At 37.0% G+C, this 144,179-nt stretch overlaps 5 protein-coding genes across 9 annotated transcripts in view; 3 read left to right on the forward strand and 2 right to left on the reverse strand.

Moving 5' to 3' along the window:
- Positions 1 to 27,391: 27,391 nt before the first annotated feature.
- On the forward strand, positions 27,392 to 54,056 carry LOC121410725 (iduronate 2-sulfatase-like). Its single transcript, XM_041602998.1, has 8 exons — positions 27,392 to 27,482; positions 33,661 to 33,838; positions 36,474 to 36,562; positions 37,405 to 37,881; positions 38,533 to 38,659; positions 39,212 to 40,204; positions 50,996 to 53,759; positions 54,002 to 54,056. Exons 1-6 carry the CDS (start codon positions 27,474 to 27,476, stop codon positions 40,147 to 40,149), a joined length of 1,818 nt encoding a protein of 605 aa, XP_041458932.1. The 5' UTR covers positions 27,392 to 27,473; the 3' UTR covers positions 40,150 to 40,204; positions 50,996 to 53,759; positions 54,002 to 54,056.
- A 63-nt stretch (positions 54,057 to 54,119) lies between these two features.
- LOC121410716 (iduronate 2-sulfatase-like) lies at positions 54,120 to 92,231 on the reverse strand. Of its 2 annotated transcripts, none has more exons than XM_041602975.1 (7): positions 91,943 to 92,231; positions 79,084 to 79,217; positions 74,324 to 74,501; positions 69,383 to 69,471; positions 61,572 to 62,012; positions 61,108 to 61,234; positions 54,120 to 55,371 (listed from the first exon to the last, which is right to left on the reverse strand). In XM_041602975.1, the coding sequence occupies exons 1-7, from the start codon at positions 92,154 to 92,156 to the stop codon at positions 54,683 to 54,685; spliced, it is 1,872 nt and encodes a 623-aa protein (XP_041458909.1). In that variant the 5' UTR covers positions 92,157 to 92,231; the 3' UTR covers positions 54,120 to 54,682. The 2 variants fall into 2 exon arrangements, with proteins under 2 accessions (XP_041458909.1, XP_041458919.1); XM_041602985.1 differs by lacking the exon at positions 91,943 to 92,231 and adding an exon at positions 79,832 to 79,932.
- Positions 92,232 to 95,233: 3,002 nt separating this feature from the next.
- LOC121430171 lies at positions 95,234 to 100,836 on the forward strand. The gene is made up of 2 exons (XM_041627451.1): positions 95,234 to 97,742; positions 99,377 to 100,836. Exons 1-2 carry the CDS (start codon positions 95,234 to 95,236, stop codon positions 100,834 to 100,836), a joined length of 3,969 nt encoding a protein of 1,322 aa, XP_041483385.1.
- Positions 100,837 to 105,657: 4,821 nt separating this feature from the next.
- Positions 105,658 to 139,655, forward strand: LOC121410743 (zinc finger protein 330 homolog). Of its 4 annotated transcripts, none has more exons than XM_041603030.1 (11): positions 105,658 to 105,715; positions 123,342 to 123,478; positions 125,067 to 125,086; positions 125,846 to 125,916; positions 126,890 to 126,969; positions 129,904 to 130,030; positions 131,801 to 131,905; positions 132,604 to 132,650; positions 135,237 to 135,354; positions 136,329 to 136,454; positions 138,704 to 139,655. In XM_041603030.1, the coding sequence occupies exons 2-11, from the start codon at positions 123,359 to 123,361 to the stop codon at positions 138,862 to 138,864; spliced, it is 975 nt and encodes a 324-aa protein (XP_041458964.1). In that variant the 5' UTR covers positions 105,658 to 105,715; positions 123,342 to 123,358; the 3' UTR covers positions 138,865 to 139,655. The 4 variants fall into 4 exon arrangements, with proteins under 4 accessions (XP_041458964.1, XP_041458973.1, XP_041458980.1 ...); XM_041603039.1 differs by having other exon boundaries at positions 105,659 to 105,720; XM_041603046.1 differs by having other exon boundaries at positions 105,697 to 105,715; positions 123,346 to 123,478.
- Positions 139,656 to 141,827: 2,172 nt separating this feature from the next.
- Positions 141,828 to 144,179, reverse strand: part of LOC121410734 — a 30,819-nt gene continuing 28,467 nt past the window's right edge. The window contains exons 13-14 of the mRNA XM_041603010.1: positions 143,924 to 144,055; positions 141,828 to 143,602 (exon numbers count right to left, since the gene is read on the reverse strand). Of these exons, the coding sequence (XP_041458944.1) occupies positions 143,462 to 143,602; positions 143,924 to 144,055 (273 nt within the window). The 3' untranslated portion in view covers positions 141,828 to 143,461. The remainder of the gene's footprint in view (positions 143,603 to 143,923; positions 144,056 to 144,179) is intronic.

A 144,179-nucleotide genomic window follows, 5' to 3' on the forward strand; every position in this document is an offset into this window, starting at 1 on the left:
CGCCTCTCGCTCGTATCATTTGCTCAGTGAGGTACATTACATATCCGTTTAATGGCACAGTCCTTAAAATGTCTCTATAAGGTCAACAAGCCTATACGTGGTAATTGAGCACGCTTTGCGCGCTCACCGAGTGACTCAAAAATTTTGCCAGTGCCCCCCCATGCCGTGGCCCACGGTAGCCACATTAGGGTAAGTCATTATACTGCGAGTTAGCAACTACAGCACACTAGCCTTTCCATTTTGATCCAAAATGTTAATTTTTACAGTGCAAATATCTTTGTATATCTTTGTATAATTTACCTTAAAGTATTCACCAAATGCCACTAATTCAATTCTAAAAATTAAAAATCTTTTTACATGTGATTATTGTAGGGGGGCACATCCCCCATCAGACTTTCCCCTGTGCTCACGTTGGCGCTGTCACACCAAATTCAGTTGGCAAATTTTAGCTGGTACACCCCCCAACAAAATGCTTCTGGCTACGGCCCTGGTTCCTCTGTCTGTTTGTGTTTTATAGTGAAAGGTCGGACAAAGTATACTGCATCATCGGCAGATCAAGGGGGATGGCGCAGGGGGCGCCCCCCCAATATTTAAAGAAAAGTAAAAGAAAGAAAAGGCGCCGCTTGAAAATAATAATAAATTAAAGAAAAGAAAGGGCACTGCTTTAAAAAAAATATACTCTGATATAACATTAGCAACAGTAAAGGAAAGACTATCCCCCAGCAAAGCACAATCAACTTCGCCGGTAGCAGTGCACTGCCTGCATCTCACTGGCGCCAATCAAGAATAATCAGCGCCACCTTAATCTAAATCGGCGCCGGACAAGAATAATCAGTGCTATTTGGTTATAAATCGGCGCCAGTCAAGAAAAATCGGCACGGCCAGAGTTCTTAACCGGCCCCAATCAAGGATAATCAGCTCCACCTATATCTGAATCGGGGCTGGTCAAGAATAATCAGCGCCATCTGGTTATAGATCGGCACTGCCTGAGTCTTAACCGGCGCCGGACAAGAATAATCAGCTCCACCTAAATCTAAATCGACGCCAGACAAGAATAATCGGCGCCGGTAAAGAAAAATCGGCGCTGCCTAAGTTCTTAACCGGCGCCGATCAAGAATAATCAGCGCCATCTGGTTATAAATTGGCGCTGCCCGAGTCTTACGTGACGTCGGTAAAAATAATCAGCACTACTTACTTAAATCGGCGCCGGTCAAGACAAATCGGCGCTGCATTTGTTTTAACCGGCGCCACCTAAATTTAAATCGGCGCCGGTCAAGAATGATCAGCGTCCCCTGATTCCAATAAATAGGAGCCGGTAGAATAATGAAGAAGGGTCCATTGCTAACCAAATCTAGATCGGCGCCCGTCAAGAATGATCAGCGACACCTGGTTATACATTTTATTGTTGAATGGTCATAACGAATAACAAAGCTTATCGCATGCCCTTACAGAAGAGTGGACTGGGGCGGGACAGTTGCCAACAGATGTCATGAAATCTTTAATAAATTTGTTATTTTAAAAATCCCAGAATCATACAAAAGTGTAGAGCAAATCCTTTAATTTTGATGTTATTTTCCAATGCTTCAGTAAGAAAAGGTCAGTCACCTTTCTTCTTAACACCCGGGGGGGGGGGGGGGCACTCAATATGTAATGCATAGTGGGTATGTGCCGCGGAGGGGACCCCCATTTTCACACTCAAATTTCCGTTCCAAGGCATAGCATTTTTGTCTTATTGAGAAAAAGAACAAAGAAAGCCGCTCCAAGGCATGGCATTTTCTTCTTATCGAGAAAAAAAAAACAAGAAAGAAATCCGCTCCAAAGCTTCGCATTTTTCGTTACGCCGTTCCGATCGCATTGATCTGCTTTATAATGAGCTGCAATTTTGGTGAAAAGCGGCCGTAGAGCGCTTTTCGACCATCGCCTCAGCGCGAGCGCACCCGGCGGAGGCCGCGCTAGCTGCGTCATGCACTATTGCCCGTTCCATAGGGATGCATATAAGCACTCACACGCTGGATATCCGTTCCAAGGACCCCCGTTTTCACAAACATTTGTAGTTCCGAAGCCCGTTCCGAGGACCCTCCTTTTTACAGTAAGCCCGCTCCAAGGCCCCCGTTTTTTGCCTCGCCCGCGGCACACCCCTACCACTTTTTTGGTCGAGTGCCCCCCCCCGGGCTTAACTCATTCCACATTGTGCCACCTCCGTGTGTCTCAAAAAAAAAAACGTAACACTTTTGAAATGGTTGCCAAATTGAGCATATATTATTTCATGAAAAAATGTCAATATGTATGGAAAGCTAAAGGACCAACCTTTCATATGAAATGAAAAAATTGAAAAAAAAATCATGCTTCGATGAACAGGGTTCACTTAAGTTAGAGGTATGGAAATGGGCCTGCGCAGGATTTTTCCTTCCAATTTTGGACAGGTATAGCATACAAAATAAATTTGATATGAGATATTCATGATCGATGGATTAAGAGTACTTTGAAAGCCGTGATATTCAGTCAAGAAGAAAAGATAGCCATGTGGACTATGAACTGATTACTTTTGTCAGATCTTTCATTTTAAGATGAACAAAGCAGTTGTAAATAAGAAAAAAAAATAATAATAAAAGAAACATGAACATCTTAAAAAAAAAAGATTTAACTTGTTTTTGTCATGTCTGCCCTAATGTGTGTGTGTGTGTGTGTGTATGTGCGCGCACGCGCGCGTGTATGCCCGTGAGCAAGGCATTTAATCTACAATGCTCTTTTATCCTGTTTTCAAATAAATGTAAATGCTATATGCATTATTGATAACTAGGTGTGAACTTGTTTAAAAAAAAAGTGTATGTGGGTGTACGTGCGTGTGTGTGTGTGGTTTGTGTGCGTGTGATAATTGGTTTGAGCAATTGCTTGATGGAATTAATGTTTCAGTGATTTATCGATTGATTTCATTGATCAAAATGAGTGACTGGTTAATAATTTGATTATTAATGGAAAAAAAATGGTCCACCAAACTTCCAGAAGAAAAGTGATAAAAAAGGAAGGAGTAGGTGAGAGGATAGGAAGAAGGTTGTATGTGTGTGTGTGTGTGGGAGGGGGAGGACAGTGGGTTGCGTAATGTTAATTATGATTTGGAATATTTCAATTTAGCCAATTCCCATTCATCCTTAATCCCGTTCACATCTACCAGATCAATGATACAATAAGATGGGAGTGGAAGTGTGTTGTGCGTGTATGTGTGTGTGTGTGGGGGGGGGGGGGTGGGCGGTGGTGTTACGGGATTGATAAATAACAGAGAAAAAGGAATGGTATTCAAGGTATTAAAAATATCCTGTTGATCCATCGATCATGAATATCTCATATCGACCTTATTTTGTAAGCTACAAGTAACTTACCTGTCCAAAATTGGAAGGAAAAATCCTGCGCAGGCACATTTTCATACCTCTAACTTAAGTGAAAACTGTTCATCGAAGCATGATTTTTTTTCAAATTTTTCATATCATATGAGTCTCATATGAAAGGTTGGTCCTTCAGCTTTCTATACATATCGACATTTCTTCATGAAATTACATATGCTCAATTTGGCAACCATTTCAAAAGTGTTACTTTTTTTGGGACACACGGTATAGTGTTTTATGAAGATGATTCGATATTTTAGTCCAAAACTTTGCTAAAACCCGGTGCTTATATAGTCGATTTGACAGTCTCATAGGCTCAATACACCAACCTAGAAATGTTCTTTCCGATGAAGTTTTTTTCTTGATTCGTGTTCCTATGGGGACCTAGAACAAATTCAGCTTGGTTGCCCAAAGTTGCCGTTTGGGCAATTTTGCTAATTTGCATAAATCCAAAATGGCCGACAGATGCCATCTTGAAAACCTAACTTTTGAACCCCTGTCCACAAAATGATGAGTAATAACTCGTTTTAGGGGTTTAGAGATGTGTAGAACCGATTTCTGTAATCATTTTTGCAATATAAGGTCATCTTCAAGTCAAATCCAAGATGGCCGCCGGATGCCATCTTGAAAAATTGACTTTTGATCCTATTGCCCCAGAATGACGAGTAATACCTCTGTTTAGGGGTTTTGGGGTGTGCACAATCTCTTTCTGCTTTCTATTTTGCAATATAATGTTATCTTCAGGTCAAATCCAAGATGGCCACCATATGACGCCATCTTGAAATATCAATTGTTGAATCCTTTGCCCCAGAATCATGAATAATAACTCTATTCTTGAGTCATTTGGTATGTTGATTCATTTCAAGCAGTTATTTTGCACAAAGGATAATCTTCAGATCAAATCCAAGATGGCCGCCAACCGCCATCTTGAAAACTTACTGTCCGAAGGCTTATACGTGTTAGAACTAATGTAAAGGCATTTCAGTAAGAATACTCATTTCTTTTATTAATTCTCAAGTTTTTGTACCAGAATCATGAATAATCCCTCTTTTCGTGAGTTATTTGGTATGTTGATTCCATTTCTGTTAATAATTTTGGAATAGGATCATCTCCAGGTCAAAATAATCCAACATGACCACTATACGCCTTATTAAGAAAAAAAAATACTTCCGAGACTATTGAACCTTGGAGAAGTGCTCTCCCTAAAAAGGTTGTTGTTATGTATTGGAGCTCAGGTAAGGGAATTTCAGTGAGAATGATTCCTTTCTTTTAATCACTCCATTTTCAGTTCCAGGTAGAGTCATGTCTAAGATGGTCAGATGGTTGATAGATTTCGTCATTAACCGCTTACTTTAGAATGAAACCATTCAAGGTTTGGGCTATGATTTCGGGAGTTTTGATCCTTTTTATTTCTGTGCAACCATACTTTTCCAGTGAAATGACTTTAAAGTATTATTTGAATTAAAAAGTGATTTCTCCGTATTTTTTTCAAAAAATAAGTTAATTTATTAACTGCTTTTATAATTATTATTGGACTTTTCCTCCTAACAAGAGCCACTGACTTGGTCAGCAGGAGTGCACTCTTTAGCCTCCTGCAGAAGATAGGCTCCCCCAAGACTGTTCCACGGTCAGGATTGTTCTCATTCGTGAAATGTTTTACGGAAACGATGTCGCCCCTGCCTCTCAAGAAATGGGAGTACAAGACCTAGTCATACATAACTGCTGTCTGTCCTGTGCATGTAAGCGGTTTGGATCATCCATCAGCCTTTGAGACAGTCAGAAATCCTGATAGACTCAAGACACCGACTGTCCTCCAGATATGTATATCAACAGCACACACTCGTCTGGTTGTGGTGGACTCCTCACCTACCTTGGACCGACTATATGTCTCTTGCCCCTTTCACAGGACAAGCATATAAGCATCAGGATTGTAAAATCTGTCACAGTCATGGCCAAGCTCCTGCACGGAAGTAAGTCCTGGAAAACGTACGCCGACCAAGAAAAGTGGCTAAACACCTTCCATGGCAGCTGCCTCGGACGTATCATGCACGTAAAATGGCAGGACAAAGTGAAAAATATAGAGGCCCTTCAGCGTACGTGCTGGCATCAAAAGCTTATTCTCGCTCTTAGTCAAAGGCACCTTAGGTGGGGCATGTTTGTCGCATGAAACCTTGGCGAATCCCTTCTTGGATTCGCCAAGGTAATGTGAGCTGTGTGATTGGTTTCGCCCCATCGGTAGATAACACCTCCGTTATAAAGGCACCTGCAAACGTGACATATAACTTGCCGGCATAGACACTAACACTTATGAAGGTGTACATGATAGTCGCCATTCTATGGAGAGCTACTAAGTACAGGGGTCAAGACGTCAGAAAATAATTGGAATGCTAAATTGGCAGACCAAAGGCCTAGGAGGAAGGCTAGGGTAGCATCTCTAAAACGTGTCTCAGCGCCATCCTCCTTCATCTGTAAAAATTTGCTCTAGAGACTGCCACACTAGAGTACGTGGAGCTCTAAATGTATAGTCACTCTCGAAAATGTAAGGTCTAGCGCTACACCATCGTCTTTTAAGGCGAACTGATACCTACCAATCATTGGACACATTGATTTAAAATAGAATATTGATAAAACACTTTCAAATTCAAATAAGACCCTAAAAGCCTCTTCAGTACAAAGGTATGGATGGACCTTAAAAAATAAAAATACACTCGAAATGGATCATAGCCCAAACCTGAAGAGGATTCATTCTAAGTTGAGCAATTAATGTTGAAATCTGACATCTAAGATGTAACTTCACCTTGACCTTGAACTTGAGAATTAATAAAAGAAATAAGTATTCATACTGAAATCCCTTTACATTAGTTCTAACACGTATAAGCCTTCGGACAGTAAGTTTTCGAGATGGCGGTTGGCGGCCATCTTGAATTTGATCTGAAGATTATCCTTTGTGCAAAATAACTGCATGACTTGAATCAACATACCAAATAACCAAAGGTAAAGAGTAATTATTCATGATTCTGGGGCAAAGGGTTCAGCAATTGATATTTCAAGATGGCGTCATATGGCGGCCATCTTGGATTTGACCTGAAGATGACATTATATTGCAAAATAGAAAGCAGAAATGGATTGTGCACACCCCAAACCCCTAAACAGAGGTATTACTCGTCATTCTGGGGCAATAGGATCAAAAGTCAATTTTTCAAGATGGCATCCGGCGGCCATCTTGGATTTGACTTGAAGATGACCTTATATTGCAAAAATGATTACAGAAATCGGTTCTACACATCTCTAAACCCCTAAAACGAGTTATTACTCATCATTTTGTGGACAGGGGTTCAAAAGTTAGGTTTTCAAGATGGCATCTGGCGGCCATTTTGGATTTATGCAAATTAGCAAAATTGCCCAAACGGCAACTTTGGGCAACCAAGCTGAATTTGTTCTAGGACCCCATAGGAACACGAATCAAGAAAAAAACTTCATCGGAAAGAACATTTCTAGGTTCGGAAAATGTCAAATCGACTAATTACCTTTGGGAGTGTATAATTACGCAACCAGCCGTATATTCGTTTGACATAAAACCACTAAATTTAATTTTCAATGTATGAATGCAGTATAAAGAATCTTCGTGGAAGCAGTAGATTTGTGACAATGTGACGCAAGGAAGGTGTCAAATTAAAGTTAATGAGATGCCCGGGGGGGGGGGGGCACTTCCATTCACGAGTGGATACAATGCGCGACCATGGGGTCTCGAAAAGCACCCTAAACACGTAATTTCCATATTCTGAAAATGCACCCCTTAACAAGTATTTGCGTGTGAAACCCTACCCTTAACAAGTATTGGAAACAAAACGATACTCTTGGCAAATATTCCCTGAAATGAACCCCTAAACAAGTACAGGAATGTTTTATTGTTACGGGTCCTTCGGTCGTCGGCTTTACCTTATTTGGTTTAGTACGACCCCACCTTCTACACCTCGCGCAAATCGGACTCTAAACACGAAGTGTTGGAGCAAAAAGGACATCCTTTATAAAACATTTTGATTTTGTTTTATCATCCCCGCAAATTCGACCCTAAACACGTAATTTTCCTAGCGAAATAGATACCCTTTTTTCATTATTTTTGTGTTTTTGACACCCTTATCACGTTACGTACGTAACGTGCCCTATCGTGAAAAGGACATCCTTTTTACGTGTTTTTTTGGTCGCGCATGGTATCCACTCGTCAATGTAAGTGGCCCCTCCGGGATGAGATGCTCACTTATGAAGGATAAAAATTACATAAATAAATCCCAACTTTTTTTCTTAAAATAGAAACAACCTGTAAAACCCTTGCTACGGGGATCGGTGTCCACAATTTTAAAAATTTCATGTCAATATAGGCCTAATTGCTATTATCTCCACTGCTCGGATTGGATTTAATTTGCTGGCTCCACTCTTTTTGCCGCGTGTGGGATAAAGCGAAGCCGCCGATTATGTCTTTTGGCATTGTGTGGTTTTTAAGGTCTAATGTGTTATCTAACCTTCGTCGGCTCCAGCTCGATCTGGTTCAGGTTTTTATATAACAAAAGAGATGATTTTGTATTGAAAAAAATAGTATAGATGGCTTGATGGTGTGGAAGAAAAAGTTCTTTTTGGGCGAGAATATGCAGTGCGTATCAAAATAAGTTTACACTTTGAAAAGGCCCTGGTAATTAAAAAATATACAAAATGTGGGTATTTTTCACATATAATCTTGTGTTTGGGTCTCATCCATCCAAAGATAGTAAAAGTTTTGACAGAATGTTACACTTGAGTGAGCACTGTCATTGTTTTAAAGCTCGCAGAAATCTGTTTGCGCAGCGAGGGGAAAGGGCGAAATCAAACTCACCCTGCGAAACATTTCTCATACATTTCCCTTAGTCAATTGAAATAAAAATGGATACATTCAAGCATTTTTAAAACAATTTTAGCACCCAAATTGAAATGTCAACACTTGGTAAACACAACCTTTACCCTTATTGTGCCGGCTGGATCTGAGGACATAACTGAATCTGAACAAAAGTTTAAATCAGACATCTCCAGCATTTTTTCACCACGTTTTCCTCATTAAAAGTGGGTTTACATTTTATTTTTCATTTAATACTTGTTTCTCCACAATTTTCCAAAGCTTGACAATGATTAACGAAATGAAAATCAAGCCTAAGCCATTTCATTTAAATCACAGCAGGCTCAGTTTAAAGCAAATATCGTCACGATGGCCTTGGTGTGTGGGGGAGTGCTGGGCGCAATGCTCTCTTCAAAATGTTTTGGGCAAGAAAACATGTTTAAAAATGTAAAAGATATCTTTATATAAATTTTGCTAGCTAATATCCTTGTGTTCTTCATTAAGGTCTACTTTCATTCTCATAACTATTTCTGCGCAAATCATTTTTCACTAACTTTTCAAAAGTAAGTCGTGCTCACTCAAGCGGAAATATTTTTCGACATTTATATCGTTATTTGCTTAAATGGATCTGCACCAATGTTAAAATGTGGAAAATCTTCAGGATATCACAAATGTGTAATTTTACAGGATTTTTTCCAAGTGTAAACTTTATACGCATGCACTGTATAGTGAGTATTCAGTTCGTATCAAGAAAAGTTTTTACTCAAATAATGTAATCCTGTAAAATTAAATATTTCGTAGTATCATGAAGCTTTTTCCACATTTAAAAAGTGATACAGATCTCAGTAAGCAAATGAAAATTATAACTGTCAAAAAATCTTTCAATTCATGTACTTTTCATGAAGCCAGATTTATCATGATAGGAAATAAAACTACAGTGAATTACGGTTTCGTTTTTTTTTTCTGGGACGCACTGTACGGGTATGTTACCATAATATTATTTAGTTTATCAGGGATAGTGCATTGTACGAAAGACCATTAGTGCCACGAAGAAAAAAAACACTACTTCTACTAATCTGTATATACAGATTACGGGATTTCTGCTAATCTGTATATACAGATTACGGTGTTTTTGCTAATCTGTATTTACAGATTACGGTATTTCTGCTTCTGCTATAGGCGCGAATTCAAACTCTCCAGTCGGCAACTCATGGCGCCCAGGCGACCACGCCCAACTACAAAGTTCTCAAGTACCATGGCCAGCAAATGTTGGCAAGATTTCGATGTTAATTCATTGACCCAGGCGGCCAGGCCTGCATTGACCCTAAATTACATAGGCGGATCCAGATCCCGAGGGGCCCAAGACCCCCCCCCCCCTATTGCGGAGCAAGCAAAAAGGGGAAATAAAAAAAGGAGGAAAAGAATAGAGAAAAAGAATAGGAGGAAGATGAGTGAATAAAATAAGATGAGAGGAAGACTTGGAAAGACTTTATCAAGTGCGATTTATATCCACCTTAAGCATGTTAAGTGTTTGAAATATAAAGCTGAAATTGACCCCCTTTTTCAGCTCGGAATATCAAATATTTTATGCTCGCGCTTCGCACTCGCTTTTAATTTCATAATAAAAGATGTATTTAGAATGCCTAGATAGGTCTAAATCTGAAACGCGCGCATGTTTATTATCCAGTTTCAGATCACAATATCAACATTTTTCTGCTCACCCTTTGTGCTCGAATTATCATGGGCGGAAATCCCAGGGGGGACGTGTCCCCCCTACTCAAAATAGTAGGGGGACACAATATCAAATGTCCCCCTACTATTTTTTGTCATTTATGATGATAAAAAATACATCATTCTAAATCGAAATAAAACATGTATTTTGGGACGAGATGACCGAATTTTTTTTTGCTCGTCAAATTTTCCTGCCCCTTGTCCCCATAGGCGGATCCAGGGGGCCAACCCCCCCCCCCCCTTATCGGCGGAGCAAAACAAAGAAAAAAGGGAAAGAAAGAAGGAAAAGGGGAAAAGAAGGGAAAAGAGAGGAGAAAAAGAAGAGAAGGACGACGAAAAATCTTTCGTGCCACTAAATAAAATTTTCGCTCGTGCTTCGCGCCCGCATTGCCTGTTAGGTGATTTACATATCTTGTTCCATATGGAGCTAAAATATCAAGTTTGGAAGTCAATATACATGATATACAAAACATATTTCACCTCGGAAATCGAACTTTCGTTATTTTGTGTGATTTACAAATTGATTAATAAAAGTGCACTGTAAAAACGCGCTCGCAAATTTTGATTTATCAGGTATACCTATTATTTTCGTGTATTCCATAAAGTTTTCAAAATACACCTATTCAGGTCTAATTGTCTGCACGCTGGCATTTGATTGGCGAGTTATATAGGTTTCAATATTCATTATACAACAAACTACTTAAAATCCCCTTTTCATGACAGTTTATCAAAAATTTTAGCTCGCGATTTGCGCTCGCGTTAATGGTTAAAAATATATTAATTGATGCATCCTATTCACAATTACAAAAGTGAAATGTCCAGTTTTTATGCCATAATATCAGATTTCGCGCCCCCATTAGACATTGATAAATATGATGTCAATTTAATAATCAAATTGTCCCTTTTGGTTCATCTCGCGCTTAGCAAGAGGAATAGAAAGATAGTCATCATTTTCATGCAATGTCGTAAAGATGATGTCCCGGTCCTATGTCAAAACTCAAAGTAATAATAATGGAAATTTTTGCTCTTTTTTTTAAGTGCGATCAATATCCACCTCACAATTTTCCTAAAAAGTACTTCAAATATAATGCTGTAATTGACTCTTTTCAGATTTGAATATTGAATATTTTAAGAGTGCGCTTCGCGATCGCTTTGATTTTCATCAGGATGTATTTAGAATGCCCAGATTCTACATCTAAGTTTGAAACGCGCCCGCATGTTCATTCAGATGCGCAACTTGTTCTCTATTCAAATCAATATCCAGTTTCAGATCACAATATCGATTTTTTTCTGCTCGCGCTTTGTGCTCGCATTAGTATTGTAGGAAGACTCCCAATTACTCATCCTTTTCATGATTTACAAAACATGAACAGAGTGGCCCATTTTTAGTTCTAAATCTTGATTTTTTTCTGCTCGCGCTTCGCGCTCGCATTATTTGATTTAAATGCTAACTGCGCGCAGTCTTTAAGAGGTATATTTTCCATCAGTTTATTTCTGGGGTGGTATTCTGAGGTCATTTTATCTTTAAAATATTTTATTTTATCTCTTAAAATGAAATTGGTATTCTGAGATGAGATTTTATCTCTCAGATAAAATTTTAGATTTTATCTTGCGTATAAATTTTATCTTGCGTATCTACAGATGATACGCAACAGAACAATGCCTGCGTACACCTACCCATCGCGTATCTGGCCGTTGCAACGCAGATGATGTGCTTGCGCCCATGTTACTTTGAAGAAAAAATAAAATAAACTTAAAAGAGGGTAGAGGCTATTTTATCTCTGCGACGTTTATTTCACCAATATTTCTAGGTGAATTAACACCAAATGGTGACATAAAAAATGAAGAAAAATTATATTTTTATTGAGAATAACACCTTAACGTTGTTCCTGTACAATCAGAGAGTATTTCATAAAACTTTTCTTGACTAATATTGTCTTTGAAATGATGCTTGAAAAGATGCGATAAAGACTTCGAAAAAAGATGAGATTATTGTCCTTTTTGTTAAAATGAAATCTCGGTAAAGACGCGTAAGCGTATAGTGCAAGCGTATTTGAAGTCAATAAATTGACGCAATCTCACCCCTTTGCCACACCTCCTGGCGGAATGGATTTTAATTGAGTGATATGAGAAAGCTATAAAAGCGTGTTTCTAATTGGATATTGATTAAAAAATAGGTGTGTCTTACAGAGATAAAATGAAGATAAAATGGTTCTCAGAATACCAATTCGGAGAGATTTTAAGGGTATTTTATCTTACTGATTTTAACAGATAAAATATTTTATTTTATCTGAGATAAAATGGATCTCAGAATACCACCCCTGCTCGCGCTTTGCGTTTGTAGTATTTATTAAGTTGCATACACATTTTTTTTCAGGATAAACATTGCCCAGAATTTTCACATTTTAGGAAAAAATACATAAAATTTCCAAAAAATTAGCTCGCGCTTCGAGCTCGCATCATAAGGATTATGATATTATGTATTAATTTATGAGAATAAAGCTAAGAAGTGACTAATGAGGACTACCCCTTCAAAGAAACAAACACAAATCATCTTCGAGCTGCCGATCGGGGAAAAGATGGCTGAAACAAATTTCCGCCCCCTATTGGGGAAAGGCTGGATCCGCCCCTGTGTCCCCCTACCTTTTGAGAGAGATTTCCGCCCCTGCGAATTATTAATGTCGGAAGATTCCCCCCTTCTCATCCCTTTCATGATTTACAAAACATGAATAAAATGTCCCGTTCTAGGTGTAAATCTCGAATTTTCCACTCGCGCTTCGCGCTCGCGTTATTTGATTGTTGAAATGTGTAATATCTTCAGGGCTAAATGCAAGCAGTCCTTGAAAGGCACTTTTCGATTGGTTCAAAACGTATACAAACATTTTTGCTCGTATTATTAATGTAGGAAGATCCCCTCTTACTCATCCTTTTCATGACTTACAAAACATGAACAGAGTGTCCCGTTCTAGGTCTAAAACTACAATTTTTCCGATCGCGCTTCGCACTCGCATCAATCGTTTAGTTATATGGCTATCCTGTTCATGATTACAAAAATTTATTAAAGTTTTCCATTCTTTACGTAGAAATGTCAATTTTTTACAGCTCGCGCTCGCATTATTTGATTGTTGAAATATGTAACGTCTTCATGGCTAACTGCAAGCAGTCTTTAACAGGAAGGCCTACCTTTCCGATCAATTCAAAACGTGTATCAAAAATTTATGCTCGCGCTTCGCCTTCGTAGTAATTATTGCAGGCCCATCTTTTTTTCAGGATATTCAAATTTTAGGAAAAAATACATACAATTTTTAAAAGTTTTGCTCGCGCTTCGCGCTCGCATTATAAAGGATGGATCCACCCCTGAATTACCTTTGACCTTGGTCATGTTACCTTAAACAAACGTAGTCAGGATATTCCGCTATACTTTATTACCCTTGTTTCCAAGTTTCATGAACTGTGACATTTCAAAACCTTAACTTTGGTTAAGATTTCTGTGTTGACGCCGTCCCCATCGTCAAAAAGAGGCGCCAATTATTGTCTCGCTCTGCTATGTAGGCGAGACAAAAATTATGTTCTGTCCTAGCGGCTTTTGTAACATGTTTTAGTAGGGGGCACGTAGGCAATTCGTCAATATTTTAATGAGTAATTCGTGAGCTTCACGAGCTGAGCATTCCATAACTCTATTCCTAACAAAAGTCGCTCTTGTTTGAGTAAAAACTCGGTCTAGTAGTATAATAGTCACTAGTTACTAGTAAACGTTTTCAATGTTCGAGGTGGGTAGACCGTTCATACCACAACCATGACAACCATGACAACGCATATCATATTCTGAAATAGGATGTGCAGTATATCACAATGTGAACTTAATTGTGTATGGATATATTAATGTATATAATTTACAGAAATGTTGAAGTTTCCTTGCAATATGTAAGGGAATAAATGAAACTTTAATTGTAATGGTGATAGTTTCGGATGCGTTTTTTTTTGACGAATCGTCAAATACTCGAATAACTGAAATTACTCTATGGTTTACATCGTTCCTATATTTTGCGTAAAAGACAGCTAGATATGATACGACACCTTTCGTTTCCAACCTACAGTGGGAAGTCACGTTGTAATTTTTTAAACGAATTCCACTGAAACTATTACGTGGATTTACTCAGGCCTAAACTGCATTGCTATCATTTACATTTATTGTTACATCTTGAAATAGTTGATGAATACAAGATACATGGGAACTTTCGAATTCATGTTTCACTTGTATTGTATGAAAGAGAGAGATAAGAACTTATCGTCCAAAATGAGGCGAACTTAAGAGTACTGTTTTCACATTTATATAGACATTACCAATAAAGTATATTTTTACAGCATATTTATCTTTAGTATCTTATATTTGTTTTATTTACACCGTTTACACGCGTTCTGTTTCTTTTGAAAATCTATTTGGAGTATATACAATTTGAGAAAGATAATAAGATACATAACCCTTTGATATGATTGTTGCAAGAGCGGAAGAGCCAATGTTTGTTGAATAGGATTGACAAGACAACTCACTGTTTTGAATGGATTTCAAGCGAATAACAAAAGATTATATAATATATCCAAACACTGGGGCGTGGCTATCCAATATTGAACAAGATGCACTTACCATGCCTACATGTGTCTCAGTTTCGTTTTATGATCGAAAAAACGCATGCGCCCTTGCTAGAAAGGGTGTGGCTACACATGCGTGAACAAACCTCCATCTATTCAACTAACGTGTTCAATACTACAGGCATGTGTTAATTTCCATATGCCTTACTGATAACATTGGTTTGTTAAATATGTTAATGTTGTGTATCTCCAGATATCTTGCACATGCGTTGTCTGATCAGAGAAGGCGGGCTTTTTCATGCTTGATTAACGCACACCTATTTTTGCTTTTAACTCACCCCAAAACGCCCAACGGATCAGGTGTTTAAATACTGATCGATGTGGGCTTTGTACTCTGCTTTAATACATCTCATTATTTCCAAATCAACACGATATTCATGTGTATTAACTCCACATGTTCAGCCCCGTATCTGGTCAGAGAAGGTGTGACAACCAGTGGCGGCACCAGGATTTTCAAAGTGGGGGGCAAATGGGGGGCAAAAGAAAATATTGGGGGGGCAAGGGCAGTCAAAAATTTTTTTTGCATGTGTGGAAAAATCGAGCGCGAAGCGCGAGTTTTAGTGGCCCCAATAAACATTTTTTTGTTACACTTGATATAAACAGAAATTTTTGTAAAATCAGGTAATGCTTAATGGAGCAAAGTTATTGATCAAAACTAGATCATGAACTGAACATTGTAATCTTAAGGCGTAGACCTATTCTACTTTTACATTTTTGTATCACATCAGAAAAAATGCATGATCGCATTGTAAAAGACTTCAATATTTAATTTCTGTTCTCTTTTTCATATCTTATTTTTTTCATACATAGGCCTAATAATTTTCTTCCGAAGACAGGAAAGTTTTTAATACACAGGGTAAAGTTTATTTTCAAATATACTATAGTTGGGTGTCTTGTTATGAGAATATAGCCTAATACAGACATTCCCCTCGTGGAAAGGTCGAAAATTTAAGAGGGAGGGGACAGAACACCCATCGCAGATTGCACATCTTTACATAGCCTATTTACTTTTTCACTAAAAACCATGACGGTGACAAATTATGAACGAAGAGTTCAAGCATTCTTATTTGTTAATGAAGCAAATCGATGAGTTTAATCCAAATTTTACATGAGTAGATGCATATTTATTTCAAGGAAGGGGGCAGACTTTGAGTATTTGTCCTCCACGCCCCCCCCCAAAGAATAAACATTGCTGACGACAGAATACACGCCATGTACTGTAGTTTAACACTTACATTAGCTTGTGTATCACACATTGAAATGTCTGCCTTAATGCAAGATATAACAAGCGATATAAACTTATTACAAACTAATAGTGTGCGAGGAAGCCAACAGCGACTAAGTGAGAAAATTTTCAAGTTTTGAAGAGCAGAAAATGGTATTTTAGAGCACTTCACAGCTGAGCTTGAATATGTAGTACGACAGCATCTACTTATTTACAAATTACTGTATAATTTTCTTTTAAGTCCTCAAAATTTCTGGGGGGGCAACTGGGGGGCAAAGCTTCTGAGTGGGGGGGCAAATGCCCCCCCATGCCCCCCCTTGGTGCCGCCACTGGTGACAACTCAGACATGCATGGATGTATGAAATGCATCTTCATTGTTTATTATCTCTATTATTGATCTTGATACCAGCTATGTTAAACAATTTGTATGAGAATCAACGCATATATGTAGTTAATTTCGTTATTCATCCATGGTATGTCATTGATCACCTCAACTATTTTTAATCGATGTAATCCAATTTCTTTGACAAGCAATAAATGAAGGTGTTTATTATCTCTATTATTGATCTTGATACCAGCTATGTTAAACAATTTGTATGAGAATCAACGCATATTATGTAGTTAATTTCGTTGTTCATCCATGGTATGTCATTGATCACCTCAACTATTTTAAACGATGTAATCCAATTTCTTTGACAAGCAATAGATAAAGGTTCATTATCTCTGTTCAATTGTATAACGATCAATGAATTCTTGTGGTTTATTACATTGTTCATGCATGGTATGACATTAACACCAGTCGCGTGCTTGCATGCCTCATGTACGTACACTGTTTGATTATAGGGGGCGTGGCTATCCAATATTGAACATGAAGATACACCTACCATGCCTACGTGTGTCTCAGATTAGATTTATGATTGAAAACACGCTTGCGACCTTGCCAGAGAAGGTGTGGCTATACATGCATGAACAAACGTCCATCCATTATGTTCGCTATTATATGCATGGGTTAATTTCAATCTACCCTACCAATAACATTGACTTGTTAAATATGTTAATTTTAACTTGTGTGTCTCCCGACACCCTCGCACATGCGTTGTTTGATCAGAGAAAGCGGGCTATTTTATGCATGATTAATGCACACATATTTTTGCTTTTAAATCACTAAAACACCCAACGGGTCAGGTATTTAAATACTGATTGATGTAGGCATTACACCCGGCTTTAATACATTTCATCACATGTTTTTTTCCAAAACAGCCCGACATTCATGTTGATTATTAACTCGCGCATGTTCAACCCTGCCCGTGTCTGATCAGAGAAGGCGTGGCAACTCCGTCATGCATGGCTATCAAAATACTCACCAGAACAGGAATAAAGTGACTGTTTATAGGCCTACACTGTAAGGGCATCAATCTGCTACTTAAAATTGATTGATACAATCTGATTTTTTTTAATCGTTCGCTAGACTTGTACCTAACTTTTATTTCTGGGTATACTCTTAATTCATTTTCAACTGACCGTTTATTTTATTTTTTTTAAAAGTGTAATGATTTCAAATCTTATATGTACTTGGGTGGTTGAGCTCTGCTCTAATGCTTCCAATGATATGTTCTTGCTGACCAAGATGGGTCTTGTTCTTTTTGTACATGTAATTTATATTGATATTGACTGCACATTTGCACCACAGACATACATGAACACCCGTTCAATCACTAGCAAACGCACCTACACCACAAGCACCCTTGCAGTTGACCCCTTTCTTAGTTTATGGTACTTTACATTTTATCAATTTTGATGGAGTCCCTCTCTTTTATTCTTGATAATTACATAGACAATTCACATGACAGCAAATACTATACACCTCAAGAATTTAATAATATGTTTGATAGTAATTCCGATTATATACATGCAAATTTAAGAAGTCTCAATAGAAACTTCGAATATTTTGAAAATCTCTTACACACATTAAATAATTTCAAATTTTTAGCGTATTAAAATTATTTAGAGTATTAGCGAGACATAGTTGCATGATAATTCCCCAAATTTGTTTAATTTACCAAATTATAAGTTCATAAGGGCAGACCGCAAAGGAAAAAGAGGCGGAGGCGTGGCCTTCTATATTATTGATAAACTAAAATTTAAGATCCGTTCCGATGTGAAACTCTTGCATGCAGAGTCTTTGTTCATTGAAATTGAAAACACAGGATTTAAAAATATCATCATAGGTTTGATTTATAGACCACCAGGCTCTAATCTTGATTTGTTTTATGAGGAGCTAGAGCAATATTTATATGCAATAGGTAATGAAAATAAACATACTTTTATTTTTGGTGATTTTAATATCAATTTCCTACCCTCGGTCGACAGTAATCATTCAATCAATTTTATGAAACTAATGTACTCATTCGGCTTCCATTCATTCATCAATAAATCCACTAGAATCAACCCAAATTCATCTACTCAAATTGACAATATTTTTTCCAACGTACATAGCAAAATGAATAATAAAATGATAGGAGGAATTCTATGCTCTGAAGTTTCAGACCACCTACCAATATTTTTAACTTGTGAAATGAAATTACCGTGCCCCAAATCAATTAACCAACGCTCATATCGAAAAGAATCTAAACGTAATATTGAATTAATGAAGCAAGACTTATTACTTGAGGGGTGGGAGGATGTCTATAATGAAACTGACGCAAACACATCGTATAATCTCTTAAATAATAAATTACAACATTATGAAAAGAATATTCCCATAGGAAAAGTAAAAAATAATAGAAAAACACCCAAACAACCATGGATAACAAAAGGTCTATTAAAATCAATACAGACACGTAATTGCCTTTACAAGTCACATTTACGCAATCCTACTGAAGCCAATTTAAAAAATTACAAAGTATATCGCAACAAGTTAACAAAATTAATTCGTTTATCACGTAAAATGTATTATACTAATAGAATAAAAGATGCCAGTTCAAACACTTATACTACCTGGAAAATCATCAAAGAACTAATGGGAACAAGTGCAGATCCCCCACCTACTGATGACATGACTTTAAATGGTTCCAAAGCTGACTCTTCCCTTCATGCAAACTCATTCAATTCATTTTTCACAAATATCGGACCCGAACTTGCAAGCAAGATCAATAGCCAAAATGCGCATTTCACAGATTACCTCCCCGAACCTAATCCACATTCATTTTTCCTGAACCCTACGAACCCCACAGAAATTCTCAACATTACACGGTCTCTTAATAGCTCCAAATCTCATGGGCATGATAAAATTAGTATGTCTCTTTTAAAAGAAATAATTCACCCGCTTGCAAACCCTCTTAGTCATGTTTTTAATAAATCTCTATCACAAGGTGTATTTCCTGACTTATTCAAAATCGCCAAAGTCAATCCAATTTTCAAAAAAGACAATCCTCATGAAATAAGCAATTATCGTCCTATATCTCTTCTCCCTAGTATATCCGAAATCCTCGAGAAAATAGTTTATAATAGACTTTATGAATTTATCAACAAACACAATTTATTAATTTCTAATCAATATGGCTTTAGAAAAAATTATTCCACAAACTTGGCTTTAATCCAAATTTACGATAAAATAACAAACGCCATAGCCAACAAAGAGCATGTCATTGGTATATTTTGTGACCTCAGTAAGGCGTTCGATACACTGAATCATAATATTTTACTTTCAAAACTTAATTATTATGGTATTCGCGGTCAGTCACTCCTTTGGTTTAAAAATTATTTAATAAACCGAAAACAATATGTCACTTTTAATGGCAACGATTCTAGTTTACTTCCAGTTCAATGTGGTGTCCCTCAAGGTTCCATTCTAGGCCCCCTTTTATTTTTATTATATGTCAATGATATTATTAATACATCTTCCATTTTATCATTTGTATTATTTGCTGACGACACAAATATATTTTTTCTCATAAAAATATAACTTCCTTAAACAACATCTTAAATATTGAATTAATTAAAGTCTCACAGTGGTTTAAAGCTAATGAACTATCCTTGAACTCGAAAAAGACCCACTTCATCCATTTTAAACATTCTCATATTACAGATTCTCCAATTCACTTACAGATTGACGGCACACCATTAGAGCGGAAGACTCAATCTAGATTCTTAGGCGTCATCATAGATCAAGCTTTGTCTTGGAATGAACATCTGCACCATATCATTATATGTATCTCGAGAAATATTGGAATAATTTCCAAGTTGAAATTTATTTTACCACACAAAACTTTATTTCTATTGTATAATTCGTTAATAGTGCCGTATGCGCGTTTCCGTTTTACACCCTGGCGAAGGCATTTTCCGGAAAAGTAGCCAAAAAGCGACTAGTGAAGAGTCTACGTCTATGTTTGTTTACATTTCAGCTGGGCGCGCGATCCAAAGTCCGCACCGAAGTTATCCGCAGAACTTGCAAATGCAGCTGAGCTTATACTTTCCAGGTTCAGTACGAATGTTTGCCTTGATCATTTGCCTTGCCGATTTGCTGATGTCTGTCTTTCTATCTGTCTATATATCTATCTCTCAAATTATATCTCTATCTATGTAACTGCAGTATCGATCTATCTAATAATCTTCTCTGTCTCTCTCATTATTTAACATCTATCTATCTCATATTCTCTCCCTCTCTCCCTCTCTCTCCCCCTCTCCCTCTATATATCGACCTCTAGCTCTGTCTCTCCCCCTCTCTCTATTTCTCTCTCTTTCTATCTATCTATCTATCCACCTCTCCCTCTCTCTCCTCTATTTCTATCCATCTATCTGTCTATCTTGTCTCTATCTATTTATCAGTCTTCTATATCTTTCTTTCGGCAGCTTCTAAGTGTATCAATCCATCAAACTTTCCATTATAAGTATCTGTTTATTTTGATTTTGTCTGTCATTCTATTCATTTAGTTAATAATTTATTTTTAGAAAAAAAACTATCATAAACAACGCGACTGCAAAAGCATGTTCGGATTTCACTCCTGACTGCCGCTCTCTCTGTACATGAAGTGCCGAGGAACTCTGTGCTCTGATCAGTAACTGTGCAAATTGCATGCGGTGGTGGACTCGCCTGTGTCGCACGCTGCATGCAACCAGCGACGTGTGTAGACTCTTCACTAGTCGCTTTTTGGCTACTTTTCCGGAAAATGCCTTCGCCAGGGTGTAAAACGGAAACGCGCCTCCCGTATATAACATATTGTAACGTTGTTTGGGCTAATTGTGGTTCCACAAAACTTACTTCTATTTCTAAATTACAAAAAAGAGCAATTCGCATTTGTACAGGATCACATTATTTGGCTCACACCGATCCTTTATTTTTAAAACTGAAAACATTAAAAATTGCCGACTTATATACTATTCAAATAACTATAATTATGTTTAAATATATTAACAAACTGCCCCCTTCGTCCTTTGATAACATGTTCAAATTTAATAGTTCTGTCCATCAGGCGCGTACGCAGGATTTTTGAAAGGGGGGGGGGTTTCGAGCTGATTTTTTTTTTAAATCTCCCGCCCAGTCTCTAAAAAGTGATGAGCGGGGGGGGGGGGGAGGTGATGATTTTTTTTTCAGCGCTGCAAATAAGACAATAACATTTAAGTGGGGATGGGGTATGTAACAGTGCGATCATGACCCGCGAGCGAGCAGAAATGTTCTCGTTTTTGCGTTGAAAACATAACCTTTTTGTCAATAGTTTGTTGGAATCATAGTCGATGCTACATGTCCTTCGGATCGTAGCACTCATGATATGGCCAACCGCGTAGCCAGGATTTCATTTTGGAGTGGGCGGTAAATGCACGCGAAGCGTGCCAACACTTACAGAGCGCGCTGAGCGCGCTCCCTAGGGGATGGGTGCAGGGAGGGGGAGTTTCCCCCTCCCGCGCGAAGCGCGAAGCTTTTAGTGTTTCATAAATTAAAATGAAAAGGAGCCGTTTCTCTTGTCTCTAGTACCTCCAATTCGGTTGACTATATTGCGATTTTGAACCTTGTTTTCAAAAGTGATTGTAAACGCACAAAAGAGGTATACAATGGAGGAAATTAAAATGATAATAACTCCGCGCGAAGCGCGGAAGCTAAAGTGATTTATCAATTTTTCTTGCCATAAAAAGGGTCCCGTGAAAAGGGTATTCTCAAAGATATATTGAAACTTTCTTTGGAAAGATCAGATTTGATTACAAACAATTTAGCATCAGTGCATATTTTTAACTCGCAAAACGGAGGAGATTGGTAGAGGAAGATATTCCTTCCCGCGATGAGCAATGAAACTCTGAAATTTCAAAGGGCGGACGTTTCATCAAATGTAGATATCTCTAATACCCAATCGTCTCTAATTCAATTGATTTTCTAAGATTATTGAACTTCATTACAAGGAAAAATAGTGCGCATAAAGTTGAAACTTCTGTGATTTATTGAAATTATCTATCTAATAAAGGATGATTAATTTTTTTGACTTATCCTGAAGCGCTTCATTTTGAATATAAAGAAACTTAAGTGTCATTCAAAATTTCAAACTGAAGGCGCAAAACAGGACAGGAGATGAATGTATACAGGGAAATGACATGAAGTTTAATACAATTTGATAAAAAAAATATTGTACTTTTTTATTTAATACGACACGAATTCCATACCTTCCTCTTTTTAAATTAGGAACCTGTTTGCCCCCAAATTATGGTTGTTTATAGTAATGAGCTGAAAAGCGGGAGAAGCTGACTTTATGGAGGTGACGGCAGAAACTGATATAAAGATTTTACCCGCTCGGAGCCGACCAGAACAGAAGTTGCGCGATCAATTGAAAAAAAAGATAACTTCATACATTTACTTCGGCCTAACCTTACTCAAATTCATGCCCTAATGTATACAATTTTAACTTTAACTGGCAAGAAGCACATAGCTGAGGTGGAAAAACAGGGTTAGAGAAAAGGTGGGGGAACAATGGAAAACTTCAATATCGTCATTTAACCGCGCGCAGCGCGGAAGCAAAATTCATATATGAATTTAAAGCAAGAAGAGTGAAGGAGTTTCTCTTTTGAGAAAAAAATAAAGAATAAATAGAAAAAACACAAAGCTACCTTTCTTCCCTTTCCTTCCCTTTTCGTTTTCTCCTCTCCTTTTTTCCCTTCTTTTTTTTTCTTTTTGGGGACGTTTTTTTTGGGGGGGGGGCAACCGCCCCCCCCCTGGCTACGCGCCTGGATATGGCCTTGATCAGAACACTAGAAACTTGAGAAATGTCATGAATAATTACGAGCGAGCGGAGCAAGCGAGCCGAAATGTTTGCGTTTTTCCGTCAAAACATACAATTCTTCTCAATATCTTGTTGGTAAATCAAGTATTAGTCGATGCTACATGTCCTTCTATTCGTAACACTCATAATACGGCCTTGAACAGGAGACTAGATACTTATGGAATTTCATAAATTATTACGAGCGAGCGGAGCGAGCTAACCGACATTTTAGCGTTTCCCGTCATTTTGGTTTTCATATTGGTAAAACATATTTTGTAAGAAAACGTATGTCTTTGTCTTGGTTCACTTGTATTCATAAGTATACATCATGATAATCATGTATGGCCTTGTTAATGGCGATACCGTGATCATGTCGGCGACATGCGGAAATAAAAGATATAATAAAATGGAGCGAGCGAAGCGAGCGGAAATTTTTTCTGTGTTTTTCGTCGGAAACATGAGATTCTGTTCATTATTGCTGTCATATACATTATTGGGTAGGGGAACTGTCCGTAACCAGACCAAGGAGTTATCAGGCGCTTGCCCGAGGAAACGAAAGGGGGGGGGTTGAACCCCCGAACCCTCCCCCTTGCGTACGCGCCTGCTGTCCATACTTACCCAACGCACATATCCGGAAACTTTCATCTCTCTAACCCCAGACTGTTAATTGCCTCTAAATCAATACGACACCATGGTCCTGACATTTGGAATGGTCTTCCAAACAATATTAAAACGTGTTCAACCATATACTCATTAAAAGCCACTCTAAAGAAAACTTTCAATCTTATCAACCCCACCCTCCAAACCCTCCAAATTAAAACATTCACTCAAATATTCACATTCGCTATTTAATATTCTGATTTTACTCAACTGCTATACACAGCACCTGCACTTGCAATGCACCCACTTGGTCAGTAAATATCAATCTTAGTCACGAATCTTTTATGAGGCCGCCATCAATTCAAGCCTAACCGCTCACGATGGCGGTCTCCTGCGTTCATTTATTACATTATATGTATATGTTTACATTTATAAAAGATTAATTTATACTCACATCCTTATTTGTATTTATTATGTAATATGACCACATTGTTTATATTATGAATTATTTTGTATTTTGTAATTATAAATAATTTTGTATTGTGTTTTTGAACGCAGAAATAAATGCAAACAAACAAAACAAACAAAAAACTTACAGATCTAAGTAGGCAGAGCACTCCCAATTAGTAAATGCTGAGTGCTGACTACTGAGTCTACCTCAACTCTTTAATAAAAAGCATGTATATCTTTTCAAGAATATATTACCCAAAATAAAACATTAATTTTCTTTCATGCAGAATATGCAATTTAGTTGTTGCACAACCAGTATTCATACGCGGCGATACAGGGGCGTCATCCCCGTAAGATTTTTCAAGCCCCTGAAACAAAAAGTAGAAAAGAGAAGTTAAACGAGATTGAAAGCATCAAATGGTTAAAATAGAAATCGCTCGCGCTTCGCGCTCGCATTGATTCTTTTTTAAAAGTGATATTACATTTATTCATGAACACATCATTATAAAACCATTATTCAATTGCCTCTCCTTTATGTGCCTATGAAATAAGATAATTTAACATGCATTTAAGACACTTATTGCCTGGGGGGGGAGGGGCCGGCCAATTTTCCGAAAAGTAAACAGGGGCGCCAAAATCAGGTCGAATTTGGGCCCCCTCCCTACGAAATCCTGGATCCGCGCCTGGTAATCTGTATATACAGATTAGCAGAAATATCGTAATCTGTGTATACAGATTATAATCTGTATAATTACAGAAATACCGTAATCTGTATATACAGATTAGCAGAAATATCGTAATCTGTATATACAGATTAGCAGAAATACTGTAATCTGTATATACAGATTAGCAGAAATACCGTAATCTGTATATACAGATTAGCAGAAATACCGTAATCTGTATATAGAGATTAGCAGAAATACCGTAATCTGTATATACAGATAAGCAGAAACATGGGTGACGATCACGGGGGGATGGGGGATATATCCCCCCCAATATTTCAAGTGGGGGGTGGCCTGTATTATCATCCCCCCAATAATTTAGGGTAGAAAAATTATAATAATGATGATGAAAAAATGAAAAGTTTGATCATGATGATTATAGTGATGATTATAGTATGCCATCAATCACTTTGTTTCCCTCGCAATTTGTGTATATTGTTATTAAATAAAAACATTCTTTTTCAGGACTATCAAACAGATGGGTGGAGGTTCAAGATGAAAAAGAATGAAATGTAAATGATATTTTTTAACACATGGCATAAAATGACCCCAACGAAAAACAACTTTTGTTGATAGGGTGTTCCATCCCACCAGTGGTGAATAAATTAATTTGAATAAATCAATTAATTCAAAAGGGTGGAAAAATAAACAGGAGTAAAAGGGTGGCAAGATAAATCGGCTAAGGAATGACCATATAGCTAAATAGGTCTATGGAATGACGGTAAGCCCAATGGCGCACGAGAAGCCACACAGTTTGTAATTTGTGCTAGTCTTAATTGGTCCGAATCTGCATTTTGTCATCATGCATTAAGAAAAAAGATATTGCCAGTCGGGTTAGATTTAAGAGAGAAGTTGTATACACAGAGGCGTCGCCGGGGGGGGGGGGCGATCGCCCCACCAATGAAAATATTGGGGGGACATATCGTTTTGCCCCCTTCCCAATAATTCCGCATGAGCAACTAAAAAATAAAATAAGATTGTAATGCTACACTGAAACCAGCAAGCGAGATTGAGATACCAACTCGATTTTGATTTAAAATGTCTTCTTTTCAGATTGGAATATAAAAATTTTCAGCTCGCGCTTCGCGCTCGCATCATTTCTGATTAAATAGGTGAATAGAATGTCCCGTTTTCAGTTCTAAACCTCAAAAGAACTCCCGCTTCGATTTGCAATAATCTTTTGTTGGATATATATCTTGTTCTTTATTAAAAGCGTCCATTAAACTGTCTTTTTTCAGCTCGATATATCAAAATTTTCAGCTGCCGCTTTGCGCTCGCATCTATTGTTCTTCTAGATACCCATCTTAATCATTGGTACCAAAAATGTTTAGAATATCAAGCTTTCACGTCAGAATATAAATGGCGCTCTCTAGTGAGATACATGTATCTATCCTCCTCATGAGTTACTACAAACAAACCTAAACAGGTACATTTTTCCTGTTTTCATTGTCATACTAAAAAATTTCAGCTCGCGCTTCGCACTCGCATTGTTGGTGAGGGTGAGATATGTGTTTCTTATGAGTCACATATAAATATATATATATATATATATATATATATATATATATATATATATATATATATATGCATATATATATATATAAAATATAGGCCTATGTGTGTAGGGGTGTGTGGGTGAGCTTGTTCGTTTTGTGTGATCGAGCGCCTTTGGAACGTTGATGCATGATTTTGCCCCCCCCCCCCATCTGAAAAATGGATCGACGCCCCTGTGTATACATCATGCTCAATAAACAGATCACTATGTACATGGTCCAGACAATTTTTGTCATTTTTTTCTTTCGTATGAGTTTAGAGTAGGCTTACTTGTAACACAAATTGAATTTTCAAAAAAATTATATAAGTACAGTAAACTACAACAATGAAGGAATTTCCAAAAACACCATGCATATCAACCACTCCCAAATGTCCTAACTTGTGATTTTAGTGGGGGTAATGTTGAAAGATCCCCATCCACAAGAACATTTGTGTCAATCATCCCCCCAACCAAGAATACCGATCGACACCCATGAGCAGAAATACCGTAATCTGTATATACAGATTAGTAGAAATAGTGGGTTTTTTCTTCGTGGCACTAATGGTCTTTCGTAGGGCATTGCGACATTGTAAATCAAAGTGGGTAGAATTAATGACTACATGCTTTGATAACATGTGAGGCAGATTGATGAGAAGTTGGTTAAAGAGGAGTAAAGCTGATATACGGTTGAATGAATGTAGTCACGAGGAAATTGGTATATATTTTGTGTAATCTGACCGATATCAAGAGAAATAACTATTGAATGCTTCAGCAACAGATGCTGTACCCAAGATTTTAATTTGATTGTTAGCACAAGAAAGATGGTCATAACTCGTAACTAGACAAAAAAATGAAAAGCTCGAATCTTATTATTAGCCCTTTCCCCTTTGTTAATTTTATTCATGCCGCAATACATATTTTCGATTATTGATCTCGTAGGCCTAACTTCGAGAAGACCCAACGTGTTATTTATCGTCATAGATGATCTACAGCCATCACTTGGATGCTATGGGGGTCCGATCATATCACCAAATATCGACCAACTAGCAGCTCAGTCAGCTGTCTTTACTAACGCTATGGTACAGGTAAGTATATTTTTTTCTTTGACGCACTGTATCGCGGTAAAGTAAGCGACCATTATCATAACAGGGATTCATAAGTTATCGCCAACTGCCGTCGCGGTTCCTACTACTAATCATAATGATTAAAATCATTATAAACCATAGATACACACTTGCACAGACACAGGGCCCTATAAGGCACTAGGTAGGCCTATGCTATTCTAATTAAATTGAAGCAAAAACGAGAACAATAATGGAAGAAGACCAGGGGCGGATCCAGCTTTCGCCAATAGGGGGGGGGGGGGGGAATATATTCATCAACTTTTTTCTCGATTGGCCGCTATAATTTGATTTTTTGGGTTGTTTTTTAAGGGGGTAGTCCTAACTAAAGACTGAAATTTTAAGTATATGTTAGTTTTTATTGTTATAAACAAGATAAGGTATCTGTTATGTTTCTGTTTATGGTAACTCCCGTAGGAGCTCGGCAGGACATCATTTTTGCTGGTAAACGCCAAGCTGGTATATAACAAATTACCTAGGAAACATTTTACGTCTAGGTTAATCAGTCATAGTGGCTGACTTTATAGACGACAGATATTATTCTTGGACCTTCTTATCAAAGTGGAGACAATGGCAGAGTAGGGATTCGAACTCACAACATTGCGATTATCTCATGTGGTCTTAATATATCATGCGAGCGCGAGCTAAAATTCTTTGATATTTTATGTCTTAGAAATGGAGATTCTGAGCAGTTTTTATAATCATGAACAAAGATAAGTATCCAACTAAACAATGCGAGCGCGAAGCGCGAGCCTAAATTTTATTATAATACCGTGAAAAAGAACTCAATTAGATAGTAGTCCAGTCAATATAGGGTTTGACCCACCACTAATTGCAACACTGGATATTCCACTGCAATGCTTTCCAGGAAGGTCCCCTGAACAACATACTAAAAGTCCCAAAAAATCCAAGCACTGGAAATTTATGAAATTTGCATATTATGCAAATTAGCCATAAAAAGTTAGAAAAATAAGGAAAATAGTCCAAAAATTACAAATTAAGTGTCCAAAACAATTTTATTTGAGCGAAAATTAATGATAAATAACTTTAATCAATGTTTTTAATCAAAAGTGCAAAAAAATCTACCTCATTTGCATAATATGCAAATAAGCATGGAAAATTGTCAAGATATTGTGAGTTTTCTCTCATTGACTGCTTGAAAATTTCAATAATGTTGAAATTTACATGCTGCTATCACTAAGGACGTTGAATAGATTTATATTTAGCTTAGTTTCTGTAGTGTCATTTGCATATTATGCAAATAAGTATGTAATAAATATTCAAGAAAACACACTGGTGATACATTCCTAAAAAAATGCAAGTAGATTATCTATTGAAATTTGAATATGGCAATGCCTTAAGTTACAGGAAGTTAACACCATATTAAAAGCCATTAAATAGACAAGCATAGGAAAATCACAAAATTTGCATTTTATGCAAATTAGCCATAAAAATTTGCAAATGAGGAAAATAATCCCAAATTTGGAAATCAAGTGCGGAAAACAATATAAATTGAATCGAAGTTCATGATAATCTTTACAAATTTAATAATTCTTCAAATAAAAAAAATGTAAATAAATCTACATCATTTGCATATATAATTATGAGCATCCTTGTATGAAAAAACCCCCAGAAATTTCTATTTTTCTCATACAAACAGTTAAACCCTCATTCCAAAGAGACCAAGAGCTCTGAAAGACTGCTGTAAGACCATAAAACTTGCTTGATCTTTCAACGAACTTTTAAAGATCTCTGATGTCTTTCACGATTCCTGATAGATCTTTCATTGGTCTTTGTGGTCCTCGTGAGTCCAAAACTTTTTGAAACGGTTCAAAACAGTCTTTCAGCGGTCTTACAGGAAAATTGTTTTTGCTGGCCTTTCAGTGGTCTTTCAATGAACCTTCAAAGTTCTTATTAGTTTTCTATGATCTTTCGGCAGTCTCTCGAGATTTTTTTTCAGAGATTACTGTAAGACTCATGAGAGATCATTGAAAAATCATCAAAAGATAATTGAAAGACCAGGCAAAGTCTATGGAAAGAATTCTGAAGGATCACTTGATGCATAGACATCTCTGAAAGACCATGGTGTCTTTCAGAGTTCTTCGAGGGGTCTTTCTGAGCCATTCCACAGAGATGACAAAATTCAGTGATCTTGGAGACTGCTGTATAAGACCTTGCCAATTTTTGGTCTTTGAAAGGCCCTTCAAAGGTCTCCCCTCTGTGAATCTAGATCAATATATGACTACTAAGAATGCCTAGTACATTAATTATCAGCTTAATATCTGAAGTGGAATGTACATATTATGCAAATAAGCATCCGGCATGTTATAAATAATCAAGAAAACTGATATTTTCCTCTAAAATTCCAAAATTCCACGTAGATTATAGTTATATATGTAACCTTGATGACCTTGCTTGGTTGATATTGACTTTTTTCATGAGCAGTTACCACCGGAGCAGATACCCCACTCATATTGTGCAATGATGAGTCAGTTCTACATGGGTCTTACTGTTTGAATGCTTCATATTTCTACCCAAGTCCTGCTCTCTCCTTGACTTGGTAGAGTCTTTGCGTTTCTTGCTAGTATAGTCCACGCTAGCATGTTCCTTGATTGTCAAGTGATCAGTACAAGATGTCACACCCAGTACGAATAAAAGCTCGTTAGCTTTGAATATTTGGTCCTTGTAGCACACCACTTGTCTTGGTGGTGAATATGAGTAACTTCCTTGGATCACGAGATCCCTGGGCATGGTTTATAAATACCAATGAGCATTTGCCCATACGAGCGACATGAAAGCCATTCATAAAGTCATGATAAAGGCTTAAAGTGTATATAGACATCTTTTCAGATACAGAAATCATGATTAGACGTCCTTGCTGAATCCAGTTGCTGCTTCAGGATGAAGCATCCGTTTTCTGTTCTTTCCTCTTTGATGAATCTCCTAAGGATGGCAACTATCTCCATATATTGTAGCTATAGTTTCTAAGCAAATCGTATGCAAATAATATCAATTTCCTGATATTTATAGCAAATGGAAATTCCTCAGTGAGACAATGAATAACCAAGATGAAGGACTAAGGCAGATTATTGCCTTTCCAACAAGAGGACACAACATAACGGAACACCTTTAACATCACTATCAAATACCATCCAACATTGATTAAACAGTGTGTACCCATTCCAGGATTTGTTTGCCACTTTGTGTTACTCATTGGTATACCGTGAGGGTATACAGAGGACTAAACCTTTCAGAAATTATGGTACGACTAAGGATGTCTTCTGGAGGAATGCTGAATTTCATAGTGTCATGCAGATGTACTTTGGACAATCATACAACTCTCTGTACTGAAATCCGACAAGTCGAGCATAGGAGATTGAATGTCAATCAAGAGGACTTTGACAAGAACCAAACCATTACCCTTGTCTTCTTCCGACACAAGTTGCCTCAATGAGACACTGGACATAAATTGTGTCGGAAGAAAAGTTTTATAGGAAGGCTTGCGCATGTTGAGCATCAGTAAGGTGAAGCTCAGAATAGCTACAATGCATGAAGGAGGACCATAGAATGGTTTGTAGACAAGCCTATAGTAGACAAGCCTATAGTACATAATTTGTTGACCGGATTGGCAATGATCCAGGCTGTAACAACTAGCATGTTGGAAGCCCTTAATATCATGCGCTATGACTACATTGGAAGACAACAGATTTTTTAGTCTTAGTATTTACCACTGATCATGATGATGATGACGCTGCTCTGCAAGTCCTTGAACCCTGTTGTGACTCAGACATGGCCAGAGTCAAGCGGGCGTAGCCAAACTACTGAAGAAATTGTTAAAGAAAACAATCTGCACGAAGCTACTAGGCCAGATGGAATCTCTGTTACACTTCTTAATGAGACTACTCATCAGATCTCACCTGCCATAAGTTTGCTTTTCTTAGCCTCCCTTCTGTCGTTCTCATCCATATAAGAAAGGGATGTCAGCTCTAACAAACTACTCACAAATTTCAAATAATGTGCTTTGTTCTTGCCAATCGCATCATCTTGTCAGACTAACAACATGGCTTTAGGACGTGAAGAGCACATTTCCAGTATTTCCCTTAAATACAAATTATATTACGATAAATATGCATGCTTAGTGATAGCAGCATAATGATTTGAACAACAGTCAATGTGAGAAAATCAAAATATCTTGACATTTTCCATATATGGATACCTATTTGCATAATATGCAAATGAGGCAGATTTGCTAGCTTTTTAAAATAAAAACATTGTATTTATTTATTCATCATTAAAATTTTGTTCAAATTTATTGTTTGGATTATTTTCCTTATTTCCTATTTTTAATGGCTAATTTGCATAATATGCAAATTAATTTTCAGGCATTGTGATGAATTCTCATGCTTAGTGATAGTAGCATATAAATGTCTACATAAATCAAATGTTTTCAAGCAGTCTATATGAGAACAATTACAATATCTTGAAATATTTCCATATAAGCTTTTGAATAAAAACATTGAATACAGTTATTTATCATTACTTTTCGCTCAAATTAAATTGTTTGGGACGCTTAATTTCTAATCTTGGACTATTTTCCTTATTTTTCTAACTTTTTATGGCTAATTTGCATAATATGCAAATTTCATAAATTTCCACTGCTTGGATTTTTTGGGACTTTTAGTATGTTGTTAAGGGGACCTTCCTGGAAAGCATTGCAGTGGAAAATCAAGTGTTGCAATTAGTGGTGGGTCACCCCCCTATTCTGGCTAGATTGACTGGACTATATGACTGTTGTTAGTGATTAATGAAGAGGATACAAGTATCACCAATTAAATAATGAGAGTGCGAAGCTCGAGCTCAAAATTTGATATTCCGACCTGAAAACTGGACAGTCTAAGCGAGTTTTTATTTATATAAAGAACAAGCTGCGTGTCTCAAACGATTAAATGCGAGCGTGGAGCACGAGCTTAACTTTTTGATATACTGACATGATAAAAGAGCAATTTGACAAATTTTGGAAAGAATTTCCAAAGAGGATAGGTATCTCACAAATCAAACAATTCGAGCGCGCAGCGCGAGCTGAAAATTTTGATATAAAAATTTGTGTAAATCAAACAAAATAATGAAAGCTTGATGTGCGAGCTAAAATATTGTGTGCAAATTGATTTCAGAACTGGATATATGAAGTGTCATTTAATCCTCTTGAAATCTATTTTCCAATTCTTCCCCTCACCTTTCTCTTGTTTCCTTTCGGGGTCGGGCCGGCCGCTACGAGGCTGTAAATTACACATCATGGGTATAATACCTCTTTTTTTTACTTTTCATTCTGTTTTTCGTAGTTTCTATCAAGATAAAGAGTACACTTTTTTCTGCAGGTTGTCAAATAAATAGGGGGGGGGGGGGGCGGCTCGGCTCCCTCCTGGATCCGCGCCTGAAGACGGAAATGACGAGGAATTATCTGATTTTTTTTTTACATTTCATAATTTTATCTCTGCTTGAGACGTCATTTATTTTGGTTTGCTGGTATACCCTATATCTATGATAAATCAAATAAAAGGCTACTCGCCGTAGTTTCCGATGATGATGGGCGTTATCCTTTGTTCATGTGCGATGGGGGGGGGGGCTATTATTGTTGCGCCCCCAAACACAAAAGATAACCCTCCGCTCTGCATGACTTCCATGGAGATGATGATATGGTGATGATGATTGTGGTGATGATGGTGGTAATGATGATGGTGATGGTGATGATGGTGGTGATGATCATGATGATGATCGATGGTGATGATGATGGTGGTGATGATGGTGGTGATGATGGTGATAGTGATGGTGGTGATAGTGGTGATGATGATGGTGATGTCGATGCTGGTTGTGACGATGGTGGTGGTGGTGATGATGATGGTGATGGTGAAGATGATGTTGATGATAGTGATTATGATAGTGAAGAGCTTCCTAATTCGATGGATAGGATAACCATTATAGAATGGTATGACCAATCTTACGCTGGGACGGGTGAATAGTCATGTAGTGGCAAAAGCATTTTGCCGAAAAGTAGCTATAGGTAGGGAGTTTCTGACAGTGCTATTTCTATAGAGACTCACTCGAAGAAGTAATCAAGGATTTTTTTTTATATTTTGTTTTGAAGCAAGCGGTGTGTGCCCCCAGCCGGACATCTTTTCTTACAGGACGACGTCCCGACACAACTCGCCTGTATGACTTCGGTTCTTACTGGAGAACGCACGCCGGAAACTACACAACCATACCGCAGCACTTCAAAGACAACGGCTACATCACACTTTCAGTTGGAAAAGTTTTCCATCCAGGTACAGCCACCCAGAAAAGAAATACATTAATATATCAGTGTGAGACGGGTGTCCGTGTGTGTGTGTGGGGGGGGGGGGGTGAGTGGGTAAGGGTGTCGTGCAAAGAGAGGGAAGATGGGCCAGTAAACGGGGAAGGCAAATTTAGAGTCAGCCCGGGAGTCAGTCATAAAGTAAAAATTTCACATTCATACTCCGCACTGTCAAGGTATACTGCCATCATTGCGAATGGATCATGGTATGGGTGGGTGTAACAGGGGGCACTTCCATTGACGAGTGAATACCATGCGCGACCATGGCGTCTCGAAAAACTCAAACAAGTATTTTCCATATTCTGAAAATGCACAAGTATTGACGTGTGAAACCCTAACCTTAAAGGACAAGTCCACCCCAACAAAAATTTGATTTAAATAAAAAGAGAAAAATTCAACAAGCATAACACTGAAAATTTCATCAAAATCGGATGTAAAATAAGAAAGTTATGACATTTTAAATTTTCGCTTCATTTCACAAAACAGTGATATGCACATCTCGGTCGGTATGCAAATGAGGGAACTAATGACATCACTCACTCACTATTTCTTTTGTATTTTATTATATGAAATATTTGGATTTTCCCGTCATTGTCATGTGAAATTAAGTTTCATTTATCCCTGAACACTTGGAATTCCATTATTTTAATATTTTGTACACCAGGCAAGGTGGTCCTCATCATCAAATTCGTAAAAATTGAAATATTGTATAGTTCAAACAATAAAAAACAAAAGAAATAGTGAGTGAGTGACGTCATAAACTCTCTCATTTGGATGTAACAGGCTCGTTCATATAACTATTTTGTTAAAAATAAGCGAAACTTTGAAATGTCATAACTTTCTTATTTTACATCCGATTTTGATGAAATTTTCAGCAATCTGCTTGTCTGATTTTTCTCTATTGATTCAAATCAACATTTTTCTGAGGTGGACTTGACCTTTAACAAGTATTGGAAAGAAAACGATACCCTTGGCAAGTATTCCCTTAATTGAACTCCAACGATTAAGTGAAATGATATTTTATTCATGTCACGGACTTCGGTCGTTGGTTTTATCATTACCTACATCATGGGGTATATAGTACGGCCCAACTAAGGCTGGTCTTTGGGCCCAACCTTTAAAACCTCGCGCAAATAGGACTCTAAACACGTAGTGTTGACGGGGCAAAAAGTACATCCCATATGAAAGCATCTCTCCTAGCGTAATATCTTTTTTCATTATTTTAGTGTTTTTGATACCCTTATTACGTTATGTACGTAACATGCCCTATCTTGAAAAAGACATCCTTTTTACGCGTTTTGGGGGTCGCGCATGGTATCCACTAGTCAATGTAATTCCCCCCGCGTATTTTTTCCGTACATGGGAACGCTATGGCGCATGAATTATTCATAAGTTGAGCTAAATAAGTGAAGTGCGCAGGCGCATGGACTATACCGATAGTTCTGTGGCTTCATCAATTTGCACACCGTCACCACTCTCTCTGTTTCTTTATGAAGCATGAATTGACTCGCGTAATGTCCTCGCCACCCCCCTCCCCATCCATCCAAATCTCGGTGTTTCTTTCTCTATTATGGCAAAGTTCTCTTTCTCTTTGCCCCCCCCCCCCTCTAGCGCATAAAATCTCTCTCCACCCCCTCCATCTCAATCTCTGTTTCTTTCTTTAGTTTCTCTTTCTCCCCCACTCTTTATGCACTCTCTGCTTATTTATGAAACATGAATGAACGGACTCGCATAATGTCCTCGTCCACCCTCCATCTAAATCTGTTTCTTTCTCTGTGATGGCCAAGTTCTTTGCCCCCCCCCATCTAGCATACTCTCTCTCCCCCTACCCAGTCTCTCTTGCAACCTCTCTGTTTCTTTATGAAACTTAAATGAATGGACTCGCATATTGTCTTTGCCACCCCCCTCCATCTCAATCACCGTTCCTTTGTTTAGTTTCTCATCTTCACCCCCTCACTCTCTCTTGCTCTCTCTCTGTTTATTTATGAACATGAATGAACGGACTCGTATAATGCCCTCACTACCCCCCCCCCTCCATCTCAATCTCTGTTCTTTTCTCTCTAGTTTCACTCTCTCTCCCCCTCTCACTCTTATTTCTCCCCCCTCCCTCTCGCAACCTCTCCCCTTCTATCCCATCAGATTCTCGCCTTTTCCCTCCATCCAACCTCGCTCCCCGCTTAAATTTGTCGATCTAAATATCCGCACAGCTGAAGTTTTCCTCAACTCTCAAGAAAACTACGGGTTTCTAATGTAAATTCCTTTTTCTGAATATTATTTCACTCGCTATATAGATGGGGTTACTTCAGAGAAAACCACAAATCCCTGATAATAAAGTACATGACCTATGGAAAAGTTGTCCTTGCCCCTTGTCGTAATTTACTTACCCAGTTGCCAATTTGAAGTATACATACTGTTAGTGATCTCATTTTCAAAGCAGCTATGGCTTTCTTATTGCTTGTCCGATTTTTTGGCTTTCATTATTCTGTTAATTCATTTTTCTCCTTCCCAACACATCATTTATGGCCAAGGCAGCATTCCCCTTCAATACTCTGTACCCCAATGTCTACCTGATATCCATATACTCATCCATTTTGATCATGATATAGGTGCACCTAGTGGAATGACTGACGACTATCCATATAGCTGGACCCTTCCAGCATACCAACCTTCCACACAAAGCTACTCGGATGCAAAGGTATATTTTACAAACTTTTAGATCGACCTAATCTAGTAATCACTATGTATAGGCCCTTGAATACTTTATCCAGTGTCAGTCATTGTTTGCTGTTAAAATAATTATTATGACATGGAGAGACTTTAGGCAGATAAAAATTGCCCATTTCGTTCATCCATGAAATCATTATACTGCCTTTAAAGGTTTGTAAAAAAAAAAAATGAAAAAGCCGGGAAATGTTAAACTCAGTCATAAAAACAAGTGGTCCCACAACCCATTCTGCCTCCCCCCCCTCCAAAGAAAAAAGGAAGAAAGAAAAATGTAAGAGTTTACGAAATTTAGGTCGCCGGGTAGTTTCTCGAAAGTCAGAGGAATTCGTAAATTTTAAATGGTAGAAAGTCATGTAAAATAATTCATTCCAGATTTTGTCAATGTTGTGCCGCCCTGAATGTTTGACACTGAGTTTTCATAGTGAGCATGCTAGACAGCCATAATTATAATTAAAAGTGATAATAAAAGTATATCCAGGGGCGGATCCAGGATTTCAAAAAAAGGGGGATTGTATACAAGAATATTAGCTCCCCCTCCCCTCCAAAAAAGGTCTTCGCTATCAAATCGAGTTGATTGGTTCCAAATAAAATTTGACAAGCAAAAAAAAGGTCTTCACTACCAAATCAATGTCATTTTGTTCCATGAACAGTTCGACAAGCAAAAATGAAAAAGTTGTCCGTGCATGACATGTTCCACTAAAAATATTGTTGATGTCTCTCAAAGGGGTGGGGGCCAATGTCCGGTTGTGCCCACTCTCTCCCTGCATCCGCCACTGAGTGTATCAAATCTATTTTTCATTTTTGGCAAACTAGGTGTGTCCCGGTATAGACGGCAACCTATACGACAATGCGATGTGCCCGGTTGATGTGGATAAGATGCCAGAGAAGACTCTACCAGACCTACAGACACTTGAAATCACTGAAAATCTCATCAAGATACTCTCTCCAAAACCTAAACGTATCAAAAGGCAGGATGCTGCCCTTTATTCTAAGCTTGAAGCGGCTTTGCATCCACATGGATCGACATCAAGACGAAGCAAGAGAGCTCCGGTGGTGAAACTACCCTTCTTTCTGGCCGTCGGATTCAGGAAGCCGCACTTACCGTGGAAGTATCCCAAGGATTTCCAAAATTTGTATCCGCTCGAATCGGTAATGATCGCTCCCGACCCGAACATTCCCGAAAACCTACCGACCGTGGCATGGGAAACTTTCAAACAACTCAGAGAAAGAGATGACATTAAAGCATTAAATCTTAGCTTTCCATTCGGGACCATTCCTTTGGAATACCATGTAAGTTTGTTTGGCTCTTTCTCTTTCTTTGTAGTTCATATTTCTCTTCCTAGTTCCTACTCTTACTTTTTGTCGCCTTTATCTTGTTTTTCAGTAGGGAATGAGAAGCAAGGCAATCACCAGTCATTGATTTAGACGATCGACGTGATGGTATTGATGACTATTTGTCTCGTTGATTACCAACCTGCATGTCAGAAAACAAAACCTAAAAAAGATCACAGATTTTTTTTTATATGAGTGCTCTCATTCCCATTAACCCATCTCCTTGAGAGATTTTTTTTTTAATGTTACTTTATTGAAATATTTAAAATCATAGCTTGATTATAAGCCAAGGACATGAACTGACAAATTACATGCTGTGAAACGGAGGCTAAACCACATGGGAAGAAATGAAGGTTGAACAAGATTGTAAAAACAACAATAGTAATTACAAAAGATTTATCATGGTTTTAAACAGTCAGTAAATGTAACGGAACGTGAGGCCCCGGCGTGAGGCTCTGACAGTGACAACAGAAGTGGAGGGACCGTGGACCATGCTGACGGAGGTCTCTTGTCTGTTCACCAATGTCCGCCTCTCACTCCTCAGGTTGTTCCTAGACCGACATATGTAACATGTATATTTTTTTTAATATATAATTTCACCTTTCATAGGCCTCGATGCGGCAGAATTATTACGCAGCTACAAGTTTTACCGACTATCTAGTTGGGAGGCTCCTACAGGCGCTCGAAGACTGGGGACATGAGAAAAATACAATTATCTCTATCGTAGGGGATCATGGTAAATACGAAATTATTATTATTTTTAATATAAATTGTGTTCTGAAAGAAAGAATGGGATTCATGGATAAGTTAGTATGGCAAATGCAATGGAGAAGGAGATGTAGGTTTGAGTAGTAAATTGGATATTGATCATGATATTTTCTTCATCAAAATGTTCAACACAATAACAAATCTTGGGTGCTTTCAGGAAGCGCTACTATTATGGTGACCATAGGTAGCACTTTCTGAAAACTCGGTGTGTATGATAAAACATAGAAATTGAATCTAAATGTCATCACTTTGAAATGGAAACCTTATTTCCCCCCTGACCATTTAGAAGTAACCCGTCCATTTTTCTTGTCAAATTTTCCTTTCGATTCAGCAAAGCCCTGCCCTATTTACACCCCTGTCTCATAATGAACTTCCATAATGCTCCTGCCATCCAAACCACTATATCACATTATCCATGCTCATTTATTCTTTAAGAGACTAAATCGTTTCTGTTTCTTACTTTTACGTAGTAATTAGAAAGAGTCAACGATGCTCATGTTTACTCTCTATTTTGTTCCAGGTTACCAGCTAGGAGATCACGGGGAATGGTGCAAGACCTCTAATTACCATCTAGCCACAAGGGCACCACTAATACTTCATGTGCCAGGGGTAACAGATAGGGATTCTTTTGCTTCAAGGAAGTTTCCCCTCATCGACCCACTGTCACCTTCTTTCCAAAGTAATCTTTATGGAAACAGAATAAAAGAAGCCACTTTGGGAACTGGTAAAAGCTCTTCCATAGAACATCACCAGACTATTACCAAAATTGATTCTCGTTTCGATGGCAACAATTTGAAAGTTCCAAAGAACATTGAGAACCAGACAAGAAATGAAGAGTTCAAATCGGCGAAATCTTTCCGACTTGATACAGGAAGGCGGAAATTACTATCGCAGAACAAAATTGATGAGTTTGTAGAGTTCGTTGATTTGTTTCCTACTTTTGCCAACCTGGCAGGCCTTCCAGTGCCGCCTCTTTGCCCTCCAAACCCTTTCAACGTGACATTCTGTTCTGAAGGATACAGCTTCGCACCACTTCTCCAAAAAGTGGCATACCTGAATAACAGAGATATTGATCATGAGCGCCACGAACGCTGTCAAGACGTTACCTCTATGAATTTCTCTAGATGGAAAAACGCAACTTTCAGTCAATACCCTCGGCCTAGTATTTACCCTACTAAGAAGACCGACTTGCCACCTCTGGACTTAATCAAGATTATGGGATACTCGATGAGGACAGAGAGATACCACTACACGGAATGGATCGGTTTTGATCATATCACCTTTCAAGGGAACTGGTCCGATGTGAAAGCAAGAGAATTGTACCTGAACGATGGAGATCCACGTCAAGATAATAACGTTGCTAATGAGAAATGTTATCATGATTTGATTGAAAACTTGAGTCTTCAGTTGAGGAGAGGATGGAGAGATAGTCTTCCAGTTTTTAGGACCGGAAGCTGACATGATTTAAATGCAGTTTGTGGCTCTTAAGATCACTGTATGTTATCTGGTTATTGTGAGTTGAAAACTAAACATCTAGCTCTTTCTTCTAATCAACAGTGCTCTAACTGTATGGGATATTTTGATGCGTATCCGGACATCTACCCCCTGGACATCTACCCCCCGGACATCCACCCCCCGGACTTCCACCCCCCGGACATCCACCCCCTTAGGACAAGTACCCCCTAGGACAAGTACCCTCTAGAACATCTACCCCCCGGACATCCACCCCCCGGACATCTACCCCCCGACATCTACCCCCCGGACATCTACCCCCCGGACATCCACCCCCTTAGGACAAGTACCCCCTAGGACAAGTACCCTCTAGGACATCTACCCCCCGGACATCCACCCCCCGGACATCCACCCCCCGGACATCCACCCCCGGACATCTACCCCCCGGACATCTACCCCCCGGACATCTACCCCCCGGACATCTACCCCCTGGACATCTACCCCCTGGACATCCACCCCCGGACTTCCACCCCCTTAGGACAAGTACCCTCTAGGACATCTACCCCCTGTCATTTTTTTGTCAAATTGCTCGTTCGTTATGATCGCTCACAGATGAGCAAAAATATGTATCTTATCAATTAAAAATCAATTTAAAGATGAGGGGGTAGATGTCCGGGGGGTAGATGTCCTAGAGGGTACTTGTCCTAGGGGGTACTTGTCCTAAGGGGGTGGAAGTCCGGGGGTGGATGTCCAGGGGGTAGATGTCCGGGGGCAGATGTCCGGGGGGTAGATGTCCGGGGGGTAGATGTCCTAGAGGGTACTTGTCCTAGGGGGTACTTGTCCTAAGGGGGTGGATGTCCAGGGGGTAGATGTCCGGGGGGTAGATGTCCGGGGGGTAGATGTCCGGGGGTAGATGTCCGGGGGTGGATGTCCTGGGGGTGGATGTCCGGGGGGTAGATGTCCGGGGGGTAGGTGTCCGGGGGTAGATGTCCGGGGGGTGGATGTCCAGGGGGTAGATGTCCGGGGGGTACATGTCCGGGGGGTAGGTGTCCGGGGGGTAGGTGTCTGGGGGGTAGATGTCCGGGGGGTAGATGTCCTAGAGGGTACTTGTCCTAGGGGGTACTTGTCCTAAGGGGGTGGATGTCCGGGGGGTAGATGTCCGGGGGGTGGATGTCCGGTGGGTAGATGTCCAGGGGGTAGATGTCCTAGAATCATTTTGATGAACTTAAGTTTATTTTCATTACTAATATTACAACCATTCAGGAAAATATGTGGGACCCAAATGGGATTTATCTGGGCAACGATCTGGCCCCACATGTGCCACTCATATGGGAATGTACGGGCCCAATTATGATCCATATGGGTCAAGTGAGATTACGTAGGTAAACTCTGGGCATGCCATCTTAAATCCTACATAGCCAATCTGGACCCCCCGGCGACACAGAACTGTGTTTCTATATGGGTCCCATTTGATCCATATGGGTTAATAATTATGGGGACGTGGTCAATCTGAAGGACGTGGGTTCGATTCAAAGCCATGGCGTTTTTTCTTAATTCAGCAAGAAATTGACCCACATTAAGCTGCACTCAACCCAGGTGAGGTAAATGGGTACCGGCAGGAAGTAATTCCTCAAAAAGCTTTGCGCGCCGGAATCGGTAGACTAGCTTAGCCGGGGTAATATAGGAGCACCTAGCAAGGTGGATATACGTGCGCTATGGGTATATCATGCATGTTATGAAAGATATCTCGTGATATTTTTGTCTTCTTCTTCCTGTTCTTTCTATGATTACACCAATGACGATGTGAGCCAATACATTAAGGAACTCGTCATATGGCCAAATTTAGTAAAACACTGGCATACTGGAGGGACGGGGTGGGGCCATGAACACCCCCCCAAAAAAAAATCAAGAAAAAAGAGAGAAATAAAGAAGAAAGGAAAAAACACACTTTTTTATATCTTTGGAACAAATAGGCGTGTGTAGAAACAGAAAAATCAAAGAATTCTCATGGTTTCATTCTCCTTTAATCATTTTGGAACATGCATGTAAAAGAAACAGACCAACGCCAACGGGAAAAGTGATTACTAAGTCTCTGCCGAACTTGGTTCAGGCGAGACAAAAATTACCAATTATCAGTTTGCGTTTTAGAAAAAAAAATAAAAAATGAAGTAAAAAAATATCCAAAATGAAAATAATATCAATTGAAAGGCAATAATAAGGCAAAAGCGATTTTGTGTCGCGCCCACTTATGGAAATAACCAGAAATATTGTGATTTGCAAGGGCACGCAACAGAGTTGTATCGAAACTTCATTGTGAGATGGCTAGGATGGAATAACACTTGTCATAAGAGCCTTGCACGTAAACTTTAACATTGACCTGAAAATGACATTTGACTTAACCATACTTCCGACTGCAGCGTAACATGCAGGTCCCCCAAGTCCTTCTACCATTCAAGTATGGTTGAAAAGTGAATTATGGTTGTGGAATTAAGTGTAAAAAAAGAGCCTTGCATGTAAACTTTAACGTTGACCTGGAAATGACTTTTGACCTCATCATGTGACCTCCGACTGCAGCATAACATGCAGGTCCCTCAGGTCCATCTACCATCCAAGTTTGGTTGAAAAGTGACTTACGGTTGCGGATCAAGTTAGGTGTCATGTAGAGTCTTGCATGTAAACTTTAACGTTGACCTGCATGTAAACTTTAACGTTAACCTGAAAATGACCTCTGACCTTACCATGTGACCTCCAACTGCAGCATAACATGCAGGTCCCCCAAGTCCATCTACCATCCAAGTTTGGTTGAAAAGCGACTTTCAGTTGTGGAGTAATGTGTCATTAGATTTGTGACGGAAGGACGACCGCCTTCACCTCTGGTGGGCGACACAAAAAGGTTCAATTATTATCAACAGCCACCATCAACACCACAAACGTAACTAATACAGTGCGTATAAAAAACGGGAATGTTTTGAAGTCTATAGAAAAAATTGTTTCAAAATATTATATCTATATTTTGATGCTAATAGATGCTCTGCGATCTTATCCTTGAAATGCCATTTAGAAAATTGAAATTTGTTCATGCTTGAGCGAACACGGGACGTTTTAGTCGGGGTTTCAAAAAGAGGCTTGCGCCAAAATGGCAGAAATGAAAAATTTGATGATTAGACTTTTGGCTAACCAGCAGACTTTCTCTTTTCATTATCTTTGCCATAATTTTCGAATAATGCTGTCAAATTTCATTTATAAATTTATGTATACCTGAATTATTTTCTTTTTTCATTCAAACTTCTTTTACCTTTGTATTTTCCTTCATAAGTAAGAAAAGGACTTTGTCAACCCAAGCAAAAAGATTTGCATTATTAACTGGGAAAACTTATTCAAATTGTATTTTATTATGTGAATCAAATATGTTATGGTACCTATAACAGACATGAATCCTATTTTCAAGGGGTTATTAAATTCTTCACCAAGTTTAATTATGTGCTTGACAGGACAAACAGGACAGGATTCATGTCTTTCAATAGCAATGGTGTATTGAGTCAATTTGAAGGAGCAAGATTTGGCAGATCGGGTAAAATGTATCAAAAAGTTGTGAAGCGACTTTTTCATTAAAATATACAATTTTGTGATTTTGACATATTTCACTTTCTACGTTTTCTGTTATTTTTCTTTCCACTTTCGTTTTCTTGGTCATGATTTTTTTTTTTTAATGGGGGTGGGGGAGCAACCCAAGCCCCCAGCCATCAGTATGCCACTGTTCAAAGGCACCATAACCTTTGTAGCGCATAATGAAAGGATTTGAAGAAAAAACATGCTCTCCCTAACTGCGGTTTAAAAAAATTGTTCTTGCCTAATGAAGGAATATTCAAACCTAAAAGAGAGAACATATTAGCAAGGAACAACAGAAATATTCAAGCAAATGAGTAGATCTAGAAATGAATTTTGACCGCAAAATTCGAAAACAATGGCAAAGATAATGAAAAGGTTAAGCGGAAGTCTGCTCATTAGCAAGAAGTCCGACCATCATATCATTTGATGCCATTTTGGCACAACCCTCCTTTTTAACCCCAGACAAAAACATTCCGTGTTTGCTCAAGCATGAACGAAACTAATGTTTTTAAATAACATTTGAAGGATAAGAACCAAGAGCACCTATTGACATCAAAATATAAAGATCATAATTTGAAACAAAAATTTTATAGAATTTTCTTGTCTGTCCCGTTTTTTTATACGCACTGTAGAGATGTCAACCATCAACATCATCGCCACCAACCACCATTATGCATTACTGCCATCATCATTGTCATCACAATCAGTATCACACCATCGTCATCCATCACCACCACCACTGTCACCATCACATTCCCAATGATCATCCCCTTCATCAATGACCTCAAATCAACAACCACTAACTCTTTTGCTTTAATTCTGCTTTCATCATTTTTGCATCTCCCTCGTTTAAAATTTCTTCCCAGAAAGGTCACTTCTCATCATCATTTTTCTTACATGTTTGATACACATCTCCCTGAATTTCACAACCCATGTACAAATCTGATTCATCTAACAGCTATAAATAAGACATGGCTATACACCAGTGAGTACATATATATACTGTATATACATGATTAAAAAATGAAACAAAGCAAAATGAATTAGCAAGCTATATAACGTTTTATTTCAAATATAAAAGGTAAACATTATTGCAAAGTGTGATAAGATCTGTAACTCACAGGTCTTCATGGTACATTATTTTGACTACTTTTATTTACAGAATATATTCCAGTCAAGATTAATCAAAATAAAAAATGATTATTCTAGTATTGCAAAATTATGTTAAAATCTGTGACTCAAAATTTGATGGTGCAATTTTTCTATTATTCATATGGTAGACAAAAGAATAAGCATCTGTTCAGTTAAAATTTATCATAGGTCATGGTAGTTTAGAAGAATTCAGTAATATTACATACACATTCGTTAAGAGATTATTCCAATCAATTATTAAATTTAAGTGCAAAAAATATTTACTATATTTTTCTTGGTTCATTTTTAAGCATTTACAAAAATAATTTCTTCTCAACCTGTTCAGCTAATCAGCTTCATCATATTTCTTTTCTTCCCCAGAGTCAATCATTAGTGTTTGTTTATCACCAAATTACAAACAGTACATTGACAGGGGCTAGTTTTCACATCATACCTTCCACAACATTTAATAAGCTTTAACATCGCAATGAATGGGGATTTTCTGGGCTTTTTGTATTCCAGGGCAGTTCCTGAGCTCCGATAAAATTCTTTCCGTGTCAGGATTGCCGTATAGCATACCAATAATTTCAGTAATAATACAATATAATATCACTAATGATGATGATGATGACATAATAAAGATGATAATAATCCAGCACCTGGTACATTCATCTTGAAGTCACTCTATGAAAGTACAAAAGCCCTGAATCCCTTTATATGATTACTTATTCAGGAAAACAATTGGTTCTTAAATTTCAACATTTTCATATTTTTAATATAACAGGATTCTTTTGTAATGGGCAGTAAATATACTTTGATAACAGAGGCATCACAAACCAAGATACAGTCAACGCACTCAAATGAATTCAAACAACGAATAACCAAAATATTACATCTATTGTAATTAAACCATTCAATTCAAAAATCATAAAAAACAAAAGTGTTTTCATAATGTCAGTCATGCACAATTTTAGGCAATAATGTAACTTGTTCTTGGATGCTGAATGAGATTATCATATTGATTCCAATCAGCTAACATTGGTATTTAACCTTCATAAATGTTAATAATCATTAAGATAAATGCTTTAAACAAGGGAAATTTCAAACATCTCAAACACAGAACAGGCCACTGGTTATTGGAAAGTCATGGGTAATCTATCTATTTACAAGCAGTTTTCTATCAAAAATAGCACCCAGTTCATGATTAAAAAAGAATTCTAACAATAACAAAGGGAAGGAAACAAGAGAAGTGTCACTTCCTGTAAAGTAGCAGAACTGACCACTGAGTATCACTGATGTATAATCTATGCTCAATGGAACTCTTACCATCACTAGTATACCCAACAGTGGCAGAGCCCCCCCCCCCCCCCCCTCCCCCGAGATTATTTTGACAACTTTTTTTTACATTGTCAGAAAATTTCTGCCCCATCAGATGAGATTTTCAAAGTTTGTTCATAATTACAAACTTTTGGCACCAAAATAATGACAAAGTACCTCAAACATGTTTGAGGTAGACATGAGATACAATATAGGAAATGATTTAAAACAATGTTTACCTTATAATTCAATTCAATGAAAATAATAATAGCTGGCTCTTTTTTATTGATTGATTGGATAATATGTCCATTAATTGCATCCAAGATAAAATCATACATTTAACTTGATAAAACAATATTAAAAAATATTATTAAGAGGCAAGGGATAATAAAGCAAAATACAGTTTCAGAGATAACAATAACAACAAATGAAAGCACAACATACATGTACTGGATGTGGGGACCAGCAAAGGCCAATGGCCTATCAAGGCTAGTCCCTAAAACATCATACAAAGAAATGAAGTCTACACCAATACAAAAAAGGTCAAACAGGCACCTGAAAGTCTATTGAATGAATTATTGATTAATAAGACATGATTTGTATTGTCTATTAAAAAGAGACAATGACTGGCAAGATTTCCGCTCTGATTTCAAATTATTCCAATTCATAGATCCTCTGTGATTAATAATTGAACAAGAAAAATATCAGTACTTTGGCAAGTAGAGATCATTAAAATGTCTTGTTGCATATCTATTGGCTGCAATTTGAAAAATAAATGAAATCATTAAACCATTCAGGCCAAGCACTGTTAAAATACTGATACATAAATATGGCAACGCAGTAAACATTCAGGTCATATATTGAGGTTAAAAAAAATTGTAAGGGAAAGGCATGGTGACTTTGTTATTATTCTAATAGCACGTTTCTGCAACAAGTATAACCCAATAAGTATTTTGGACAATTTCCCTTTTGTATAGCACTTTTGCCCGAGGATACAAAGTGGTACTAAACTTACCCCTGTTTTAGCTAGAGCTACCATCACCGGAGCTCAGTGCATTCAAGGAATTAATCCTATCAGGTACCTCACCTGGATCGTGTGCGGCACATTCAAAATCTCAACCCTCTGTTTGAACCCAGGGGAGGGGGGGGGGGGTGGGCAGTACACATTGCTGTACACATGCATGACCAAACTATTTCCAAACATCTCCTAAACAAGTTTTTTTCTGTGTGAAAAATAACCACCTAAACAAGTTATTCGCGGGCTTTATTTGGACAATTTGGCCCCATAAGTTGTCGCCTGAATATTATGATCTCAGGGAAAAAGCTTGGGTAAAAACATATCCTAAACATGTTTGGCTGGTCTTTAAAAAAAAAGCTTTGGAAAAAATATACCCTAAATACAAATGACCCTGCGATTGACCACTGACCAGTCTTTCAAAACCACCCTTTTCTTGAATATTGTTGTTTTGATACCCGTAACAAGTGCACGTGCGACCCGTGTCCTTATCATACTGAAAAAACACCCCTTTAAACACTTTTTTTTGGTCACACAATAAATATGCTTAAGTAAAAATAAAGGTACAGTTAATATCAACAGTCAATTACAAGCATCAACATTCTGAAAACAATATAAAAGTTTGTAAGTTCCGGAATGTTGAACTTTATATCAAATCCTGTCAGTAAGTAACTGATCAGTTATTTCCTTTCTGTCTTCATCATAAAACAAGGCAACTTAAAAAAAAAAAGACTTTTCTGTCCATATATTGGTCTGGATTTCCATGTGACCTCGCATTGTCTTGACTAGGAATACATTTTATAGACTTTTTACGGGTTACCATTTACAAACAAGCTTGTGATAACTCAGGTTAAAAACTCAACCAAATGAATTAAACATACGTCAAAGTCAATTCAATCGGGTGCCCAAGTATGGAATGGGCTGAAAATTTCAGGATATGAACGTCGTCAGTAACTTTCCAATAATCATATAATAAAAGTGTTCAAACGGTTATTTTTCATAGAAAATAATAACATTACCAAGAGAGGGCGCTTGATTTAGAATTAGAAAATATACAACATGTGGGTAATTTCTTCACATAAAATCTTGGGTTTGGGTCTCATCCATCCAATGAAAGTAAAAGTTTTGTCAGAATGTTACACTTGAGTGAGCACTGTCCATTTGTGTAAAGCTCGCAGAGATCTGTTTGCGCAGAAATGATCGTTTTCACGCTGTGTCAAGGGAAAAGGGCGAAATCAAACTTACATTGCGAAACATTTCTCATACATTTCCCTTGCACTTTTAGTCAATTGAAATAAAACGGATACATTCAAGCATTTTCTAATAATTTTGCCACCCAAATTGAAATTTTAACACTTGGTGAGCGCAACCTTTACCCTTTTTTTGCCGGCTGCATCTGAGGACATAACTGAATCTGAACAAGTTTATATCAGACATCTCCAGCATTTTTCACTAAGTTTTTATCATTGAAAGTGGGTTTACATTTCATTTTTCATTTAATACTTGTTTCTCCACTTTTTTCTGAAGCTTGGCAATGATCAACAAAATGAAAATCAAGCGTAAGCCATTCCATGTAAATCACAGCTCAAATATCGTCAGGAAGGCCTCGGTGTGTGGGGGAGGGGGTGGGGCGAAATACACTCTTCGAAGTGTTTTGAGCAAGGAAACAAGTAAAAAAGGTAAAATATATCTTCAAATTAATTTTACTTGCTAAATTCCATGTGTTCTTTGTGATTAAGGTCTACTTTTATTCGCATAACTATTTCAAAGTTCTGCGCAAATCATTTTTCACTAACTTTTCAAAAGTAAGTGGTGCTCACTCAAGCGGAAATATTTTTCGACAGTTATATCGTCATTTGCTTGAGTGAATCTGTATCAATGTTAAAATGTGGAAAAATCTTCAGGATATTACAAATGTATAATTTTACAGGATTTTTTCAAAGTGTAAACTTTTTTGTGATACACACTGTAGAATAGGAAAGTTTATGTTTTTCGTTGTTTGAATTAGACAATATATCAATTTCTACAGATTTAACAATAAGGACCAACTTGATTGACCCATAAAATAATAAACAATGATAATCCTACAGTTTTAGGGAGAAATAAACTTTGTTTCACAGGACAATTAGTAGAAAATTTGAATTTTTTATATTCAATTTAATAAAATACAGAAGAAATAGTGAGTGATTGATGTCATCAGTTCCCTCTTTCACATACCGACAAGGATGTGCATATAACTATCATGTGAAATCAAGCGAATATTGAAACGTCATAACTTTCTTATTATACATCTGATTTTGATGAAATTTTCAGTGTTATGCTTGTTGGATTTTTCTCTTTTTTTACTTGAATTTCTGTAACAGCCAGAAATAAATGCTACATCAAAATTCTGATGGGTTTAACAAAATGAATTCAATGACTATTACGTTTTTTTAAATATGACTATTTAAAGCTTTAGACAGGCTTTAATTGCACCAATCACAGTACCGTAATTTTCTAAATCAGTGGTCAACTGTGTCTTGTAGGAAGGTTAAGCAAAACCAGCTCAAGCTACTTCACTTGTCTAGACTATAGAAATTTCTTTTTCTTCCTTTTACATAAAAGATAGAGTGTACTGTCTGCACATAAATATCAGCCTTAATTGACACTCCATAAATATATTGTGTTATCTGTGAAGTGATAACAATAATAATATGCAACATTTTAACATAGTGATTTAAGAACAGCATGTACTACCACATTACCTCAGCTTTAGCATGGCTATCCTGATTGGGTGCTTGAGCATTCAAGGAATTCCTTCCTACAGGGTACACATTTAACTACACCTAGGCAGAGAGTACCAAATGTTGATCAAGGTCTTTTCGGGTGGGATTCAAACCCCAGACCTTATGGTTCAAAGTCTGAAGACTTAGTTATCTAATGAGCAACAGCAACTCTAAAAGACAGATGTAATCAACAGTTTGCCATGGACGAAACACATCATGTTTATCAAAGTGAGCGCGTTGGCAAATTTTTTTTGGAATAAGAAAATCTGATTTAATTGATTGAAATAGTTTGTTAACTAGTGAATTTTTTATTCACTTGATCTTTAAATGCAGAAATTCATGGAAAAATATTTGTTATCAAAAAGAAATTGTAACTATAAGAATTATTAGCAATCCAAAACCAATCAGATGATTTACTCATTTTTTTATCTTCTGAGAGTACATGAACCAACGTTCATTAATGACTGAGGGGATGGCTTATTATGTCCTGATTTTGATGTGGACAGTGAACTACAGTGGTGCAACATTAAACTTGAAAACAGCAAATCTCTCTCCTTGTGCAGCTATTACTGTCTCCAAGTAACCAGTCTACAAGTCTAGCGGGTTTCATTATTCACTATCCAAGTTGATATCTAAACATCATAGGCGGCTTCCCAATATTACAATTGCTGGAGACTTTAATCATCCAAATATTGAAGATATTGAAGAGAGAACAGCTATTCAAGAAAGCTCGTCGGCACTCCACTGTTGCTGGTTGGGAAAGAAAAAGACATTTCCGCAACAAAGTTGCTAAGATACTTCACTGTGCACATTCTGACTATGGGAAAAAATCATTGGAGGTCAGTAGATACTAGTAAATGTAGCTCAAATATTTCAAAGCTTTGTTTTCTTTCAGGGTATTTCTTTGCTCAGAAATGAAATATAAAGTAATGTGACATTGTGAGTTGCAAAAAGTAATACAACTATATTTAGTGAAACCCTTTTTCTAATATTTGTCTGTTATTGTTTCTTGCAGTCTAAAAAACAAAGGAAAGCACCATATCCAATGGCCAACAAAGAGAATTGTTCCCCGGAAATTTCAGAGTCTGCTGAACCAGTTCTATCAGACAACATAGTTCCTGTTGTAGCACCACAGCAACCTATCGACGTTTGTCATCAATCAGATCATGGAACCGAAGAGATTTCAACTCCTCAAAAACTTCCCAATAGCTCTGAAGGCTTAAAGATACATCCACTAACTACTATCAAGAAGACAGGCATGACCCATCAAGACCAAGCATATTCCATCAGTGACAGTCCACGCAGTGTAAAGCGAAAGCTTGAGAAATTGTTTGACCATACTTCCAATCTTCAAAAACGTTTGAAAAATTCTCAAGCAAAATCGAGGCATCTAGGAAAAAAGGTTAGCACTCAAAGACGTAGTTTCAACACTGAAAGGGAAGAATTTTCTTTCAGAAAATGGAATTGAGGTACTGGACAAGACTTGCAACATTCCTAGTGAACTTATGAAGAGAATGGTCAGGAGGTGTGACAAGCCATCAGGGGAGAAATATCCATCTTCTTGCATTTGCCATCACCCTCAACTTCTATTCTGCCAAAGCTTATAGGCATGTTCGGAAGATATTTAATTTGCAACTACCCCATCCTTCAGATGGCCAGCCAGGATTCACCGATGAGGCTTTCGCAGCCTTGCCCTGAAAGTGAATGAGGCCAAAGATGCTCTAACGACCGGTGAGGTAATGGAGTGTAGCTTGCTGGAGAAGAATCGGGGTGGACTTGTCAGAGCATCATGTGATATCATCAAAGTTTGCGAGGCAACAGAGCGCTGCATCCAGTTGCTGCTTGTGACCACATCGGGAAAGCTACCACAAGGCAATGGCTTAAACCAAGCTGTTTGTTCTGCAGTACTTACTACTTAGTGATGTTGGTCATCTCTGTATATGTGCCACCTTATCCGAGCATATTGTCGCACGCACCACAAACCATCCTCTCTGTGCACTTTGATGCGTAAGTTATTTTGGCAGAAAACCCATTTAAGGAAAAGCTTTTTTTAAAACAGGCAATAAGTGTAACTACAAGGAAAGCAAATTATTTACCGGTGTCCTTGTTGAAAACTTCAGGTTCCAAAGTTTCATCCAGTATCTTTATATTTTCTTGAAGTTAATTATTTATGCTACAGTGGGCATTGTAACAGAGAGGACGGATCATGGTGAAATCGCAAGGCGCGATATCTCACTGTATCTATTCAATATGCATTTATCTGACACTTTTTTCACCAATAAAATAAGAACTGTGTATTTTACAAATTTGGGGAAATGTGAAGAATCTTAGTTTGGTTGTTATGTGTATGCAATCAGTATTTATATAAGAAGATCTTCAAATGTATGTATCTTTCACAATGACTTCTGCATGGGTGTGATAAGATAGCAGAAATTTCTTGCACTGTAATTCTGTAGTCAACCAGGTTGAATTTTTTTTAAAGGAAAAAACTAATGAAGAAATTCTTGCCTTAAGGTATTTAGGACTTTATGGCCTTATTTATTGAATAACTTGAGAAAAATATCTTATTTCATTACATACACATATACATAAGGAGCCCCTATCAAAAATAAAGGTGACGTCAATTTTTTCCATAAATCGTTCCCTCCACACACTAACTCGTTCCCTCGACTTGAATGCGCAGCAGACATTTTTTTTCAGCTCAGCTTGAGTGAGTACAATTACGTACATGTGACAATCTGCATGGATGAATTGGGGGTAGATCCAGAGATGCTTACACATGTTTTGGGGAAATGTTTTTCAGCACTTACTCTGATGGGGAAGATGTCAGAATTCCAGCATTATGCCCCGAGTTAGGCGGTGAGGAGTGGAATGCAGTTGGGCAAATATTAGTAAAGGGTTACCTGGAACACAAAGTGTTTCCTATGAAGCTAGCACCTGCTTTTTTGTAGCTTTGTTGTTCGGAGAAGAGCAAGTCACACAAGATGTTTTGTTTAAGCTCCTTCATGCTGTACGTATGCGATGCAGACAGATCAGCTGTACAATCAGCACTTGATGGCAGCTTGACAGAAGATGAGAAAGAGGCTTTGGTAGATTTGCTGTCCAGATAAGGGGCCCACATTCCACAAGAGGAAGAAGCTGCAGGCACAATCCACCAATTGGCACACAAGTGCATGATCCAAAATGGAAATTATGCATTGCAGTGCATGAGGGATGTTGTTCGATTTGGACTTCAGTCAAAGTTTGAAAATCCTCCTGCAGCTCTTGATTTGTACAAGGAGCTGGCTCCTACAGCAAAGGGAATCAATTTATTCAGTGCAGTTACAACAACAAGGGAGGAAAGCCAGTCACTAAGATACCTTACCCACTATGTCCGAGCTCTGGATCGCAAAACACTTGAGAAGCTTCTGCACTTTATCACTGGTTCACAAGTCACGAGCGTATTGAAAATAACCATTCAATTAACAGCAATAGAGGGCTTGGCCAGAAGGCCAGTAGCTCACATCTGTGGGCCTACACTGGAAGTTCCCTCCACTTACCCAAGCTATAGTGAATTCGACAAGAATGGGATACAGTGTTAAGCTGTGGGTCTCTAAAATGGACTTTGGCTGAATGATGCTGTTCTTTTTGGTGTTTTTGATGTATTTGCCTAACCAAGAATCTTACTAATTGCACTTCTTAGGATTTTTAAATATTATATCCACCATAACAAATCAGTGATAATAATGATTCAATGAACAGTAGAAGCTTGATAATTACAGCAATATTCTTGTGCCCAGGTATTTTTGTTTGTCAGAAGAGATAATTGTTAAGCATGTGCACTCATGTACTACAGAAAAATAAGACAGAAGTAGCTCACTTTTTATGGTACAGAAAAAAGACGCACTTGGCAATTTGAAACTGCGCTTACCATAAATTGAAAGTTACTTGATTTTGGGTATTCAGATATTTAGATTATATGTATGATGGCTTCACTGCTCATTCACGGAAGCGCAATTACCTGGAAAATATTTGTGCCCAGGTATTTTTGTTTGTCAGAAGAGATAATTGTTAAGCATGTGCACTCATGTACTACAGGAGAGAATTTCTTGAATGCTCAAGAGTCCGATCAGGGCAGCCGTGCTAAAGCCAGGGTAATAGTATGCACTAATGAAGTGCTTAAAAACATTTGTATTCAACGCTTTACATATGTTGCATATTATTATTGCCAAACCCTGGTAGGTGTTTCATAAAGCTGTTTGTAAGATACGAATGACTTTACGCACGACTGGTAACCCTTTCTCATGCCAAGTGATATCCCTATGTAATTGAGTTAAGACCCAAGATCATGTTCCAGTAGTGTGTAAAGTTGTTTAATTTTACAAATAGCTTTATGAAACAACCACTTGAACTGAACCAATACTGTGATATTACACTGAGCATGCTCAGTTCAGTGCTATATAGGGAGCAAGCTTCAGTTTATGATTTAGCCCACGCACCAATGCAAATAAGCATGCTGGGGCTAAAAGATGTTAAATGCTCTGTGGGTGAAATTAACACTCAGGATTTGTTGGCCCATCATTGCTGGCCCCTGGGTCAAATACATGTACAGCCCCTGGCAAAGTTAGCCCACCTTTGAGAATTAAGGCCTGTATGGTTGTCTATTGTACTCTTTTTAATTCTTTCCAAACATGCTTTCATCATAGAAGATGAGGTTAAGTGGTCAAACAGGTAAGGAATCCCTCCATCCACGTTTGAGCCTCATGTGTAAATCTTGGACTAAGTCAGAAAAGTCTGAATTGTCTGCAACATTGTCGTTTTCAAGTGGATCTGTTGCCAACACATAAAGCTCCCTGGCGTGAACATCCTCCCAATCCCCCTGAAAAGTTGAATGGTTAAATCCGATCCACTCTGTGAAATGATAGTCCACAGTGCGCATGGAATAACCCATTATGGTGATGTTGACTAGATGGGGTAGGTCAGACTGGTATGTTGGCACATCCCCTGGTCTTGGGTATTGACTGAAGGTAGCATTCTTCCATCGGGTGTAAGAACCCCCTTTCCTAGACAAATCTCCCACTATGAGGGGTGCAAAGCTTACCCCTTCTGTGCAAAAATCAACCTTGAATGGATTTGGAGGGCAAGTATTTGGCACTGGAAGTCCGGCTAATTCTGCAAGAGAGGGGAACATATCTACCAACTCAACAAATTCTTTCACAACTTTACCCCCTTTCAGACCATGAGAATACCTCGTTTCGCGTAACGTTTTGTTATCGAGTAGATTTCTCAGAGGAAACTTCTTCGTCATTTGTTTATCTCCAACTCCTGGTACATGAACCATAAGCGGGACCCGTGTGGCCAATTCAAAGTTTGAGAACTTACACCATTCTGAATGCTCACCCAGCTGCCATCCTGATAGAAGAAAAGCAAAATAGTTATATGTTAATTTCTTTCAACATTTCAACATTTTGTGCAATCGCTACATGGCTTCATTACTTTTTTCTGGTGCCTTGCATAACTTTTGAGACCAAATTTTGGATGGTCTAATACCACTTGGTCTACTTATTAGTTCGTCCAACGACACATAGTCTAAACTCATTTCGTCTACAACCACTTTGTCTAATATCCAATTCGTCTAATACCCACTTGGTCTAATATCACTCTGTCTGATTTCCATTTGGGCTAATAACCAGTTGGCCTAATTCCCACTTGGTCTTATATCTACTTTGTCTAATGAGCAGATGTTATTAAACCATTTAGACTAATTTCTAGTTGGTCTAACACCACTTGGTCTAATTTACACTTGGTCTAATTGTCACATGGACTAATAATCGTTTGGTATAATTTCCACTACATGTAGGCATAATTTCCATATAGCCTAATTTCCACTTGGTCTTATATCCAGTTAGTCTAATGACTACTTGGTCTAATAGCCAAATGACCACTTGGTCTAGTATGTGTTTTCTAATGACCACTTGGTCAAATAGCCAAATGGTCTAATGACCACTTGGTCAAATAGCCAAATGGTCTAATGACCACTTGGTTTTATCGCCAATTGGTCTAATGCCAAGATGGGCTAATCGTCACTTGGTCTAATTTTCATGGGTCTAATGTCCATTTATTTGAATATAACATCATTCATTAGTATTTATTTCATCTAGAATTAACAAATATGGTACGTAATGGATAAATACCATGTATTACTTAATTCATGTCGCCAGGATCCGGAGGGGTAGAGCCCGGGGGGGGCCACTTCCATTCACGAGTGGATACCATGCGCGACCATGAGGTCTCGAAAAGCACCCTAAACACGTAATTTCCATATTCTGAAAATGCACCCCTTAACAAGTATTGGCGTGTGAAACCCTACCCTTAACAAGTATTGGAAAGAAAATCGTTCTTGGCAAATATTCCTTGAAATGAACCCCTAAACAAGTACAGGAATGTTTTATTGTTACGGGTCCTTCGGTCGTCGGCTTTACCTTATTTGGTTTAGTACGACCCCATCTTGGACCTCGTGCAATTCGGACTCTAAACACGAAGTGTTTGGGCAAAAAGGACATCCTTTATATTATAAAACATTTTAATTTTGTTTTATCATCCCGCAAATTCGACCCTAAACACGTAATTTTCCTCGTGAAATAGATACCCTTTTTTTCATTATTTTTGTGTTTTTGACACCCTTATCACGTTACGTACGTAACGTGCCCTATCGTGAAAAAGACATCCTTTTCATGTGTTTTTTTGTTCGCGCATGGTATCCACTCGTCAATGTAAGTGGCCCCCCTCCCCCCTGGGGTAGAGCTTTACAACCAAAAGTAAAAACGGGTGTGAAAAAGATAAGTGCTTTTTACATGCACAAATAAAAATATAATACAGACATAAGAACAACATTGTCAGTCCAGGGGGCCGTTTCATAAAGCTGTTCGTAAGTTAAGAGCGACTTTAAGAACGACTGGTGAACCTTTCTCACACGCTTAAATCATCGCCAATGTATATACAATTTACCACAAGAAAGGATCACCAGTCATTCTTAAAGTCGCTCTTAACTTACGAACAGCTTTATGAAACACCCACCAGGTATGGATCTTCATTCTTATAATATTTTACATAATGGATACATACGAAATGTGTAGATGTGAAATTATTGCATTAAGTTAGGACTGGGGTAGGTTGAGCCAACCAACATGGGGCAAGTTGAGCCATCGATATGCAGGCAGGAAGGAGCAAATTTACATGACTGTTCTTTTCCTTTCAGAGGATGTTGCTATTTGTAGAGAATTAGCAAGTGAAAAGATTTTAAATAAAAAAAAATAGACATGCTGCTTCTTACCCATGCATTTTGTACATAGTTTTTTGTGGCTTAACTTACCACAATGATGGGGAAAGTCGAGCCATTTGATATCTCTTTTTTTCAAAGGTGACAGAGACTTTCAGTGTGGAGGTAGAAAGTTATATATAGGTGAAAAATATGTCCCAAGAATCAAATTTTAAGGCAAGGTACTTGTGTCTACAAAATCATTAATCATATCAATTCTATCATGCAAAATGCAAAATGTGTCTCAACTTACCCCGCCTTCCCTTACTAATAATCATTACATCACAGCATGCACATTACAGAATAATAAGTTGGGGACCTTGTCGCTTATAATGGTCGAATGTCGGGGTTTCATCTGAGTAACATTATTATGAAGAAAGGAACAAAAATACAATATAATTTTGTGGATACGTATCTGGTATACATGATTATGCCTGTATTAAATCACTGTTATGCACCATTATGGATGATACTTGAACTTGGTGGAAAATATTCAGTTATGCAGATTGGGGATTCCAAAAGTCACAGGGCCATTAGATCATGTAATTTTGTTATGAATATTTTGTTAAGTTATTTCAATAATCTGAGGGCAAATAAAAGACCAATTAGAAATAGTTTGATAACACTACAGGTTTATTGGGTTAGCTGCGACATCACGGCGACCGACTTGGTAACAAGCAATGACTCAGTCTGACGTGTAATAATAGTATATCTGAGCTTGCAGAACTTTATCATTTATCACTACAGTTGTCAGTCATCTTATCATTCTATTTTTTGTTCTACTTCTTCGCCTCTTCCATAAAATGGATTGGAAGGGTTCCCAGTCCATCACGGAAATCACTGAAATCAGGGATTTTTTAAACATTTTTTCCAGTCAGGGAAAAATCAGGGAATTACCTCAAATGAGGGGGAAATGCCTCAATGAGGGCAAAATCAGAGAATTTTGATCGGCATAAAAGTTGAAAGCACGATAGCCAGTCAGACTGTGATATATTTTGTGTACATATTAAAACAACATTCATTGAATGACATGTTGTGGTAATTTTTATAGTGTAGCAAAGTAATAATAGGCCTTAAATAAAATAATACAAGTAATTCACTGCAACAAAAATAGAAAACATGACAAACTGGAATTGGTTAAAATAATAATCTTGGAATTTTAAAACTTGGCAGAGAAAAATCAGGGATTTTTGTTTTCTTGAAAAACTGGGCACCCTGATTGGGTTAAGCCAGCCATTAACTATCTACAGTAGATCGTTAGGCCTACATAAAGGCGGATGAATAAAAATCTTACTTTTTTCACCCGTTTGATCATTTATCAGCATTATTTTACAGAAAAATAGCAAATTTCAAAATTTTGTTTCCCACCAAAACCTTCAAAAAACCCCTTAAAAAATAGGCAAAATATCCCCAAATTGTGTTAAATCCTCAAATATATTTTTTCATGCCCCAAAGGCTTTTGAAAATTCCCAAATTTTCAAAATTTGGGGAAGGAAATACGTCACTCTAACTGTACTCCAATATCGAGGGGCGCGCGTGTGAAGATTCGAAGTCAGCACGTGGAAAGTCAATTAACGAATTTCACTAGAAAATTGAAAACAAGTCAACAAACTTTACAAATTAGACCAAGTGGCAGGTAGAAGAAAATGAATAATAGACTACTGTATCTGGAAATTAGACGAGGTGGAAATTAGCCGAAATGGAAATTAAACCAACTGCACATTAGACCAAATGAATAATGGACCAAGTGAGGATTAGATCAACTGGTATTAGACCAATCGACTATTAGACGAACTGGTATAAGACCAAATGCAATTAGACCGAGTGAAAATAAATACATTAGACGAAATGGCAATTACACCAAAGGAAAATTAGACCAAGTCACAATAAGCCCAACTGGGCATTCGACCAATTGGCTATTAGACCAAGTGATCAATAGACCAATTGGCTATAAGACCATGTGGTCATTAAAGGACAAGTCCAACCCAACAAAAACTTGATTTGAATAAAAAGAGTAAAAAATTCAACGAGCATAACACTAAAAATTTCATCAAAATCGGATGTAAAATAAGAAAGTTATGACATTTTAAAGTTTCGCTTATTTTTAATAAAACAGTTATATGAACGAGCCAGTTACATCGAAATGAGAGAGTCAATGATGTCACTCACTCACTATTTCTTTTGTTTTTGATTGTTTGAAATATGAAATATTTTTATTTTCTCGTCATTGTCATGTGAAATGAAGTCTCATTCCTCCCTCAACACATGGAATTCCATTATTCTAACATTTTGTGCTTCAGGCAAGGAGGTCCTAATCATCAAATTCGTAAAAATTGAAATATTGTATAATTCAAACAGTAAAAAACAAAAGAAATAGTGAGTGAGTGACATCATTGACTCTCTCATTTGGATGTAACTGGCTCATTCATATAACTATTTTGTTAAAAATAAGTGAAACTTTGATATGTCATAACTTTCTTTTTTTACATCTGACTTTGATGAAATTTTCAGCATTGTGCTTATCTGATTTTTCTCTATTGATTCAAATCAACATTTTTCTGAGGTGGATTTGACCTTTAAACCAAAAGAGAATTGGACTAAGTAGGTTGAGCCTGAATGGTGTTAGCCCATCTGCTGATTAGACCATGTGATATTAGAGCAACTGTCAGTAAACCATTTCTGACACCCATGAATGACGGTTAGAAATAGGAGTGGGCTACAAATGGGTGAATTTTTTTGTCTTACTGTGGTAACAATCTTTCTGTCTCCTTTTACCTTATGAAATGACTTCATTTTTTTGTCGCAGGTCCGAGAAAAAAAGAGTGCCAGGTCAATATCCAAAATGGCTGCCAAAACACCCCCCAAAATCACAGTTTTGGCCACACCTTCTTTACTTGGTGGTCTTTTCTCTTGTTTTGGTGTCTATTCATGTTTGGGGGGGGGGCAGGCAATTTGTTTTTCATAAAAATAGTTCTCCTAAACCATTTGTAGAGTTAAAAACGTGAATTTAGTTAAATTTCACAATCTTTAGTTCCTTTTTCAGCCTTAATCATCTGTAAGTTCTTGGATATTAGATGAAACCAGTTGAACAGTAGCAAGCAGCTTCATATAGCTATATTACTTTGATTCCTCTAAATTTGGATTTATTGATATTTGTGATATATATCTTATTATTGTCTCCTTTACACTTTACCAGATTCTCAACTCAGGAAATTACAAAGGTAACAAAATTCAACTGCACCTATTGTAACTCTATCTAGCAAGCGCAGCCACATCACCCATATTATGAAATCTCTTCACTGGTTGCCCCTGAAGGAACGCATAGTCTTTAAATTCCTTCTTTTGATTTTTCACATAGTCAATGGAACTTCCCCCAGTTTCAATAAGTCTTTGATGCAAAATAACCAAAAAAAAAATCAGATTTTGGCCTGGCACATTTTTTTCTGACACCTGAGACAAAAATATTGTCATTTTACGACGAGACACAGAAGAAGGAATAAAAAAAAACTGTTGCCATATTAAAATGACAAAAAGTATTTTTGACCCATGTATAGCCCACTCCTAGTAAAAATTACAGAAGTGTATGTCAGACCTGAACTTGGTCCAAAATTTCAAATACAAATTCAATGCGAAACGCATTTTTGAAAATAAAAATCGATCCCCATTTGTCCTTTTATTGAATAAAGGAATTGATTTAAAGTTGTTTATGATTGAAAAAGTGTCATTGATATCCATTGTAAAAAATAACAAAACAAAAATATGAAGTCAAACAATGGAATTACATAATAAAAAATACACTTGTAAATGTAATCTAAGTGAATATTACATACCATGATCTCCAACAAATACGATTATTGTATTATTTGCAAAGCCATTTTCTTCTAAGCCATGAAGTAACCTTCCTATCTGGAAATCTGTGTAGGTGGCAGCTGCGTAGTAACTCTGTCGCAGTAGGTACTATAGAATGAAAAGCGTACAAAACAGAATAAAATAAATATAAATGACAAAATTTGAATACAAATCCAACTTTGCATGCAAGCAGAAATTCGGAATGAAAATGAGAATTTGAAATATCTGGACAAAGAATATGACAATTCACATGCTTTCTCATAAATGAAATCTCTGCCTGAATGCACCAGAATGCATCTCATACTGGCAAATTTGATAATTATATTGTGCAGTTAGTACATTGTATGTCAATCAGAGTCCTACTGTAAATCTATAAAAAGACAATGGGAATACCTAAAGTCAGCATGAAAATGGAGTATTGTCTGTCCTTTACTTTAATACTTACATGATAAGGTCTAGGTATAGGACCGTAGGGAAAACTGATATTGAGGGCAGCAATGTCTTCCCGTTCCATCAGGCTTAAGTAAGGCTCAAATGCCACGGGTGGTAGCTTAGGAGGTAGGTCAGGGTTAGAGGCAATCTCTACCTCTTCCAGAGGGTACAAAGCCTGGTACTCCTGAGGATACTTGAAAGGTATGTGAGGTTTATGGTACCCAACACCTAAAAAGAATGGCTGGGAAGGGTCCTTAGAGATACGGAAACCACTCTCTTTCATGGTAGACTTGCGAGACGGTGGTGAAGCTCGTGACCTTGAGGCAAACTGTTTGAGAAGGTCAATGGCGTAGTCGGTGCTTTGCATATCAGGAAGGCTCTTCAAGGGCATTTCAGTGACATTGACAGGGCATATGATGTTCTCATGTAGTGTGCCATCCAAGTTCTTGCACACCTGTAGAGAAATAGTCATGGTAACTATTTTAAGGAACTCAACACTACGGCAGTTAATCATAAATGGAAAAGGCAATTAAGTGGGGCAGCAACATCTCAAATATTTGTTGAATAAACACAATTGCCTTTTTTTCTTTTAAATCATACAATATGTAACAAAGAAATAAGACTTCTCCCAAACTTTAAAATGAGGTTCTGTAACCGCAGGATACCAATAAATGATTGGGGATAATAACTAATTAATAAAACATTTATGATTTCCCTTCTTTGCAAAGTGTATTAGAACTTTAGGGTTGACAATGTCAATGATGCTGCCTGCTAGAATAAAGCGCAAGCTACCCTTAGTCAAAATTGTCTAAAATCCAAGGTTGTCAGAATCTAATGTAAAAGAAGTTTTTTCAAGCTCATTAATTCATATAATTACTTTAGTATATTAATTCCATATTGTATATCATCATCATCACTATTTGTCATCACTATCATTATCATCATATCATTGAGAATAATTTGATGATGAAAATAAGTCATCATAATTTTCATTGTGCATGTTGTGCAATAACAAAACCGTTAGTTAGTTTCATGCAAATATGTAAAATATTCAAGATATATATGGGTTCATAGGGTTGGGCATCTAGATGGGAATGGAATAATTCTTAATAAATATATCTCATAACTTTGATGAAATGGAATTATGCTTAATGTAAACTAATGTCACCTAATGGATAATAGCACGTATCAACAAAGAGGGTATTCATGTGTTTAGAAGAAAAACAAGTGGCACGCCTCTGGCAGTCTCCACTGCATTACATGATTAAATATAGCAGCGCAGGTCCAAGCTATTTGACTTGTGACGTACAGGACATTTAGATACTTTAAAGTTGTGTAACATAAGAAATGAATGCACAACAGAGAATCTTTTATGGATTTTGGAAGGCCAGTCGTGCCCTCTTTATTCATAAAAAAATTAGTGATCTACAATTCCATTAACGATGTAATATTTTAATCAATATGCACTGTGACGTACGGGACCAGACATAAGCTGATTTTTTTGAAAAAAAGTTTGTCATTAAAACTCTGTGAATTGGAATAAGCTGGAAATCTCTCATTATCATGTTTTCATCTTGTATCTTATCAAGTTTCAATAGCCATGAATGAAATTATAGAACTCATTGGTGTTATTATGTAATAGCTCAAAATATAAACAACCGCGCTGTGACATACGGGACATGTGACGTACATGTACGGGACATTTGTCCATGTGTAAGGAAATTACATCAAAATTTTTAATTAAATTGATGCAAACCAAAGTAAGTTAAGCTTTACATGGATTATCATGATTGATATATATTTCTTTAATAGCATACACTGAAACAAAACACAGCAAACACTTTACGACCTTATAAATATTATGAAAGAGGTCTTGCAAATAATTCCATGTGTTAAACGAATGGGGAAAGTGAAATTTCATCAAAATTTATAATTAACTGGATGTAAACCAAAGTAAGTAAGTTTTACATGGATTATCATGATTTACATATATTTCTATTATAGTATATGATTAAACGAAACACAAAAAAACTTTATGACCTTATAATTACGAAAGATTCAATTAATGAATTAACTAATTAATAATAATTAATGTTATTTATTACAAATAGTAACTTTATTATCAGCCTTTTTCCAATATTCAACCACTGATATAATATCATTTATTTCAATTTACATTATCTTTGCTCCTTATTAAAAAATAACCCTAATTAGAATTACATAGAAATCCTATGTATAATGTATGGTGTGTCCCGTACGTCACACATTTGTCCCGTACGTCACAAAGATTCATTAGCTGATATAATTAAACAGGAAATTAATTCAGTAAATTCACTTTAATTTTTGGATGTATTGTAATATAAATTAGAACTCTCCAAAATGTGAATAAAACTGTTCAACTTTTTCTTAATTAGAACCTAAAAAACATATGCTAAATTGTGACGTACGGGACACTGCCTGTTGGACACCACATAATTAACTTAATAATTAATTTTCAAAATTATTTTTTTCCTCAAATGTTTGTATGAACTTAGTACTACAAGTCCCCACAGAAATATTTTCAAATATATAATTTGCATTATCTGCAGATCAAAAAATGTGATTTCCCGTACGTCACGCTAATTAATGATTTCTTGGAATCATGACCTTGGCATTCATTAACTTAATAACGTTTCCAGAAGAAAAAAAATATAGGGCAAAAAACTTCAGAGTATAAGCTTCAAAATTACATACAATATGTTAGATTTAAGCAAAGATTTAATTTTGGCTTCAGAGTGGACAATAGCTTGGACCTGCCCAGCAGCAGTGCTGACTTTGAAAACAGCTATTGAATTATTATTCAAAAAAGAAAACATTCATAATAAAATTAAATACTATGTCCATTGACCCAAACTTACCTTGGACCATTATCAAGTGATCAAGATGTGTGCAAAACAATCATTTATACTTGATTACCCTTATGTGTACATGTCTATGTTTCATTAACTAGATCCTTAAACTTTCCTCACACAGGATGTTCAGTGATACTTGATTACCGGTACTCTTTAATATGTCCTAGTTTTATGAACTGGCTCCAAAAAATTTAAAGTTACGAAGGAAATTCGACAAATACCCTCAACATGGCCAAGTTCATTGACCCTAAATGACCTTGGTCATGTGACTTGAAACTCAGGCAGGGTATTAGTAAACAAGATCTTGGAAGACTTCAATGCCTTCAGAACAAATGTGCACGGTTAATCTGTCAAAAACCAAGATGGTGTCATGCTACCCCTCTTTTAAATGAACTACATTGGCTACCTGTTTCTGATAGAATATACTATCGAATACTTGTTCAAACCTATAAATCTCTGTCAACCACACTACCTTCTTACATTTCTTCATTATTTCAGCAACAAAGATCTACATACTCTCTTCGTTCTGCAGCTGCTCCTTCCTATGTCATTCCAAAATCCAGAAAACAGGCAAGTTTCAACTCCTTTCAATCTCTTGCCTGCTGTCTTTGGAACAAACTCCTTCGATCTCTTCAAAACCTCTCTTCTCTTGACCTCTTCAAAAAACATCTTAAAACACACTTATTATAATGGTACCATAAACCTTAACTTATTTTACGCTATCAACAGTGCTTTGTAACCTCTGGAAAAAGCTACATAAATCCAATTATTAGGTGGTCTGTCTTTGACAGATCACCTCTTAATTTCGTCAGAATTTTCTTTTTATTTCTTTATTTCTTTCTTTATTTATTTATTTTTACGGATTTTCTTGTCGCCAAGTTATCTCAAAATGGACATGATCAATTTCATTGAATTTCATGTCATTTATAGGATCTGTCATGGACACGTCAAAATAAGCTTTTCAAGGTCATCAGGTCATGATGACGTCATCTAGGCGCCATTTTGTAAAATCACATTATCAATCATATCTCCATTATCAATTATCAAAAATCGATCAAATTAACATCACACTAATTTCAGGTCAAGGGTCATTTAATCATGTCATCAAAGGTCACCTGAATGTCACGACGCACGCGTACGCGTGCGTCAAAATTTCAAAATGCTCAAAATCACTTTTTGACCAAACGAGAGTACGTTTCAGGTCATTCTTATTCTAAATTTCAAAATTTTGCGCGCGCGCACGCATGCGCGCACGTTTCCGCGCGTAACGCCTTAACGCAACGCAGAAACACCGTTTTTTTTACATCATTTCATTGATAATAAAATTCTGAACAATTTGATACCTTGATCAACCTTCTACGACCATTAATAACGAAATTAACACCCGTTAAAGGGGAAGTTCACCCTGACAAAAAGTTTATTGTAAAAATAGCAGAAAAATTAATGAAAAATATTGCCGAAGGTTTGAGAAAAATTCATCAAATAATTAAAAAGTTATTAGAATTTAAATTATTTGATTTGTGACGTCATATGCGAGCAGCATTCCTACATAGCGAATGGTAAAAAATCAATGAAATGTCATTTTCTCAGAAAATTGAAAATGGTTTTCACTGTAACTTTTGTATATCAATAGACAAATCGTTTCACACTCGATCATGAAAAGAAAACAAAATTAAGTCATCAGGAACCATACAAAATTTGAAATTTATGCATTTTATATTACATTACACATGAGACAGCTGCTCGTTTATGACGTCACAAATCCAAAAGTTTGAACTCTAATAACTTTCTTACTCTTTAACGGATTTTCCTCAAACCTTCACCAATATTTTTTACTATTTTTTCTGCTATTTTTACAAGAAAGTTTTCTTCAGGGTGAACTTCCCCTTTAAAGTTTGCAGCACGTGTGCGCGCGAGCTCTCACTACAGGCCATATATGGGCAAAAACATGCCTATTGAAAATTCACTGTAGCTCTTTAAATAGTCCGTTGACCCCCAATTTTTTTTCATATATCGATAGAGTATTAGTTGTAGATTTGATTTCATGTCACCATTGTCCCTCAATTTGATCATGACGTCATCAAAATGGCGCCTAAACTAAAAATTTCATTTTTTCAAAAATGACGTCATCAAATTTATGCAAATTTGGTTGTAACTTCTCGAATATAGATCATTTTTCGCCCAGATTTTGATATGTTGTAGTTTAGAATGTACTCTTTCTGTTTAAATTTTCGTTTAGAGAAACGTATCGTTCCGTAAAACAGCGATGAAAAGAGGCATGTCATTTTTCCTCATTTTGCGTGTAATCTCTATGGGACATGACTTTTTCTCAAAACTAGATTCGACATTCCTCTATTTCGTGAGCCATATCTCCATTTTTTCTTGTCAGTTTTCTTTAAGCTTTTAGTATGTTGTAGCTGAGATTCTAAGCTTTCGCAACTGTGCCCTCCATTTTTTGATCAGATGCCGGGATCATGCCCGTATTTCACTTGCAAAATTGGACTTGTAATTCTCAAAATTGCTTACGTGTATTCTCTATGGGGAATATCGTGGCTTTGACTGCTTCTTAAAGGGCGCGGGTTCGAGTCCTGGGGTGAACAAGATGAATTTTTTTTTCACTTTTTTTTTCTTTTTGCCACTTCTTACATGATCCTTTATGATAATTTAAAGGTATAAAAGTTTAAATTTCGCAAGATAAAACAGATAATTACTTTTTTTCATATCACATGTATTTTGCGTGTAATCTCTATGGGACATGACCTTTTCTCAAAACTAGATTCGACATTCCTCTATTTCGTGAGCCATATCTCCATTTTTTTTGTCAGTTTTCCCTGAGCTTTGAGTATGTTGTAGCTGAGATTCTAAGCTTTCGCCAGTGTGCCCACCATTTTTTGATCAGATGCCAGGATCATGCCTGTATTTCGCTTGCAAAATTGGACTTGTAATTCTCAAAATTGCTTACGTGTATTCTCTATGGGGAATATTGTGGCTTTGACTGCTTTCTAAAGGGCGCGGGTTCGAGTCCTGGGGTGAACAAGATGAATTTTTTCACTTTTTTTTCTTTTTGCCGCTTCTTACATGATCCTTTATGATAATTTAAAGGTATAAAAGTTTAAATTTAGCAAGATAAAACAGATTATAATTACTTTTTTCATATCACATGTATTTTGCGTGTAATCTCTATGGGACATGACCTTTTCTCAAAACTAGATTCGACATTGGTCTATTTCGTGAGCTATATCTCCATTGTTTCTTGTCAGTTTTCCCTGAGCTTTTAGTATGTTGTAGCCGAGATTCTAAGCTTTCGAAAATATGCCCTCCATTTTTTGATCAGATGCCGGGATCATGCCCGTATTTCGCTTGCAAAATTGGAATTGTAATTCTCAAATTTGCTTACGTGTAATCTCTATGTGGAATATCCTGGCTCAATGGATAACGCATTTGACTTGCTTTCTCGGGGGCGCAGGTTCGAATCCTGGGGTAAACAAGATGATTTTTTCCACTTTTTTTTTCTTTTTACCATCTCGTACAAGATCCTTTATGATAATTTAAAGGTACGAAAGTTAAAATTTAGCAAGATAAAACAGATTATAATTACTTTTTTTCATATCACATGTATTGTCATACATCAAAGAGACCCTTTTACAGTGCTTTATCATCTCCCGTCTTTCACAAGCATTCTATCCATAATCAACATTCAGTTGTCATCATGAAGGTCACATTGATCTGCATGAACATGGTAATAGTGATCATGATGGCAATAATAAAGACAGACCACCTAATTCGTCCGCATGACGAATTAAATTCTAGTTATTATTATGATTATCATTATGTTTCATGAACTAGGTCCATATACTTTTGAAGTTATAATAACATTTCAAAAACTTAACCCTAAGGTTAAGATTTTGATGTTGATTCCCCATTATGGTTTAAGTTCATTGACCCTAAATGACCTTTGACCTTGGTCATGTGACCTTAAACTCAGGCAGGATTTTCAGTTTCATGAACTAGGTCTATATACTTTCTAAGTTATGCTGTCATTAAAAAACTTAACCTCTGGTTAAGATTTGATATTGACGATGCCGCCGCCGTCGGCAAAGCGGCGCCTATAGTCTCACTCTGCTATGCAGGTGAGGCAAAAATTTAAAAGCCAATCATCAGTGTTTTTATCATCATCATTGTTATCATCAGTGACCACTTATCATTGTTATCATTACCATGATTATCACCAGCATGATTAGTATCATCACCATTACCATTAGCATCATCATCACCACCATCCCTGGTCAGTCAAGTGCCAATGTATAATTATATATAGTTTATTTAAAGGTCAAGTCCACCTTAGAAAATTGTCAATTTGAATCAACAGAGAAAAATCAGACAAGCACAATGCTGAAAATTTCATCAAAATCGGATTTAAACTAAGATAGTTATGACATTTCAAAGTTTCGCTTATTTTTAACAAAATAGTTATATGATCCAGCCAGTTACATCCAAATGAGAGAGTCGATGATGTCTCTCACTCACTATATCTTTTTTTTATTGTTCGAATTATACAATATTTCAATTTTTACGAATTTGACGATTAGGACCTCCTTGCCTGAAGCACAAAATGTTAAAATAATGGAATTCCATGTGTTTAGGGAGGAATGAAAGTTCATTTCACATGACAATAATGATAAAATAAAAATATTTCATATTTCATATAATACAATACAAAAGAAATAGTGAGTGATGTCATCACTTCCTCATTTGCATACCGACCGAGATGTGCATATAACTGTTTTGTGAAATGAAGCAAAACTTTAAAATGCTATAACTTTCTTATTTTACATCCGATTTTGATGAAATTTTCAGTGTTATGCTTGTTGAATTTTTCTCTTTTTATTCAAAACAAGTTTTTGTTGGGGTGGACTTGTCCTTAAAACAGTACCTTTGCTCTCTTATATTTTTGTGTTGGAGGATGCCATGGTTCTACTGACCAGCTGTATGGGTAATCATCAGTTCCATTTGAAGCTTTACCTGTATAAATTCATAAAAAGAATATGTTGATCTAAATGCCAGCTTAAAAATTCTATTTCATATATTTTATACTTATGTAATGTGTCACTATACAATGAAAAATCTGGTATTAATGTACTCTTTTTTTTTAATATTTCAATTCTTAACTGAACTCATAGCCATCTAAAATGATAACTTTTTTAAATTCAAGCTCAAGTTTGTCTTTATTTATCTATATCAGAAGTTTGTTTTGTTCACTTCTTCAAGCCAATAAACTTTAAACATAACATATTAAACATATAAAGCCATGATTACATAAATATTATATACAGTGAATGTGAAATACCATACAGACATGTAAAGGCTACAAACAATGCAAAGCTTATTTTTATACATTAATCCAACAATCTCAAATTTTAAAGGAGAACATATTTTGTGGTTTGGATATTGGCTGAATATATTTTCAACACGGGGGGCCCCTTACATCATTTAGAAAATAATACTGAAAAAGAGTGAAAGTTTTACATTATAATTTACACTCAACTATGCCCAGTTTTATTTCAATATATTTCCTTGCATGCTTAAAGATGCAGTTTTGGTAACGATCTCTAAATGAATTTTTACAGAATCTGATATCATGACCACCCAAGTGTCTGTTTGTATGAATATAAAATATGTGCCAAAGGATTCTGGAAGAAATTGTGTAATTGCTGAGAAATAAGCAAAATAAGCGCGGATTCGGTCACTTCCGTTGGGTTTTATTCCAGCAATAATAATACACTGTCCCACGTGTGCCTATCTGTGTTAGTTAATTTCAGTGTGAACATTTTTCAGCCTAGATTTCAAGATTTCACAAAGTTCAGTTTATGTAACTGTACCAGATCTAGATCCTCGATGATATACTGACAATTAAGCCTGGTTTTAAAGACTTTCTCATGAAATCAGTGTTTACTGCAACTACTGGCATTTCTCTTTAAAAGTAATTCAAAGAAAAGGTCAGTAAAACATTTAAATTGGTATCCCTGTATGTCCCTTATCCATGCAAATAGGCAAATATTCATTCATTTGAACTGAAATATTGTTTATTTCTATTAATTTTTTTATTTATCATAAAAAAATTAGGTAACAATAAAAGCTTTTTCATGCTACCAAATGGAATAACAGCTGGGGCCTGTTACAACCGATAATGTCGCACCAACGCATAATGTCGCAGCAACGCATAATGTCGCAATCTGCGACATTATGCCAAGAGCGTCCGACGCATAATGTCGCAGTCAACGCATAATGTCGCAGTCAACGCATAATGTCGTAGTTTTTCTAACGCATAATGTCACATGTCGCAACGCATAATGTCGCAGCAAATCGTTAACGCATAATGTCACATGTCGCAACGCATAATGTCACAGCGGTATTTTCTTCAGGACTTGAGCTACAGATAAGATATAAAACATGCTTTTACTTAGTATTTTGAGACACGAAAAAGAGAATGAAATTATTTTGAAATCAGGATTACTCTTTGTATGGATATTTGTCGCTTTATTGCCATTTCGTCTACTGCCTTTTCCCCACTGTCGCATGGTCTGATATAATTTCGTCTACCATTAGTTAGTCAACTATCAACATAGTCCAATAACCATTTCGTCTAATTACCATCTCGTCTAATAGCCAGTTGGTCTAATAGCCGTTGTGTTTATTATCATTTAGACTAATTGTATTTTTTCAGTTGGTCCAATATCCATTTTGTCCAATATCATTACGTCTATTACCTTTTGGTCTAATAACCACTTGGTGTACTCTCATTTTCGTCCATGTTCCATTTGGTCTAACTTCAGTTGGTTCGCTATGACTTTGTCTAAACCCATTTCGGCTAACAATCATTTGGTATCGTTGCCATGGGTCCAATCACCATTAGGTCCTGTCATCGGTTCTAGGACAATGACCCCCAGAAAATCACCTTCCGGACAACCACCTCTTAACATTTAGCCTCCGAGAACAATTACCCCCCCCCGGACAATTACCCCCGGACAATCATCCCCTGGACAATTATTTCGCAGACAATTACCCCCCCCAGCAAATGCCCCCGAGGACAATAATTCCCCAGACAGTTACCGCCAAACAATTACCCCCCGAAAATCCCACCCCCCATTTCTCTCTGGCATCGAATCAAGCGTGACCCCAGGGGCGAAGGGGGCACTCGACAAAAAAAGTGGTAGGGGTGTGCCGCGGGCGAGACAAAAAACGGGGTCCTTGGAACGTCCGCCGGGTGCGCTCGCGCAGAGGTGATGGTCGGACAGCGCTCTGCGGCCGCATTTCACCAAAACTGCAGCTCATTGTAGCAGATCAATGTGACCGGAACGGCGTAACGAAAAATATGACAAGCTTTGGAGCGGATTTCTTTCTTCTTTTTTCTCGATAAGAAGAACATGTTTTGCCTTGGAGCGGCTTTATTTGTTCTTTTTCTCAATAAGACAAAGATGCTATGCCTTGGAACGGAAATTTGAGTGTAAAAATAGGGGTCACCTCCGCTGCACATTATCATATACTGAGTGCCCCCCCCCCCCCCGGCGTGAACCATTATAATGGTCTGGGTCGGTGGCACAGGTTTTCAATATATTTTCTACTTTATCTTATGTTAATAACTTTCTCTCTTATATCGCTCTTTCTCCCTTTTTCTCTCTCCCTCTCTCTCATTTTCTTCTTTTTCATTTTTTCTTCCTTTTCCGCCTTCTTTCTTTTTGTTTAGCAATGCCTTCTGCATCATGAAAAATGGGGGTGGGGGCTTGCGCTATATAGCTACGCATATGTACATCAGAAAATGTGTAAACTGGCCCACATACTAAGTTTTCATAGAACAATTGAACATTCATGAAAAGACACGATTAGACATAATAATCACAAATGCCTAATTTCTCTGATTCCAACTGATCTGATTTTTTCTTGATTCATTTGGGGTTTAATTTCAGGAAAAATCAGGAAAATAGATAAAACATTAAAAAGACACCTTCACAGGTAGAAATATTGAAAGTCGGTAACGCAAACCATCAACACTACTATTGACAAGAAAAACCTATAAACCTGTTATTTTAAAACAATTCATCTATCAAGAAGCTAAGAATTATGAAACAATTGGTGCACATTCCAGATTAAGATGTGGCTTTAGTTTTAATACAGCAAGCAAAAAAAAAATATGCAAAGATAATATACACAAGAACGCCTTGTAATTTTACTATTTAGGCCCTAACTCTGTGCACTCCCTTTGTCTAGGGGGTTATTGTCCCCGGGGCAGGGTAATTGTCCTCGGGGGGGGGGGGGTAATTTTCCTAAGGGGTAATTGTCCGGGGGTAGTTGTCCGGGGGTAATTGTCATCGGGGGGTAGTTGTTCAGGGGGTAATTGTCCTGGGGTAATTGTCCAGGGGGTAATTGTCCTGGGGGAAATTTCCCTAGGGGGTAGTCGCGGGGGGTATCCTCCTCGGGGTAGTTTTACAGGGGGTAGTTGTCCGGGAGTAATTGTCTAGGGGGGTAATTGTCCGGGGTGTAATTGTCCTCAGGGGGTAATTGTCCTCGGGGGGTAATTGTCCTCAGGGGGTAATTGTCCTCGGGTGGGTAAAATTGTCAGGGATTAGTTGTCCGGAAGGGTGATTGTCCGTGGGGTAATTGTCCTAGAACCAATGATTGGACCCGTGGCAACGATACCAAATGAGTATTAGCCGAAATGGATTTAGACAAAGTGATAGCGAACCAACTGAAGTTAGACCAAATGGAACATGGACGAAAATGAGAGTACACCAAGTGGTTATTAGACCAATTGGCTATTAGACCAAAAGGTAATAGACGTAATGATATTGGACAAAATGGATATTGGACCAACTGAAAAAAATACAATTAGACTAAATGATAATAAACACAACGGCTATTAGACCAACTGGCTATTAGACGAGATGGTAATTAGACGAAATGGTTATTGGACTATGTTGATAGTTGACTAACTAATGGTAGACGAAATTATATCAGACCATGCGATAGTGGGGAAAAGGCAGTAGACGAAATGGCAATAAAGCGACAAATATCCATACAAAGAGTAATCCTGATTTCAAAATAATTTCATTCTCTTTTTCGTGTCTCAAAATACTGAGTAAAGGCATGTTTTATATCTTATCTGTAGCTCAAGTCCTGAAGAAAATACCGCTGTGACATTATGCGTTGCGACATGTGACATTATGCGTTAACGATTTGCTGCGACATTATGCGTTGCGACATGTGACATTATGCGTTAGAAAAACTACGACATTATGTGTTGACTGCGACATTATGCGTCGGACGCTCTTGGCATAATGTCGCAGATTGCGACATTATGCGTTGCTGCGACATTATGCCTTGGTGCGACATTATCGGTTGTAACAGGGCCCAGTGCAGAAAGAGTTGTATTCAAAAGCAACCCATAGGCTAGGAAAAAAGTCAGGTTTACCTGGTAAATGAGACCACAGTCTATCTCTGCCAAAATCATGGAGAGCAATAGATTTTAAAAAAAATGTTTATATCGAATGTTTACTATTTTGCTTCCCTTTGTTTTTACATTAAAGAAAAATTCTTCAAAATACTTTAATCATTCCCAGACAATGTGGGTTTGTAATACTATGGATGTGTAAAATTAGGGATTTGTGCCCCAATTGGCTAACCATAGTTAAACCAAAACTTTAAATCAGAGTTTGATTTAAACCTGAGTTCAGAATACTGGCCATAAACTCAAGCACAAGTCCATATGATTCTGATTCTAAGGTGAGAATCATGTTGTGTTTGAATGCTATTCTTTGTGCAACAGGCACAAGATCAGATACAGTACAATGGTTTCAAATGTTCTGCAAGGGTTGTATACCATTATGAAAGACTTTCCCAATGGAAGCAGTAAAGTATCCATGTTCTTTGAAGTGTTGTGGTAAAGTAGTGTAGTTTCCTGCTGCATCCCTCCAATAAGAGTAGAAATCATAGAGCTTGGTTGTATCAGGTCTCCTACTGGTTAGGAAGGATGTTCGGCTTGGTCCACACACTGCTTGCTGTAAGACAACAATCATACGAAAAAATTACAGCCCTTCTCCCTTGTTCCATGACATCTGCTCTGGTGACAATTGCTCCCCTGTAAGTTCAACACACTAAAGGAATGACCAACTTCAACCCTGGATGTAACACTATAAAACCTATCGTAACCTATCCTAAACCTATTACCAAACCTAACATAAACCCTATTGCAACCCTAACCCTATATCTTTGATGAAATAAAACCTGGAGCAATTGTCACTGTTGTGTCACCGTTTCCGTAAGAAGGTGTCCAATAGATCTACACCCCTATCTCGGCTACAGCATGAATTTTTACAGAGCTCAAAGCAAGTACAAGGATTTTTGTTCAGCAAGTAGTACCCATAATTCACAGGTAGGAGGTGGATAGTGGCAGTCTAAGTGTCTTGTCATGGGTTCCAAATCTTTCATGGTTCAAAGTCTGGATTTGTTATTTAGGCATCTCATAATGTAGACTTTTTTTAAGTGAGCTTAATATATAAAAAAAAAAAATTTAAGTGTCAGGAGACAGATTATGTATTGATTAATGATGATTAGGACTAAAACCAGTAACAGAATTCATCAAATTCTCTGCATAAAGTAACTGAAAAATGACACTTGCAACTTGAAAAATGACAGCTTTTGCATTTGATATGTGACCATACCATAACTTGATGAGTCAATCAAAACTTCACGTGGAAGTAAATCATTCGATGTAGATTTCTGCCAAATAATTTAGGGTAAAACAGGATTTGCCTCTAAAGAGTTATTTCATGGGAGGGAGGGGGGGGGATGATTCCATTACAACCAACTTTTAACTATATGCTTCTTTTCCTCTTATAATTGATGCCTCAGGCATGGGTTAACAAAGTACAGCAACGGTTGACCGAAGACACTGTGGTTGACTTTGAAATATTGCGCTATGTATGTACAGTGTTTGACATTTGCACAGTATAGAATGAACACCAGTTGTAGCACATACTATACATGTAGCTGCGTAATGTAATTCATCGTCAATCTTCATGTTAAAGGACAATGAAACCATTGGAACAAGATAGCTTGTGTGAAAACAGAAAAATCAAAGAAACAGATCACCAAAAGTTAGAGAAAAATCAGACAAATAATGAGAAAGTTATGAGCATTTGAATATTGCGATCACTAATGCTATGGAGATAGCAAATTGGCAATGCGACAAAGATGTGTGATGTCACTTTTGAACAACTCTCCCCATTACTTTAGTATATATTTCACTTGAATTGCCTCTTTTATCACATCTATCCATAGATCATGTGTTCTTTCTACATGAGGGCATGTATTACATATTTTTTAAGAATACATCACGGATAAAGAGTTTGTATCAACATTAGAAAAAGCAAAAAGAGACATTTTGAGGGTATTTTATAGTCCACCAAAGGGAAAGTTGTTCATCAGTGACATCACACATCCTTGTTGCATTGCCAATGGGAGGATCTCCATAGCATTAGTGATTGGAATATTCAAATGCTCATAACTTTCTCATTATTTGTCCGATTTTTCTCAAACTTTCTTTATTCTTCTTTGATTTTTCTGTTTCTACACAAGTCTGTTTGTTCTAAAGGTTTCATTCCCCTTTAAGTACTTGCTTGATCAACCATGACCTCAATCATGACCTCGATCATGACCTCAATCATAATTGAAAAGTAATCAAATTCTAATTACTTTTAATTCTAGCCTTTATAATTCAAGCATTTGGTACTGCTTAAACAGAGCAAGCCTTGACTTAGACCGTAAGCTTCCACTCTCCTACAGTAAGCCTACCTCGCAAAATAAAATATCAATTTTCAAAAGTAAAATAACATCTTCATCAAAATATAGGTCTTGGTACACAATTCTGTTTGATTTCTTACCCTTCATATGGGAAACATGTATTTTCTGCTGTAGTCATCTAGTTACCAACTATACTGTGCTCTATATGTGTATATTTTTTTATCTACAACTCACTTCTAGTTTCTTCATTCATCTGATCTACTGTACATACATTGCTTGTACAGTACTATTCTATGGGAATTCTGATGCGTTTCATTGAGGCCTTCAGGGAGAGGTCAATTACTTCAAGCACTACTACCTGGGTAATGCAAAAGATCATTATTCAGATTAAATTATGAACATTGTACCCATATATACTCTGAATGTGGTTGGATTTTTGTTATGTAATGAACAAGTGGAATGCCTCTGGCCGTCTCACCTGCATCACGCGATTCAACATAGCAGCAGTGCTGACTTTGAAAACTACTTTAACTCGCACAAGATGTTCAGTGATACTTGGTTACTCTGATTTCCATGTTTCATGAACTAGACTAATACACAATACGGAGATAGGATTGGTAATTCAACAAATACCCCCAATGTGGCCAAAGTTCATTGACCTCACATGACCTTTGACCTTGATCATGTGACCTGAAACTTGCACAGGATATGCGGTGATACTTGATTACTCTTATGTCCAAGTTTCAAAAGTATTATTATGGTAATTCAACAGATATCCCCATTATGGCCAAAGTTCATTGACCTTTGACCGTGGTCATGTGACCTAAAACGCGCACAGGATGTTCAGTGATACTTGATTACTCTTATGTCCAAGTTTTATGAACTAGACCAGCATACTTTTAAAGTTATGGTGGTAATTCAACAAATACCCCCAATTCGGCCAAAGTTCATTGACCCTAAATGACCTCTGACCTTAATCATGTGACCTGAAACTTGCACAGGACGTTCAGTGATACTTGATTACTATTATGTCCAAGTTTCATGAATCAGATCCAAAAACTTTTAAAGTTTTGATTATAATTCAACAGATACCCCCAATCGGCCAAAGTTCATTGACCCTAAATGACCTTTGACCTTGGTCATGTGACGTGAAACTCATGCAGGATGTTCAGTGATACTTGATTAACCTTATGTCCAAGTTTCATGAACTAGGTCCATATATTTTCTAAGTTATGATGACATTTCAAAAACTTAACCTCAGGTTAATATTTTGATGTTGATTCCCCCAACATGGTCTAAGTTCTTTGACCCTAAATGAATTTTGACCTTGGTCATGTGACATAAAACTCTGATAGGATGTTCAGTAATACTTGATTAACCTTATGGCCAAGTTTCATGAACTAGGTCCATATACTTTCTAAGTTATGATGTCATTTCAAAAACATAACCTCAGGTTAAGATTTTGATGTTGATTCCCCCAACATGGTCTAAGTTCTTTGACCTTTGACCTTGATCATGTGACCTGAAACTTGCACAGGATATGCGGTGATACTTGATTACTCTTATGTCCAAGTTTCAAAAGTATTATTATGGTAATTCAACAGATATCCCCATTATGGCCAAAGTTCATTGACCTTTGACCGTGGTCATGTGACCTAAAACGCGCACAGGATGTTCAGTGATACTTGATTACTCTTATGTCCAAGTTTTATGAACTAGACCAGCATACTTTTAAAGTTATGGTGGTAATTCAACAAATACCCCCAATTCGGCCAAAGTTCATTGACCCTAAATGACCTCTGACCTTAATCATGTGACCTGAAACTTGCACAGGACGTTCAGTGATACTTGATTACTATTATGTCCAAGTTTCATGAATCAGATCCAAAAACTTTTAAAGTTTTGATTATAATTCAACAGATACCCCCAATCGGCCAAAGTTCATTGACCCTAAATGACCTTTGACCTTGGTCATGTGACATGAAACTCATGCAGGATGTTCAGTGATACTTGATTAACCTTATGTCCAAGTTTCATGAACTAGGTCCATATATTTTCTAAGTTATGATGACATTTCAAAAACTTAACCTCAGGTTAAGATTTTGATGTTGATTCCCCCAACATGGTCTAAGTTCTTTGACCCTAAATGAATTTTGACCTTGGTCATGTGACATAAAACTCTGATAGGATGTTCAGTAATACTTGATTACCCTTATGGCCAAGTTTCATGAACTAGGTCCATATACTTTCTAAGTTATGATGTCATTTCAAAAACATAACCTCAGGTTAAGATTTTGATGTTGATTCCCCCAACATGGTCTAAGTTCTTTGACCCCAAATGAATTTTGACCTTGGTCATGTGACATGAAACTCTGATACATGTAGGATGTTCAGTAATACTTCATAAACCTTATGGCCAAGTTTCATGAACTAGGTCCATATACTTTCTAAGTTATGATGTCATTTCAAAAACTTAACCTCAGGTAAGATTTGATGTTGACGCCGTCGCTGTCGAAAAAGCGGCGCCTGTAGTCTCACTCTGCTATGCAGGTGAGACAAAAATGAGGAATCCATGAGCAGAATTGCTTGTCAAACAACCAAGCAATGTTGAGAATTCGATGTTAGATAACACTGCAATAAACAACAATATTAATATCAAAGCAAGTAAAATCATCTTGGCATAATTACTACACACAACCTGTGGGTACTAGGTCCCTTCCACTGTGTGCATGTTTGCTAGCTGTCTGTGAAGGAGAAAGAAAACCAACAAAAAATGTTTTAAATTCCTCAGATGGATTTCAGCTTTCTACTATTCTAGCCTTGACTAAAATGTCTTACCTGAGCCATTGCATGTTGGAATACAGCAGATTGTGATGCAAGGCCATCAATATTAGGAGAAAGAATAGGACCACCATAGCTATTGAGAGAGGGTCGGAGATCATCAACCACAATGAACAGGACGTTGGGTCTGCCTGTAAGGTGAAGAAAACATGAAGAATGCCTTATTCAAATTTCCAACAAATAAAGATAAATAGGACTACATACACAAGCTGCAGATTGCAAATTGCATCAAGAATTCATCTTTACATGTATTTCGATATTTTGTATTTTAAAAGAAAAGGGCACAAGTTCCATATGTTCCTTGATCTTGAGAATTTGACAAATTAGAAAGTGACATTGGTTTAATTTAATCAGAATAGGATGTGACAATGGCAATCCCCCCTAATTCAAGGAGGGATCAAAGTCATCAAACCTTGCTTGTTTATTCTTACAAGGGGAAAAAATCTATATATTTCACACAGCCCAATTCCCCAATTTGAAGGCTCAGATGAAGAGCCGTTAAAGGGACAAGTCTACCCAAACAGAAACTTGATTTGAATAAAAAGAGAAAAATCCAACATGCATTACACTGCAAATTTCATCAAAATTGGATTTAGAATAAGAAAGTTAAGAATATTTTAGAATTTTACTTAATTTCACAAAACAGTTTTATGCACATCCTGGTCAGAATGCAAATGAGGAGGCTGATGGCATCATCCACTCACTATTTTTTTGTATTTATTATATGAAATATTCTCATTTTTACCTCATGGTCAAGTGAAACAACTATTAATTCCTCTCAGAACATGTGGAATAAGCACTGTTTAATACTACAGTATAAGGCTCAGTCAAGTTGGTCCTTATTGTCAAATCTGTAAAAAATGAAATATTGTAGAATTCAAACAATAAAAAACAAAAGATAGTGAGGGACATCATCGACTGTCTCATAATTTGCTTGTCACCGAGTTGAGCAAATCACTGTTTGTTTAAAATATGTGAAAGTTTAAAACGTTATAACTTTCTCATTTTACATAATCCAATTTGGTGAAATTTTCAGCACTGTGCTAGTTTGTTTTTTTTCTATTTATTCAAATCATCATTTTGCTGGGATGGGCTTGACCTTTAATATTAAACATTAGATGCTACCTCTCCTGTGCTGACTTTGAAAACTACTATAAAATAACTATTTACAAAAAACACCATTCATATATACAATACTACATTCATGGACATTAAATGACATTTGACATTGATCATGTGACCTTAGACTTGTCAGTGATACTCGATTACCCCTAAGGCTTAACCCCTATATCCACATTTTATGAATTATATCCACTTTTTATAAACTATGAAAGTTATGACAGCAATATTATAATTAACTCCAAAATACCCAAAGTTTAATAACCGTTAACAACCTTTGACTTTGGTCAAGTGACCTGAAACTCAAATGAGACGTCAATGATACTTGATTACTCTTATGTCCAAGTTTCATAAATCAGATCCATAAACTTTCAAAGTTATGATGGTAATTCAACAGATATCCCCAACATGGCCTAAGTTCATTGACCCTACATGACCTTTGACCTTGGTCATGTGACCTTAAACTCATTCAAGATGTTCAGTAATACTTGATTAATCTTATGGCCAAGTTTCATGAACTAGGTCTAAGTTATGTTGTCATTTCCAAAACTTGACCGTCGACTAAGATTTGGTGTTGACGCCGCCGTTGGAAAAGTGGCGCCTATAGTCTCACGCCCCTTGCTGATAAGCTCACTCGGCATGTGCATGCAGAATTAGAACGAATGAAAAGAAAATTGTAAACATTGCTTCTTTCCGATTACAAAGTTAAAAAATATATTACATTACAGTGTTGTAGTCAAGGCTCAAAATCCTCAAGGCCAAGGCCAATGCGCTAGCTAGCAACTCAAAGCCAAGGCTTGGAAGTTCAAGGCCAAGGCCAAGTGTCAAGGAACTACAACACTGTTACATTAACATATTCTAAAAATATTAGAAGCAAAAAAAAAACAAGTGGAATGCCTCTGGCCGTCTCACCTGCACCACGCGGTTCAATATAGAAGCAGTGCTGACTTTGAATACTACTCTAACTCGCACAAGATGTTCAGTGATACATGGTTACTCTTATGTCCACTTTTTATGAACTAGACCAATAAACTTACAGAGATATGATGGTTATTCAACAAAAAACCCCAACATGGCCAAAGTTCATTGACCTTACATGACCTGTGACCTTGATCATGTGACCTGAAACTCGCACAGGATGTTCAGTGATACTTGATTACTCTTATGTACAAGTTTCATGAATCAGATCCATAAACTTTCAAAGTTATGATGGTAATTCAACAGATACACCCAGTTCGGCCAAAGTTCATTGACCTTTGACCTTGGTCATGTGACCTGAAATGCGCACAGGATGTTCAGAGATACTTGATTACTATAATATCCAAGTTTAATGAACTAGACCAATAAACTTTCAAAGTTATGATGGTAATTCAACAGATATACCCCAATTCGGCCAAAGTTCATTGACCCTAAATGACCTTTGACCTTAATCATGAGACCTGAAACTTGCACAAAATGTTCAGTGATGCTTGATTACTATTATGTCCAAGTTTCATGAATCAGATCCATAAACTTTCAAAGTTATGATGGGAATTCAACAGATATCCGCAATTCGGCCAAAGTTCATTGACCCTAAATGACCTTTGACCTTGGACATGTGACGTGAAACTCATGCAGGATGTTCAGCTATACTTGATTAACCTTATGTCCAAGTTTCATGAACTAGGTCCATATATTTTCTAAGTTATGATGACATTTCAAAAACTTAACCTCAGGTTAAGATTTCGATGTTGATCCCTCCAACATGGTCTAAGTTCATTGACCCTAAATGACCTTTGACCTTGGTCATGTGACATGAAACTCTAATAGGATGTTCAGTAATACTTGAATAACCTTATGGCCAAGTTTTATTAACTAGGTCCATATACTTTCTAAGTTATGACGTCATTTCAAAAACTTAACCTCAGGTTAAGATTTGATGTTGACGCCGCCGCCGCCGCCGTCGGAAAAGCGGCGCCTATAGTCTCACTCTGCTTCGCAGGTGAGACAAAAATGAAAGTATTTTGATAAATATTTCAAGCGCATTTTCAGCATGTAAACTAGCGCTTTTATAATAGATATTGTTAGTGAACAAAAAATTGTATGTTCAAGGGTGGCTAAATGTTGAAGGCCACGCTTTATGAGCGATTCAATTATTCCATAGAGATTTAACACAGCGTGGCCTTCAACATTTAGCCACAGAAATAATAGCGCGCAGAATCTCATTTCAGGGAGAAAAAAAGACCTCTGACGTCATTAAAGAGGAGTTCTCCGGTCACCTTTAATACTGGATGTTTCACTGGCGAACTTCACCGGGGAAACGGTTTCTCCGGTGAAGTTCTCTAGAGGTGGATACATGTAAGTCCGCCGGCAAAGTTCTCTTGTGTACCTTTCATACTGGGCACTTTCCCCTTCGCTGGCGAAGTTCACCGCGGAAAAGCGCACTATGAAAGGGATATCACTCTCACAAGTGAGACAAAAATGATATCTTCATTTAAGAGAAGATACGAGTTCATGACATAATTTTTTTTCTTGAAGTCAAGTTTTTTTTTTATTAGTAGAGGTTCTGGTCTAAATTTGAATTGTCCCAGAAAACAAGGATATCCTCATAAACCAAGACAAATCCTGTCTTGATAAATTGAGACTTTCCTTGTTTATGGTTATGGGACAGTTTTTCTTTTCCACTTTAATTTACCCTGTGGGACTTAAGCAGCAATTTCAGGGATTGCGAAATAGATTCAGTAACCCCAATACCTTCCACTAGTCCACCATCTAATTTTCACAACTTGCCGTCTTCCATAATCTTGTAATGAAACCTGATACATTGATAGGCTAGGCAATGGTACTAGATTTGAGCTGTACATAGGTTATGTGCCAAAAAAGCCAACAGAGGAGTTGGCCTCAAATTTTCTTGCTATATTTTGAGTGAACAATGTACATGCAGTTAAACTTAGCAACATCTTCACAATTTCTGGCAGCCAAGTTGAATATCTAGTATGGATGTGGCATGTTTCCAAGGCTACTCTCAGAGGCTCAAACAGTCCTAGGTCATCATAAAGACTTTCAAATGCCTATTTTAGCCACTATCCCACACATGGATAGACCATACGCTTCGCCGTTTCGGTTATAGGTTGTTCCACTGAACTCTGTTGGCTCCACTCACCAATTACAGAGACCAAAGTTGTAACTTGATCTGTGGCCCTACAGGGCAGGGTGACTAGACTTCACAAAATGAAATACGGGACAATCGACCAAGCACACTGCACGAGCGAATCGACCATCCCAGGTCTTAGTATTAATCAACAAAGAAGGCTACACAATATGTGTTTATAGACTTGTGAAAAACAAAAGTCAAGAAAAGGGAGGGAGGGTGAATGAAAGAATGAAGGAAAGACAGAAATGAAAGAAAAAATATGATTTGAGAGGATAGGAAAAACATGAAGGGGAAAATGAAGGGGAAAATATAAAGTTAGAATAATTAAACGGATGAAAGAATTAAAAATAAAAATTAAAAAACGTTTCCATCATTCTTTGAAATGAATACAGAAGGAAAGAAAGGAAGGGAAGATGAAAGACAAAACAAAAGAGAGAAAGGAAAAAAGGGAAAGAAAAAGGAAGAAAAGAAACGAATGAATTAAGGAAATCAAAATGTTTCCTTAATTCTTTGAAAGAAAGAAAGTAAGAAGGAAAACAGGAGAGAATGATAAAAAACAAAATAATGGAAGAAGAGAAAAAACAGAAAAAGGAGATGAAGGGAGGTCAAAGAAAAGTTTTAGACTAGACCAATTCTGGGAAAAAAGGCCTATACAGTGCATATCAAAAAAAGTTTACACTTTGAAAAAATCCTGTAAAATTATACATTTGTAATATCCTGAAGTTTTTTCCACTTTTTAACATTGGTACAGATCCATTTGAGCAAATGACAATATAACCGTCGAAAAATATTTCCGCTTGAATGAGCACCACTTACTTTTTAAAAAGTTAGTGAAAAATGATTTGCGCAGAACTTTGAAATACTTATGCGAATTAAAGTAGACCTTAATCATGAAGAACACGTAGACTTTAGCTAGTAAAATTGATTTGAAGATATCTTTTACCTTTTTTGACTTGTTTCCTTGCCCAAAACACTTCAAAGACTACATTTGGCCCCACCCCATTTCCCCACACACCGAGGCTACCGTGACGATATTTGCTTTACACCGAGCTGTGATTTACATGGACCGGCTTAAGCTTGATTTTTATTTTTTAGTCATTGCTAAGCTTGGGAAAAGTGTGGAGAAACAATTATTAAATGAAAAATGAAATGTACACCCACTGTCAATGATAAAAACTTAGTGAAAAAATGCTGGAGATGTCTGATATAAACTTTTGTTCACATTTAGTTATGTCCTCAGATCCAGCTGGAACAAAAAGGGTAAACATTGTGCTTACTAAGTGTTTAAATTTCAATTTGGGTGGTAAATTGTTACAAAATGCTTGAATGTATCCGTATTATTTCAATTGACTAAAAGTGCATGGGAAGCATATGAGAAATGTTTCGCATGGTGAGTTTGAGGCTGTTCTCACTACGTTCCTAAAACTAGTTTACTGGAAACTAGTTTAGTGGAAACTAGTTTAACGTGTAGTGAGAACGGTCAAAGCGGTCTTGGAAGCGATCTTCCAAACCAGTTTGGAAAACCACCTCGCGATGTAGTTTTCAAGATCGCTTTGCCTCGTTAAACTGGTTTTAGCGTGAGGACACAACCGTTCTTCGGGAAGCGATCTTCGCACATTTTGAGCGCGCTACTCCACACAACAGGTGTAGAATGCCTATGCTGCGGTTTCGAATTTCGCGCGAAACGTCTCACCCCACTGAGAGCGTTTCCATAGCAACAAGAGCGCTTTACGTGAAGTGATTTTGAAAACCACTTTTGTGTGATCAAGTGAGAATGCTAGCAAAGCGATCTTCCAAAGTGGTTTCCTGAATCGGTTTCCAGTAAACTAGTTTTAGAAAGCGTAATGAGAACGGCCTCTTAGATTTCGCCCTTTCCCCCTTGACACAGCATAAAACAGGCATTTCTGCACAAACAGATTTCTGCGAGCTTTACAAAAATGGACAGTGCTCACTCAAGTGTAACATTCTGACAAAACTTTTACTTTCATTTGATAGATGAGACCCAAACCCAAGATTACATGTGAAAAAATTACCCTCATGTTGTATTTTTTTAATTCCCAGGGCTTTTTCAAAGTGTAAACTTTTTGATACGCACTGTATAAACTTAAAGAAGCATTTTGGGGTAAAAGTTGGAAACCGGACTATTTCACACTTGTAATTCAAATATGCTGAATCTGATAAGATCGGTTCCCAAGCTAATTTCTCATGTTTTGACCACCTAATTTGCATAAACAAAATGGCTGCCAAATTGACAATTCAGAATATTATTTCGACAATGTTCTTTAATTATATTTGCTTTCACAGACATAAATACTGCAAAATCCTGCATACATACGTGTACATTTCTGGAAAATTTATTTTTGCTTGTGGCTAATTAATTATGCAAATTTATGCATATTTTGGATCATTATGCTATAATTTGATAATTTCAGCTCAAATGTTTATATTTTTGGTACAAATAGCATTTGCATCATTACAAATAATTGTACGACCCTTAGAATATATCACAGTGAATAATGATGTATTTCATCGTTTTTTTTTATTTCTCATGTATTTCGTACCTTTTTTGTACATGTTTGTTATGGGATCTGTCAAGGTATTGATTATCACTGGAAGAAAATAATCAGCTTCAATGATTTAATTATGTAATCACTTTTTTACATTTTTTATTTGTATATATATCCATGGGCATAAACAGATGCACCCACTCCCGAACCCACATCTGCATAAGGTAAATTTATGCAGGGAGTGCCTTCCCGTTTAAAAGCACACTGGTGGAGATCCAATGAATTTCGAAAAACCGATTAGTATTCAAGCAAGTGTCACTATTAATTGCTTATTTTTTTAATTATAAAATGGTATCTTGAATTATGATATCAATCAATTTCATAATTCATCATCTAAAATGGTAAATTTACCATTTCAGATGATGAATTATTAAATTTGGATCATAACAGTACTGTAATTCTCAACTCCTAACAGTCAATCAGTTGCATTTAATATCCTTTGGAGTAGTTATGTTCCCCTACCGACAGAATCTGATCACACATACATGTATATGTATTTAATGTGTTTTTCTTTAGCAAAATGAAGTGAAATCAGTCTGCTAAAATGAGATGTCCTGTGTGTTTCTCCATTATGCTTGTCAAATAGTCCCAATTAAAAAATAATCTCAGAAATGAATCCGCATATATAAACAATCTATTATCTCATTTTACCTATCAATTAGACCGTTTTCCATGTTTTAAAAGCCAGACTGTGATGTCCTTAAGTTCCACAACTAATAAGTCTCTGCATATCCTTTCAATAACAGATTTTGATCATTGGACTTCATTAACAGATTACTTGTGCATCTCCATAATATATCTTTTCAAATGCAGTACTGCACCTGTCCTATCAAGGTTTGTCGCTTCATCCAACTTAGAGGCATCCAGCTTCCCCCAGCTTGATATACACCTTCATCTTCGTGGTGTTGAATGATCAATGTCAGCTCGATTTGTTGTTCCATATTTCATTCATAGGGCAGACTCATATTATAAAAGTCATCTCTTATTGTTGAAATCAAATCAATTTCGTACAAGTATTCTGTGGAGGCAGTTCGTATCGAAGTCATCGTGTTTGTGTTCTTGAGATATGTCTGATTCTCATGTCACAGATCACAGAGAAACATAAACTTTTGTCTTGAGAGAGAATCTGCTGTCTGACCAGATCTTGTTTCAGGTGTTAAAATGCTCGGAGTGCACCTTTTTAATACCGCAGTGAATCGTGTAATGTCCCTGGCTTTGGACATTCATCAAACTTCTAATATTCACACATCTCCATATCTTCATAAGATAGACTATTTATAATTGATAAGGAAGATATCTTTCAGAAGATGGTGGGTACCTGACATGTTTTGCGTTCCTGTAGGTGATTATTAATCCACTTCTTTTGATCGGTATTAAACTCGACAGCATGCAATAGCTTACAAAGCTCTGATAGGCATGCGAGTCTGATATATATCACCATGAAAGTCTAGGTCAAGAATTCTCTTCTATTGTAGAGCCAGGATATCTCTTTCGATGAGGAAAACAGTTGCCTAAGTTATGTTTGACTTGTCAATCGGTTTTAATACCACTGAACATGTAATTCTTTTTGGAAGACTGACAGTCTGTTTTGGAACTGATGATTCTGCACTCCAATGGCTTTCCTCTTACCTTGTCAACAGAGCTGTATGAAGCTGTATTCATCACTGGTGTGCAGTATCCTGTGACTACCCTTTGCTATGGAGTTCTTTGAGAGTCTGTCCTTGGTCCCTTACGCTTCAAACTGTACATCACTCCTCTTGGCTCTATAATGTGGCTTCATGCTCTTGGTATATGCTTCTATGCTGATGTCATCCAGCTGTACACCTCAATTTTGATCCAAAAGTTAAAGATACAGAGGTTCGTGCAGCTGCTGTTGTTGGTGCTGCCATTGAGGATTCGATTTTGGATGAAGGTCAACTTCCTGGAGCTTAACGATAAAAAGCGAAGTATCTTGTTCTGTCATCTCCATATATGCGTAATTATTATGACTACAACTCCAGTCTTAATAGTTGAGGAAGCTATATATCTCCAGTATGCAAGGCTAGAACTCTTGGCGTAGTCTTTGATAGAACAATGAGCATGAAGAAATGCACATCAGATGTCTGCCAATCTGCATATTACCAGCTCCACAATATTGCTGAGATCAGACATTGTCTTACATGAGGTGGTGCAGAAAATATCATCCATGACCGGATAACATCTAGACTGGACTTCTGCAACTGTCTACATGCTGGTTTACCCCGTGGTTTACCTTCATCAGGCATCCCTAGCACTTTTTAACCATAGGACGCAGTGTGAAAATTTGTTCTGCATTGGGCAGTGACTGGGCTGGAAGCCTCCTCATTTCGCCCATGTTTTTACCATGGAGCTAATCTGTGTTTAGCCCCATGTTTTTATCATTTCCTCTTCTGTATTCAGTATCGTTTGTCAAAGAATCTTCCAAGGCAAGGATTGGATAGACGCTGTGGTTTTCAGTTATCACTTTGATGGTTGACTTGGGGAAAATGTATCGTTGCCAAATAAATGAATAAATCGGTAATGACCAAAAAATTAGTAAGTGATCCAGTAATACAGACCCTTTGCATTTATCACAAATTGTTCTTTGGTTAACTGCCATGATTGTAGTTCTGATGGAGCTGAATCAAATGACATAATTTTGCTATACAAGGATGTTAACAATGTACTGATCAGATTGATAAACTACACTGCTTAAGTCATACATTTATTTGATTATTAGAATCTGTTATAAAACATCATATTTCTTTTTCAAGAAATTTAATTTCAGCATGATTACAGGTTTTCCAACTCCTAAACTGTTCTTTTCGTACGGGTTCATTCAAATTCAAATTCAAGTTCATTTATTTCTTTCCACAACCAAAATACAATGCATACATGTACGATATCAATAAGGTTAAAAGAAAAAACACAACAGGAATAAAAGCTTATGGACAATGAGCTAAAAAAGATATCGAAAATATGGGAAAGAGGTGGTCTGTATAGAAGCAACACTTGTTAAGCACAGATCACCTTTGATACAACAACAAAATATGTATGATACAATATAATTAAACGTCTGCATTGAAAAAAAAAAGGAGATAAGAAGCAAGAAAAAAAAAGTATATATACATATATATACAGTAATAACATAAAAAAGAACAACTAGAGTAGGGTAGAGGAAGGTAAGTACACACGACAAAACAGGGGCACGGGGGGGGGGGTACTAATCCAGTTGTCTGTAGTAAGTATAAATGAATAAATAACAGATCTAGCATTAATACTTAAATATCGCTATGAGGATTTTTTTTTTTTACATGTGTGTGTATTTGTTCCTGAGTACAATTAACATTTGTGGCAAAAGAAGTTTATCAAATGATTCAATCATTGAAGCTTAATATTTGTCTGCCATTGATATTAGTTTTTTAAAGATCTCATGTCAAAGCAAATGGCAAAAAATACAGAAACATAAAGAAATATCAAAGAAGGATAAAATACATATAAAAATTGACTAAATATTATATTTAAGGGCCAAACAATTATCATAATGATACAAATGCTATGTGCAACCCAAATAATAAACTTTTTAGGTGTAATTATCAAAATATAGCATAATATATCAAAATATGCATGAATTTGCATAATTAATGAGCCAAAAAGAGAAATAACAAATTTTCCCGAATGGTACGCAGGATTTTGCAGTATCCATGTCGATGAAAGCGACTATTATAAAAGAACATTGTAGAAATAGGTTTTAAATGGTCAATTTGGCAGCCATTTTGTTTATGCAAATTAGGTGGTCAAGACATGGAAAATTCTCCAAAAGTTACATTGGTTGCCAATCCGAAAGCGTATAGAATTTAAAATACTTCTTCTCACTTGGAAAGTGTTTAATGGTTTGGCACCAAAATATCTACAAGACCTTGTCACGCCTTATGCACCAGCTAGAAGCCTGAGGTCATCACACCAGCAACTTCTTAAGACTCCCAAGACACGTGTAGCATATGGTGCATGAGCTTTCTCTGCCTCAGCACTTTCTCTCTGGAATAATTTGCCATTAAATTTAAGAATTATACAATCACTGGAGACCTTTAAATCCAAACTGAAATCTTATCTTTTCTAACAGTATTAGTTATTGGCACTTTGACACTCATCCAAACTTTCTCATTCTTTCTTTTCTTGTGCGCCTCGGAATAGAATATTTCTAGATAGATGGCGCTATATAAATGCCTATTATTATTATTATTATTAAAATTGGCTTGGGAACCGGTCTTATCAGATTCAGCACATTCAAATTAGGTGAAATAGACCGGTTCCCAACTTTTACCCCCAAATGCTCCTTGAATTCAAATTCTCCCAATATTGGTCTTGTCTATTTAAGGAAAGAAAGAATGATGGAAATGAAAAAAAATTAAAATGAAATTGAAATAAGAGAAAGAAGGAAATACAGGATGTCTGGTCACCTGCTACAGGGACTCAATGGCTATATGCTCGGATAAACCAGGGAAGTGGGAGTTGCGCAAAAGCCAAAGTAAGTCAGTTTTTTTTGTCCTTTTATTTTTTTACCCCGTTTTGGAGCACTTCAGACAAAAACAGAATAATAATCTTCATTTTGGTCCAGTTCTTCTTAAATATATTTTTATGAAATAAAAACCTTTATATTCAAAGTTTTTAAATTCTAGGTATGCTAAAGTGAATAAACAGAAAATCCAAGATCGCCGCCAGCAGCCATTTAGGATTTTCGCGTATATCTAAAATTTCTCAATGCTGACAGAGCTCTAGCATATAGATTCTTCAAATAGAAGGTCTCACCAATCAAAATCAGTTAAAAAATAAACTATGACATTCCAATGCCATCTTGCCCCCCCCCCCCCATCAGGGTTTGGCTGCCGGACAAATGTAGTGACGTATTTGTATCTGAGACTGGGCATCTGTATCTGTGTGTCTCATGCATTTATTAAAATACTCTCTCTATTTATACCTTCGGCCTTCCTCGGCCCACATTAAAATTGCTGCTACAGTACAGTAAACATTATTTAAAACATCTTAAAGCTAACCAATGAAATTAAAGAAAATAGAAGAACCCAACTGAAATGTAGTAATCCAATTCATATTATATAAATCAATGAGGAATAAGATGAAGGTGATAAAAGATGTTATTATGTAATATAATGGCATTAGAAACTAAGGAGTCAGGTCACTCAGGTGAGGAATGAAATAAGTGGAACACCTGAATAGAGAAGGAATGAAGATGAAAAAAGAGAATCAGAGGAAAAGAAACGAATCTGGAGAAACTAGAACTAGGATGAATAAAAAGTGAATATAATCAAACTCAAATAACCTAAGTTCAGACTGCAAGGGCAGTGCAGAGATGCCAAGTTCAAAGACCAGCTATGCGTGAGATTTTCTGAGAATATGAGTGAGATCACAGACATTGTGTACAATGTATATGGAGATAGGCTGTGATAGTTGCGTGAGACAGAGATTTGAGGGGATGAACAAGAGTCCAAAATGCGTGAGTCTCACACATAATGCGTGAGACTTGGTAGCTCTGGCAGTGCTGAAAAGAAATGCAAATGAACTCAAGTTTAGACAGAACAAAAATATACAACAGCTGAAGAAAACACAAGTTAAAGAAAATGACAAAAAAACCCATCCTACATTATCTAGATTTCTTGTGTGCCATGCCGCAGGATTGCTCAGGGGCCGATTGCACGAAAGGGTCTTTCCAAGGACCGTCTTTCATGTCGCCCATCTTTTATCATACGCTATAAGCGGGGTGTTTCTGATATTCATGATAAAGAATAAGATTCGTTAGCTGGCTTTTAGATGAAATTTTATACAATTTCATGATAGGCCTATATGATATTATATCACATCATTTTATAAACAAATATTTTGTTTATTTTGACGGACGAATGAAATATGTTTGCAGATGATTTATTTAAAATGCGTTTCACATGGCGCATCATAAAAGATGGGCGACACGAAAGACGGTCCTTGCAAAGACCCTTTCGTGCAATCGGCCCCAGATATAACTTGCCTTGAAACTGACGTGAGCTGTGTCCCGCGGATGTGTGAGTGTGAGACTTCGCCAGGCCTTTGATCTTGGATCGAGACTGAGACTCAGAGTCAGTGGATGCCTTGGAATTTGATGCCGAAACTAGTGATAGAGAGAGCATGATGAAAAGGCAAAACTTCAGCCACATTCTGTCTCTGAGCTTCAAAACCGCGTAACAAGTAGAAGTATCATTCATTGCTACAGTATCCTTGGTTTAATTAACTAGGCCTCAGAGTATTTAGATGTAGGGCCTATCCCTGAAGTTCTGAACTCAAGTGCGCGCGGTCAACAACAGTTAGACCCTTAGACCGCCCATCTGACTAGACCATGTAAATAAAAAGTATGGTATGCCAAATAGGGATATCAGCAAAGAATAATTGATACGGTATATCAGCTACCAGACGATAAACCAGAAATTTTTACCATACTTTTTAAAAATCAACTTGTAAATCAAACAAAATACTGAAAGTTTTTTAACAGAATTGTCTGCATTTATTGGAATAATATACAAAACAAAATTACAATGCTTGAGACATAATCATAATATAGCATAAAGTACATAACCAAGTGACAATCATATATGTAGTGACTGCAGAGAATGACATACGTAAATACAATGAGTAAAATGCAGAGGTAAACTATATAAGCAAATATACGCTTGAAGCATAGAAGCATAGCGATTTCCAAGCTGAAATATGTTTGAAAATTGACTTCAAAATATGATGATTTAAGCTCCATATTGAGCAAGATATGTAAACCACCCAACCACCTAAAAGGCAAATAGCAGCGCGAAGCGCTAGCGAAATTTTCTTTTTATGACATCGATACATTTTTTTCCAAGTCGTTCCCTCATCTTATTCACTCGTCTTCCTCCTATTATATTTCCCCTTCTTTTTTTCTCCTCTCTTTTTCCTTCTTTTTCTTTCCCTGCCTCTCTTTTTTTAATTTGGCTCCGGCCGCCAATATGGGTTCGGGCCCCTCCGCCCCCTGGGTCCGCCTATGATAGACATCCCCCAGTGATAAATTGATATTTCTGACAAGTTAGCTATTTACAAACTGTGAAATTACTCAAGATTGTTGTGGTATATGTCCAAGATCTATATATGTTACTACGCGCAAGATGTGATGCGGCGCGAATGAATATCAGAAGAGCAATAAACATCATGGCTACGAGTTGCTAAGACTGATTGTACTCTCGACTATTTATTATGTCTTCGAGCTCTTAACGAGTCTGGATCATCCCTATATAATGAGGACATAATACTTCATGGTGGCAGCGGTCATGCTGTCGATGTTTTGATCAACCCTAATTGGAACGGGAAAGTGAGCAATGTGTGAGTTTTATGAACGCTAAGGAGCATACATTGCTACGGTCGTTTGCTCTCGACGCTAAATTTTGGTTGAACGATCAACGCTCGGAACCTGCGATGCAGACGATAGGAGCACCGGTACGGCAATATGTGTGAGTTATATGAACGCTCGAGCGGGACACATTAATTGCTGGGTCGTTTTTGTTTTGCTACTGAATGGGTGAATATGTGTGAGTTTTATGAACGCTTAGGGGTACACATTAGATCACCACCGTCATTGATAATGTTGTCGAGTGTCGACTGGACCAGGACCGGGATCAGGAGTTCAGAACTGTTACTTTGCTGGGACAAATCAGAACTGTTGCTGGTGCGTTGCTGACGTGACCGGAAGGATCAGAACGGGTGACAGCGCCGATCAACGATCGATCATCGTCATCGCGATAGTGCAAGGATGTCAACGTGATCGTGATGAAGTTTTTATACACTGAACTCGAACTTGATGTTGAAATGAATGCAGAACGTATCGTCAGAGAGAAAAAGAGATGAGAACTTAGATCAATCAAATGACATTGACGAACAGATCAGATGGAAAATCATTTGAATGTTAAATCCTGAACTCAGTTCTACATTGGACTCAATCACAAATCACATTTTCATGTCATTTTAATGTCTCAGTATCGTTGACTTTGCCAAATGTTCTATCGATACCAATTCTTGATACTGATACTTCTATATCACTTGGTTGATAGTTGGTTGTTGACATTGTGTGATGATTGTGTGTTATGATCCAATTGTGCTATGTTTACTGTCAATCAGTCTGATCTAGATTTCTAGAGATCTAAATGGCAGAGCTGCGCTTAGAAACATGACCAGAATCAGCAGATTATAGAATCTAGTCTAACGTTACCAGATAAGGTCCAAAATTGAACAGGACCAGTTCTACTTCTAGATTAGAACAACATTAAGTATGTTATAGCTGTTCAACGCTTTATCTAAGCGTGACCACTAGGTTAGAAGGTTAAAAGTGAGACTGCAGAACCAGTCAAGGTTTATTCTAAGCCTAGATCTAAATATGTAGACTAATGGGTCTATAAATCAGGACCAGGACCGATTTAATGTTTCAATGTTTTCAAGCATGTTTTTTTGGCAAGAACTAGGCCAAGTGTTGTCGGCTAGGAAGAAACTAGACCTAGCCTAGATTAAATCTAGACTAGTCCAAGCCAGAATAGGGCTAAGTTATAGGACCAAGTGCAGGTCCAAGAGGCATTTAGTCTAGATCTAGGGTAGTCTTTATAGGTTTCCAGGACCAAATGGGCCAAAGCAAGGTAAAGCTACTAATCCAGGACCAAGTCTAAATAGGTCCAAAGAGTAATTCAGATTTTATTAGGTCTAAATAGTTTAGACCAGTCCAGGACCAAGTGTAAACAGGTCCAGATAGTGATTCAGTTTAGTCTGATACTGAATCTACTTGATAGTCAAAGACCATTGGTAAAATAGGTCTAGGGTATGTGTCGATAAGACCAGGTCCAAGCAAGGCTAAAGCCAAATTCTAGTCTATGTGTAGTCCAGGACCAGGTGAGGTCTAAAGTTTGAATCCATATATCCACGTTATATTCATGCAAACAAGTTGATGATTATGATTCATCTTACAAGTGTGCGTTGTCTAAAAGCAAATTTTGTATGAATTTGTTCTCTGAGTATATTTCGGTTCCAGGACCAGAGAGTTGGGTCCAAGTCAATACATATTGTATATATGAATATGCGATATTGCAACTGCATGATTGTTTTAAATTGTACATTCAATTGATGTATGTTATATGTGCAAATGTGAATTTCGCATGAATTTATATTGATGTAAAACATTCATGGTTACAGATCACATTACATTGCATTTTGCTAGTGTTAACAATCAAACTACATCATACATCTTCAGAATATTTTGTTGGCTTAACACAAAGCAATCATGGCCAGATTTCCAGAAATGAACTGGAGTGTCAGCAATGTAGCTGAAGAATTTAAACTGTTCAAACAGAGAACCGAGCTATGTTTGTTAGATAATAACATAGAAGATCCTAGGAAACAAGCAACTAAAATTAAGATAGCTCTAGGTAACGAAGGCCTCAGAAAGATAAATGCCTCAGGTCTATCTCCAGCGGAGCAAGATGAACCTGACAAGTTATGGAGCTTATTTGAGGATCAGCTGAAGGTCAAGGTGAACTTCAGAATACATCGCTTAGAACTTATGAGATACAAGCAAAGGTCAGATGAAACCATAGATGATTTCGTGAACAGGTGTCGCACCAAGGCCAGAGAATGTGAATTCAGCCCGGAAGAGTTATGCGAACGCCTCGTAGAGCTTGTCATAGCCTCCACACCTATCGAAGCATTTCAGAAGGACTTGTTAGACAGACCAAAAGGCTTCAAGGTCGAGGATCTAGTTGATACAGGACGCAAGTACGAAGCGATCTTGGCAGGCAAGCAGTGCTTACAGACATTACAGAGCACCCATGTTGATGCCATCCGGAAGGATCATGGGCAATGCAGAAATTGTGGACTTAGCCACCCCCCAAGACAATGTCCAGCCTACAGAGATACATGTCATGCTTGTGGGAAACTAGGACACTGGTCAAAGATGTGTTCAAAGAAAAAGGCGAGGAGTACAAAGCCTCAACAGAGGAAGCCTGAACAGGGACGACCACCGCCAGACAGACAGGATAATTCCCGGGGTCGTCAAGGAAGGCAGTCCAGATATCCAGAGTCAAAGCCAAAGGGTCATTTTCAAGACCGGCAAGGAAACCCCAAGTTTCAGCACTCAAGGCACACTCCGCCGAACAAGACAAGCAGACAGCGAGTTGATGAACTGGACTTAGAGATTGCACAAGAAAAAACTGAGGAAAAAGAGTTGCACACGATAGAGATTCTGATCAACTCGATAGACTCCAAGCAGACAGAAGCATTTGCTAGCCTAAAGGTTGAATGTCCACGTCGCAGAGGACAAGCACGTCTTCGAGCAAAGATTGACACAGGATCCGGCGGGAACGTACTCCCACTGAGGACATTGAAGGAGCTTTATGGAAGCCGATGGAAAGAAATGCTCTCTCCCACTGATGCGCAATTGACAGCGTATGGCGAAGCTCAACTACCTTGTCTGGGTACCATAGTCATCTCAAGTCAATTCAAAGACTCACGTTGGGAAAAACAGACTTGGTATGTCGTGGACGCGAATGGACCAATCATTGTTGGACTCCCAACATGCACAAAGCTTGGTATTGTCACCATCAATGAGATACGAGAATCTGTGAGGGAGAAGACTGAACGACCTCGTATACAGTCAGTGCAGGACTTACAGGAAGCGTTCCCTGAGCAGTTTGACAAGATTGGAAATTTCAAGGGGACAGCAACGCTTCACCTTAAGGATGATGCTACTCCATCAATCGACCCACCTAGAAAGTGCAGTGTGCACATGCGAGAGAAACTCAAACAGGAGTTGGATCAGATGGAAAGCAACGGCATCATCAGAAGAGTGGATCACCACACAGATTGGTGTAGCTCACTCACCACCGCCTTAAAGAAAGATGGTTCACTTAGAGTTTGCCTGGATCCCCGAAAGCTGAACCAGAGTCTGAAGCGGTGCCCTCACAAAGTGCCAACACTTGAGGAACTCAATCCTGCGTTTTCGGAAGCCAAGTACTTCTCAAAGCTCGACGCCAAGGCAGGATATTGGTCCGTGCATCTGGATGAAGCATCTCAAGAGCTTACAACATTCAGATCACCTTTCGGGAGACACTGTTTTCGCAGACTGCCATTCGGACTTTCAGTGAGTCAGGACATCTTTCAGCAGAGGATGGACTCAATCATCGCACAGGTGCCAGGCTGTGTTGGAATTGCAGACGATGTTGCAGTCTTTGGAAAAACAGAACAAGAGCATGATGCTAATCTATGGAAACTACTAGAGGTCGCACAGAAAGAAGGCCTTGTGTTCAACAGTGCAAAGTGCGTAATAAAGACACAGAGCATCAACTTCTTCGGATCGCTGTACACAAACCAAGGTATTCTACCTGATCCGAGTAAGCTGGAAGACGTCAAGGACATGCCTTCTCCACGAAGCAAGGATGAGCTGCAGAGGGTCCTTGGCATGATGACATATCTGTCACCGTACATACCCAGCTACTCAGAGAAAGCAGCAGTTCTCCGAGAACTTCTCAAGAAAGATGTGCCATTCCTTTGGCAAGATGACCACGAAGAGGTGTTCCAGTCCCTCAAGGCTGAGGTATCAAAGGGAGCTTGTCTTCAATACTACAAACCTAATGCCCCGACAGTATTGGAGGTGGATGCATCAGGCAAGGGACTTGGAGCATGCCTACTTCAAGATGGGAAGCCTGTAGCTTTTGCATCTAAGAGCCTCTCAGAAGCACAATCAAACTACTCAAACATTGAACGGGAGACACTTGCTCTGGTATTTGGCATCACACGTTTCCACACGTACTTGTTTGGCAGCAGTTTCACTGTCCACACAGATCATAAACCGTTGGAAATTATTTGCCGCAAGCCCCTGAGGAGTGCCCCACCGAGGCTCCAGAGACTATTAGTCAAGATCCAAGGATCCCAGGACCAAAATCCAATTGAAACCAGTTGGATTTCCAACTGGTTTCAATTGGTTTCAATTGGTTTCAACTGGTTTCAATTGGTTTTAACTGGAATTTAACAATTTCCAGTTGAAACCAATTGAAACCAGTTGGGCAACTGGAAATCCTAACTGGAACCAGTTGGGCAACTGGAAATCCTAACTGGAACCAGTTGGGTAAATGGATATGACTTCCAACTGGAAATGATTTCTAACTGGAACCAGTTGGGTAACTGGAAATCCTAACTGGAACCAGTTGGGCAACTGGAAATCCTAACTGGAACCAGTTGGGTAACTGGAAATGACTTCCAACTGGAAATGATTTCTAACTGGAACCAGTTGGGTAACTGGAAATCCTAACTTTAACCAGTTGGGTAACTGGAAATCCTAACTGGAACCAGTTGGGTAACTGGAAATGACTTCCAACTGGAAATGATTTCTAACTGGAACCAGTTGGGTAACTGGAAATCCTAACTGGAACCAGTTGGGTAACTGGAAATGACTTCCAACTGGAAATGATTTCTAACTGGAACCAGTTGGGTAACTGGAGATGACTTCTAACTGGAAAGATGGGTAACTGAATTCTAATTGGAACCAGTTGGGTAACTGGAAATCCTAACTGGATCCAGTTGGGTAACTGGAAATGATTTCCAATTGGTTTCCAATTGGAAATTTTCCAGTTACCCAACTGGATCCAATTGAAACCAGTTAATTTGCATATTTTCTGCCAGTGTGCACAGATTAATGTTTTATGAGATTCATCACAATTTACAATGTATCTATTTAATTTTTTTCAATTTGAAGTTCCACACTTTTTTCAGATAAGTGTTTCCAATGCTTAGCAGTGAAAACCATGTTCATAAATGTTATAGATTATAATTAAAACAGATTCAAAGATAATTAGTACACCACTAACTGTTACCAAATTACATCAAATAATAATACATATATTTGAAGAACTCCAATATGAATATATACCTATGAAAGTCTGTATTTAATCAATGCCCTTTACATTGGTATTAATAGACAAATAACACTGCTTCTGTGTTGGCATGAGCAATAGTTAGTGCAAATGCTAATTAATTTGTAACTAATTAAGTTCATTCCAACTGGAAGTTCCAATTGGATCCAGTTGGAAACCAATTGGTTTCAACTGGTTCCAGTTGAAAACCAGTTGCCTCCAATTGGTTTCAACTGGAACCAATTGAAACCAGTTGCCTCCAATTGGATTCAACTGGTTTTAATAGGGAAATTGGAACAACTGGAACCAATTGAAAACCAATTGAAACCAATAGCCAACTGGTTCCAGTTGCCAAATTGGTTTTAACTGGAACCAGTTGGCAACTGGTTTTCAATTGGAACCAGTTGTTCCAATTTCCCTATTGAAACCAGTTGGCCAACTGGTTTCAATTGGTTTTGCTCTAATTGGTTTCAACTGGATTTTGGTCCTGGGATATGACTGTAACGTGGTGTATCGTCCAGGTAGTCAGTTAGTCCTCCCAGATACGCTTAGCAGACTTCCCAACCCAAAGAAGACAGAAGACGTACAAATCAACCTACATGTTGATGAAATGCTAACAATCCCTGATAGCGAAGATGATTTGTCTGTGTTCTCAGAGGACAAACGAACACAATTACTACAAGAGACTGCAAATGATCCGGTCATGATCATGTTGGCCAGGATCATTAAAGACGGATGGCCGGACGAGTTTAGGCAGGTACCAAACTGCCTGAGAAGATTTTGGTCATACAGAGACGAACTTGGTACCGTCAACGGTATCGTCTTCAAGGGACGACAAGTAGTCGTACCCAAGGCACTCCAAGAAGACATCCTGAGACAACTGCATACCAGTCACATGGGTATTGAGAAGACCAGGCGACTCGCCAGAGATTGTGTGTATTGGCCAGGAATCAACAAGGACATAGAAAATATCGTCAAAACCTGCCAAGCATGCCAAGAGAATCAAGATCAACAGCAGAAAGAGCCACTCGAACCACATGAGGTTCCTCCAACTCCATGGACAAAGCTTGCTACAGATCTGTTCCACCTAGATGGTACAGACTTTCTCCTCATCACTGACTACCACTCCAAATTCCCAGTAATCAGGAGGATGCACAGTACGACTAGCACTGCAGTCACTACAGTGATGAAAGAAGCGTTCAGCATGTTTGGAGTACCTGCAGAGGTTGTCTCAGACAACGGCCCTCAGTTCAGTGGCAAACCATTCCAAGAGATGTGTGCAAAATGGAACATTAAGCATACAACTTCATCGCCACGATATCCTCGTTCGAATGGTCTTGCGGAGAGAATGGTACGCACGGTGAAATCAATGATCAAGAAATGCAGACAAACAGGACAGGATCTCCTGGAAGCACTCTTGCATCTTCGTGCAACGCCACAAGCAGACTTACCATCTCCTGCTGAACTGATGTTTGGACGAAAAGTAAAAACAACACTCTCAGGTCGCAGCTATGGATATCCCCACAACGATATGCACGACCAAATCCAACAAAGAAGGGAGAAAATGAAGCATGACCACGACAAACATGCTGGTAAAGAACTACCCAAGTTAACCGTTGGTCAGAGAGTAAGGATGCTGGATACAGATGATAACACATGGATTCCAGCCAGAGTGTCTCGAGTGTGTGAAGCACCAAGATCATACGAAGTAACCACTCCCAATGGAAGGACACTAAGACGAAACCGGTCACAACTCAGAGAGATGTTCACAAGCCAGCCAATAAGTGACACCTCGTCAGCTAGTCTTGATCCACGGAGACTAGACCTTGAGGATGAAGAGGCAAAAGAAACCGGTAACCAAACACCACACACATACACTTCAGACAAAACTCCAAACTCTCAGTCTGATAGACATACATACACCACACGGTATGGTCGCCAAATCCATCGACCAATTCGCTACAGAAATCACACACATTAAAAAAAATAAATAATAATAAAAAAAAGTCAAAATCAAATAAAACAAAACACACATATGCACAGTTAAGAAATAATCAGATATAGAGTAGAATCTCATTTTGATATGTATATATGTTGAATTCCACCTTTTAAAGAAACATATTCTTATTGGTTTTGAGAAAAATGTTAAACTTCCAATAAGGGGAGATGTATCATAAGATTTGCAAAGTATGTGTTTAAACCCGCCTTATTTAGTTTACCTAGAAAAGTCAGTAAATTTTACGAAAGCCTTTGATGGAAGTTAATTGAGATCAAATCATTTCTCTAAGAATTGATTAAGTTTGTGATGAGAAAGCTGAATGTGAAATGATTAAGTGCTTAGTTTTAACGTTTGGTTTTGTTTTTAAATACATGCAGTTGAAGTTAATATTCAACACTTGAGTAGCATTTGAGAGAAATTGACAAATGTACAAGGAAAACAAGTCATTTTTTGATAATTTATTCTAAGTTCAACATATAACAAAGGCATTGCATTAGCATGGAACTCAAAATGATTATTGTATATTACAATCATCATCGTATGTTTATATAGATGCATTTTTAATAATGTGCAAAGTATTAATTTGTTACTCAAAGCTTTCAATTTTAAATTGGATAATAAGTTCAATCTTAGAAATTGATATATGATATATAGATGCTACTACATGTTCAAACTTAATTGTTAAACCAACAGCAAAAGTTGTTTGGAAATACTTCGCATTGTTAATGTTTATCAAAACTGTTCAATGGTTTTAGGCATCATTGTTAATACAGGAGTTTAATTTTGAGGATGCACCTTGTTAGTGTTATAGAAAAATTCTGATCATACCTTTGTTAAAAGGAGGGGGATGTTGTGATATGTCCAAGATCTATATATGTTACTACGCGCAAGATGTGATGCGGCGCGAATGAATATCAGAAGAGCAATAAACATCATGGCTACGAGTTGCTAAGACTGATTGTACTCTCGACTATTTATTATGTCTTCGAGCTCTTAACGAGTCTGAATCATCCCTATATAATGAGGACATAATACTTCAAAGATAGTCTAGCTTGGATAATCAATGAAAAGTATTGGCATGCATGCATCTTTTACTTTAATCCGATTTGGATGGATAACAATATGTTGAGCAAAAATAGTAGCAATGGCGGAATCAGGGAGGGGGCGCATTCAGCCCTAGACAGCTGAGCTGTATGCTTCGAGGAGTTTTAGAACATTTTTTTAATTTTCATTTTTTAAAAACTTTTCCATCTCCTCAATTGATGAGTGGAGCCAACGGAGTTCAGCGGAACAACCAAACTTACAGAGACCGAAGCTTTTAGTCTAATCTAGCCCGTACCCCCCCCCCTTATGAGAGACACAAAAAATCTTTTAATGGAATATCCCGAATAGGCCAGTGATGACTTTTTTTTTGCTTGTCAATATTTTCCTGGGACTTATGGCCCCGGGGGGGGGGGCACTCGACCAAAAAAGTGGTGGGGTACTGTGCCGCGGGCGAGACAAAAAACGGGGGCCTTGGAGCGGGCTTATCGTATAAGAAGGAGGGTCCTCGGAACGGGCTTCGGAACGACAAATGTTTGTGAAAACGGGGGTCCTTGGAACGGATCGCCAGCGTGTGAGCGCGTATGCATCCCTACGGAACGGTCATGCGTGCATGATGCAGCTAGCGCGGCCTCCGCCGGGGAGCTCTGCGGCCGCTTTTCACCAAAATTGCAGCTCATTCAACGCGATCGGAGCGGCGTAACGAAAAATATGCGACGCTTTGGAGCGGATTTCTCTCTTCTTTTTTCTCGATAAGAAGAAAATGCTATGCCTTGGAGCGGCTTTCTTTGTCCTTTTTCTCAACAAGGCAAAAATGCTATGCCTTGGAACGGAAATTTGAGTGTAAAAATGGGGGTCCCCTCCGCGGCACATACCCACTATGCATTATATACTGAGTGCCCCCCCCCCCGGGCTTATGGCCTAGATTTGGTAATGAAGACATGGTCCTGGGAAGCGGGGTGCAAGGCGTATTATTTTCCAGGAGCATCCCCAGGAATTAAGGACGATGTGACAATGTGGAGTACTGATGTAACATGCAAAATGACTGAATTCTGAATTTCTTTACAGAACCCCTTTTTCGGTATTTCTCGGGACGAAAATTACCTTCATATTGGAGTGAAACCTTTTTTTCCTTTTTGCCTTTTTTGTTGCTTGTCGAATTGACATCATGCAGGCCCCCAGTCAAATCAGGGACATTCCGATAGTCCGCAGGGTCTTCAACGACTTTCTAGAATAAATAAAATTAATCACCCCTGAAAACTACCCCACGGGACACAATATTATACACTACTGTATAGCTTTTAAAACAATTAACTCAGTCAAATTGACTGAACAAATAGTAAGCTGGGTGCAACTGAAATAACTCTGTCCTATGCGACTAGAAAATATTCAAATGATACTAGAATAACATGTACCCAGATGACCATAGTCATTTCTTATACTGATTTGTTTATCGCGGGGCCGATATAGACGCACGTACAAAATATGGTTAACCAACAACAGTAATTCACGCATTCAGCCCCCCCCCCCCCGCCCCACTTTCATGCAGATTTCGTACCAGAAAAATAAAATTGACAAGAAAAGAAAAGGTCTTCAAATTCAATTGAGCAGGCCATCGTCAGGGATCAGTTGTGACTCGTCAGAGGAGGGGGGGGGGGGTACCCGTAGGTACGCTAATGTCTCACAGTTTCTGTGGTGACATGTTTTAAAGTTCGTTATTCCAGTATAATTTCAGGGCTTCTATGGGATTTTGAATTATTATCTGTTTCTTGCTCTGTTGATTGGACAAAAAATTGAAGTGGCCGAGTTTCCAGATAATTCGAGAAGAGTTTTATCCGATGGTTGGATATCTTTGGAAAGATTTAGCCCCCCCCCGGGGGGGGCACTCAGTATATAATAGAGGGTATGTGCCGCGGAGGGGACCCCCATTTTCACACCCAAATTTCCGTTCCAATGCATAGTTTTTCTCTTATTGAAAAAATAACAAAGAAAGCCGCTCCAATAAGGCATAGCATTTTGTTCTTATCTGGAAAAAAGAAGAAAGAAATCCGCTCCAAAGCTTCGCATATTTTTCGTTACGCCGAAGTTCCGGTCGCATTGATCTGCTGCAATTTTGGTGAAAAGCGGCTACCGATCGAGCGCTGTCCGACCATCGTCTCTGTGCGAGCGCACCCGGCGGAGGACGCGCTATAGCTGCATCATGCACGCATGCCCGTTCCATCGGGGTGCATACGCACGTACTCACACGCTGGCGATCCGTTCCAAGGACCCCCGTTTTCACAAAATTGTAGTTCCGAAGCCCGTTCCGAAGACCGTCCTTTTTACAATAATCGCGCTCCAAGGCCCCCGTTTTTTGCCTCACCCGCGGCACATGCACCCCTACCACTTTTTTGGTCGAAGTGCCCCCCCCCCGGATTTAGCCCACTATTTATAATCATTCCAGCTTTGGACTATCTGATTTGCGTCTAGTCCCTGTGTATTGTTTTCCTGAGTAAAAGTAAGTTGGGGTATTTTTAGTCAGTGCACGATTGATTACTTTCATGATTTTCAAATTGGTTATCGAGAAATAATTTTCTAAAGCTCGTCTTAGAATACATGTACTGGAAAGGCTATTCTTATATTGTTTGTATTTGTGTTCGTTAAAGGCCAATTCCACCTCAGAAAAATGTTGATTTGAAAAGATCGAGAAAAATCAGACAAGCACAATGCTGATAATTTCATCAAAATCTGGTGTAAAATAAGAAAGTTATGACATTTCAAAGTTTCGCTAATTAACAAAATACATGTAGTTATATATAAACGAGCCAGTTCGACGATGTCACTCACTCACGACTTCTTTTGTATTTTTGTAATAAATTATAATTTATTATTAAATACATGCATAATATTTTATTGTATTTTGTTTAATACAATATTTCAATTTTTTAAGAATTTGACGATTAGGACCTCGATCCTTAATTGCCTGAAGCACAAAATGTTAAAATAATGGAATTCTACGTGTTCAGGGAGGAATGAAACTTCATTTCACATGACAATGACGAGAAAATAAAAATATTTCATATTACATATAATAAAATACAAAAGAAATAGTGAGTGAGTGATGTCATCAGTTCCTCATTTGCATACCGACCGAGATGTGCATATATGAAATGAAGCAAAACTTTAAAATGTCATAACTCTCAGTCTTATTTTACATCCGATTTTGATGAAATTTTCAGCATTTTGCTAATGATTTTTTTCTATTGATTCAAATCAAACTTTTGTTGGGGTGGACTTGTCCTTTAATTAGGGATGTATTTGCCTTGTGCTCATATAATAATCTGGTTTTCCTGTTGATATGCTACGTGTTATGATTGTTGAGGTCATCCTTTTATATTGTTTGGTGTGGTTAGGGGTGGTTAGTTGGTGAATTCGTAGGCATATGTCTGTGTTATGAAATATACACATGAACAACTCAAACGCCTCTTAAAAAAAAAAAAAAAAATCAAAATTTCCATGGGCACCTGCCCATGCCCCCCCCCCCCCCCTGTGTACGGCCATACAATGAATAGTCCACCAATTAGGCCTATAGATGTCCACCGATAATTTTTTTTCCAAAAATATCAGCACTGGCCGATCACGGTAGCGTGCCATATATCACATCACATGCCACAGATCAGACTGCATGCATGCGGCGCATGTGCATGGATATAGGCCTAGGCCTACTGCACGCGCATATTTACGGCGTACGACTCATGTTAGATTCGTGCGTGAATCCTCCATATTGTCCTCCATATTTTGCTCAAAATTTTGAGAAGACGCTATCATATTGGCATTTGAGGTGAGGTAAGGGGACAATTAAATGAAGTGTGGGTATTCAGAAGTGTGTGTATCAGTTGGGAACCTGTATTAGTATTTATCTTCTGCTCGCCACAATTACGGTACGGTACAGTTCTTGTACGTACCGGTACGGTACCGTAGACGTAGTTGTACCGCCTACTACCGGCATGACCGAACTAGTATATATTAGGAGCTCCGCCGCCCCGAATGCGGGGGCTCACTTCACCGTGAAAACTAGCGGGGCCGCCTCGGGCTGCCGAAATGAGTCAGTGTCTAGGCGCACGGCCAATTCAGCCTTTCAAGGGAACTCTCTCCCATATTGTAGACAGGGTGACTAGCCAGGAGGCTTCTAGAGAGTTGAAATAATTTACTAACGTAAGGTTACACTCAATGAAGCCAGGTCTTCTCATTGACCTACGTAGGTACACGGGTTAGGTATGTGACAAAAAAAATGAAAATCCTCAAATCTCCATGAATTTGGTATCATTTGTAAGCCCTTAAAAATACCTTTCAAATGATACCAAGAACTCAAATTTTCATCAAGAAATTATAAAGTTATTCCAGTTTAAGTCGCGCATATTTATCCAAATTTGTGGTCATTGTCTTAATGTAAAGTCAATGGAGTGCATAACCGATTTTTGTGACCATTTTGTGACCATTTTGAACCCAAGTCTTCAACGGGCTCTAACTTCTTTGTTTTTGAGCCCTTTGAAGTAATTTTGGTATCAATGGAAAGGTGAAAGAAAACTCAATTGATGTGTAATCATTTCACTTGGTAATTTTTCTTCTTATGCGTAAAATAATTTCTTTTAATTAATTCTAATTAATTATGCAAATTACAATTACTCGCCTCTTTTTTTTTGCCAAATGAAGGTGATAATGAGAGATAATTTGTATATAATTTAGTTGGCATCAAAACAGCATCATGTAGATAATTTCCTAAATGAATTTGTTTAAAGTATTGTTTTTGTAATTTCTAATGTATTTCTTTGTTTTTCTGATATAAATTACAATTAGCTCTTTTTCAACTTTAGTATTGTGTACATGTATGTATGGGGTCTTTTTTTTTACAAATGAAAAATATCATTCCTTTTGTACATGTACTTTGTATGGTATAAAAATACAAGTGTGCTTTTCTGATGTATTTGATTGTTTCACCAATTCTTTATGTATTTTATTGTTTCAACAATTTGTTTATAGATGGATAATGTAGCTTTCATTTTGGAGACCGTGGGCATTCGATTCCAATTTTTTTTAGGAAGGATGAGCAGCAGAGTCTGATTGTGTAAAGATGTAGCATTGCATGTAATTCAAGTATCAAGAAGGAAACATAAAAATTAAGCTTTAATATATGCATTTCTTAGATATGTATGATTACAACAAAGGCCATGTTCGAGCACTCCTTTTTTAATGAAAAATAAGTTCATATTCTAGCGTGAAATCACTGCACATAAATAAAGCTCTGAACAGCAACAAAAACAGGCATCAAAGCTCCAACACTCAAAACAAGAGAACAAAAGTGACACAAAAACTTATACAAATCCCATCCCCATTTCAACTTATGAACACAACCCCCCCCCCCTCCTGCACCCTTCTTGAAAAAAAAATAATAATTATAATAAAATAGAAAAAAATTAATAACATAGAAAAAAAAAATAGACAATAGTGGAAGTGAAATATTTCCTCTTAGAGTGAAAAATTAAACAACAAATTTTTTGCATTTTAATCATGGGCGGAAATTGGCCCCAAAGGTAGGGGGACGCTGGCATCGGCGGCGAAAGCCAACAATTTTAGGGGGGACCACCAAATTATTTTGATAATAAAAAAAATACACCAAAGGTTATCAACCAAAAATTATAGGGGGACGCAGAAAACTAAATTTGACAAGCAAAAAAAAAGAAAAGAAAAAAAAAAGGTTATCAAAAAAAATTGAGGTGGGGGGGATCGTCCCCCACCTCAAAAGAAATCCAGTTTCCAAATGAAACGGATAATCAACCACCTAGACTCTTGACTTGAGTCACATAACCTTGGGATGATAAAATCTTTCTGTGACAAATGTATGTATTAAAATCAATATCAGAATAATTATCTACGGTATAATGACAGAGATTTCCCAAAAAAGGCACAACATAATCATCAAGTAAGCAATTTACGATCTAGTTCAATCCAGCATGAACGACTCACTATCGACCGCTCCCATCACCCTGCCAACCGCAGGCGCATCGGGCAGCTCGACTGCCGAGAGACTGGCTGTGACAAGGGTAGCATCGCCCTGCCAACCGCAGGCGCATCGGGCAGCTCGACTGCCGAGAGACCGGCTGTGACAAGGGTAGCTGGCATCTCTTATATCTGGACTGCGCAACGTCAGAATCGCGTAAGTTTGGATTTTTTGATAATTCAAATATATTTCCAGTCAAATTGTATACCTAATCGGATTCTTGTTTTACTTACCATAAAAAAATTTCGAACATTTACGCGTCCAAAAATTTGATGAACTTTCAAGCTCCGATATCCACACTTTACAGGCGAGTTTCCACATTGAAACTTATATGTACAGAAAGAGCACATCTTCAGCTGTCTGTTAAAAGGCACGAGATTGCACCTACTATGTGCGCATGCGCATTAAACCCCATTTTCAATGAGCCGCCCAGACAGAGGCGATGCCACTCGCAGCAAAACCCGCACGAAAACCGTGCCACCAAAACCAGCGCTCGCGATGCCCCGTATTCGCACATAGCTACATGGGTACGGGTACAGACTACAGTGCTGGTAATGGGAGCCCACACGGACACTTTACCGTCGGTAATGGGGATTACAGTAAAATGTCAGAAATTGTTGAATAAATCCCCAGAAACGACGGTTATTCATCATATAACCTGGCTGTTACGTAAATCTAATTCTTTGAATTATTTTTTTCTTAATTAAAAATAGAGAGTGAAAAATGAAAATTTTCTTGCCATATTAGTTTTCCACCAATAGAGGGCGTACACAAAATATGCCCAAAATTCAAGTTTTTGAGCGCTCTGGTGAATACAAAAATTATTCCCAAGTTACTAATGAAAAATAAATTGCAACTGTATGGAAATTAGTAATTTTGGTCACAAAAGTGATGAGTCGACGAGGGTACTCCAGTTGACGTAGTCTACCTCGATCTAGCAAAAGCGTTTGACACGGTACCACACAAAAGACTAATCAGGAAAATTGAAGCACACGGGATCGGTGGCAAGTTACTACAATGGATCAAATGTTGGCTCAATGATCGTAAACAAAGACTCGTAGGGATCCCATTTTTAAATTTTTGAATTTTTATTTAAACATCTCCACATATAAATCTACAATGACATGAAAGTAAAAACACAATAAAATCTAACATACCAACTCCCAGTTCCAAAGGTTTCCAAAAAGTGAAGAAATTAAGTGTCCAACGTATTTCAAAAACTCGACCGCGACATGGAAAAACTACCCGATTCAGTCTCCCGTAACTTCCCCGATCATTTTGTCACGAAATGTGGTCGTTGAACATCTTGTTTCGAACGACCTCTCGCAAATTAATATTCAATTTTAAATTCGCCGCGCAAGCCCGGCTCGTAGTCTGTGGTAGCTTGTGCACAAGGCGTTATTACGAAAAATGCATTCTAAAAAAGTAAGTCTCGCCATAAATACAAGTTTACGATTTACGATTAAAAATAAACGATGATTCGTATTTCGTACCTATAAATGATGATCACCAGACATATTTGACTTCTAGATCATGTTTTGGTGGAAGTTATTTCCATCTTTTCTTCTCCGTCAGAACTCCGACCGTAGCCACGGTCATGCCATGCCCAGCGGACCCGGCACTCATGCACTGCGTATACGGTATGGTACGTACCGGCCTTATAGCTAGCTTCCCAATTTCTTTCCACAGTCATGACATGCCGTTGCCAATTTTAAGATATTATTTGTAGTAATTATAAATATATTTTTTTTCCTTTTTTAAACTTTTCAGCCATAAAAAATAAATAAATTTAAACCATTTTATTTTTTCTTTAATATTTATATTACTAATTAGCCTCATTATACCTCATTTTTAGTTCATCAGCAATAACATCTGAAACTTGCTTCCCACGGAACTATTTTTAGTACATGTACTCACCTAAAATCTCAAGATTTCGCAAGTTCCAATGACACTTTCGAACATGTGCCACGGCCCCCCTCTCTGTATTTCATTAATTATTACTTCGAAATTATCAAAAAAAACAAAAAAGTGAACAAAACAAAAAGAATCGTGGAAATGAGGAATATGATAAAGATTACAATAACAATTAATGAGGGTGATATAATAGGATGAGCTGGTAATTATTGCACCTTTGATTGGATGATTCCTGAAAATTGAAGAGAGGGGAGCCTTCTTGCGGAGATCCATGATGAGAAATGACGGACAAGCTGGGTCTTGTTTTCATTGTAAGTTAGAAAGTTCATTAATTAATGGGGGTAACTTGAACACATCGGTAAAATTATCAGTAAAAACAATCATAATTTACCTCTATATCAACATTAATTTACCTCTAAATCATTAACATTATCAGCGATTTAATCCCAGATCCCCCCCCCCCCACTATCTCTCTCACGCTCTCTCATCCTCTCTGAATTTATTTCTTCAAATAGAAAGTGGAAGCCCATCAAGCTTTGAATTCCTGTGTCAATTCAGGGGAATTTCCCTGGGTCTCTCAGAATGCTGCATGCCATGCCATGTGTGCCATTTGATCTCTCACATGCATTCTTCCCATTCAAGTTGTGGAAAATTCCATTCATGAATAATTTAGACTAATATCCAGTCTTTTATTTTTTTCATTCGATCAATTTTCCTCACTTTACATGGCAGCGACTGTATTTCTATAAATATTTTCAAAAAAGGGACTGTTTTTGAGACTAGACGTAAGAGTCAAGCCTCGCGCCACGCTACCGATTCATTAATATTCATGAGGAATCGTAACCACGTGATCGAAAAGATCGTCGGAAACGTGAATATTCAACAGCGCTGGATGACGTCATTTTTAGTTTTTTGCTTGGGAATCCAAAATCCTGATAGGTATTGGCATGAAACCAACGGGAATAACACTAGAATACTATTTTCTAACGACCATCTAATGTGCAGCTTAAAAAATGCACGGGATCATATTTTTTTTTTGTTTTTTCATCATTATTTCTGGATTGAGGGGGCGGGGCCTATGAACATTTGACATCAGAATCTCTATCAAAAGTTCTTTCGCTGAAGTTAGCCCACATTTTTCTTAGACCTACCAGTTGCCAATCCCAAGCAATTTAATGATCAAAATGTGAAAAAATACGGTCACTTCCGCATTTGGTTCGCCGTGGGTCAGAGAGAAAACTCGGCAGGAATTGGGGTATAAAATCCACTTAAATCTTCGGCATCGGCGACTTTTTAGACAACGAAGGATTATAGTCAGGATCAGTATAGTATATGTGAGTATGACTGTTGTTTTAATTATGTAATTTTGCTGTCTAATATTTTAAATCATTTTTTTAGTTATTTATTTCAAACTTGGTCGTGATTGAATTTTTGTCCAACGCGAGAGCCGCGGCAGGACGTAATTTCCGAACGAATTCCGAGATTGTCGTTGAAAGAGTTAGTACACTGGAGCAGAATCCGATTGGAAGGAAGTTACCAGCTCAGTTGTTCAAGGCTCTGTGCTGGGCCCAATCTGTTTTTTGATGTATGTAAATGATATGGATATTGGAATCAACAATGACTCTAAAATCAGCAAATTTGCAGATGATACCAAGCTTATACACGCTGTACAAACTGACGATGACATACAAGATATGCAACAGTCGATCAATCACCTTGATAGATGGGCAGCAAAATGGCTGATGAGATTCAACATAGACAAGTGTGGTGTGATGCATTTTGGATCCAAAAACCCTAACCAAGTGTATTCACTGAATGGCTCTGCACTAAAAGAAACAGTCGAAGAGAAAGATCTTGGGATTCTTGTCAATAAATCACTAAAAGTTGCTTCCCAATGTGCAGCAGCGGCCAAGAGAGGCAATATGGTACTAGGGATGATCAAGCGCAACTTTACATATAAAAACAGACAAGTGATCATGAAACTGTACAAATCTCTGGTACGACCACATTTGGACTATGCAATGCAGACCTGGAACCCCTACCTAGCAAAGGACAAAAAAATACTGGAGAAGGTCCAAGCAAGAGCTACGAAAATGATCCCAGATATCCATGATCTACCCTATGAAGACAGGCTCGCCAGACTAAACCTTACTACGTTAGAAAGAAGGAGAGAAAGGGGAGACCTCATTCAAACATACCGTATTATTACACAAATAGACAAATCAAACCCGGACAATTATTTCAAGAGAGTAGAATGTGCCAGAACAAGAGGACACACTCTTAAATTTGCTAAGCAACGATCTAGACTGGATTTAAGGAAACACTTCTTTAGCCAAAGGGTTGTCAATCAATGGAATAAACTCCCACAGTCCACAATTGAGGCACCAACACTCCTGCAATTTAAGACACAATTATCAAAATTGGGTTTTTAAATGGGCTCTAAGAGCCTCCTTAACCCTGCCACACTCATCTGTACACCTTCGTCGTGAAGACAGTGAGATGTGGCCATCAAGGTAACTTCAAGGTAACTTTAATGATTTTTTAAAGTGTGTGCTATGTACAGCATTGGCATACCATAGATTCCCCACAGGCAGGGTGGTTGCAGTTAACAAGTGACGCCGCCATCTATTCTTGTTTCCTAATATCCTATTGTTCTTCACCAACGTTACGCGACGCACGCGTCTATAACGTTGGCGAAGAACAATGGGAAACAAGATGGCGGCGTAAACATCGCCATTAATTGTTAGATTTGTGCTAACTTGAGTTGTGAAGCGGAAACAAAACAATAAAACCTGCGCTAACAAAATAGCTAATAGAATTCAAAATTAGGCATATAGCTTACGAATCCATCACAATCATTACAAATGAAGATAAGTTCATTCAAGAAAAGATTATGGAAAGTCCATACAAAGAGGCGCATTTTAATCGTTGGGTAGGCCCCGATGCCATGTTAAAGCAAATCAAATAATGTAGTCTCTACTCCTTAACTTTTAGATGTTTAACATAAAGAGTTTTTATATTCTTAACCTTATATTCGTATATAAACTTTCATAAACTAAGTGATCAACTTTAATATGATTAACGTTTATGATCGTTGTCAATTTTAGTACTATTTCTGTAAATAGTATATTTTCCAATACGGATTGATTCACACTGCTTTTTCTATGTTTTAGTTCTTATTGCAAAGCACGGCTTAATCCACTTGGACATGTTTGCAGCAATATTCATATTTTCCTTGTCTTCAGTTACTCATCATGCAACTGAGGTACTCTAAACACTCACATGTGTATTTCTTGCGTTATATCTGACAAAATAAATAAATTAGATTTTTCATGCGCAGCCTCTCATATTTTCCTTTATAGTCTCATAAAATCAGACACTGTTGATTTTGTTTAAAGAGAAATGCCAGTAGTTGCAGTAAACACTGATTTCATGAGAAAGTCTGTAAAACAATGCTTAATTGTCAGTATATCATCGAGGATCTAGATCTGGTACAGTTACATAAACTGAACTTTGTGAAATCTTGAAATCTACGCTGAAAAATGTTCACACTGAAGATAACCAACATAGATAGGCACACGTGGGACAGTGTATTATTATTGCTGGAATAAAGACCCGACGGAAGTGACCGAATCCGCGCTTATTTTGCTGATTTCTCTGCAATTACACAATTTCTTCCAGAATCCTTTGGCACATATTTTTTATTCATACAAACAGACACTTGGGTGGTCATTATATTAGATTCTGTAAAAAGTCATTTTCAGATCGTTACCAAAACTGGAATTTATCTTTAATACTCCATTCAAACCCTATTTTACCTCAACAAATAACATATTAACGAATAATTTGCAAAATTATCATTATATATAATGCTATAAAACTACAAAATATTGAACTAATGAAATGTCGAAATTACTTAGTTAAATTAATTTTTATGTCGGACAAGGGTCTCGTTCGTTGAAATATCAATGAAAGGTTTAAAATAAGGGAAGTAATGAAAATTTCAATTTTATCCAGTTATGTTTGTGAATCTTTAAAGTTTTTTTTTCTTTTTTATCTCATAAAGTAAGCTCCATACATCAATTCTACAATCAGTAATAAATAAACATTATTTGATCTAATTTTATTGAAATATAGGATTTTATGAAAAGTCGTCATTCCGAATAAAAGGTTCAGGTGACGATGGAGACTAAATATTTCTCTGATACTATTGATATCAAACGATGTCGTGGACTTGGAAGACAAAATTGCCTAAATTGTGAAAGGGAAAGCGCTGATTTGTCGCCAATCTTCCTATCTCGGAAGAATGGTCCTAAGAACGTTCCTACATGTACGTATGCTTTGTTTGTTTCTTTCTCTCGTTCAAATAATGAAGGAAACATTTTTCTTTCCTTCTTTATTTCCTCCTTTTTTTCTTTCTTTTTTGATGTTCAGCAATATATATCATATATATATATATATATATATATATATATATATATATATATATATATATATATATTTTTGTTAGTAAAGTGTTTACTTTTATCATCAAATTGTTGAGTATATGCTTATCTAAGGCTCCCATAATATATACAGTGCGTATCAAAAAAAAGTTTACACTTTGAAAAAGCCCTGGGAATTAAAAAATATACAACATGTGGGTAATTTTTTCACATATAATCTTGGGTTTGGGTCTCATCTATCCAATGAAAGTAAAAGTTTTGACAGAATGTCACATTTGAGTGAGCACTGTCCATTTTTGTAAAGCTCGCAGAAATCTGTTTGCGCAGAAATGCTCGTTTTCACGCTGTGTCAAGGTGAAAGGGCGAAATCAAACTTACCCTGCGAAACATTTCTCATGCATTTCCCTTGCACTTTAAGTCAATTGAAATAAAACTTATACATTCAAGCATTTTGTAACATTTTTTTCCACCCAAATTGAAATTTCAACACTTAGTAAGCACAACCTTTACCATTTTGTGCCAGCTGGATCTGAGGACGTAATTGAATCTGAACAAAAATTTATATCAGACATCTCCATCCTTTTTTCACTAAGTTTTTATCATTTAAAGTGGTTTTATATTTCATTTTTCATTTAATACTTGTTTCTCCACACTTTTCCCAAGCTTGACAATGATTAACAAACTAAAAATCAAGCCTTAACCATTTCATGTAAATGACAGCTCAGTGTAAAGCAAATATCGTCACGATGGCCTCGGTGTGTCGGGGAGTGGGGTGGGGCTCAATGCACTCTTCGAAGTGTTTTGGGCAAGGAAACGGGTTAAAAAAGATAGGAGATATATTGAAATCAATTTACTAGCTAAATTCCGTGTGCTTTTCGTGATTTAGGTCTACTTTTATTCACATAACTATTTTAAAGTTCTGCGCAAATCATTTTTCACTAACTTTTTAAAAGTAAGTGGTGCTCACTCAAGCGGAAATATTTTTCTACAGTTATGTCGTCATTTGCTTAAATGGATCGGTACCAATGTTAAAATGTGGAAAAATCTTCACAATACTACAAACATATAATTTTACAGGATTTTTTCTAAGTGTAAACTTTTTTGATACGCACTGTATATATGATATATATTGCTGAACATCAAAATGCATAAACAGATACCTATTCATGAGCATAAATGTTTAATGTTTCATTTGTGAACTGATGAGCTTAATTTCTTATCATGTGTTTGCATACTGTGACTTAAGATTGGAAGAAATCATGTAACTGGTGAACACTTTACTAACATGAATATCAGTATGTGGGACTAGAGTGAAATTTCATGGTATCTTTGGAAGAGTTTTAAAAGGTGAAGAAATAAAATATCATATATATTGACAAAAATATTTTGTCAATATCATATAAATAATTAACATACACGAAAATCAAGTTAAAAATCATTTGTCCGGGGGTCAAATTCAAGGTCAAAGTAAAGTTCAAGGGCCATGACCTTGTAAATCACTCCAATACAATATTTGATGCATGTTTTGGATTCTTGTCTGAATTTCCTTTTGATTGGTACCAGTTTCGTGAAAATTGGTCAACACGTTACGACGCAATGGCCATTGAAAGTTGAAGGTCACGCCCATTTTTGTCAAAACAAGGAGAAAAGGGCGGGCCATAGCGCGAGAACCGACGGACCGATTTGACTAATTTTTTTTTGTTTTGTGCGTGGGCCATGGTGAATTTTATGTGTACCAATTTACAACAAATTCCGAGAGGGTCAGGTGCAAAATTGCACTTTCATTGGGTGAATTGGCATGGAATGACCCTATAGCCTTCTTTGTTGATCTTTTTGTTGATTTTCCCATATTTAATTTTGTGAAATCTGGTCACCCTGATTGGAGACCATCTCCCGTATTGAAGACTTGCATTGCCAAAGAAGGAAAAAAAACAAGGGCAAGAGCTCCATGTGCACCAGGGTGACCAGACGTCCCGTATTTCCCGGGATTGTCCCGTATTTTGCTCCTGTGTCTAGGCGTCCCGACAAATCCTTCCCGGGACGCCTATTTGTCCCGTATTTCAGAATATAACAAAAATGAAAATGTAGTTAACTTAATACATTTAAAAGTGACGAATTTTCATTAAATAACCAACAGCTGACGAAGCAGGAACAACAATTAAATCGATAACTCACATTGCAAACGAACTGGCCTCCTGCCTGTGTGTGGCAGGCTACTTAGCTATGCAAGTAGGATCGAAGCAAATTCTCAATGGTGAAAACAATCTCACATGATAGACAGTTTTTCCACCAAAATAAAAATTGGCGGGAAATTCTTATAATTATACTATCGATTCTCAGATTAATGATTTGGAGATGTATTCGAAAGAACAAGCCTTGACTTTTTATAGATCTAGTTGTTTCAGCTTGGCGTTTTGAGTCTTGGTGTGCACGATGCCGCGATGTTTCATCTAATTTTTAAGTTTGACAATATGTTTCACTTTGAAATTTTATTCATTTCTAAAACATTTTATTTTTTAAATTTTAAAAACACATTTTAAAAAACACCTAATGAAATTATGATTTTTATTAGATGATTGGATTTTCATGTTTAGTTGAAGTTTGAACTTTTCCCTTTTTCTTTCTTTTATATAATTTATATACCATATCCTTTCTGCTTGCCCCGTTTTGTTCCATCTATCTTTATTTCCAATACCATACTTTATCCGTATTTTTTATTTTGTAATTATCTGTGTTATTGTTTGAATATTTTTTGTGTCTTTATTACCTTGTGAATACATCGCACTTCGGCCTCAGCCGCGATGATGTCTTGATTTTTATTATCTATCTATTTCCTATCTTTCTTTCCTAGACATTTTCTTTTCTCTCTCTCTGTTCATTTTTCTTTCTTTCCTTTTTAGTTTCTCTTACTTCAATTCTTTATCAAATATCCTTTTTTATTTCCTTCATTATTCCTTTCCTTATAATTACCTTGGCTTCCTTCTCTCTTCGTCTCCTGTTTCTTTTCGTTCTTTCTCTCCTTCCATTATTTTCTCTTTTTTTTCGTTCTCTCCTCTCTTCATTCTTCCCTTCCACTGTTTCTTCCTTTCTTTATTTTTTCCCCTTCTTATTCTTTTCCCTTATTCTTTCTTTTATTTCTTTCTTTCCCTTCCTTCCAGTTTTCTTCTTTCAAAGAATGAAGGAAACTTGTTTATTTCCTTCATTATTTCTTTCCTCCTTTTTCTTACCTTTTTCCCCCTTTAATTTTCTCCTTTATTTTGTCTTTCAGACATTTCTTCATCTTCCCTTCCTTTCTTTTCTTTCTTTCTTTCTATATTTATTTAAAAGAGTGACGGAAACTTTTTTTTATCTCTTTTATTATTTCTTTCATCCTTCTTTTATTCTAACTTTTATTTTTTCTGTTTTCCTTTATTTTCTTTCCTTCTCAATCATCTCTTTTCTTTCTCTCCTTCATTCTTTCGTTCACCTTCCCTTCCAATTCTTTATATTTTTTCACAAGTCTAACTCTTTGTGTAGCCTTGTTTGTTGATCTTCGTTTGTCAATTGTCCCGTATTTCATTTTGTCAAATCTGGTCACCCTGATGTGCACCCCCCACTGAAATTGAAAAGAAAAACATGGAGAAGGATTAGAATAATGTATCAAGCCCTAACATACAATGTATATGATGGGGGAGTGGAAATACAAACCAAAAATAAAATATGGCTTTTTCTTTATTCCGTCAAATTTCTAGTAGTAGCTAGTGCGTGTAAATTGTCCATAGACATCGGTTCATTTAGTCAGTAAAGGGTTTGTGAGTCTAGACTGGTCAAACTCTCGGCTGATAATCGTTAAAATACCCCTTCCGATATCAGCGCTTCTCGCTAGCATAGGGGGAAGAGGTCTTGACTGCAGATAAAATGAGGTGATTTCGAGTCCAAACTATTAAAGGAAACCAAAACCCAAGAAGAGAAGCAATCTTATTGGATAGAGTAACAATTTAAAAAAAGTTTCATCAAAATCGGTTATGAAATAAGCAAGTTATGGACAATCAAAAAGTCTTGTTGTACTTACAATGTGGATCCTCAAATTGGCAAACGTGCTTCAAAATGGCTGATTTTGTGGACAACTCTCCATTTGTTTTGTACACATATTTTCAGATTTTCCCCTTTATTTTACATATTTCACATTATCTCCTCCTGACCTTGACATATATGGTGTGGATTATATTTTCCCATGACATATGTTGTGCTCAGAAGGAGGCAAGATGCAATTTGAAAGATAATGAGGAAAATCTGAAAATTTGTGTACAAAACAAATGGAGAGTTGTCCACAAAATCAGCCATTTTGAAGCACGTTTGCCAATTTGAGGATGCCCGTAGAAAGTACAAGAGTTTTCAAACTCCCATAACTTGCTTATTTCATAACCGATTTTGATGAAACTTTTTTTAAATTGTTCCTCTCATTTTACTCTTTCCAATAAGATTACTTCTCTTCTTGGGTTTTGGTTTCCTTTAAAGGTAAGCAAGAGTGGAAAAAATGATAGAAAAATCTGAAGTGAACTAGCCTGAAATCTCAATCTTCTGTTATTTTTGGTGGGGGTGCATATGGAACTATTCCTACATACCAATATATGGCTTTATTCCATCAAATTCAAGCAGGATCTATTGCATGTAATTGTCCATAGACATCAGTTTATTTAGTCAGTAAAGGGTCTGTGAGTCTAGACTAGTCATACTACATGTACATTTGTATCGCCTGATAATCGTTAAAATACCTCTTCCTGTATCGGTGCTTGCATAGCGGGAAGAGGTCTTGACTGCAGATAAACGAGGTGAGTTTCAGTCCCTACTAAGGTAAGCAAGTGTGGAAAAAAAATGATAGAAAAATCTGAAGTGAACGAACCTGAAGTCTCAATAATCTTTGATGGGGGTGCTAGGGAACTCTTTCCAAAACAAGTTAAAGACCCAGACCGGACCCAAATAAGAAATTGACAAATTATATACCAATCGAAAGCTTATAAGCTACTAAATACAGCAATGTATGCTTTATGCATTTTCACCGCTTCCCAGCTGAGTATTTTGCTTAAGAATATTCCAATTATCGGGCTTCGAACCCGGCTTAGAAAATAGGCTTTATTGTGCTTTTCACCTGCCTCGAGACCGTGACGTCACGTTGTGTAAGAAGCGTCGTGATTCCATTGGTTTGTACACAGAAAAACTGGGTGATTTTTTTGCTTTCCAGATAACGCATTTCATTCTCTTCACTTCTATCACAGAGGGATATCACGTATATTTTTTCCCACAATCTTGAATTTATGAAATCTACAGTTTAGAACTAGTTTTTGCCATATTTTATTTCCTGCTTATTTGGCGCAGATTTCAATTCTATCTGCATTTAGATTATGTATAACAACTTTTCCTGACATAGCAATTTAGGCCCAATAAGAGCCAAACACAAAAATTACAAAAAAAATGGTAGTGAATAGTTGTAGGTTTACATCAATTTGAACAGTGAATAATTTTGAGTGCCATTTTCATCTGAAAACGAAAACAAAATGGATTCATAAGATGGAAATGGAAGAAAATACCCAATGCTTTTGTACACAAACCTATGGAATCACAACCCTCCAGACACAACGTGACGTCATCATTTCCAGGCGACGTGGGGGTGCTCAATCGAAGCGTACTTTGGGGAGAAGTTTCTTTGATTTTTATTTAATATTTTTAAGAAATGGAAGGAGATATGTGTAATATTTTTGGTGTATTTGTATTCTATGAGTCATTATCTTTCTTTTGATATATGATTGTTTTTATACCGGTCAGGGTCTTTAACATCACTAACAAGAATCAAGATTCAAGGACATTTTTTTTCCACCCAAAACTAAGGCAAAATTTGTATGGGGGTGGTCAAAAATGCTGCATTTCCAGGCACATTTTATGAAATTTGTTAGCCTAATTTTCACTATTTGGAAATTTTGAGGTAAGTTTTGAGCAATGCCTGACAATAATAGTAATAAAGAATATATTAAGGTCATGCTTTTCATTTTTTTTTCGTCGTTCTACAGTCAATCGGCAAACCTTCTAAAAGTATCTTCTTTTATCCAAGTGATTTTCATGACTAGAGGGTTTTTGCATTGTTAATGAGCTTGGTGTGGACGAAAACACCTCTTTTATTCGGCCATTGCTTCTCTCAATATTGACGAAATATCATGTTTTTTTGTTATCTTTATAAAGAAGAAAAGTAATTCTTTCAGGCCATGTGTTTGGATTTTTAAAAAGATTGTATAATATCGGTGAAAATTTTGATCTGAAACATGAAAGAAAATGATTATTTCTATGCAACGAAAGTTATTATTTTTGCATTTAATTTCTGTTCGAGTCCAAATGATTTTTAGATTATGATAAAGTTTAAAATCTGAACTTTAATATGATATATTTTTTTTAAGAAGAGGTATTTAGATGGGTCAGCAGCCAGCTTTTCATAGGCCAAGTACATTAAGCAGCTCGAACATCAAGAATACTGCGCTCTGATTGGTCATAGAGACTACACACCCATGCAAATTCCAATGTTCCCCACACTGGGCCTCTGCAAAGGTCACACTCACCATGTGGTAATCTCTTCAAATTACCCTCGCCTGTTGTTTTGAAAACATTCAGCCAATCAGAAATCTGGATTTTTATGTTACTCAGAAATTTCAGAAATCTCGTCTTGCATCTTGATGGAAAAAGCTGGCTGCTGACCCATCTGAAAGATGCCACATATCAAGAGTCACATTGTAAGAAAGTATAGAGTTTGGGCTTTCTGATGATATGAATTATGTTTGTGCCTAAAACACAAAATTTTGTACAATTTGCAAGTGAAAACAGGAAGAAAATTCTGTTTGAGGCATCTTTTCAGGCTAAGAATTCACTTGTTAAAATATTTCATTCAAAAGAAATAACTAACATAAAAGAGTATACATTTACTCTTTCCTATGGTATAAAAATAATCAATTTTACTCAAGAAGAAGGTGGTTAAATTGTGTGAGAAAGAAAGTCTCACGAGACGATATACATGCAAATTAAAAAATAAATCATTGTCTTTTGAAAGCTACAATACTTACACTGCCTACAATAATAACCTGGAATATAGTATTGTAAAAAAGGAATGCCCTAAGAAAATGGGAATTTAAAGTATGTTCATTAAACTTGGTGTTTGTCATGGTCAGTAGAACAAAGTCATATTATGTTTTTAGCATAGAGAAGTTTACAAGAGTTCAAGATGACTGTCATCATATTAGGTTTCTAATTTGTGTATGTATATCTTTACATGGATATAAGCTGCTTTTTGTCGCGCCCACCAGAGGTGAAGGTGAGACTTGGGGATTCAAATGTCGTCCGTCCGTCATCCATCCATCACAAACATGTAATGACACATAACTCCACAACCATAAGTCGCTTTTCAACCAAACTTGGATGGTGGATGGACTTGGGGGACGTGCATGTTATGCTGCAGTCTGAGGTCACATGATATGGTCAAAGGTCATTTTCAGGTCAATGTAAAGTTTACATGCAAGACTCTCTTATGACACCTAACTCCACAACTGTAAGTCGCTTTTCAACCAAATTTGGATGGTAGATGGACTTGGGGGACATGCATGTTATGCTGCAGTTGGATGTCACATGGTAAGGTCAAAGGTCATTTTCAGGTCAAAGGTAAAGTTTACATGCAAGACTCTTAACTCCGCAACTGTAAGTCCCTTTTCAACCAAACTTAGGCGACCTGCATGTTATGCTGCAGTCGCTTTTCAACCAAACTTGGATGGTAGATGGACTTGGATTTGCATGTTATGCTGCAGTCTGAAGTCATATGGTAACGTCAAAGGTCATTTTCAGGTCAACGATAAAGTTTACATGCAAGACTCCTATGACACCTAACTCCGCAACCGTATGTCGTTTTTTAACCAAACTTTGATGGTAGATGGACTTGGGGGACGTGCATGTTATGCTGCAGTCGGAGGTCACATGGTAAGGTCAAAGGTCATTTTCAGGTCAATGTTAAAGTTTACATGCAAGACTCTTAACTCCACAACTGTAAGTCCCTTTTCAACCAAACTTAGGCGACCTGCATGTTATGCTGCAGTCGGAGGTCACATGGTAAAGTCAAAGGTCATTTTCAGGTCAACATTAAAGTTTATGTGCAAGGCTCTTATGACAAGTGTTATTCCATCCCAGTCATTTCACAATGAAGTTTCGATATAATCCTCTTGCGTGCCCTCACAAATCATGATATATCTGGTTATTTTCATAAGTAGGCGAGACACCAAATTGCTTTTGCCTTGTTTGTATCTATTGTATTAATTTCAAGTTTTATTTTTGTTATTGTTATTGTTAAAATCATTGGTATTTTCTGTTTTTTTATTATGTTGATTCAATAAAACACATGAAAAAATTTACGATATTCAGCAATTCGGTGCTCCAAAACCATGCACTCCATTGACTGTACAAGTAGCGATAGATTCTGTAAATTCTGACGAACACGATGCGACACTGGCGCTATTCGGTATGATTTTGACGGAAAAGCAAAAGTAACAAAAATATGCCATTCTTTAGCAGTGAGCTAAACACTAACAGGCGACATTATTTACCCAGCTCTGACCTATACTCATTTGTGTAAGCATCGCCACTCGCTAGCGAAAATCCATTGAAATTCATATTGCAAGCCTATATGGCATCAGTATGCATTGTGTGCTACACTTTGCTGGCTTTACACGGCCACCCACGGAAACTTAAACAATTCTAGCACTATTTATAGCACTCATTGCCGATCCTAATAAAGCTTATGAAATATTCCAGATTTAGACTGTAAGTTATAAAAAGTAGTCCCCGAAAATAAAAGAATGATTTTTTGCCTGATGCACTCTCAGAGTGAGCTCAACTTGTTGCCCTTTCTTAACCCATTAGGGTTTATGATATTGCTTAGATAAATTTATATATTTGTTTATTGATGTAAGGGATATGCCTGATCCACACCTGAATTTTCAAGGTGGATGGTAAAGTTCAAATAGAGACTTATTTCTTATTAATTTCAGCTAGGTATAAAGTAAAGATGCCAAAGAAAAAGACAGGTGCTCGTAAGAAGGCTGAGAGACAGAAGCTTCGTCAAAAGGGAATCAGGTCTGGAATAGAAGCCAGGAGCGTTGTGGAATGGCCTTGTAACTATCTCATGGTAAAACATTACCCATTAACGGACAAGTCCACCCCAACAAAAGTTGATTTGAATAAAAGGATAAAAATCCAACAAGCATAACACTAAAGATTTCATCAAAATTGGATGCATAATAAGAAAGTTATGACATTTTGAAGTTTTGCTTGATTCACAAAACAGTTATTTGCACATCCTAGTCGGGATGCAAATGAGACAACTGATGACATCACTCACTCACTATTTCTTTTGTATTTTGTTTTATGAAATGTGAAATATTCTAATTTTCTCCTCATTGTCCTGTGAAACAAAGTTTTATTTCTCCTGAACATGTTGAATTACCATTGATTAACATTTTATGGTTCAGTCAAGTTGGTCCTTATTGTCAAATCTGTAGAAATGTGAATATTTTATAATTCTGACTATAAAAAACAAAATAAATAGTGACATCATCGATTCTCTCATCAGCATGTGACTAAATTGTGCATATAACTATTTTGTGAAAAATAAGTAAAACTTTAAAATGTCTTAACTTATTTTACATCTGATTTTGATGAAATGTTCAGCATTATGATTGTCTGATTTTTCTGTATTTATTCAAAGCAACATTTTACGGAGATGGACTTGACCTTTAAAGGAGAGGGGGGGGGGGGGGGTAGTGGCTGGGATTGTACCCCTTAAATGAACTTCCCATTGGAAGTTTATATCATTGGAATTAATCAATACACTTAACTTTCATGCCTTGTTATTTGCCATAATTTCTCTTAAAGATAAATTCCAGTTTTGGTAACGATCTCAAAATGACTTTTTACAGAATCTAACATAATGACCACCCAAGTGTCTGTTTGTATGAATAAAAAATATGTGCCAAAGGATTCTGGGAGAAACTGTGTAATTGCTGAGAAATAAGCAAAATAAGCGCGGATTCGGTCACTTCCGTCGGGTCTTTATTCCAGCAATAATAATACACTGTCCCACGTGTGCTTATCTGTGTTGGTGATCTTCAGTGTGAACGTTTTTTCAGCGAAGATTTCAAGATTTCACAAAGTTCAGTTTATGTAACTGTACCAGATCTTCATCCTCGATGATATACTGACAATTAAGCCTGGTTTTACAGACTTTGTCATGAAATCAGTGTTTACTGCAACTACTGGAATTTCTCTTTAAGCCCTGCCTAACTTATTTCATTGCACTTGGCTCTCTATATATTTGACCTTAGTCAGAATCATTACATGTACATAATAATATATTTTTAGAGTACGGATGTCTATTTTATAGGCCCCACATGTTTTGCATATAAACACTATCACTGTGCCCTATAATTATTTCAGTGAAGAGGAGGTCCTTGTGCAGTGTATAGTACTGTCACTGTGTGTTGCAATTCACAAAAGAAGTGGAGAAAATTTTGAAGCTGATATATTTTCTCTCTTAGAATTCGTTAATGATAGACAAAATGTGACAGACAGACAATTGGTTCATGTTTGGTTTCTCTTCCCATCCCCAGTATCCTAGGAAGTAATGTACATTAATGGTATTGTTTGTATTTGTTAATGCCAATAATTCAGCATTGGTTTATTACTGATCAGTTTTCTCTTATTTTATTTTAATACAGGAATGCGACAGCTGTCATAGGTGATTACCATTTGACATTTGTTAATCCAGGCTAATTTGATAATCTAAAGTCTACAACATTACAACATTCTTTTTGGGTTGGTGAAGAGATCTAAGCTATTATGTGCATATGACTATTTTGTGAATAAAGCAAATTGTATCATAACTTTAAATTTATTTTAGTTCAATAGGCTCATTTGATTTCATATTTCGGGGGTAGTTTTGGTCCTTCAAGCTGATAATTTTTGCTAGAGTGTTTTCTCTTATTTACCCGGTACTCTATCTTCACTTTGATAATGGTCAGTATCAATAGCCATCAGTTTGGGGATGCAATGAAATAGTGCTGCAAGTCAGGCGGCATGTTCGGGTTCGGTTCGGTTCGGCTGCAGCACTACAATGAAAATATAATTCACTCACAGGGACTATTCAGGTTTTTTCTTTAAATGGACATCTGTATTCTTGAAAGTGATTTGTGGCTACATTCTCCAGCTGACCTCTAATTCCTTTAGATTTTTTTTTCTCTCTTGAGAAGATTTTATCAAGAGCTGTATACACAGTGTTTTTTGTTCATGAAGCATCATTTTAACTTGAGTAAAATAATAATATCATATTAGAGTGTTACACTATCTGCCAATTATCAGGGGAGTTGATGAAGCTTTGTTTGATGCTGGGATTTATTAATTGAAGTCCTTGTTAAGTTAAGAGTATGATTTTTTAATGCCAAAATGCATGCTTCATAACATTAACCCAATCAATTTTCCTGTCTTTGTTTTCCTGTAGAACACAGAAGAACAGAGCCTTCTGTTATTTTTGTGCAACTGTACAAAAGCTTCCTATATGTGCACATTGTGGTAAGTAGTATTGTTTCAAACATTACTTGCACTCATGAGTTTAATATGCCACTTGGATTAGTTGGTCTATTGGCTAACGCCAGGGTAATAGTATGCAGCCCTTAATAGAAACTTTACATTATTACTATCTTTTTGGTCTAATTACCATTAAACTAATTTGGCCAATTGCCATTAGGCCATCAACAGCCTTCTCCCTTATCCCATTTGGCATTACTGTATATTCAAACTTACAACAAAAATAAGTTTGACAAATTTGTTACCAAGTCAACACTCTCGTCCTATTGAATTATGTAAAGTAGGCAAGAATGCCAGGGCGTTCATCTATGTTTGACTTGCATTATAAATTATATGACACCGAGATAGATCCTTGGCATTTGATTGGTTGTTTGATATCAATCATTCGGACCATTTTATAATGGTGTCATCGACAGTGCAATAGGATCCATCTATCATGCAATTTTGGATCCATACAATTTTGTCCATTGCAAGAGCACACCGAGACTGCTGGCATCACAAGTAAAACCACTCATGTTTACAGCATGCATGTTGTATGTACGCGACATTCAATCAACAGACCAAGCTCGCACTGCATGATCATAATTATTTTGCACGAAATTGATAAATTTCATATGAAAAATAATCTAGTCTCAAGTGTCATATAAACCAAATAATGAATGTTCCTTCATTCAGGCAATGAACAAAATACTTAATTCGGTGAAAGATGAAATGACTGGATCTTTTCATCTTTCACCTCATGAAGTATTCTGTCCATTGCACTCATAAACTTTCATTATTTGTATACTATTTAACCTTCTGTTCACTGTTGCATGCTACTGTGAGAAGTGGAAGTCTAAAATGCTCTAAAATGTAATACTCAGAGTTATATTGAGATTTTGATGATACCAAATGTCTCCTCAATTCAATTTGCTCTGACTCCTAGCATTTATTTCTAATTCAAATTTTTTCTTGGCAGGTAAGATGAAGTGTATGATGAAGACAGGTGACTGTGTTATTAAGCATGCAGGTCGATTTACAACAGGCTTAGGTATGGTGGTAAGTAACATATATCCTGATTTCTGCACTCATATTTGACTGCCCAATTGGAAATCTGCACTCAATGAGTTGTTAGGAAAGATTTTGTGTGATAAGCCAAAATAATAAAGAAAAAAATAAGATGCAAAAAGAAGAGGAAGAAAAAGAATTCAACTGAAAGTTCGATGTTTTCTTTAAAATGTCATAGTTTGTTTAACCCTTGTTCGATTTTGATGAAATTTTCTTTGTTTGATTATCTTATTTTACTTTTTTTTTGAATCGCATTATTTTCCTTCTGGATTTATAAGACTCCCTATGACCTTGCTTTCTTAAGGCAGGTACATTAACCAAATAAACTGGAGAATTACAGTAATTTTCATATACCATTTTCTTTCACCAAATACATGCACTAATAGCCTTTCCTGGAATATCTGGTCAGTTCTATGCTGTATGTGGCATCTATACCAGAACTAATATCATATATAAAGCAAAGTTGCCAAGTCTCCCTAATTGTCAAGGTGACTCCCTGAAAACTGACGTGATATTTGAGCGAAAAAGTAATGTTGTAACCCGCACCCGTTGCGGTACGGGTTAACCTGCCGGTATGCCTCCGATCGCGGGTTGCGGGCCGGGCCGAGTTCATTCTCAAACCCGCAGACCGTCATGTGAAAAAAAGGGAGAATAAACGACGCATAATAAAAACATTCACAGTGAAAATTGAGTTAAGATCATGTGCTTCTTACGTGGCAGATTCTTTTAGAGACGTAGATATTTCCTTTTAAAAATGCCAGCGTATTTTTGTCTTGTGAATAGTGAACAGGACTGAGTCTGAGACAGTTCAACATGATAAATTGAAAGAGTTGCTCTCTTTCAATGGCCAACGCCAGTGCGTGCATGCAGCGCAGTCAAAAGCAACCGCATGGGCCAATGAAACTCGATGTTGAGTTTCCCGTCCCATTTTTTCCAGCTCATAATGAGGAACCGATTTCATTATTCATTATTTTTCAGAAGATGAAAGTTTGACCTTTTGTAACCTTTTAACGCACTTTATTCTGTGGAACTTGAAGCCAGGGAAAAATTAATCATTTTTGGGGGGGCTCCATTTTCATTTTTTTTTTGCAATATTTCAGGGGCTCTTTTCAAATGCTACGTTTTTTGTATTTTGAGGAATACCTGTTCACTTATTAAATTAATTATTACTTGTTGTTTAATAGTGTATTATTTTTAAAGTTTTTTTTCATGCCTAGAATCTTGAATGTGGGTGTGTTTGTGTGGGTGAGACTGTGAGTTGAACTTGATATAAATGAATTTAATATCTAAATTTTACTCCATCTAATTCCAGTATTTGGCCATGTTATAAAGGCCCACATACCCTTACTTTTCCTGAAGTTCTTTGAAAACGCAGATCTCCACGAAAATTGTATTTCTCTATGGGGGAGTCTAAATTTGGTGAGAATAAACTCATTAATAACTTAAATATACATGACAATGAAAAAATCATCAAACTTCATTGGCAGTTTTGAAAAATATACCCGAAATATAAACTCTGTCTGAAGCAGAAAATCACCATCATTGAGGCCTTTACAGAGCGAATTGTCCCCCCAGAGCTCTGGCAGAGAGACAGAGCTCAGACTAGCTAGCACAAGCGCCAATGCGTACGTGGGCGAGTCTCCCGTCGGCCTTGTAACAGATTGAGCTTTGATGATTTTTTTGTCTGATATTTAACTCATCCCCTGGAAAAATAAAACAAATGATTTTTAAGTTATAATTAGCAAATAAGATAAGTTATTTTGGATGAGTACTAGGCCGTATGATAACTCACCAACGCGAGTTTACTAGACTTTGGGATTTATTGAGGTAGCTCAACCATACCTCGAGCGATGTTCGTGCAGGCTCCACCACTTCTACGGTTGTTGAGTGGAGCCTGCACGAACATCCCTCGAGGTATGGTTGAGCATGCAGCGTCATTCCATTCACAAAAAAAGAAAGAAAGAAAAGATTTGCAGGTATTTACAAGATATACAAGTAATTGTCTTACTGAAAAGCTTATATTAATGTTTTAAATCAGTTTTGAATCTAGATATCCAAATAGTTTATTTTCAGAATTTGATTTTCAAACGCGGGCCAAATTTCATAACGCGGGCGACGGGAAACTGAACATCGAGTTTTAGCGGCCATATTATCGAATGAAATACAAAAACAGAAGGAAATAATATAGAGATAAACGAGAAGAAAAAATCGACTGTATCATTATCCAGGTATTTATTGCAATTTTGATTACTTTATAGACGAGGTCCCATGGAATTGAATATTGTAATTATGATTGTTGTGAGTCGCATTGTCGACCGACCTGGACTGAAAAACAACATTGCCGTCTGCCGATCCTTGCTGGGCAGCCTGGGCTAGCTAGCGCGCTGAGCTGCGGCTCGCTAGCTCCGATCCGAGGCGTTAATTGCGTAATGCTTTCAATTTCGAGATCAGAGCGGACCCATTTCGTTGTACAAAGTCACCCAAAAAACATTTTCTCTCCGGAATAAAAGGCGAATTTGCAAATTGTAAGTAAATTCACTCTAGGCTAGGTAGTAGTAGACATATATTTTCCTGATTTGAGCCTGTATAGTGTGGGGATTGCAGAAATATGTTTTTCATTTTTCAAAGATAAATTGACTTGCGGGTTAAAACCCGACGGGTCAGCGGGTCCCGCTTGCAAATTATTGGATTATACGGGACGGTACGGTTCGGGTTTTCACTTGCGGGTTACAACATTACGAAAAAGCCACAGATTTTTTAACATCTCCCTGATTAATGCCTTGATTTCTTTCATTGGATTGGTATAATTGAGAAATATCTCCCTCTTTTCTCGGTTAATTGTCCTATATAGGTGAATATTAATTTAGCAGCTTTGATATAGATGACTTCACTCTCAACTTTAGTTCTTTTTTTTTCTCAATTCAGGGTGCAATTTGTGATCATTGTGAAGCATTTATTTGTCATGGAAGAAAGTGTTTAGCTGTTCATGGATGTGAATGCCCACTTATTGATTCAGTATGCTTGGAATGTGATCGAGGGGTATGGTCACATGGTGAGTACTTAGACTACAGATCAGTTATGTCTTTAAGCACTAGTAGTTTGACTTTTATATGAATGTTGTTCTTTAACCGAGGTTGTAAATATATGCATAATCATTACTATATATGCAACACCAGTCTATTTTGGGATGATGATTCCATTATTTTTGTCATTACTATAAAAATCATGAATATAGGGATCCGTTTCACAAAAGATTTTAAGGCTAGATTTATACCCTATTCTCATCTACATCCTTAAACTAGTTTAGTGGAAACTAATTTAACAAGTAATGGGAATTCTCAAAGTGGGTCTTGGAAGCGATCTTATTATTGTCTTCATATCTATTTTGGAATACCACCTCTCAATGTGGTTTTCATGACTGCTTTGCCTTGTTAAGCTGGTTTAAGCCTAGGTGGGAACACAACTGTTCTCCAGAAAGCAATCCTTGTCTGGAAGTATGAGTATGTGCATTTTGTGCACTCTACTCAGTACATACTGTGTGTAGAATGTCTCCAAATTTTACATGAATCATGTTACTCGACTGAGAGCGTTCCCATAGCAAACAAGACTCCTTTAATACCTGAAGTGGTTCTAGAACCTAGTTCTGCAGATGGTGATGAGGACGCTAGCAAAGCGATCTTCTACGCTGATTTCCTGAACTGGTTAAAGGGAAACTAGTTCAAGAAAGTATACTGAGAATGGGGCCTTATATTCATTATTTTTATATAACCTTGAAGTATCAATACATACGCATTCAACATCAGTTAAATGAAAAGTCAAGTGAACCTATAAGTGCAATCTCGCACACAAATCTTATGTATGACATTTTGAGTAGTATATGTCTCCTGGGGGGCGTTTCATGAATGGACTTGTCGGACGTTTTATCCGACAAGTCCCATTTTATCCGACAGTTACCATAGGAACAGTGCCTCTCAGCCAATCAAAATCAAGGAAAGATGTCAGATCTGACAACTTGTCGGATGAAAATATTGATGAAACGCTCCCCAGATCATGATCTGACCATTGTGATGATGTTTCATATGTGGCATGTAACTTGGAATCGGAACAGTATTCATTAAATGTGGTTAAAAGATACCATTGGAAAACAAAAATATAAACCAAACTTTGCTATTTCAAGACCCAAGTAAAGCAATATTCCTAACTGGTTCTTTACGTGTAGGTCTGTCAGGTAAGATATTTCACAATTATAACCCGGTTTTGGCATAGCTATCTATAAGGAATGCATCCCATGGTGACACAATCACCATTTTCTGTGGGCCTGTCAGTAAATGGTATATTGTTTATGATTTCAACCAAACTCTCCTAATGAATGGTATATTTAACTTCTGAAGGTTTCCATGGCGAAGAAGAATAGTGTAGTAGGTTTCACGGTACACCATGTATCTTTCTTGGGCAAGTGTTGGTCCTGAAAAGGACCACCCAATCTCGACGTTTCGACAAGTGTGTTCTTGTCGTCCTCAGGAGAATGAGCAAAGTTTGTAAAAGCAGGCCTTATATACTCTGTCGAATGGTATATTGCTTATAATTCCAACCAGAGCCTCCCATTGAATGGTATATTTCAATTTCAACTAGAGCCTCTGATTGAATGGTGTATTGTTAATACATTCTATTTCAGAGAGACTACTACTGAATGATGTATTGTTTGTAATTTCAACCAGAGCTTCTCAGTGAATGGTAAATTAATTAGATCTTCATCCAGGCCCTCCCATTGATTTATTTAACCAAAGTCTCCCATTGAATGGTATATTCATATCTCAACCAGGTGGGCGTGTCTTCCAGTGTGCCTACTGCAGAGGTCATCTTTGTGAGGATGACCAGTTTGAACATCAAGCCAGCTGCCAACAACTCCAATCAGAAAACTACAAATGTGAGTCTGTATATACCACAATGTTTAATATATAGGCTCAGTGAAGAAGGAGTCATAAATTGACGTGATTGGGAGGAAAAGAGGGAAAAATTACGATTTGGGATACGAATATGAATTTGTTTAAAAACAATATGAAATAGTTGATCTTCATGAAGTATTGTAAGATACTACTTATTAACTTGACATTCTCATCAGGTGAAAGGTATTTTTGCCCTTCTGAAGTTGATCTTCATTTGAATTTAGGAGCACACTAAAGTAAAACTTAATCACTTGAAAAAAAAATTGTCGCTGATTAATTTTTGTGTACTCGGCTTTGCATGAAAGTCCTGCAAAAAGTTTTAGCATACTTGTGTATGGGCATATTTATGTAAGTATGCAAAATTAGAAGGAAATCATTATGAAAAAAAATATTGCGTCTCGCAGTTTTTAATGTGATATAATGTCGATTACAAAGAAATATGTGAAGCGACATTCTTTATACACACCTGTGTAAATTTTGCATCGATTGGACTTTTCTTGCGATCTGAAGCGAGGGTTAAATGGACACCCCTGTTTATCTGGTATTTGATTGCTGCTATTGAAAAGATGTTCAATTGATCAGTTGTTTTGTAAACGCCAGACACTATGTGAATCTTCCAGTCATTGTATGTTATTTACTTTTCCTTCGTATTTCAAATCTTTCATTTTTCTGCTAACAGGTGGCTCATGTAATAAACTAGGGCAATATTCTTGCTTGAAATGTAAGGTAAGAAAACTACATGCCTTCAGCTTCTATTAGCAGCATTAGATGCTCTCAACATATGTGACCACATGTGGCATATAATGTTATAAATTTTGTGTTTGGTATGTTTGATGGTTGTTGTTTGCTAATTTTTGTGCAATTATATGTTTGATGAGAGTATGACCTTATATACAGTGTGTCCCACAAAAAAAAGATAAAAGGGGAACTCCAAAAAATTATATGATTTGACCAGATAAAGAAAAATGAGACAAACAAAGCACTGAAGCACTGAAAATTTGATCAAAATCGGACAAGGAAAAACAAAGTTATGGCATTTGCAATATTCCAGTGAAACAAATATAGTCATGTCTTCATAAATATTCAATGAGCAAACAGATGTTGTCATATCCCCATTTGTTCTTTTGTATTTTATTTTGTGAAATTAGGTTTATTCAAATTTTCACCTCCAAGAACAGAAAAAATGGAATGACAACTGATTTAGTGCATTAGATATTCATTGCTGCAACTTATTTCATTACAATGGAGACATGTCATTCACACATGTATGAAAAAAGGAAGAATTATGATTTAATGTAATAACATAAGAAAAGAGAAAGTGGGGATGTGACACCATCAGCCCACCTAATGAATATTCATGACAACGTGTGTATAACTATTTTCACAATATTTTGCTAAACTTTAAAGGGGAAGTTCACCCTGACAAAAAGTTTATTGTAAAAATAGCAGAAAAATAATAAAAAATATTGCAAAAAAAATTCATCAAATAATTAAAAAGTTATTAGAATTTCAATTATTTGATTTGTGACGTCATATGCGAGCAGCATTCCTACATAGCGAATGGTAAAAAATCAATGAAATGTCATTTTCTCAGAAAATTGAAAATGGTTTTCACTGTAACTTTTGTATATTAATAGACAAATCTTTTCACACCCGATCATGAAAATAAAATAAAATTAAGTCATCAGGAACCATACAAAATTTGAATTTCATACATTTTATATTACACAACACATGAGGCAGCTGCTCGTTTATGACATCACAAATCCAGAATTTTAAACTCTAATAACTCTCTTACTCTTGAACGGATTTTCCTCAAACCTTCACCAATAATTTTTACTATTTTTTTGCTATTTTTACAACAAAGTTTTCTTCAGGGTGAACTTCCCTTTTAAAATTAAATAACTTCACTTAGTTGATATCAGATTTTGATGAATTTTCAGCATTTTGCTCTGTGAATTTTCTATTTAGATATAAATATTGTCAGCCTGGAGTACCCATTTGATGGCAAGTTACATTGAGTATAATGTGAAAATTACCAAATCATATTGTTCATAATTTTTTAATCGTAAACTTGCGTTTGTTTTATACAAGAGGCTAAAGTTTTATGCAATATTGTCTGTTGAATGCAGAGATATGACCCTTCTTTCAGTACTCATCAGAAAATATCTCAATCCAAGTTTTGTTATTTATGTTAAATAAAGTACATAGTCCTCCAAGATTATAAAACAAAGAAATATAAATCTGCATGATTGCCATGGCAAGAAAATTTTAGGTGATGCAATCTCCAAGACTCAATCTTTTTTTTTCACTAAACATATTTTTCATGTTATGCTAATTTTTGTTTGAAATTATTTTTCAATTAGGGTCACTTAAGTTCAATTTGGGTCAACAAACTTTGACCATGTTGGGGGTATTTGTGGAATCATCATTATAATTTTGAAACTTTATGGATCTAGTTCATGAAACTTGGACATAAGGGTAATCAAGTATTACTTATTATCCTGTCTTAGTTTCAGGTCACGTGATCAAAAGTCATTTAGGGTCAACAAACTTTGATAATGTTGGGGGTATGTGTGGAATTGTCATAACTTTTTAGATCTAGTTGATAAAACTTTGACATACGAGTAACCATGTATTCCTGAATATCTTGTGCGTGTTTCAGGTCACCTGACCAAGATCTAAGGTCATATAAGGTCAATGATCTTTGGCCGTGTTGGGGGTACTTGTTGAATTGGCATCAGAACTTAGAAAGTTTATGGATCTACACATGTAGTTCATGAAACATAGATATACACGTATAAGGGTAATCAAGTATGAATGATTGTTATGCACATGTCTTAGGTCACATGGTCATATTCAAAGGTCATGTTGAATCAGTGGACATAGTATTTTATTATCATATGAGTGTTTTTTTTTTATTCAGTAGCTATTTTCAAAGTCAGCACTGCTGCTATATTGAATCGCGTAATGCATGCAAGACAGCTAAAGGCGTTCCACGTGTTATCCTTATTAATTTATAATCATTTTTATGATTTGTTTGTGACATAATTGTGATTGTATTGTTATGTTTGTGTTTTCAGGGAAGTAATTCTAAAAAAAAAATAGTAAGGGATTGGTCATTCTAGGTTTTATACACAGTTAAAATATCTTTAATGTGATTAACATTTAACCAATGCCAATATTTCCCATTCTTTTGTTTCTTGTTGCTCTAAGAGGAATGTCAGATTACACTTATTTTAGATTTTTTAAAAGCAATTGGAAGGCTATTACTTATGTATAGAATATTGTTATTTTTACTTTTTTTTATAGATCTGTTTCTGCGAAGATCATGTTAGAAGAAAAGGTATAAAGTATGCTAGGAATCAAGCGATACCTTGCCCAAAGTGTGGCTACGAGACAAAGGAAACTAAGGATCTTGCCATGTCTAGTAAGTCTAACATCTCAGATCAAAGACAAGCTTAAGGACGTTCCACAGTTAAAATAAATTTGTTAACAAATTTTCAGCATTTCATGTCATTTTCACCAAATTTTGCGCATAGTTACTTTAGCACTTGAATATTTCAAATGTATGCAAAAAATAACATGGGTTCATGTGCTTAATTTTTTGCTTTTGAGCTTTGAAGTTGATAAAATTGGAAGTTCTCAAGAATTGCTAATTCAAAAGAATTTGGAATTTTTAGACCCCATGAAGTCACATTCAGCTTAAACATCCATTACTAATTCAAATTTCATGTAAATTTCATTAAATTTTACAGTATAGTTTGAAATTGTATACTGAAAAGGAAATTCATTCATATTGCTATTCCTTTACCCCTTTATTCGAACTCAAGGTCATATTTGTCATACTTTGCAGAGTAAAGTATTCAGAAAATAAAAAAAAATGAGGTATTTAAAAAAAAAAGCATTGGTTCGTGGATTATTTTCAGCTAATTAGCTTTTTAAAATAACACATCAGATCTGCAGTTAAAATGTAGATCATGTGAGAAATCTACTGATGCCTATAGCTGATTAATCACATGTTCATTCATTGTGATGTCAATGCGCATTGTGTAAAATATGTGCAGGTCATGCAAAAATGTAACTGTGAAACATCCTTAATCTGTTAATTAACTCTAAAAGCTATTTTGATGTCCAAAATGAGGGGATGGGGTGGGGATGAGGGAGGCTTCAGGCCCCAAGGTCTTGGCTCTCCCCCGTAGTTGCTACAAACATTTGGCATTTCTGTTGCCTGTGAATTAGTCTCCAAACTGAAAGATTATTTTTTTTTCTGAATATCTTAATTATTCAAGTTATGCTGATTGTTCTAATTTATTCTTGAAATCTTGTCTTTAGGGCTCAATCACTATCTTGAATTAAAATTCTTTTAATCTGAATACTCTCGACTTTGTATTTGTGTTATAGTTCGTAAAGTAGACTTTGGAAGGCAGCAAGCGAGACATTCAGATGATGATGATGATGATGATGGAGGGGGCGGAGCTTCTGGGTACGCTGCATACTGGGCCAAACTTGAATCAGGAAATGGAGCAGGTAACAATATAGTTTGTATTGATATACTCGGATAAGAACATTTTTTACACTCCGTAAAGAGATTTATCTGATTTGTAGAATTCAATTCAAACAATTTTTCACCTTTTTACAATCGCTTTGGTTTTTACTGCTGAAGTCTTACAGACTTCTGCACTGCCGATACTACGCCATCCACAGCGAGTCAGCGGCTAGTCTGAAGAAGTCTGTAGAAACGAGTAGGCAAAAGCTCAGATGGTACAAACCAAATTGATAGTGAAAGATGAAATTTGATTGAATTGAAAAACATTTCTTTACTTTTCTAAGATATATAGGGGAAGGCTGGGTAAGTTGAGCATAGGTTGAGCATATTTGAGCCACCACCTCCAGGCCAATAATGAATGAGTCAGACTTTGTGGTGATGTAATGCATTGATGACCGATTACATAACCCTTAACCCCACCACATTGTTTTCAACTTTGAAACAAAAAGTAATTTTTTTTGGAGGGAAAAATACAAATTTCAGCAAAAAAAGTAAAAAAGGGTGTGAAATAGATGCTTTTTACCCGCACATGTCTTTGAACATAATAAAGAAAAAAAAAACCCTTAAAAAGCCATTGATATGCAGGCAGAAAGCCATTTTACATCATTTTTTTCAAAGGTCACCATGACTTTCAGTGTGGGGGTAGAGAGCTATGTATAGGTGAAAAATATTTCCCAAGAATCAAATCTAAAGGCTAAATACTTATTTCTACAAAATTATTAGTCATATCAATTCTAACATGCAAAATGCAAAAAGTGTCACAACTTACCCCGCCTTCCCCTACTGTCATATCATACATACACTTACCCTTGCATCACATCTATGGAACTCTCTACCACCTCAACTACGTGAAGCCACTTCAACTGCTCATTTCAAGACATCAATCAAGACCTATCTTTTTTCATTGTTGTAGCCTAATATAGTTTAAAGGTAAATGCTAGTTTTGGTAAAGATATAAAAATGAGTTCGTACATAATCCAATGAAATGACCACTAAAGTGTCTGTTTGTATAAATAAAACGCATGTGCTAAAGGATTCTGGAAGAAATTGTGTAATTGCTGAGAAATCAGCAAATAAGCACGGGATTCGGGTAGGGCGTCGGGCCCGACGCCCTAAGCAATAATTATACATTGTCCCACGTGCGCTTATCTGTGTTGGGGATTTTCGGTGTGAACATTTTTCAGCGTAGATTTCAAGATTTCACAAAGTCCAGTTAATGTAACTGTACCAGATCTCGATCCTCGATAATATACTGGCAATTAAGCCTTGTTTTACAGACTTTCTCATGAAATCAGTGTTAACTGCAACTACTGGAATTTCTCTTTAATATAGTTTCATTTAATATGTTCAGTACCAAATTTATAATACCATGTAACGATATATGTAAATTTAATGTTTATTACAATGTAGCGCAATACTTAGTTTAATGTAGAATAATATTTTATTTTAACCATATTAATAATTTGATCTCTTATGTAATAGATAATTCATTTGTTAAGCGCATAGAGATTACCAATATTATGCACTATATAAGTACAATATTATTATATCTGTTTTTCAACTGCCCATACCCAGGAATGTCATTGGCTAATGGTAAGACCCTTGACTGATAATTGAAAAGAATGAATGTTTATATTCTATTGTTATCATTCATGTGCTAAGTAAGGGGCCAATTTATACAAGCAGTTATGCTTCCTTTGACCCCTCCTCGTGTGAAATATTTCTTAATGTCAATGATTTGTATATATGTATATATTTTTATGTGAATTTTCATTTTGAATTTGAAATTTTGGTCATCACTATGGTTGCAATAAAAGAAAAAATATCTAATGTCTAATCTCTAAGTCATCCTAACCACCACCCTATGAAGTTTTTATTAGTGAATCAGAAAGGAAGAAAAAACAATGAAGAAAAAGGGAGGAAAGGAGAAAGGAGAGTACCATAAAGAAAAGTCTGGGTATCTTGCACCCTTATTTCATCTTGCCCCCCTCCCTATCAAAATAACTTAAAGCTGCTCTTGGGTCAAAATGTATCTCTCTAAGAGATATTTGATAATCCAATTTTGACAATATTTTCCCTCAGTGCTCGGGGGAAAGAAAGTCACTTGGGGAAAAATATAACTCAGCCAAGAATATGAAATACCTTAGTACTAATCTCACATTCTAAGTACATGTAATATCTGTATCTTTTCCCTCACATATATACCTTTCTCTTTTGTACATGTCTACAGATAATAGTTACCCAGGTGCTAGCTATAATGATGACGATGATTACGACTATGATGATGAGGATGATGAAGAGGAAGATGATGAAGACGAAGAAGATGACGATGAAGATGAAAAGACGCTCACAGATAGTATAGACAGGTTAAAAGTCAGTAATAACTCTTGATAAGAATATTTCTCTTAGGTTTTATTTATAGTTATGAGCATTTGGAAGATACTATTGCCCGGCTTTGCTTATCAAGCAGTTCATAATCAGTCAACCTACCACATGTCCTAGACAGCTTCTCTCTTTTATTATGCTTTGAATTCATTTGTCATTTAGGGATTTTATGAGCATTATTGATAGCCATGAAATTGTTCACAGATAGTCCAGAAATATCCTACAAATGTTGACAGGTTTTGAAATGGTTTCCCATCACATTACTCTTATATCAATAAATGAGGACAAATCATAGTGCAATGGATCAGAGATTGGAGAGGAAGCAACTCCTAATTTTTTTCAAAATATTTATTTGGATAATATGCGTATGCTCTACATGATGCCGAAGGAATTAGAATAGCTTAGCCCAATTTCTGAAATATAGACATTTCAAAACCAAGTAAATCTTCTATAAGACTAGGACACATTTTTGTCATTTACTAGGAAACTCATTCCAAAGAGTTGCCATCTTTTGTCATAGGATGGCAGTATTTCACACACATCACTCACAGAGCTGTTGCTATTGGGCACTATATGCACTTTACTATGCTAGTCCATCTTGAACAAAATGAACTGTAAATTCCAGTCATTCTTGAACAAATGTACTGTACATTGTCATTATGTATATCATGCTCTTTATGTTAGATTTATACAAGCTGCAGTAGTGTGACTGCTACCTCTTGAAATTAAAGGGATGGTCTGGGCTGAAAATATTTTTATATCTTGATACATAGAGTAGAATTCACTGAGCAAAATGCAGAAAATTTCATCAAAATCGGATAACAAATGATAAAGTTATTGAAGTTTAAAGTGTAGCAATATTTTGTGAAAACAGTCATCATGAATATTCATGAGGTGGGCTGATGATGCCACATCCCCACTTTCTGTTATGTTATTATAAAATCATAATTTTTTCATTATTTCATACTTGTGTGAATAATATGTCTCCCTTATAATGAATTGAGTTGCAGCAATAAGTATCTAATGCACTAAATCAGATGTCAGTCCAATTTTTCTAGTTCTTGGAGGAAAAAATTTGAATCAACCCAATTTCATATAATAAAATACAAAAGAACAAGTGGGGATGTGACATCATCAGTCCACCTAATGAATATTCATGATGACTGTTTCACAAAATGTTGCTTAACTTTAAAATATAATAACTTTGTTATTTGTTATCCGATTTTGATGAAATTTTCATCATTTTGCTCAGTGAATTCTACTCTATTTATTAAGCTTTAAATCCTTATATCCCAGACCATCCCTTTAAGCTTTGCCGTAAGAAATGGCAGCAAACTAGTGTTGCAGTATCCCTACATGTAAATGTCTAAGCATAAAAATATAAATATAAAGAAATATTAAGTTATGAACTATCTAACTAAATATAAATAGATATGTATATGACATATCTTTTCATGCCATTTGACAGTTATGAGATGAGTTTATGACACTCATGACAGTAACATACACAAATAAATGCATCATTCTAATTTTTAATTATTTGCCTCTTTTCTGTTTATTGCATGTGATGACATGATCACTCCTGTCACAAAATATATACTATAAAACATGTACAAATTTCAAGCATGACACATATATAGATACATACATATACGTTTCTTAAAAATCATGTTTATGAAAGCCTAATCTTCCTGTTCCAATTTTCACCTCTTATTTTATTTTTTGGGTGGAAAGAGCTTCTTAAAACATTTTTTGCAAGCTCACGGTGTTTGCATGGTGAAGGCATGCTTTCATTTATTAATCATCAATAAATATACATACTCTTTTGGTTTAATTTTACACAAGTACATGTAAATGTATGACAATGAATTACACAGAAAATACAATATCAGGGCCACACAACATAAAGCTTAGCAATCGACTGTGGGTATGAAACCTACAAATGATTTTATTATTTCTTGTGTTCAATCAATTATTAAATCTTCCCCATAATCAATCACTTTCATTTATGTTACAGGTCTCTGATCATATATATGTAGTTGAGAATTGTAAATGCAAATTCTGGGGAGCATTTCATCAACATTTTTGTCCGACATCTTGTCTGACGTCTTGTCAGATCTGACAACTTTCCCTGTATTTGATTGGCTGAGATACACTTTTCCCATGGTAACTGTCAGATAAAACAGGACTTGTCAGATGCAATGTCTGACATGAAATGCTCCCCAGCATTGAAATCAAATCTCAATATCAGTATCTTTAATATTATTATTGAAATTAACAACCCTATCTAGGCCGGGATATTTTGGGAGTTCCTATGGGGGGGGGGGCCTCCCAGGCCTCCCCCTAAGATCTCGGTCGTTGACCGCGCAATCGCGCCGAAAATTGGCACGCGGGTTGTCTGGGACATAATCTACAAGATTGTATAGTAATTTATTTCATGCGAATCGCTATTAAGTGATTATGCTAATTTATGCGTAATTAGTATGCAAAATCATACTTTTTCCTCTAACTCCCTAAATAAAGCTCCAAATGTACTAATTTTTGGTATAGAAACTCTTTGTGGTGTCCTTAGCAAGAGTACATGAAAAAATTGTGATATCAAATCATTTTCTTATGTATTATATTGTTTTTTGCATTATGTATTTCTTTGTTTTTCTGACCTTTTGTTTTTCATTGTTTTTTCAATGAAATTTGTTGGGGACTCTTCTGTGATCATAAAAATCATAAAATTAATACATTTAGACTGGCAAAACTAAAAATAATCTTACATTTATGAATTTTGGTTGAAAACACAATTTGCATTGACTTTGTACACGAAATCACGTTTTGAGCAATTTTCGGTCTGACATGCACTTACATAATGTTGCGTAATTTCGGAACCACATACCCGGGTGACGCAAAATTGGTCTCAAAAGTTGCGCAAGACTTGAAAGTAAAAACTCAGCGAGCGGCATGGTCAAAAAATTTCGCACGGCGAAAATATCGCGCGATTTGTTGCGGGGAGGCCTCCGAGGCCCCCCCCCCCGGCCAAGATAGGGTTAAAGCTAAGCCTTCTTATAAACTTGCATTCTGGATAAAGTTTCTTTGCTTCATATTCATCCCCAATATTTCTGACTGTTTTGATGGGACAAATTAATATGAACATATATTTGGCAAAATTATGCATAAAAATTTATTGATAAAATATACATTTTTTTTATACACAATCTGAACATTTGTTAGGCTGTTAATAGTATGTACAATGCATCCCAGAAAGAAAGTTAACCTGTTTGCAGGGAACATATCACAATCACCAAGAATGTGATGATTTGTGGATTCAAAACTTATCACCAGATCTAAAAGATTAATTGATATATCCCTTTTGTGCATTTGAGACTATTGAATACTCTGGTCAATTAAATATGAGGCCTGTCAGCAAAGTTTTGAGCAAGAAATACATGTGTAATTTTTATTCAGAGATTTAGTGAACAAAAGATTACACAAATATATTGAGACGGTATAGTGGAAATATTTCATCCGAGGTTGATACGGCAATTACTATAATTTTTTCCCTTTTCGCCCCAAGGGAATTAGTAACTTTGCCAGACCAACTAGGATGAAAACTTCCCCTAGACTTTCGAAAGAAAGTCCTGGTATATTTGTTTTATATCCCTTCCATATCAAAGTATAAAAAAAGATATTGGTAAACTAGTCCTAATTGACCCATCTCCATAGTCTTGACTAGGCTCTAATTTATGCAAAATTGGCTTAACATTCTAAGCTAGCCGGTTCCTGAATAGACTGCACATGGCTACCGCCGGCTCCCAAGCATCACCCAGGTTGGTTTGGTGTTGAGCAGCGGTACTGTGATAGATTGATCTTCTAATAATTCCAACTAACCTGGCTGAACTTTAATCAAGCAGCCAAAATTTTTGATGATCGAATGATTGATGGCCATCATTATTTTTCAGATTTTCAGCATATAAAATTCAGTATAATCAAGCAAGAAATGATTTCACATTGACATTTTGTTATCAGAGAGTTAGTGATTCAGCTAGTATATTGTATTTTTACCTTGGCCGAGTGCCCTGCAGTCAGCGGACCCATGATAAAGTATCTGCGCGGTTGCATCACTATACTTGCCCGGGGAGGCAACCCATTATGCGCTGTGCCGGAGTGATTGCGTGGTCTTTAGTCGACGCTAAATAGTAAAAAACTATTCTAGTCTGACGTCATGAACTTTTTTTTATCTCCAATGAATTTAATTTTCCTGGTGAAATTATGATTAGCCATGTGAAGGGCTCTCTATCAAACAAACAGCAAGAAATTTTCAGTAAGGGATGTAAAACAACATAAAGTGATGCTCATGAGCCATATCTCTCTTCTACAAGAAGGTGATATCCTAAAAATTGTTGACCAATAATCCTGTTCAGCTTGAGACTGAAATTGAATGTTCGAAGGCTGAAATATGCATCATCCTTTTACGTCATATTAAAGAAAAATGGAACTTGACATTGATCTCTTCAATCTTCTAGACGAAGCAGTTCAAATCTCAGTTTTTCTGGAATGCACTGTAATACTGTATATTGAAATGCATATTTCTCTGAAATGGAATCCTTCTTGACTAGTCTGCACATCCATACACTTCAAGTTTCAATGCTGGGAAGTCTGTGTATGATTTGACGTAGATGTAAATAAATCTGGCCATCAAGAAATCACCAAGATCATGCTCCGTTACTGAACTAAAGTCAGACATTTCAAACACCTGTGTGCAAAATAATGAATCAAGCGTTAAAAACAGGAAGTGATACAACATTTCCAAGTCAATTAAGTCATCCCCAGTCCTGAAGTTTCCAAGGTATACCAACAATTGAGGATAAAAATAATGTTAAGTAAGATACCATGATACCACAGACAGACAAATTATCCACTTAAAACTGATGAGGCTCTCGGTCTAATTAAGTAGGATTTTCACTGGAGATGTAAATTTTTTGTAAACGATGCTAATGTCGGAAAATAGCAAAGCCCAAATTAAGGGAATTTTTTCTTCTATTCCCCTAATGACTGATAAAGTATTCAGACTTACCACTGCTTCTGTACTACCAGGCTGTGTGAGGACCTCTAGATCATGATCAGCTCTTAGACGGTATCCAAGGCTAAAAGATGAGACCCCCGTCCAGGTGTCTGCTTTGCTCATGTATAGACCCTTGGTTTCCAGCTGGTAATGAGAAGTGATCAGGTCAATCATTGATTAAGTCTTTCAGAAAATGTCTCCTTTTCAGGAACTCAGAGTAAATTTAAATTAGGTTAGGTGTCCAAGATGGTGATTGATTTCACATATT

This window comes from Lytechinus variegatus, chromosome 1 (assembly GCF_018143015.1).
Source record: "Lytechinus variegatus isolate NC3 chromosome 1, Lvar_3.0, whole genome shotgun sequence".
In the NCBI taxonomy this organism is placed as follows: Eukaryota; Metazoa; Echinodermata; class Echinoidea; order Temnopleuroida; family Toxopneustidae; genus Lytechinus; species Lytechinus variegatus.

What these genes read in the sequence shown, in the direction of transcription:
- LOC121410716 (XM_041602975.1), bottom strand. Translation starts at nt 92,156, where the DNA reads ATGAATGATACTTCTACTTGTTACGCGGTTTTGAAGCTCAGAGACAGA. An exon ending in TCCAACATGCAATGGCTCAG is followed by an intron (nt 74,502 to 79,083) that starts GTAAGACATTTT and finishes GTTGTCTTACAG; the next exon opens with CAAGCAGTGTGTGGACCAAG. An exon ending in CGTATTTGTTGGAGATCATG is followed by an intron (nt 55,372 to 61,107) that starts GTATGTAATATT and finishes TTCTTCTATCAG; the next exon opens with GATGGCAGCTGGGTGAGCAT.
- LOC121410725 (XM_041602998.1), top strand. An exon ending in TGGAAAAGTTTTCCATCCAG is followed by an intron (nt 33,839 to 36,473) that starts GTACAGCCACCC and finishes ATCATGATATAG; the next exon opens with GTGCACCTAGTGGAATGACT. An exon ending in CCATTCCTTTGGAATACCAT is followed by an intron (nt 37,882 to 38,532) that starts GTAAGTTTGTTT and finishes CACCTTTCATAG; the next exon opens with GCCTCGATGCGGCAGAATTA.
- LOC121430171 (XM_041627451.1), top strand. Translation starts at nt 95,234, where the DNA reads ATGGCCAGATTTCCAGAAATGAACTGGAGTGTCAGCAATGTAGCTGAA. An exon ending in TCTGGTATTTGGCATCACAC is followed by an intron (nt 97,743 to 99,376) that starts GTTTCCACACGT and finishes TGTATCGTCCAG; the next exon opens with GTAGTCAGTTAGTCCTCCCA.
- LOC121410743 (XM_041603021.1), top strand. An exon ending in ATTCTTGCTTGAAATGTAAG is followed by an intron (nt 132,651 to 135,236) that starts GTAAGAAAACTA and finishes TTTTTTTTATAG; the next exon opens with ATCTGTTTCTGCGAAGATCA. An exon ending in TAAGGATCTTGCCATGTCTA is followed by an intron (nt 135,355 to 136,328) that starts GTAAGTCTAACA and finishes TTTGTGTTATAG; the next exon opens with TTCGTAAAGTAGACTTTGGA.